A 141,469-nucleotide genomic window follows, 5' to 3' on the forward strand; every position below is an offset into this window, starting at 1 on the left:
TTTCTGTACATTCTTCACAAGAGAGGCTCGTCTCACTAGATGCGAGAGACTTCTGTGTTGGGGTGACCACTGTACCCTGTCTGGTCACTGTGAGAGCCAGGAAGGAGGCTCCAGTGGGGGCCACGCAAGGACACGGCACTCCTCCTTCACCTCAATTTTGATTGTGTGTTAATGTGGTCCAATACGGCAGTCTGGCCTTCTGCAAGGAGGCATGGGACAGAACAGAGCAGCTGCAATGGAGGAGGGGTGCTCTGCCAGCTTGCTTGGCCGTGAATCTCCGAATCCCCTGCGTATCTGTGTGACTTGGGGAGAGTTACTTAGCCTCTCTGTGCATTGCTTTCCCTACTGATGTACGTGGGAAAGGAATCCTCCACTCAATGAACTGATAGAGGGATCGAGTTCATTGGAAGAGTGGACACGGCAGAGGGTCCGGCCCAGGAGTGGCATCCATCAGACACTTCCCAGTGGCCTTGTGTGTTAGCCAGACAGACTGAGTGGGTCCCAGGTTCAGCTGAGCCTGCAAGTGCTTTCTCCAGACTGAAACAGTCCCTTACATGCTGCTGATCAAGAATGCGCTGGCCCCCAGCTCAGCACCCCCACAGGGTGTCAGGAAGTGCCCTCCGACGTGCTCCATCCCTAGCTCGGCCCCCAGATCTCTGAGTGGACCCTGCCCAATAGCGCCTGGGACTGGGGGAGAATGTGGCAGGGCCCAGCCGTGGGAGCGCAGCCGGGTCACAGTGAACCAGCCAGTGGGTGGACACGCCGTGTCCCCACAGGGACAGTGGGAAGAGTGACCAGCTCTCAGAGCTGCTGTTCTGTCCTCCACCCTGTGGGAAGTCTGGGTGGTGGAGGGCTTGGAGCCCGGCTCGCTCTGGTTTTGGTTTCACCGCGGGGACCCTTCTGTGGGCTGTCTACTGAGGTCTCAGCCCTGCCAGCTCAGAGTGGCAGAAGTTCCCAGGGACAAGAGGGACAGCAAGAGAAGGGGAAGGTACTGGCTTCTCACACACTCCACCACCCAGCCCAGAATCAGCGTTCCTTCCTTCCATTATAAGGAGGGAGCGTCCTGTGGGGGAGCCGTTATGTGGCACTGCCACGGAGTGGGATGCGGGGGATGTTATGGGGGGATGCGGTCATAGGGACCAGACGTTATGTGGGGATACTTTCGTGTGGAAGTACCATCATTGGGGTGCCACTATATGGGGGTGCTGTAATGTGGGGGGCCGTTATATGGGGGTGCCTTCATGTGGGGGTGTTGTTATATGGGGTGACAACATGTGAGGGGCCCTGGGAGGGTGGTGGCCCACTTGCTTCCCTGGGATTTTTTTTTTTTTTTGCTTTTTGGGTCACACCCAGCGATGCTCAGGGGTTACTCCTGGCTCATGCACTCGGAATTCCTCCTGGCGGTGCTCGAGGGACTGAATGGGATGTAGGGAATTGAACCCAGGTCAGCTGCGTGCAAGGCAAACGCCCTCCTTCCACTGTGCTATCGCTCCAGCCCCTTCCCTGGGATTGTTTTTGGGGGATGTCACAACTGGCTGTGCTCAGGGCTCTTACTACAGGAAATCTTCCTTCCTCCCCGCTCCCTCCTCCTTCACTAAGTGGCCACCGGGTCACTCCTGATGGAGCTTGGGCACGCTGTGGGGTGTCAGGGAGGCCACCCCTCTGACCATCCCGAGTCTCTCGCCTTCCTGGGTCTAACAGCTCTGGCTTCCAGGGGTCTCAGAAGCACTTCTTGAGGGGGCTGGAGCGATAGCACAGCAGGTAGGGTTTTTGCCTGCCGCCCCTGCCTCCCTGGTCTGGCCGCCCCTGCCTCCTCCCTGTTCCCTGACTCACCCCTGCACAGGGCACTGGGCTGGTGGCTGTCATCCATCCTTTGTTCTGCCTTTTCTGAACCAGAGTGATGTGTTGCCGCCCCCCACGGCCCCCCACACTGACCTACAGTCGTGCTGGCCTCTGTCCTTACCTCTTGCTCTGCTGCGCTGTCCCTCGGCAAGGAGTACTGCCATCCTCTAGTGTCCAGCGCTCAGCCCGTCCCCTAGTGTCCAGCTAGTGTCCCCTAGTGTCCACCCGTCCTCAGGTGTCCCCTAGTGCCCTAGGCAAAGTATAAGCATGTGACCAGAGGGGGAAAACTGGGTGTGTCCCCTGCTGTGCATTCCCACTCCCTCCCCCAGTTCCTGAGCTGGCCCGGGGCTTGCAGGAGTGACCCGCGAGGGGAAGGGCTGAAGGTCCCGGTGCTCCTCGGGTGCAGGCTCGGGTCATGGGTGTGGGCCAGCCCGACTCTGGCTCCTTCCCCTTCTCCCTCAACCCGGCCCCTTGAGTGTGTCCAAGCTCTGTCCTCCCTCCCTCCCTCCCTCCCTCCCTCCCTCCCTTCCTCCCTCCCTTCCTTCTATCCCTTCTTTCTTCCTTCCTTCCATCCCTCCCTCCTTCCCTTCTCCCTCCCTCTCTCCATCCCTCCTTCCCTCCCTCCTCCCCTCCCTCCTCCCTCCTTCCCTCCCTCCTCTCCTTCCTTCCTTCCTTCCTTCCTTCCTTCCTTCCTTCCTTCCTTCCCTTCCTTCCTACCTGGTGATGCTCAGGGTTGGCTCCTGACTGTTGGGACCATGTGGTGCCAGGGCTGAGCACAGGTGCTCTGTGTATGAATCGTGAGCACAGCCCATTGATCATTTTATTTACTTGGGAGAAGAAGGACCTCCCCTCCCCCCCCCATCCCCCCGTTGTGCTCAGGGCTTACTCAGGTCCCTCCTGGTGGGGCTTGAGGGACCCCGTGCAGTGCCTGGGATTAAGCCTGGAATGGCTGGCTGCCTGCAAGACAAGCGCCCTCCCCTCATACTTTCAATCTTTTTTTTTCTTTGTCCGTCACACCCGGCTATACACAGGGGTTAATCCTGGCTCTGCACTCAGGAATTACCCCTGGAGGTGCTCTGGAAGCCATGTGGGATGCTGGGAATCTAACCCAGATCTGCCGCATGCAAGGTAAACGCCCTATCCGCTGTGCTGTTGCTCCAGTCCCATACTACCAATCTTAAAAGGCTACTTTAGGCCGGGAATGGGGCTCAGTGGTAGAGCAAATGACTGGAGTCGTTTGATGTGGGGACCTGGGTTTGATCCCTGGCACTGCATGGACCCTGAGCACCCCAGGTGTGGCCCTGGGGGTTCCCGAGCACCCTCTGCCATGGCCATACCCCAACCCACAGACTGGCTGGTGTGTTTCCTACAATATCTAGCCACGAAAATAATTAAAACAAAACAAAATAAAAACACCCTTGCTAACTGCAAGCTAGGTGTAAGTCCCGGAGCAAATGGCCACTGTGGCCAGTTGTGGGATGACAGGGGGTCAGGGGTGGGCCAAGAACCCGCCAGGGAGGCAAACCCCACCAGCCCCAAGCCTGTGTGGGGCTCACAGCTGGGCCGAGGTTCACTTCGGCTTCATCTTCCTTCCCCAAATAGCGTTCTTCAACATTTTTGCTGAAGGATCTGCTCTAACGTTCACCTGCATCGAATGGGAGCGTCGCGTGGCTGGTCCTGGCCCAGGTGGCTGCTCAGAGGCTTCTCTGGTCCTCCAGAGCATTGGGGCAGCTTTGGGGGTGCACCCCTAGCCCTGCTGGCACCTCTGGTGCATTCTGGGGGTGCTCCTGAAGGCCCCAGTGCTGTTAGAACACAGAATCCCTGCCTGGAGAAACGGGGGGCCCTAAGAGGGATGGGGGGAGTGTCTTACAGCTAGGGCAGCTGGAACAGCCACCGGAAGGCACTGCTCTCACCGCGAGTCTGCTCCCCCCTCCCCCATTTCCCTCCTTCCCTCGGTCCCCTCTCAATTGCCTCCTCCCCAGCTCCTCCCTCATCCCTGGTCCTTCTAGTTCCCTCCGACCTGTGCTCACCCCAGGTGCTGGGCTGGGCAGAGACGAGGTTCCCTGGAGGGAACACGGGCTGGGGTACTCGCGGGACCCGAGAGCTGCCTGTCCCTTCCTCTCCCTGCCAGGGGGGCCTGGAACTAGTCCTGATGGCAGGGAGCACTGAGCACAGAGTCCCCTGCTGAGCCCCCTGTCATCTCCGGGGGCTTAGAGACCCCTTAGAGACCAAGTAACGGAGCCAACGGGGGCTAAGGATGTTGGTTGGCGTTGAAGAGTTCAGACTCATTTTATGGCTTTTCTGAACCCCAATCTTGTGCTTGTATTTTCTTTTCTTTTTTGTTTTGGTCTCTTGGGTCTTTGGCGCTCAGAGTTTCTGGGGCCACTTCCGGCCATCCTGGCGTATGCTGCCCACCAGGCCCAGCAGGTGATTGGGCCTGCTGAGACCGTGCTGGGTCGGAGCGATAGCACAGTGAGTAGGGCATTTGCCTTGCACGTGGCCGACCCGGGTTCGATCCCTCGGTCCCTCTCGGAGAGCCTGGCAAGCTACGGAGAGTATCCCGCCCGCATGGCAGAGCCTGGCAAGCTCCCCATGGTGTATTCGATATGCCAAAAATGTAACAAGTCTCACAATGGAGACGTTACTGGTGCCCGCTCGAGCAAATCTATGAACAACTGGAGGACAGTGATACAGTGCTACAGAGACCGTGCTGCTTGGACCCAGCCATGCTGGGGACCTCCAGGGATGCACCTGGAAGTGTGTGACTCTGTGTGTGTGCGTGTGCGCATGTGCAGTGTGTGCATATGTGTGTGTGTGCATGTGTGTGCATGTATGTGTATGTGTGTGGCATGTATGTGTATGTGTGTGTGTGAGTGCCATGTGTGTGCATGCATGTGCATGTGTGTGTGCCCATGTGTGTGTTGGGGGGCATGTGATGCCAGAGATTGAGCTCGGGTTCTTATAAGGTCCAGGCATGTATGTACCCCTGACCCCTGAGCCTCCTTCCTGCTCCCTGTTTTGTTCCTTGATTGCGTCAGTCTTCATTTCCCTCCGTTTCATTACAAGAACGAATTGGGGGGTAAGAGACAGAACAGGGATTAAGGTTTTTTGTCTTGCATGGGATTGACCCCAGATTGATCCCCCGCGCCTCATAGCTAGGAGTTATCCCTAGGCAGAACCTGGGTGTGACCCCAAACTGACACCCCCTCACCACCACCACACACATAAAAAGGATATTTTGATAGTTTTGGGGCCGCCCGCAGAGGGGTTCAGGAACTACTGGTTCCAGTGCTTGGGGGTTGGTCCAAGTTGCTCTTGGGGGATCATGTGACATCAAGGACTAGACGCAGGACTCCTACATGCAACGCATTCACCCCAACCTGTTCAGCTACCTCTCCGGCCCCAGCAATGGATGATTTTTGGTGAGTTTCTACGATTTTCTCTTCTTCTTCTCTCCTCCTTTTCCCATTTTGGTGTTTGGGTCACACCAGACAGCACTCAGGACTGACTCCTGGCTCTGTGCTCAGTCACTCCTAGTGGGACTTGGGATTCTATATGGGGGGCCAGGAATTGACCCGGGCTGGCCACATGCAAGGCCGGTATGCGCCTTACCCACTGTGCTCCCTCTCTCGAGGCCACTATTTTGATTCCTCTTGACATAGTTGTCCATGAAGCAAGGACAGTCCCTTCGTTGTCCCCCGAGTCACGGACTCAAAGGCCTATGACAGAAACCAGAGCCTTCCTGGGCTTCCCCACCACAGAGTGTTTACAAGGAAACACGGAGTGTTTCCTTCGGGAATTGAGTTCATGGATTGCACGGAATCATCCTCATTCTAGACCAACTTAAATGTGATGGGTGCTAAAGGCGAGGGACTTGTCCCCAACCAGGAGGAGCCGGATTGACACACAGTCTGGGAAGGCATGACCGCCACCGTCCTGGACTCAAGCTTAACTAAATGTCACCACGACCTGTGATGCTCCAAGCTGGCAGACCCTCTCTGCTGTTCCTTCTTTCCATGGGCAATTGTGATATTCCCATCAGAGAAGTAGCGACAGTCCAGCCTTCTCCACCCAGAGTAAGTCGAAAGGTTTGGAGGCTGAAGTGTATGTCTCAGGCTGGAGAGATGGCAAAGGGACAGCCCCGGGTGCCACCCTCAGCATGACAAGGGCCTCCAGACACCTCTGAGAATGACCCCAAACATTAAACTCAAGCACTACTGTGTGAGACCCTCCCCCGGGGGTGTTTGCTGTCTGTGGTCTGTGCTTTATCGTAGTTCCAAGTATTATTTCCTTCAATGAATGTAACTCAGAAGCCTTGGAGATGAGGAGTGGAGGGAATATTCCGATCACCGCAGCAGGAACCCCAGTTCCAGTCAACCATCCAGAAGGTTCCTAGACTAGTGGTTCCCGCCTCCCTTTCAGGAGTCATGCCCCAGAGACCCGAGCAGAGGTGCAGATCACAGGGGCCAGATAATTCCAGCGTTTCCTTGGCAGTAGAACCTGCCATCCAGGGGTACCTCCAAGACTGGGGGCATTAAACATGGTAAAGACAGCATTTCCTGCACTTCCTGCAGCTGTGGGGAGGGGACGCCGAGACCTTCCCAGCCAGAGGCACCTTCTTTGACACCATACTCTACACTCGGGTGTTAAGGGGTTCCCAGAAACCCCAGGCAGCGTCTCACCAGCCTCTGCTCTGGGTCAATGCAGCGTTTGGTCTCATGGGGGGTGGGCCATGCCAGACGGTCCAGAAAAAAACCAGATGGGTGATGAATTGGAACACTGATTTCCTGTCTGGGACAGGATGCATGCAGGGGGTGCAAAGGGCGGTTGCCATCGGCATTTGCTGTCCAATGAACAGCTCTTTGCCCTTTAGCTTCTTCTGTCAGCACTAAACCTTGGCTGCTTCACGCTGACCCGCAGCTTCTGAGTGGGGCGCTCATCACGACTTTTGCTGTCACTGCAACTATATGTCACCTGAAGCGATCACCTCCACCTCCCTCCTAGTTTCTTCCCCAAGGGCGGAAACACGGTCCCACACAGCTAGAAAGCCGACGACTCGGTTCTGGGGGGCCTGGGATGCTCACCTCAGATTCCCCCTGCCCAGCCTCCAGGGATGTTTCCTGGGCATCAGATGTATTTTCCGGATGACACGAGCCACGCATTTGATTTTGGTCAAGAGCAAAAATGCAGGCATGACCCTGAAGGCCTGTCCCCGCCCCAGCGGGCTAACACCCGGCTGTGCCCTTTGCCAGTGTTCCACACATGTGGTGCTGGGTGTGTGGCTGCTGTTCCTAGAGGCGTCATAGGATCCTGATGAGTGTCCAAGGGGAAGCAGAGAGGGTCAGGACTGCAGGGTCATGGGCAGGGACAGAATCCATGTTGTGTCTAGAATCAGGGATTGGGGCTGGACAATAGTACAGTGGGGAGGGCGTTTGCCTTGCAAGCAGCCAACTTGGGTTCGATTCCCAGCACCCCATATGGTCCCCCAGCACAGCCAGGAGTAATTCCTGAGTGCAGAGCCAGGAGTGCATCGCCAGGTGTGACCAAAATAAAAAAAGAGAAAATAATAATAATAACTGTATCACTGTATCACTGTCCTCCTGTTGTTCATCGATTTGCTCGAGCGGGCCCAGTAACGTCTCCATTGGAGACTTTGTTGTTACTGTGTTTGGCATATTGAAAACGCCAAGGGGAGCTTGCCAGGCTCTGCCGTGCGGGCGAGATACTCTCGGTAGCTGGCCGGGCTCTCCAATAATAATAATAAAATCAGAGATTGAAGTTCCTTCTTCATCCCACCCAGTGAATTATAATGCTCTTTGCATAGTGCATATAATTATAATTCATCCTTACTAAGCTACCCGTGATGTATTCGATACGCCAAACACAGTAACAACAAAAGTCTCCAATGGAGATGTTACTGAGCCCGCTGGAGGAAATCGATGAACAACGGGGGGACAGTGACAGTGACTATCGTCTGGGCGTTGCATTCCCCTCGGGTAAAAACTACATCGTCTTTTTCCTATGAAATGAATATCTAGTGGCAAGTCGGTGTCAACTCTGACCATTTTAAATGTCTTGCGCCTGATGGCCCAGTTGCTTTGCACGCAGTGCTGAAATTCTGTGTCCTCCAATCATCCGCCTCGCTTGCTCTCTGATCTGAGAGCATCCGCTCCCTCATCCAATCACGTGTCAGCATGCATCCCACTCACCCAATCAGATGCGAGAACCTGTCCCAACTGCCCAATCAGAGTAGAGCCCCCATCTATTTGGAATTCCCGGTCCGGAAGCGCGGGTCCCACATTGCTGTTGGGCTGTAATTGTTCTCTTTTTGGTACAGAAGCAGCTTAGTGTGTTCCGAGGGAGTTGTCGCCCCCATTTGGCAGACTTGGGGCTTAGTCTTTCACTCATTTTTCTATTGCTTTGAACTGCTTGCTCAAGCACGGTGATTTAATTTTATTTCATTGCTGATTTTATTAGGATTATGTTGTTTCTACTTGGGGGCTGCCTAGCCCACACCCAGGCAGGGCTGGGTGGGAATGAGGTGCCGGGGATCAGACTCTGAGCCACCTTCTGATTTTACTCCTCTTCCTTAGCATGTAACAAGTCTTTGATTTATCCTTTAACCCTCTCCCGGCTCCTGGCTGTTAATCCGACTTTCCTTTGGCGGTGGGTCTTGCTGGGGAGGGGACACCCTGACCCCTCTCCCCTCCATCCAGACCGTCCCTGGGGTCCTACTGGCCGCTCAGCTTGGCGCAGTGTCCTCCCCCCTAACCTCTCTGTTTGTCGAGCTCTCGAGCCTGGAAAGTGTTTTCTAGCTGCCCGGTGGGAGGGCATTTGATGCCACAACGGGCGCTGGATCTCCTTGCTCTCAGCTTCCCCTTTCTCCGTGGGCTGAAAGCAAAAATGACACTTTTTTTCCGCTGCAACAAAAACAAGCAGTTTTATTTTTTTTCATGTCAAGCAAATGAAACTGTTTCCTGACCGTCGGTGCCCCACTTAGAAGCACTTTGCTGTATGGGGATCATAGTAGATGCCATGGCGATTGATCTGCGGTCTCCCAGTAATGTATGTAAAGCACCAATTAATTCTCTCCTGCCAGCGCCTGGGGAGAGAAGTTAAAAAAAAAAATAAAAGCAACACGTGGTTTTAACCAGCCTGGACCAACTCTTCTCTACAGAACAGCTGGAGGAGTTTCTAGTTTCTGTGGCCTGGGCAGGGCAGGTCTCAGGCTGACCTGGAACAGCAGAGCTGGGCAGTGGCTCTGCCTTTGCTGTGGCCTTTTCTTTTCTTTTTCTTTTTAGGTCACACCCGGCGTTGCTCAGGGGTTTCTCCTGGCTCTGCACTCAGAAATTACTCCTGGCGGTGCTCGGGGGACCATATGGGATGCTGGGAATTGAACCCGGGTCAGCCACGTGCAAGGCAAACACCCTATCCGCTGTACTATCACTCCAGCCCTGCCATGGCCTTTTCTGAAGCTAGGAAGTAGGGGGGATTTGGAGGCAAGAGGCGTTATTTATTCGTCTCAAGCAGTAGGATGCTTTTTTTTTTAGTAGGTGCCCCCCCCATACACTCCTGATGACATTTGGGGGCTCTGTCAAGCTATCTTGAACAGTGCTGGGGGGCGTTGTGGTGCTGAGGATCCAATTCCAGAACCCCAATTCTTAGAACCTTCCAAGCATGGGACAGATCCTTGTAGCATCTCTGTGGCCACTGTGAACTCAGTAGACAATGGCCGTGATCTCTCTGTGCATCAAGCCAGGGTCGCATTAAGCCTAATTAAGCGACCTGGTGGCAGTAGCGTGGCAGGCAGTGGGGTGCGCTGGGCAGAGGGCCGTGGGTCCCCTGCCCTGGCCTGCTGAAGCGTGTCTAAGCTGCACCTGGGGGCTCGGCAGGAGAGAGGCTGGTGTCGAGGGTTTGGGCGAGAAGGTTCCAGACCAGAAGGGAAGGGTGTGGGGAGCAGGCTCTGGAGGCAGAGGGGTGGGCATCGGCTGGCTGGGAAGCCAGCAGGTCGTGGAGAGGTGGAGCGGAGCAGGGGAGGGGACCCGTAAGGTGGCGGGAGGGGTGCAGGCACTGGAGGAGGCCAGGGAGGAAGGACAAGGCTGGTTCTAGAAGCTTCTCTCCCGTTTCCACTCTCGGGGTACAGAGTCGCTCTTGGGGCGAGGGAGAGGGGATTCCCTGCCAAAGGGGCAGGAGGACGTCTGGGCAGGCCAGAGGGCAGCTGAGGCAGCCCCTTGGCCGGGGGCTTCTGCGAGCGTGAGTGGCCGGCTTCAGGCCTGCGAGCGTTCCCCTGCAGCTCTGCCTGGGTCTTGGGTGCCCTTCAGGCCACCAGCCAGGGCCCAGAAGGGCGTCTCTCCTCCTGGGCGGACTCCCCATGCTGTCTAGCCTGACCACTCTGCCCCTGACAGGTTGTGACTCTCCAATCTGGCCAACACAGAGGCGGGCGCCGTGAACCGCAGGGTGGGCTGCACTGAGCTGTCCCCAGAGGGCATCCTGGGGGCCTTGAGGCCACCTGCAGGGCCGACCCCAGGCCTGAGGACAGAGACAGAGGTCCCCGAGGATGTCCAGGGATGGGGATGGGAGGAGGTGAGGGCAGGGAGGACCAAACACCCCGTCGGCGGTGGGGACGCTGCAGAGGGCACCAGGACCGGGCAGGTGGGGTGCTGGGCTGTGCTCAAGCCACCCACCATGGTCACCTCCCTCCTCTCCGCAGGACACCATGTCCTTCGAGGGCGCCCGGCTGAGCATGCGCAGCCGCCGGAATGGGACCATGGACAGCACCCGCACCCTCTACTCCAGCACCTCCAGGAGCACCGACGTGTCCTACAGCGAGAGCGTGAGTGTCACCAGGGCCAACACCCGCCTGCGGAAACTCCCCCCTCCCCCCACCCAACACAGCAGTTTCTTTGAAAATTATCTATTTATTTTGATTGTTTGGAGCGATATCACAGCGGTAGGGCGTTTGCCTTGCACACAGCCGGCCCGGCCAACCCAGGTTCTATTCCTCCGTCTCTCTTGGAGAGCCCGGCAAGCTACCGAGTATCCTGCCCACACAGCAGAGTCTGGCAAGCTCCCCGTGGTGTACTGGATATGCCAAACACAGTAACAACAAATCTCACAATGGAGACATTACTGGGCCCGCTTGAGCAAATCGATGAACAATGGGAGGACAGTGCTACAGTTTTTATTAAATCACTGTGAGATACACCGCTACAAAGTCGGGTTTGGTGATACAGTAACACAGAGCATTTCCCTTCTGCCCAGTACAGCTTGGGGAGGGTGGGGAGGATGCTTGTCAACACGCAGAGATGCAGGTTCAATCCCCGGCCCCGCCAGGAGTCATCCCTGAGCACAGAGTCAGGAGTCATCCCTGAGCACTGCAGAGTGAGCTCCCCCAATCCCAAACCAGGAAAATAAAGATGTGAATATAGAGAAGCGGGTTCATCCCCACGGGGGTCTCGTGTCCTTCTGTCAGGGATGGCACAGCTGTGTGAGGGGGGGACAAGCCGCTGCGCTGTCTCTCCATGTGTGGCGTCTCTGGCTTCCTGTCCTGTCAGCAATGGTTCCTCTAACATGATTCTACTGAAGGCATGTCAGGCCCTGACAGGATGAGGCAGAATCTGTGCAGTCAGCAGGATGGCGGCCCACCACAGCTCTCCTCCCTCTGCTGACAGCGACCCCCTTATGCCCCAGGAACTGCTGTTTTGTCCACAGCCTAAGCATTATTATTATTATTGCTGTTATTATTATTATTGCTCTATTTGTTTATGCATTTTGTTTATCTACCACGGACTGGAGCGATAGCACAGCGGGGCAGGGCATTTGCCTTGCACGTGGCCAACCTGGGTTCGATTCCTCTGTCCCTCTCGGAGAGCCCGGCAAGCTACCAAGAGTTTCCTGCCCACATAGCAGAGCCTGGCAAGCTCCCCGTTGCGTATTCGATATGCCAAACAGTAACAGCGAGTCTCACAATGGAGACGTTACTGGTGTCTGCTCGATCAAATCGATGAGCAACGGAAGGACAGGGCTACAGTGCAGTGCTACCATGGGTGAGCTCTCTTCTATCCTAGAGAATGTTCTTGAGTCTTCGTCCTTTTTCTCTGCCTGGTTGATTCTTGCCAGAGCCTTAGTGTTGAGGGGGTATTGGGGCCACACCCAGCTGTTCTTGGGGCTGACCTGGTTCTGCGCTCAGGGATCGCTCCTACTGGGGCTTGGGGGACCCTGGGGGGGCCTGGAGAACAAACCTGAGCTCTGGGGACCCCATGGAGCACCAGGGATGGAACTGGGCCAGGAGTGTGTGGGGCCCGTGCCCTCCCATCTATCCCATGTCTCTGGCCCAGACTCCCGTTTCTTTTGGGCTCCGGGACCAGACAGGGGTATAGCAGCCCTCGAAGGGTCTAGGGTGGGCCAGGGGAGGCAGGGCTGGCTGGGCACTGCCTTCTGCTGGAAGGTCACGCTGCAGAAGAAGTTGTGTGTCTACATGGCCTCCGCCACTTCCTCTGCCCTACAGGACAGCCCCCTAGGCTGATTCCCTATTGCCAGGCTGTCCAGGGACCCACACTGCCTGCTCCCAGGGCTGTGTTTTGGTAACAGTGGTGCCCAGTCTGCTGTCACTATGCCAGTTTGTTCACCTGCCCTGGGCCTGGCCCATCATCTACAATTGGTGTTGATGACTTTTCGAAAGAGAGTTATTTTTTAAAAATTTTTATTTAGTGAAACACCATGAGGTACAGTTGTAGACTTACAAATTTTTGTGCTTGGGTTTCAATTATACAATGATCAAACACCCATCCACCAGTGCCCATTTTTCACCACCACGGATCCCAGTATCCCTCCCACCCCCATCCCCCCATCCCACCCTGCCTCTGTGGCAGGGCATTCCCTTTTGTTCTCTCTCTCTCCTTTTGGGTCCTGTGGTCTGCAAGAGAGGCATTGAGTGGCAATCATGTTTGGTCTATAGTCTACTTTCAGCATGCTTCTCCCATCCTGGGAGGATCCTCCCAACACCCTTTATTTGGTGCTCCCTTCTCTATCTGAGCTGCCTTTTCCCCTAGCATGTGTGGCTGGCCTCCAAGCCATGGAGTAAACCTCCTGGTACTAATCTCGGCTATTCTTGGGTGTTAGTCTCCTATTTTGTTACTTTATGTTCCCCAGATGAATGCAATCTTTCTATGTCTGTCCCTCTCTTGAAAGAGAGTTTTAATATTTTTTTTTGTCTTGGGCCACACCCAGCTGTGCTGAGGGCCGACTCCTGGCTCTGCGCTTGGGGGTCCCTCTTGGTGGTACTCAGGGGATCCCGCAGAGTGCAGGGATCACCCCCCAGGCTTGCTAGACGTAAAGACAAGTGCTCTCTGGCACTGGAGCGCTCTGGGTCTCTGTAGCACGGGGCATCTGACCCACACGTTTGCCCATGACTTTCCTGTTGTTATCCACCCCAGGCCCGCTCACGTCACGTCCCCTTTTCTGCTAGACTGATCTCAGTCTTTCTGCTTTGCTTCTGGTTCTGTGTTTTGTGATGCCAGAGGGCAAACGCTGCCTCCCTCAGCCCCATCCCTGGCCAAATTCTTAGGGATTTGTGCTGCTTTATTTGTTTGTTTGGTTTTGGTTTTGGGGGCCACACCCGGCAATGCTCAGGTGTTACTCCCAGCTCTGAACTCAGGAGTTACTCCTGGCAGTGCTTGGGGGCCGGAGCCCAAAATCAAGGATGCTGAACCGGAGTGACCCCCAGCAAGGCGAACACCCTGCCTGCCACACTATAGCTCTCGCCCGGGATTAGCAACTTCTTCACAGATTCTGTTTATCAGTCCTGTGATGATTCATGGGTCTTGCAGAAACTCTTCTCCCACTTTGAGGAGTCTAGGTATCTTCAAAGTGTTCTCCAGCTATTTAAAAGTGGTTTGCCTCTGCCAACTTCAAGGGAAGCTTTTGGCTTATAAAGGCTTGCGGCTGCCTGTCAGAATTGGGTCCCAGATATGCCTTACCACATTGCCCCTGGGAGGAGTGATACTGCCCTGGAGGGAGTCTTTGGAATATATCTTCTTTTGAAAAGCAAACACAGGAGCAGTGAGAATCTGCGCGAATACATTATTGATGCGAAGCTACTGACAAATGCTTCCATCCTCCTGGAGCCTTCGAGAGAGAACATGATTTATATGTGTGTGATGACATTTATTGCAAGATAGCTCCAAGGGACTTTGAGAACATGATTGCATCTAGTTTTAGAACTTGAAATGGAAGACTCTTTAAAATCACAAAAGGGCATGTGCCCCGAACGCACAGAGGATGCGGGGCGCTATGAGAACGCGATGCAGAGGGGTTATTTCTGGCTCTTTGCTCAGGAATTACCCCTGGCGGTGCTCGGGGGACCCTATGGGATGCTGGGAATCGAACCCGGGTCGGCCGTGTGCATGGCAAACTGCACGCTGTACTATCGCTCCTGCCCCGGTAAGGTGTTTTTTGATGCTCTTTCTCCCAAGGACTTGGTGAATTTCATTCAAGCAAACTTTAAGAAACGAGAATGTGTCTTCTTCACCAAAGATTCCAAGGCCACGTAAGTGACTTTTCTGCTTCTTCCCCTTTTACGGTTCCCTGTTAAGAAAATCAGTTCTTAGCCACAGGGATGAACAGTCCACAAAGGCTCACAAGATCTTCGCCAGCTCGCTGTTCTCAGAGGTGGGGTATGAGCAGGGGAATGTGTAAGTAGTTAGAGCGAGGTTAGCCGGTTTCCCTTCTAAGCTGGAGCAACAGACGGTGACAGCGCTGAGACTGTCCCCTGAGTCCAGGGCCCATTGCCATGTGTGGCCATGGCCGGTGTTGCTCAGAGCGGTCCCGATACTCTGGGCCTTGCTCCTCCCTTGTTTGTCTCTGGGCTGTCCCGTTGATGCAGGTGAGGAGAAAGCAGTGGTGGCGTTCTGTGTCAGGAATGAAGATATTGAGTAATCCTCCTGGTATTTCACATGCTAGGGGAAAAGGCAGCTCATATAGAGAAGGGAGCACCAAATAAAGGGTGTTGGGAGGTACCTCTCAGGATGGGAGATGTGTGATGAGAGTAGACTATAGACCGAACATGATTGCTACTCAGTGTCTCTTTTGCAAACCACAGCACTCAGAAGGAGAGAGAGAACAAGAGGGAATGCCCTGCCACAGAGGTAGGGTGGGATGGGGGATGAGGGGAGGGATACTGGGATCAGTGGTGGTGGAGAATGGGCGCTGGTGCAGGGATGGGTATTCGATCATTTTATAACTGAAACCCAAGCACAAAAATTTGTAAGTCTACAACTGTACCTCATGGTGTTTCACTAATAAAAATTTAAGAAGAAAAAAATGTACTGGAGTACAGAAAGCAATGAAAAAAAAAAAGAATGAAGATATTGAATAATAAAGATGTTCAGACTCAGAGTTGGAAAGTAGAGAATTCTATTGGAAAGTAGAAGAGAAAAGAAAAGGAGCCTCCCAAGTGAGAGGAACTTAATATGTAGCACTGTCTTCCCGTTGTTCATCAATTTGCTCAAGTGGGCACCAGTAACATCTTCATTGTGAGACTTGTTCCTGTTTTTGGCATATCGAATATGCCAGGGGTAGCTTGCCAGGCTCTGCCGGGCGGGTGGGATACTCTCGGTAGCTTGCCAGTCTCTCTGAAAGGGACGGAGGAATTGAACCTAGGTCGGCCGCATGCAAGGCAAACGCCCAACCCGTTGTGCTATCACTCTGTTTGTGCAACCTCTTTTAAAGGCTCTCTGCTCAATTGAATTTCTTCTCAATTGACAAACGGTCCAGAGGATGCAAGGAACTCACTGGTTTGCCTTTCTAGACATCTGCCTCAGGCACTGCGGGCTTCCCATGAGCCCAAGCTCCAGGGCAGAGTTTTATGGCCCCGAGGAACTCCTGGGATATTCAGACAGGACCTTGGGGGATGAAGGGTGTGTTAGGTGGATGGGAGAGAGATGAAACACTTGGCAAGATAAATCTGTGGCTTCCTCTATGACCGGCAAGGGGAAACTGAGGCTGCCCCCTTCACCGTCTTATCACATGATCATCCTCTGTGTGGGAACAGCTCCACGCAATGGATCACTTTGCTGGAGCATCTAAGATGGCAACCCCAGCCCCGCACGGCCCTGCGGTCTCTGAAACCCGGCCAACATGATCAAGAAATTGTTAGGACATTTGAACGTTATTAAACGTAAATCTCCCCTCCTCCCCCCGTGGCCTATGGCTGCCATACTGGCAGTGTAGTTGGGAGGGGGGTGTCACCCTTCTCTGGGAAAGAACATTTGGCCCTCAAGATCCCCTGCCCCCTGGGTCTCTCCCCTCGGTCACTCCTTCCCTCCCTGGGCACCTCCACTCCTGACCGCCTACCTGGACATCATCCTGGCCTCCTCTTGCCTTTTGGAAACCAACTGGGACTTTGGGGGCAAAGAACATCAAGGTGGCATGCAGTTATTTTGTTGGTCAAGGCTAGTGAGATGCAAGAGAGAGAGAGAGAGGAGAGAGAGAGAGAGAGAGAGAGAGAGAGAGAGAGAGAGAGAGAGAGAAAGAGAGGGAGTTGACTTTCAGTTAGAGTGAGCCCGGGGAAAGGTGCTTCTTTCCCAGCCCCTCCCTGAGCTGGTGACTCGCAGACTCCATGGCTAGTGGGATGGGGACAATCGAGGGACAGGGAGAGTTCTGATGGCACCTGGCGGGTCGAGCTTGAGGCCCAGGGGAGCACCCAGCTCAGGGGCGTGGGGAGGGGGGAGGGCTGCAGACATCGTACTCAATTCTCATGTTTTTCTCTTTTCTTTCTTTCCCCCGCAAACCGAGTGATACCCAAGGAATCAGTTCCCAGCTGAGGTGTGATACTTGCACCCAGCTCTACTGACATTTTATACCTCTAGAAAACACCAAATGTTTTGAAATATATTTTGACTGTGGCTCGTGTCCAGACGTTCTGTTCCAAGGCACCCCAGCTCGCTCAGCCTCCGAAGGGCTGGGGTGCTCTGTCGGGAACCAGGGGTGCCGCCTGGACCCTGCAGAGCCCTCGAATGGTGAGGACGCAGCTGGGACACGGGACCGAGTGCTCTCATTCGCAGTTACGGCTCCTCTTTCCTGGTAGATAAATCATGCCATGTTGCTTGTCTCCACATGCCGAGCCAACCCTATGAGGGCACAGGGACAATTTTTTTTTATCCTCCCTCTGGATGTCCCTGAAAGGAATTTTGCTGTCCGTCCTGCGTTCCCTTCTGCCTCTGGCTCCTGTGGACAGTCCACAAGACTCTGTGCTGTGACTGGGCTTGTGTGAGTCGTGAGGTGGCCAGGGCATTGTTGGGGTCTCACACTGATGCTTTAACAGAGGTATCACCCCAGGAGAGCCAGTGGCTGGCAGGTTCCTCTGGGGCCACACTTGTTCCTCCTTAGAAGAAGGTGTTGTGCAGTGGACTTCGTCCTCACCTGGGCTTCCCACTCCAGGTCTTGCCACTGGCAGAGCCCGGCACCGCCAGGGAGTGGAGCTTTGGCCATGATGGAATTGCATTCTGGCTCTGGAGAGGGCTGGAACTTTGCAGAAAGCTTCTGCCCCTGGGGTATTTTTAGACAGCCTCAGATGTGCATGAAGAATGTTGTCATCTTTCTGGGAAATGAACGTGCCGGCCCAGCCCCAGGGTCTGGGATCCATCTGACATCGGGCACCTGTCAGAGAAGTTACTGCAGGGAGGCGGCCTCGTGCCTCTGGGCACCGCCCCCCGCAGGGTTGTGGGGATACAGGGTCAGCCTGGGGGCTCACAAGCACCCTGATAAGTGCAGAAGCCAGAACACGGGAGGACGGAGCTTACCTGGGAGCGAACACTGGCAGAGCACTTCCGGGTCCACCTTCTTGGGTCTGGCCTGTTCAGGACACTTTTCTCTGGGGTGACCACGCATGGCCGGCCAGGCTGTGGACGGCACACATCGCTCAGGGGTCAGCAGGATCAAAGTTCTGTGTCGGACACGGTCCTAGATTTACCACGGGGGCACCTTTGTGAATAGGCTGGTGACCACGTATTGTGGGACCTGGGTTGCCGAGATGAGCTCTGATCCCATGTGGATGTGGGCAGCGGGGTACACTGGGCCTGTCCTGGGACGTGAGGGCCCGTGGCTGCTACTGGTGACTCGTCCCGTTGTCCCCTGCTCCTCCAGCTGTCCAGCGCCCGAGATGCATTTCCCGCTGCTCCCTGTGACCTCTGGGCCCTGACTTGCCACTCTCCCCCGGGCACGCAGCCCAGCTTGGGGCTCCCTTCTGGCTCTTGTCCATGGACTGAGGAAGCCAAGAGACTGGGGGGCAGCCCCCAGGAGGGATGGGCAGGGCGCTGCAGCAGCGGGGGACAAGGATGGCTGCAGGGCGCCTGGTCATGCCTGGCTCCTGGCTGCGGGTCTCTGCTGGCTCCTGGCTGGGGTGGTCTCTCCTGGCTGGAGTATGGTCTCACCTGGCTCCTGGCTGGGGTCTCTGCCGGCTCCTGTCTGGGGGGGTGGTCTCTGCCAGCTCCTGGATGGGGTGGTCTCACCTGGCTCCTGGCTGGAGTTCTCTGCTGGCTCCTGGCTGAGGTGGTCTCACCTGGCTTCTGGCTTGGAGGTGGTCTCGCCTAACTCCTAGCTGGGATGGTCTCGCCTGGCTCCTGGCTGGGGTGGTCTTGTCTGGCTCCTGGCTTGGATCTCTGCTGGCTCCTGGCTGGGGTGGTCTCTCCTGACTGGGGTATGATCTCATCTGGCTCCTGGCTGGGGTCTCTGCCGGCTCCTGACTGGGGGGTGGTCTCTGCCAGCTCCTGGATGGGGTGGTCTCACCTGGCTCCTGGCTGGAGGTCTCTGCTGGCTCCTGACTGGGGTGGTCTTGCCTGGCTACTGGCTGTGGTGGTCTCACCTGGCTCCTGGCTGGGGTGGTCTCGCCGGGCTCCTGGCTGGGGTGGTCTTGCCTGGCTCCTGGCTGGAGGTCTCTGCTGGTTCATGGCTGGGGGGGTCTCTCCTGGCTCTTGGCGGGGGGGGGGGGTTCTCTGCCGGCTCCTTACTAGGGGCCTTGGTCCCCTCCTCTGGGATGCAGTTGAGCCTGGGCACACAGGTCTGGGGCTCCTCTTGTCTGCTTCTCTGCTGTGGCCTTAGCCCCTTGCTACTCCCTGAGGCGCCCGCCTGGCACCACCGTGGTCTCTGGCGAACCTCATGGGGCCTGGGGGCCTGTGAGTCTGCCAGCAAGCTGGGGGACAGTGCTGGGATCCAGGGAGCATTTGGCCAGGTCCTCAGTGACTCTGCAGGGTCTGGCGCCCTGCAGGGGAGGCGGGGAGGGTCCGGCTTGGTGCTGGCTGCTGGGAAGCTCCGTCTGGGTCTCCTAGTGGCTCTCCCAATGCCCTGGCCAGCACACTGGACAGAGGTGGTGGGAGAGGCCTCCTGCTGGGTGGCTACTCTCTGCAGTTCCAAGTCGTGTGCGTCGGGCAAAGCATACTCGGCTCAGCGTGGCTCTGTCACACCCTCCTTTCATCTAGGCGTGGGCTGGGGACTCTCAAGCAGTGCTTGGGGCCCTCGGGGGTCCTCCTGGCAGAGCTTAGCCAACGGGGCCGGCAGTCCAGTGCCAGGGCCCAAGAATGAGGCGCCTCTGGGGCCTGGCAGTGCCGGGGACTAATGGGGTCACCCTAGGGTGCTCTGGTCTCTGGGGGTGCTCTGGGGACTGTGCGGTGCCTGGGATCAATCCTGGGCCTGTGCCCTGAGCCCTGTCCCTTCCCCCTGGTTCTCCTGCTATGCTTTGAGGATGGCGGTGAGGATGGCCAGACTTGAACCCGGCCTGCCATCCCTATGGCCATCATGTGCTCTCCCCCTGAGCTGCCCCCGGGCCCTCCCCAGACACTTCTGGTGGGACAGAACCAGTTGTTTATTGCACTACATGTCCTGCCAAGCAGCTTGTCCTAGACCCCTCTTCCCCCCAAATGCAGCACAGCAAGGCTGTGTCCCTGACGTCCAAATCACTCTGGGCCCTGCCCAGGGAGCCCCTCTTTCCAGCCAGGGCCCCCGGGAGGACAGCTCAGCGCCTGCCCGGGCAGCACTGTGGGCCAGGCCAGTTGGCCCGGAGGTCGGCCCTGCAGTCCTGTGGGTCAGATCCCTGCAGGAAGCTGTGAACTCGCCTCCAGATGCTGAGGGCTCAGTCCCCACGAGAGAGACCCCCCTAGGCAGGGCCTCCAGCCTTTCACACTGGACCGCTTTGGTGGTGGTGGGAAGACATAGGTGGAAACACCCAGAAGGGTTTTATTTATTTATTTATTTATTTATTTATTTATTTATTTCAGCAGAGGCTGGCAAGCTCCCGTGGCATATTCAATATGCCAAAAACAATAACAATAACGGGTCTCATTCCCCTGACCCTGAAAGAGCCTCCAATATGGCGGCGTTTGGGAAAGACGAGTCAGGAGAGGCTGCTAAAATCTCAGGCCTGGGATGAATGGAGATGCTGGAGTAACTCACTGAACAATGGGATGAGAGTGATACAGTGATTTGTTTATTTAAATTTAAATTTATTTATTTTTTAACGAATCACCGTAAGATACACTTACAGACTTACATACTTTTGTGATTACGTTTCAGTCATACAGTGATCGAGTACTCATCCCTCCACCAGTGCCCATTCTCCACCACCAATGTTCTCAGTATCCCACCCACCACCCTCTCCACCCCCTGCCTCTGTGGCAGGCACATTCCCTTTTACTCTCTCTCTCCTGTTGGGTGCTATGGTTTGCAATACAGGTACTAAGTGGCCATCATAGTCTACTTTCAGCACATATCTCCTATCCCGGGAGAGCCCTCCACGCATTCTTTACTTGGTGGTCCCGTCTGTATTCCAGCTGCCTTCTCCCCCAGCATGTGAGGCCAGCTCCCAAGCCATAGAGGGATCCTCATGACCCTTATCTCTACGATCCTTGGGTGTTAAGTCTTCCATTATGTTACTTTATTTTCTACAAGTGAGTGCCGTCATTCTATGTCTATTCCCCTCTCTGCCTCATTTCACTCAGCATGATACTCTCCATGTTAATCCACTTGCATGCGAATTTCGTGACTTCATCTTTTCTAACAGCTGCATAGTATTCCATTGTGTAGATGTACCAAAGTTGCCAAGAAGGTTTTTAAACCAGCAGTCGAGATGCTGCTGCAAGTAGTCTCTGAGTGAGACTCGCTGGAGAACTCACCCCCGTGCTTCTTTCACCAGAGTGTGAGGTTTGTTCCCAGAGCAAGAGTCAACTCACTTTAACGAACTCTCTTCCTTTCCCGCCCCGCACTCAGGGAAAACGTGTGCAAATGTGGCTACGCACAGAGCCAGCACATCGAGGGCACCCAGGTCAACCTCAGCGAGAAGTGGAACTACAAGAAGCACACCAAGGAGTTCCCCACCGACGCCTTCGGGGACATCCAGTTTGAGAGCCTGGGAAAGAAAGGGAAGGTGAGTGCCGGGCTTGGTCTCCCTGGGGCGCCCACATGCCAGACTGGTTTGGAGTCCCAGGGAAGGTCCCAGGACGCGTGTATGCAGGTGGGAGGGGGCATCCGGGGTGGGGTGCAGCCCGCCCAAATAGGGTGCCAAGAGAGAGTCACCGTGTCACAGGCATGGCGTGGCTGCTGGTGGCTCCTGTCACCTGGAGGGTGGACACAGGACATAGGGCCCCTTTCCCTCATGCCACCCCATTATTGCTCTGTGATGGTTGTGCATAGTCTAAGGGGGCCCTGAGAACACGAAGCCCCCAAATCAGGTGGCCTTGCCCTGTGGTCCTCAAGCCCCTTCTTTCTCCTGCGTCCTGCGCCCCAGAGGCTGGACCCTCCCTAGGCTGGCCGAGCCAGCTCCAGCCTCTCCATCCCAAGGGTCCCAGGCCTGCGCTGGATGGGGGGCTCCCACCCCTTGTCTGTGGGCTCAGCCACTGCAGGGGTCCCGGCCCAGGGCCCCCGCAGCCCAGCCGGTCTGACTCGGCCCCTGCCCGCAGTACATCCGCCTGTCCTGCGACACGGACGCCGAGACGCTGTACGAGCTGCTGACCCAACACTGGCACCTGAAGACGCCCAACCTGGTCATCTCCGTGACCGGCGGCGCCAAGAACTTCTCGCTGAAACCGCGCATGCGCAAGATCTTCAGCCGCCTCATCTACATCGCCCAGTCCAAAGGTGGGGGGCCGCGGGGGGTCTCGGGTCAGAGAGAGATGGGGAAGCAGCCCCCAGGACGCTTGCACCGGGTAGGGCAGCGCTGAAGCCCCCGAGAGCAGAAGAGAGTGACCACGGAGAACCCCCACAGAGAGTGACCGCAGAGAGTGATCACAGAGACCCCCCCAGAGTGTGACCGCAGAGACCCCACAGAGTGTGACCACAGAGACCTCACAGAGAGTGACCACAGAGACCCCCACAGAGAGTGACCCAGAGACCCCCACAGAGAGTGACCGCAGAGACCCCACAGAGTGTGACCGCAGAGACCCCACAGAGTGTGACCACAGAGAACCCACAGAGTGTGACCACAGAGACCCCCACAGAGAGTGACCACAGAGACTCCCACAGAGTCTGACTACAGAGAGTGATCACAGAGACCCCCCAGAGTGTGACCGCAGAGACCCCACAGAGTGTGACCACAGAGACCCCACAGAGTGTGACCACAGAGACCCCCCAGAGTGTGACCGCAGAGACCCCACAGAGTGTGACCACAGAGACCCCACAGAGTGTGACCACAGAGACCCCCCAGAGTGTGACCGCAGAGACCCCACAGAGTGTGACCACAGAGACCCCACAGAGTGTGACCACAGAGACTCCCACAGAGAGTGACCACAGAGACCCCACAGAGAGTGACCACAGCGACGCCACAGAGTATGACACAGAAACCTCACAGGGTGACTACAGAAACCAGTGTGTGACCACAGAGACCCCCACACTGCAGGACCAAAGAGACTCCCACACTGGGTGTCACAGTGGCCCCCACACTGCAGGCTCGGGGCTAGCCGGAAAGTCACTGCCATCCACGGAGCAGAGGCTGGGGTGGGTCCTGTGACCTGAGAGACCCTGCCCAGCTTCCCTGAGGGCCTAGAGCAGTGTTTATTACATCCCACCAAACCCATTCCTGAAGTGGCTCCCAGATCCCGGCTGAGACCCTGATGAGGGCCATCGAGGGGCCCATGGGGTTTGCCGCCCGAGACCCTCCCTCTGTCCTTCCCCTAGCACCGGGTCGTGCTGGGGCCCAGGGGGCTTCTTTGGGATCCGTGACCATAGCTTCCTGCCTGCTCTTCCCCCGGGCCCCCAGGCGCATGGATCCTCACAGGCGGGACCCACTACGGCCTGATGAAGAACATCGGGGAGGTGGTGCGTGACAACACCATCAGCCGGAGCTCCGAGGAGAACATCGTGGCCATCGGCATCGCGGCCTGGGGCATGGTCTCCAACAGGGAGAGCCTCATCCGGAGCTCTGACGACCAGGTACCGCTGGACCTCATGCGTGCTTGAGCACAGGCCTCTGAGACGCTGCCGGCCCAGTGAGGGATACCCCCAGGACCCCGGGGATTGAAGCCCAAGGACCCTGGGAGGAGTTTCTGGATGGAGGTGTTCTGGGCATTAGCATTTGTTCCCGTTTGGAATGGTCTCTCTCCTGTATGGGCTCAAAAGAAGAGCAGTGAACCATCAACCGGGGTAATCGAACTTGAGAACGCTCTGCAGAGCTGGGCTCACTTTGGCGGGGTGGGAGGCGGTGGGTTGAGGGAGAGGGCGCTCTGGTGGAGGGCGTGGTGTTGGGCCCTCATCTTCACGAAACCCCATTGTGGAGAGTATTGTAAATAATAATGCCCAAAACAGAAATCAAACAAAATATCACAGTAAAATATCACACAAAATATCAAGCAAAATAAAAATTCATATATGTGTGTGCACACGCGCACGGGCACGCATGCATGCACACACACACACGCTATTGTTCCCGGCAATGCTGTGTTAGATCCAGGTTTTATATCCTATGTTATCTATGATGGTTTCATGTGAAGGCCTGAGGCCACAAACCCTGTCTGCTGGATGAGCTCAAGGCATGGAAACCAATGCTTTGTCCTTGGTTGCTTTACTTGGCGTGAGAGGACCGGGAGGCAGCTGCGGGTCAGGCACTTACTAGGCATTCAGGGACCCCGGCACTGCATATGTTCCGCTGAGCACCACCAGAAGTGGTCCCAAGACAGAGGGCCAGGAGTGAGTCCTGAGCATAGTGTGGTATGGTTGACACAAAACCCAAAAGGGTTGTGAGAACATCCCCCTCTCCCCCCAATTCCCTGTGAGCACATCTATTTATTTATTAAATATATTTTGTTATCATAAAAGTAGTTCACAATAGTTCATACAGATAATATTCAAACACCAATCCCACCACTGAGCACCTTCCCACCACAGTAAGAGGAAAGTGTGTGAAGGTTGTTGGGTTTCATTCTGGAGCCGTTTAAGCCCAAATATAAGAGAATACAAGCAAGCATGTTAAAACCAAACAGATGTGTGCTACTTTTGGTACGTAAATGGGCTAGAGTGTAGGAGGTCACTCCAGGAAATTCTGTATCGCTCTCTTCTGGGAGCTTTGGTTTAGAGTCTCTGGGTCTTGGCCGTTGATGAGATTACATGGCGCTGGGGGCAGTTTGTGGATGTGATTGCCAAGCTACTGGAAAACTGGGGAGATGGGGGGAGGAGGCCCAGTCCCGACCCAAGTGCGCTTGGAGATCTCAGTCACGGGTCCCGCATACCTGGGTTTTTCTGCCCGTTCCTCCCTGTGAGCACATTTAGAGAGGAATCCACATGTTCTTGGTGGCTGAATGTAAGGCCATCCCAGGATTCTGTGTCATGTTAGAATTGCTCTAAATAGCTTTTTGGGTGACTCCTGAGCTTCCTCGAAAACCAGGTGTTCTCAGAAACTCTGGCCTGCCAGGTGTTCAGACACCCCAGTTTAATCCACCCCTCCCCCAGACAGGCTTTGCCTAACTACCCTAGCATGTAGTTGGTGCATGTGAAGGATTGATTAGGAGAATTCTCCTGGTTTATTTCATCTTGTAAAGATGGCGTTCCTCCTGTGCCATTTACCACTTCTGTGGCTTGTCTAGGGTGTTGGAGGTGGGGAGACATTTCCTGACCCGCTCCAGAACAGCCTGGGGGAGTGAGGGGAGGCGGGCTTTGGGGACGGAGAAGGTCTGTGTGGACAGATCTTCCTAATTGCACCGCCCAGCTCTGGGTCATTCTCATGACTTGGTGTCATCTTGGACTAGATTAGTTGAACCCAGTGAATGGTGGCAGCATTGTTAGTCCTAGGTGCTCGAGGCTCACGCGAGTTCCCACTTCAGGGGCAGGATTCTGTGTGGGGAAGCGCACCCTGGTCTGTTAGCAGCGTTTGCTAATAGACAAACCTTTGGGTACAGGATCAGCTTAGGGTGGCCCCGGCATTGCCATGGTGAGCACAGAATCTATATTTAATCCATCTCACCCCAACAGCTTTGTAAAATTCAGCATCTCCCCCCAATCTACATACAGCATCTGTTCAGTCAGGGGCCCCATGGAGGATAGCATCTTGAAACGAATGTGAAAACATTCAACAGGAAGTTCTGCTCACTTGGACATTAAGAAACTAATCAATGCCTTTCTTGCTGGGTCACTACTGGGTCAATAAACTTTCAAAAGCATAACAGCTCATCTCTTAGAAAATGATGAAAATGAGAGCACATGAAAACTAGTGCTTTTCATGTGATCAGAGCTTCCCGCAGAGTGAAACGCATAGTCATATAAGCTTGACGAGCAAAGAGAAACCCCATGCTACCATCTAATGCCTGTGTTAAATATTGTTTATTTAACAGAGCATTCTGTGTATCGGGTTTTACGTAAATTAACTGACTCAGTTTTCATTATTGACCTTGTGAGGTGAGAAACACCACTGCCCAGACGGGAAAGCTGAGGTGTAGAGAAAACGGGATTTTCCTGGATTCTCACAGAAGCAAGTTATAGACAGACTCATGGTTCATAGTTTTTTTTTTCTTTTTTTATTGGGACTTCCCTTAGACCCCAACCTGTTGAACCAGGACTCCAGCTCCTAGCAGATCTCTTGTGACCCTTTGGAACCAAAGACTATTGGAGGAGGCGTCAGTCTAGTTGAACTCAAGGGCGTAATCTCTGCAGGAATATTTGCAAATGTCCTCACACCACTCCAACCAATCACGATCATGATCATGATCATTCTGTTGTTCATCGATTGCCTCGAGCAGGCCCCAGTAACGTCTCCTTCGTCCTAGCCCTGAGATTTTAAAAAGTGCCATATTCAAGGCTCTTTCAGGGTTAGGAGAATGAGACCCATCATTGTTACTGGTATTTGGCATATTGGGTACGCCATGGGGAGTTTGCCAGACTCTGCCGTGTGGGCAGGTTACGTTCGGTAGCCTGCCAGGTTGTCCACAGTAAGAATGAGCTAACAAAAAGTCGCGTGGCCGGGAGCTGGGTTTTATAGTCTCTGGGTCTTGGCCATTGATGGGATTACACGGTGCTGGGGGCCAGTTGATGGGTGTGACCCTGCCTACTGGATGATGGAGGATCTGGGTGGAGGATGCTCTGCCCTGATCCGAGCAGGCTTGGAGATCTCAGCCCCGGGACCCACATGCCTTTGTTCCTCTGCCGGTACCTTCATGCGTGTGGAGAGTGGTCTCAGCATGTTTGTGACTGGTTTTGGAGATCTTCAGCTGCCGGAGCTCTGCTTAGGGCGGGGAGGGAAACCCAACCCGCCCCCCTCCAAAAATTGCTGTGCTCTTCAGGGCTATTTTTCAGCACAGTACATGATGGATGACTTTAAGCGAGACCCCCTGTACATCCTGGACAACAACCACACCCACCTGCTGCTCGTGGACAACGGCTGCCACGGACACCCCACGGTGGAAGCCAAGCTCCGGAACCAGCTGGAGAAGTACATTTCTGAGCGCACTATCCAAGGCCAGTGTTCGGGTTGGGGTCGGGGCATGTGCCAGAGTACGGGGGCCTCTCCTCCACCCGTAGTCATGCCCCACGATTGCGTTGGGTCCTGCTGTGGGTCTTAGTCCAAAGAGGGGCGTTTCTTCTCTTCTTTTTTTCTCTCTTGTACCTTAAGGGGCTTCTGCCCAGGACCCTGTAATATATTCTCTGCTGGAAAAATGGAAAGTGTCCCACTCTGGTGGTAGAGACCCTGCTGGCTTTTCTGCCAGGAACCGTCAAAGGATGGATAGAATCACTCTGCAGATGGGCATTACCCAAGCCATGCCGTGATTAGGGCAGGAAGTGGTGAAAATACAAAATACCCCCCTCGTCAAACAGGGGAGAGCTTGCGTATAGTAGGACCACCTAAAGTAATAGAGTCACCTAAAGTAATAGAACACCTTAAGGAATAGAATAGAATAGTAATAGAATAATCCTGTGTATAATAGAACCACCTAAAGTAATAGACCACCTGAAGTAATAGAACCAACTGAAGCAATAGAATAGAATAGTAATAGAGTAATCTTGTGTATAGTAGTAGCACTATAGCACTGTCACCCCGTTATTCATCAATTTGCTCGAGCGGGCACCAGTAACACCTCCATTGTGAGACTTGTTGTGACTGTGTCTGGAGTATCGAATATACCACAGGGAGCGTATTGCCAGGCTCTGCTGTGGGGGTGGAATGCTCTCGGTAGCTTGCCAAGCTCTCTGAAAGGGATGGAGGAATCGAACCTGGGTCGGCCGCATGCAAGGCAAACGCCTTACCCGCTGTGCTACCGCTCCAGTGCTCTTGTGGATAATAGAGCACCTAAAATAATAGAACCACCTAAAGTAATAGAATAGAATAAAATAGAAGAGTCTTGTGTATAATAGAATCACCTAAAGTACAGATTTCTAGGGGAGCAAGCTTTATTTGACATGGTAATGTCAGAGACTATTAAATCCAGCTCCTGGAACCGCGCGGCCGCATTTGCGGCCGCGCGACATCTTATCAGGACATCTTTTATGACATCTTATCATCTCATTCCTACTTTGGACAAACTTGCAGGCTATCGAATGTAGCCTGCCCACAGGGCAGAGTCTGGCAAACTCCCCGTGGCGTACCCAATATGCCAAATACCAGTAACAATGATGGGTCTCATTCTCCTAAAGAGCCTTGAATACAATCTCAGGGTTAGGATAAAAGAGACGTTACTGGGGCCTGCTCGAGGCAATCGACGAATAACAGGATGATGAAATGAATGAATGAAATGAAATGCACACAGCTCTTCTCTCTGATTTATTATTATTATTATTATATATTATCCCCGTGACGTATTCGATATGCCAGACACAGTAACAACAAAGTCTCCAATGGAGACGTTACTGGGCCCGCTCGAGCAAATCGACGATCAACGGGAGGGCCTTTACCTTTACCTTTATTATTATTATTTTATTATTATTAGGGCTGGAGCTATAGCACAGCGATAGGGCATTTGCCTTGCACACAGCCAACATGGCCGACCCGAGTTCGATTCCTCCGCCCCTCTCGGAGAGCCCAGCAAGCTACCGAGAGTATCTCACTCGCACGGCAGAGCCTGGCAAGCTACCCGTGATGTATTCGATATGCCAAAACACAGTAACAACAAGTCTCATGATGGAGACATTACTGGGCCTGCTTGAGCAAATCGATGAACAACTGGAGGACCATGACCGATTATTATTATTATTGGGAGACTTGTTGTTACTGCTTTTGGCATATTGAATACATCATAGGGAGCTTGCCAGACTTTTCCATGTGGGCAGGATACTCCCAGTAGCTTGCTGGGCTCTCCGAGAGGGGTGGAGGAATCGAACCCAGGTCAGCCACGTGCAAGGCAAATGTCCTACCCGCTGTGCTAAGAGTCTCCTGCCCCAAAACAGTGACAACAAGCCTCACAATGGAGATGTTACTGGGCCCACTTGAGCAAATCAATGAACAATGGGAGGACAGTGCTACAGTGCTATTATTATTATTATTATTATTATTATTTTATTATTGGGCTGGAGCAATAGCACAGCGGGTAAGGTGTTTGCCTTGCATGCAGCCAACATGGCCAACCCAGGTTCGATTGCTCCGCCCCTCTCTGAGAGCCCGGCAAGCTACCAAGAGTATCTCGCCCACACGGAAAAGCCTGGCAAGCTACTCGTGATGTATTCAATATGCCAAACACAGTAACAAGTCTCACAATGTTATGGGCCCGCTCAAGCAAATTGATAAACAACAGGAGGACAGTAACAGTGATAATTATTATTAATATTATTATTATTATTTTGGAGGGCACACCTGATAGTGTTCAAGGATTACTCCTAGCTCCGTGCTCAGAGGTCACTCCTGCTTGGGGCTCAAGACCGTTTGTGGTGCTGGGGATCAACCCTGTGTTGGCCACGGATGAGGCAGCTCCCTACCTTCGGTGCCTCCCTGGCCTTGGAACAGCCTCTCCTGAAGGCGCTGAGACAGGTCTGCTGGTAGCACCAGATCCTCTCTCAAAATGGCCCAAGGCTTCATCAGGGGAACTGTTGCAGGCGTTCTCAACCCCTTCCCTACAATGGGACACACACCAAGAAAGAAGACACATCATCAGTGCTGTCCTAAGGACAGCCAGCATGGGCTCGTGCCAATCTGTCTAGCCCAGAAAGCATGGGATTGTGCGAACGAGAGAGGGCATCATTACCATAAGAATAAACTTGACTCTGGCTTAATATTTATCAGGGAAGTCAAAAGGCATTTTAAAGGCTGGTCAAAGACTCTTGTCCTGTTCTTCCGGATGCCCAGTGAGCAGATGGTCTAGTCTGTGGGGTCCGCAGCAACGGCATGATGTTGTCCACTGGGCTTACAGGGCTGTGGCTCCTGGTCTGGCTCTCCTGGAGGTAGCCTTGCCCCCGGTAAGCCTGACTCTGTGTGTCTTACAGAATCCAACTACGGAGGCAAGATCCCCATCGTGTGTTTCGCCCAAGGAGGTGGCAAAGAGACTTTGAAAGTAAGTGTTGGTGGGGCTGGAGCGATAACACAGTGGGTAGTGCATTTGCCTTGCATGTGGCCAACCCGGCTTTGACCCCCAGCATCCCATATGGTCCCCTGAGAACCTCCAGGAGTAATTCCTGAGTGCAGAGCCAGGAGTAACTAGCTCCTGTTCATCGCCAGGTAGGACCCCAAAAGAAAAAAAAAGTGAGTGTTGGTTTGGTTTTCCAGAAAAGTAAGTAACAAGTCTGCTCTAGGGCACCAGGGCTTACCGAATCTAACCCGAATCATTTCTTAGACCTCAGGAGTAGAGACCGTTTCCCCGGCATCCCCTCTTTCCCTAATGAGCAGAGGCCATCTCAGTGGACACAGTTTAGAAACAGGATTTGAAGAGACACACACAGCTTCTACACCTGCTGTTAAGTTTCGGTCTTCTACCTGCCCACGAGGCGGGTCGTTCTTAACTTGGGAGACTCGAGGGTTCTGCCCAGCGTGTCTGTTGGAAAGCCATGGCCACACAGCTTCGGGGGATGAGTCATGGTTTCATGCACAGAGATTGGCTCCCCTCAGGGTTCTCAGGCATGAATCCCATGTGCAGGAAGAACTCCATGCATGTGTAAGGTGTAAATCCTAAGTGATTTTGAAACCATGGAAAGTGTCTTGGATAATTCCATATATGAAATATGGATACTACACTTGATCTTAGCCAAAAGGCCGAGCGATAGCACAGAGGTAGGGCGTTTGCCTTGCACGCAGCCAACATGGCCGACCCGAGTTCGATTCCTCCACCCTTCTCGGAGAGCCCGGCAAGCTACCAAGAGTATCTCGCCCGCACGGCAGAGCCTGGCAAGCCACCCGTGATGTATTCGATATGCCAAACACAGTAACAACAAGTCTCATGATGGAGATGTTACTGGGCCTGCTTGAGCAAATCGATGAACAATGGGAGGACAGTGATATATCTATATCTATGAAATATGGAACAAAAAATCAAGAATTCTTCCTCCCACCCCATCCTTGCAAATTTGTTTGTCTGTCTTACCCATAGCCAGCTTCTACTGGACTTAAAAAAAGAAAACCCCTCCCTGGAACCACTTTTTGTTCAGTGTTTGAAAGCATAGCTTCATTTACAAGATCTCGTTTCCCTGGGAGGAGGACATCACCAGGAAGTAACTTTTAGTTCTCGCCTTTCACTTCTGTATTGATTTGCATCTCCCTCTGCTTCTCTTACATGGTTTTAGCTCTAAGCCAAGGGCTGAACTCTCCATTTTCATTCCCTGTCCTCTGTCCTCTTAATTTTGGCATCCCTGGCAGTGTTCAGGGGCTGTTCCTGGCTCAGTGTCCAGAAGGGACCTCTGGTGGTGCTTGGAGGGGACCATATGCAGTGCCAGCTATTGAACCCAGGTCAAGTGCAAGGCCAACTCCTTTAACTTCCTATACTCCAACTTCTATCCTCTCCCCTCTCTTGGCCAAGTACCTCTCAGAAAGAGCGTTTAGATTGGTGTCATAATCTAGTACTTGTATTCGGGCTGGAGCAATAGCACAGTGGTAGGGCGTTCGCCTTAGTAGCGGCCAACATGGCCGACCCGAGTTCGATTCCTCCGCCCCTCTCGGAGAGCTCGGCAAGCTACCGAGAGTATTCGATATGCCAGACACAGTAACAACAAAGTCTCCAATGGAGACGTTACTGGGCCCCTCTCGGAGAGCCCGGCAAGCTACCGAGAGTATTGGATATGCCAAACACAGTAACAACAAAGTCTCCAATGGAGACGTTACTGGGCCCGCTTGAGCAAATCGACGATCAACGGGAGGGCCTTTACCTTTTACCTTTAGGAATGGGGCTCTTTCTAACTTCTTCATTCATCTTTGATTGATTCCTCCATCATTCTCTGGTCCATCGGCAGTAGGTATCGAGCACCTGCCTTGAGGCAATGGGTAAATGAAGGCTCTCAGGGAAAAAAATGGGAGACGTTTTTGTCATCTCAGTAAGGGAGTGCAGATATGTTGAAGAGGAAGAGAGAGAACAATCGAGATGGTTGCCTTTACGTGTCTGCTTCCAAATGTTAGGTTTAGAATTAAATTTTCCAGAGCGCCCCCACCCCCCCAGACACAGATCTTGGGTACCATGTTTCCAGGTGTTTTCTCCAGATGTCTGCCAGGAACAAGGGGGGAAGAGGATAAAAAGTTCTCTCTAGCCCTCTTTCCTCTCAGATCCTTCCCACCTGAGCCGACCACCCCCGGACCCACCCTCTTTAGTTTAGTGGTGAGGGAGTCCCGTGGGATCTGTCCTCTCCCGTGATGCTAACACACACAGGATGGGTCTGGCTCCAAGAGAAGATGCCATCCTGCTAAAGGCAGGGGCTCTGTGGCAGGGAGAGGGGCCAAACACACAGTGTCTGTGCCTGGCATGCACAGGGTCTTGGGTTCAACCTCCACCGTCTGGATGCCCTCCCCCAACCCCCAGTTGGCACGGCTAGGGTGGCCTCCAACATTGCGGTGTCTCAGCACTGCTAGGACAGAATTGCACGCTGAACGTAGTCGGAAGTGACCCCTGAACACTGCTGGGGATATCCAGAAACGTCATCTGGGAAAAGGAAGGGGCTGGACATCTGCCTTTCATGCCCATCTCTAGAGCTCATTGTCTTGCTCTTTGCTGATTCTTAAAACCTGACTCCCCTTGGCTGCTGTCTGGATCTTATGCAAAAGGTGGGGTGAAAAATAAAAGGGTGGGGTAAGTATTTCTCCAGGAAGAAAATACAGTCTTGCTCTATTTTAATAAAAAGGTGCATGGGAAATTATTTGGCCAGGGAAATACCCGAATGGAGTTACTACAAAATCTATGGCTTCTGCCCCGAAGGTGTCTCCATACCTTTCAGATGTTCGCTCATTCATACATCGTTCATCCAACAGCACTGTAGCACTGTCCTCCTGTTGTTCACCGATTTGCTCGAGCGGGCACCAGTAACATCTCACAACACATTGTGAGACTTCTCGTTACTTTTTTTTTGGCATATTTTAAATTTTTTTCTTTTTGGGTCACATCTGGCGATGCACAGGCATTCCTCCTGGCTCACGCACTCAGGAATCACCCCTGGCGGTGCTCAGGGGACCATATGGGATTCTGGGAATTGAACCCGGGTCGGCCGCGTGCAAGGCAAACGCCCTGCCCGCTGTGCTATCGCCCCAGCCCCTTAGATATGTTTTAATTCTGTTAAAGAACTATGATTTACAAAGCTGTGGATAGTTGAGTTTTAGGAATATAAGATTTCAACCCCAATCCCACCACCAGTGCCAGCTTCCCCCCACCTGTGTTCCCAGACTCCATTCTCCATGCACACATGTCACCCTGACAGGCACACAACAAAGGCTGTAGCTTAGGTCTCATGTTTTCAGTGGTGTTGAGTCTGTGCTTTGACTGTATGGCTGGACCACTCTCCCATATCACCAGGATAACCAAAGCCCTTCCCGGCTCATCTTCTTTCCCCCCGATTTCATTCCTTCTCTGTCCTTCTCCTCCCCAAGTTCTGAGGTCACGGGTGAACTAGGAACCTCCGCCCCCCCCCCACATCCTCTCCCTTTACTATATCACATTTCCTCATCCAGTTGTTCTATCTACCTCAGGAAATTAGACCGTCTATGTTTGTCTTTCTCTGTCACCAGCCTCTGTTTTGAGCACCTACTGTGAGTCTGTTAGTGAGGTCTTTGGTAAAGAAAAGTCTCAGGGAAGGCTATTTTGGGGGGATGTCAGGATCTTCTCAGTGTGAAAGGGTCAATGTGTGGACATTTTCAATCGCCATGAGTAATATTGAGTGGTAATATTGAACACTGGGTCAGGTATTGACACACGCCCAGGATGTCAGTATCTGGACTCTCCGTGTTTGTCCAGACCCTCCTCTCTGGAACATCAAGTCTGCTCATATTTCCTTGCTGTGGCATCAGTTGCTAGCACAGGACAGAGCAGAACTGGCCTCTGTGTCCCATTCATGATGCAACTGCAAAGCGTTGAGTTGCTCCAAAGCTAAAATAAACCCCCAAAGGAAGGAAGTCCAGGGAGGTCCACGTGGACCCTCAGGGCTGGGTTCTGAACCTCGGTCCTGAGCCAGGCTGGGTGGGTCCCCAGTGCCTCCACCCGGCCTGTCCCCTGCCTCTTCTCAGGCCATTCACACCTCCATCAAGAGCAAAATTCCCTGCGTGGTGGTGGAAGGTTCTGGCCAGGTGGCAGACGTGATCGCCAGCCTGGTGGAGATGGAGGACGTCCTGACCTCGTCCATCGTCAAGGAGAAGCTGGTGCGTTTCCTGCCCCGCACAGTGGCCCGGCAGCCCGAGGAGGAGACGGAGAGTTGGATCAAATGGGTGAGTTGGGGAGATCCCAGAGAGCTGCATGGAGGAAGCCGCCTTCAGGCCTTAGCACAGCAGCGCAGGTCTCGGTCTCTGTGACCTGGGCACAGCCATGGGCCCGAACCAGCTGGAAACAAGAGTTGGGAATCAACCGAAGTTTGGCCACTCATCCTGTCTCCCTCCCTGGCAAGAGGCAGCATGCAGGTTTCAACTCAGCTCTGGGCATTTGCAAAGCTCTCTCTCTCTCTCTCTCTCTCTCTCTCTGTCTCTCTCTTTCTCTCTGTCTCTCCCCCTTCCTCCCTCCCTCTCTCTCCTACTCTCTCTCCCTCTCTCCCTCCCTCCGTCTCCCTCTCTCTTTGCCTCCCTGTTCCCTCCCTTCCTCCCTCTCCTTCTCTCTCCCTCCTTCTCTCCCTCTCACTCCCTCTCTTTCCTTCTCTCCCTCCCTCTCTCTGCCTCCCTCTCTCTCCCTCTCTGTTTCTTCCTCCCTCCCTCCCTCCCTCCCTCTCTCCCTCCCTCCCTCCCTCCCTTCCTCCCTCTCTCCCTCCCTCCCTTCCTCCCTTTCTCCCTTTCTCCCTCCATCTCTCTCTCTCTCTCTCGGGTGCCAGGATGTCAGTACACACACAGCATCTGTGCTTTGTCTGCTCGGGGCAGGGAAAGCAGAGGTCCATAGGGGCATATTCTCCACTGAGTGTTTCTAGTGGCCAAGTGGTACTGACAGGGTCATTGTCCTTTGAAGGTCCCCAAATCACTAGCTAGGTACCCTGAGAGCTTCGAGCTCTCAGAGTGCTCACGTGTCCCCACAGGTGCGTTCCCATCGGCTCCTCACACCAGCCTTCCAGACGGGGGTATTTATAGGAGCATGTGCTGCCCTTGGGGACAGCAGGCTGTGGACAGCAGGAGTTATTTTAATCCTAGGGCCCATTTCATCAGCAGAGTCAAAGGCTGGAATTAATAGGCAGAATAAAAATATTCCAACCGGATCGCCTTTCTGCAATATTCGGCTGTGTGCAAATGACGACGAGAGAGGAAGCTGGAGCTGTGGGGGTCATCCCGGTGCTCCCAGTGGCCTGAGGCATCGTTTGAGACAAATGTGGGGCCGCAGAGATCCCGGAACATGCAGAAAAGTCAGGGGGATCCAGAGCCAGTGAAATGCTGCGGAACCCAGCTCAGGCACCAAATGCTGTGTGCAAGCCCCCCAGGAGTAGGACAATTTGACGACTTAAGACTTAAACAACACCGAGCTCAGGCTCTTTGTGAGAGTTTGTGCCTGTCTGGCCTCTTGGCCAAGATCAGGGGCTGGCACAAGGGTCAGGGGGGCAGGGCCAAATAGTAGCTCCTTAGCAGACTGGTCGGGTGGAGGCAATTGGGGGCAGCGGACATTGGTGGAGAGGAGAGGCCCCATGAAGGGTCCATATCAAAACAGTGTGTATCTGGAACCCAATCGTAATTTCACCCTGACTAAATCTTTAAAAAATGAAAAACAGCCAAATATCAGCTTCTTGGATGTTCTAAGCTTCTTAGATGATCGACTTCTTAGGTTGAAAATGGGGTTTCGGAGTAATAAGCTTCCGAACGCAACGGGTACACCCCCAGACAGGCTGCAGGGCCACTGCGGACCTTTTCTGGGGGCTCAGCAGGAGCAAGGCTAAGGGATGAGCTTAGTGAGGACAAGCAGGACGCACCTGTCAGAGACGGCCCGCACACCCCAACAGGAAGTGAGGGGGTGGAGAATATCAGGGCCCCAGTTATTCTGGGGAGCTCTCTGCGTGGGAAACCTGGGTAAGGACCCCCAAACCTCCGCATGTTTGTATTCTTCACATATTCAGGCCTAAGCAGTCGATTCCAAACACACCGATGGAATCACCCCCTAATCTAAGCATGGCTGTAAGACCTTGGGTGCCAAGCGCTGCCCGCAGGCTCCTTGCCTGTGGTGGGTGGGCGAAGTTCTGTGGGTCCATCGAGGACCCCATAGAGAGTGGACCCAGTAACGATGGAGTTGGGTCTGTTCTGGTCCTTTTCTCTGGTCCTCATGCAAGTTGGCTGACCCCCATGGCATGTTTCTGTAGACCTCCCCCCACCCACCCCCCCACCCACACTCTTTAGGAAGGATTTGATTTTGAATTCTGCATCAGGAAAGTGGTTACACGCATCTCGAATAAGAACTGAAAGTCCGTTTCCCCTTCTGCAATGGTGCTGCCCTTTCTGGGACTTGCATCTCATTCATGGTCACATCCAACATGCTAAATGAAATATTACAATTTTCATGATGTCGATCACAGAATATACTTCAGTCCCACAAGCTAGTGAGGCATTTTAATCATGAGCTTGTGCGGAACTTTTCCATTGGCACAATTTCCCCAAAGACCAAGCTCTGGGGTAGAATTACTCATAAGTGAAGGATCCACTGGGAGAATATTTGAGCGGCCTCCTAGAGTAAGTGTTGGCGATCTCGCCCACCACACAGGGCACCAACCCCTCATGTGCTCCTCACTGGTGCTCCCCAGAGAGAGATCCAGGAGACCCTTCTCCCTGCCACCCCAATCTCTTGCTGACTTCTTAGTTATTCTCTACTCCATCTCTGAAGAACTTGCCCCTCCTTATAGTCCCCAGGGAATCTGTTAACCTAGACACTGCCCATTCTCTCCAAGCCCATGGATTCATTCATTCAGCTGTGTTGGTGGGCGCGTTCTCCATGCCAGCCTCCGGACCAGGCAGCCATGAACACCCAGTAACTGCAAACACTGCAGAAAGAGCATCGGTGTGGAATGAGCTCATGACACCATAGGATTCAAGTTGAAATGAGCAGTTGGAAGAAGGTGGACAGACAGAGAAGGGCATGTGGGTTGGCATGGAGGAATAGTCTGAGCATGAGAGGGTTGGAGGGCTGAGGGCTAGGATCATGCTGGAAGCAGGGGCATGTGCAAAGGCCCTGAGGCCAAGCCTGCCCCAGGAAGGAGATGAGGCACTGCTGTAAGTGGAAGCCGGAGCTGGAGAGAGCTGCGAGCTCAGGGATTCCTTTCTGTGGCTTTGCGGGTGGGATGGAGTCACATGCTCACGTGAGGCTGGGGATGTGGTCAGGGGTGACGCAGAGATGCTCAGGCCGGCTGTGCAGGGCAGACGGGATCAGAGGGAGCAAGAGCACAAGGGAGGGGACACTGGTTGAGGCCTGCAGTGTCTCTGGTCTCATCATTTTGCTCTGGATCCACTCAGTTACCTTTTAACCAGCGGCCTAAGTTCATCCCTCTGCATGTGGCTGACCAGTTTTCCCAGCACCATTTGTTGAAAGGTTTTCCTTGCTCTAGGTCTGCTGTTAGCTTCTCTGTCATGCATGAATTGGCTGTCCGTGTGGGTGAGGTTTGTCTGTGAGCATTCAGTTCAGTTCCACTGTCCTGAGTGTCTGTCTCTCGTCCAATACCACACTATTTTCATTACTATAGCTTTAGTGTCTACTCCATTTTTTATTTTCCTCAGAAATGCTTTGGCTGCTCCAAGAAGTTTGTGGTTCCATGCAAATTTCTAATAATATTTTTTCTACTACTTGAAAAATGCTGCTAGAATTTGGGGGAGGGATTGCACTGAATCTGTTTCGGGTAGGGTGCTTAAACTTCCTTTCCTTTCACCTGAGCAAATGCTGCAGGTATGCTGGGGTTTGGGGGGGAGGGTCTTGCCCTCCATGATACTCTTCCCACCACCCTAGTCAGACCCCCCCGGGTTGCGTTTCCCCTAGAATTTGGGTTTATTTCACCCTCACCCCTCAGTGCCATGCAAAGGCCCTGGGCTCCTCTTTCCCAGTGAGTGGCGTCTAAGGGGTGTTTTCCTGGGGTCTCCATTCCCAATGGTTGGCATCAGTTTCTGTCCCAGTCTGACCTGAACCTGCTCCTGCCCAGATAGACTTTAATCCCTGATCCTCACTTTCAAAACTTTCCAGGGAACTCCACGGCCTCCCAGACCAAACCCAGCCTAAGGAAGCCAGAACTCCCTCTCGGACAGGGCCTCTCCTTACCATGCTCAGATCACCGTAACCCTCACCCTTGAAAGTGAAGGCTAGGCCCATCCCCTACCTCTTTGATTAAAAATAATTTCAAAAATTATTATTTTTTGATTTTTTCATTTCATCATCCTGTTATTCGTCGATTGCCTCGAGCAGGCCCCAGTAACGTCTCTTTCATCCTAGCCCTGAGATTATATTCAAGGCTCTTTAGGAGAATGAGACCCATCATTGTTACTGGTATTTGGCATATTTGGTACGCCACGGGGAGTTTGCCAGACTCTGCCCTGTGGGCAGGCTACATTCGATAGCCTGCAAGTTTGTCCAAAGTAGGAATGAGATGATAAGATGTCATAAAAGATGTCCTGATAAGATGTCCTGATAATTATTAATTAATTTTTTGATTAATAATTTTGATTAGTTAAAAATTATTTTTGATTAAAAATAATTTGCAATTAAACATTACAAAACAATCACACATTATCACACACTGTACTATCAGAGATAGTACAGTGGGGAGGGCATTTTTTTTGCACACGGTCAACCTGGGCTGGATTCCCCGGCATCCCATAGGGTCCCCTGAGCACCACCAGGAGTGATTTCTGACTGCAGAGCCAGGAGTAACCCCTGAGCACAACTGGGGGTGGCCCCAACCCCCTAGCCCCTACCGAATAAATCTGACAATATACTGCAGAAAATTTCTTCTTGGTCCAATAACTGAGTCCTCTGGTTTCTTCCTACATTGACCTTCTCTACCTGAAGTTCACACAGAACAATTTCTATGGTTTTCTGCAAACTTTTACTCATTTGTTCTCTTTTATTTCAATAGGGCAGATGCTATTTCCTGATGCTCTGCGTTCTCTGTCTCTCTCTGTCTGTGTGTGTCTGTTTCTCTCTCTCTCTCTTACACACACAGACACACACACACACACACACACACACGTACCCTGGTCTGTGAGGTATTTGGCTTTATCGATGAATGATCTGCATGTGACCTGCACTTAGCTGTAGCAGGGTCACGCTGTCCTATCTCTCTGGCCCCTAGTGTGTGATTGTTTTGCAATGTTTAACTGCAAAACCAGTTTTATTGACATATAACCCTGTACTTCATTACTCCCCACGAACATGATGTCCACCATGAGATGGAACTTCCCTTAGCGACCCTCTGTTAAAAAAAAATCATAGCGAATTTCCTTCCTAAGTGTGAGACATTTATTCTCCTCGTGCCCAATCTCCATTGCTAACCTTTTGTTTTCCGAATGCCGCCAGCTCAAAGAGATTCTGGAGAGTGCTCACCTGTTAACAGTTATTAAAATGGAGGAAGCCGGGGACGAAATTGTGAGCAACGCCATTTCCTACGCGCTGTACAAAGGTAAGTTCTGGGCGCCTCCCCCAAGTCGTGACTCTGCTTGACTTCCTGCGATCTTTAGTGGCTGGCTTTCATCTAGAAAAGCAGTTTTATTGACATATAACCCAGCACTTCATTATAATCATCATAGGCCAATTGACCTAGAATATCTGCTCTGGGCTTGCCAAGCTAAATCTTCTTGGTTGTGTGTTTTTTTTACTAGACCGTGTAGTTTCTCGGTCCGAAGAGACTGGTGACACGTGGAATAGTGTCACCAGTAGGAGGGAAATAGCACTGCACTGTAGCTCTTCTTTCTGGAGACTTGTCTCCAGTCCTGCTGAGGATCTTTTCCTGAGCCCTGGACTCCTCTGAGAATAGGCTGAAAGTCATGCATGCATCTGTCTCCGGAATCCTTGGGAAATGTCCATTCACCCACACGAAGTCAATAGACAGGACTGTCTGTCACTGTCACTGTTCTCCTGTTGTTCATCTATTTTTGCTCGAGTGGGCCCAGTAACATTGTGAGACTTGGTACTGTGTTTGGCATATCGAATACGTCATGGGTAGCTTGCCAGGCTTTGCTGTGTGGGTGAGATACTCTCGGTAGCTTGCTGGGCTCTCTGAGAGGGGCGGAGGAATCGAACTCAGGTAGGCCATGGTAGCTGCGTGCAAGGCAAACACCCTACCCGCTGTGCTATCTCTCCAGCCCACACACAGGACATATGTGCATTTAATTTCAGGGGTCTATAGATGATTTAGGACACGGAATGAACCTTGGGGGTGCAATTTCTCATCTAGACAGGACCTTTGTGTGTTAGAATTCCATCCAGGTGGAGAGGGAGTGAAATGGGGCCTGGGCAAAGCTGGTCCCCTTGATTGGAGGTACCCGCTGACCAAGTCCAGCAGGGAGAAGGGGGTTCCAGAAGGGTGGCATGGCTTAAGCCCCTTATTAGACTCACTCTCGCTGTGCTTGCCGGGCATTTGGCTAGAATGAGATTTACTAAAACGAATTCTACCTGGAAACAGCAAGGAGAGCCTGGTTCTAATACAGCCGTTATTTCAAGAGGGAACCACGGCTTAAGTCAGATATGGCCCTTGAAGTAGAATCATTTACAGAATCTGAACCGTGAAGCCACAAATCCATGACATCTCGCATTATGACCTGAAGAGAGAGAGAGAGAGAGTTGTCCCCTGAGCTGTCCTCGCCGTGTGCCTGGGGACACAGGGAGTGTGTGCGGACTGTGTGGCGAGAAGCCGGTGGCCCGGAGTCTGAATGAGTGTAACGGGACGTGCTGGGATCCAGGCTCTGGGCGTTGGCCAGCACCGTCCTTCCACTTCTTGTGCTCCTGGGGGAGTCAGTTATTCTCCTGCCTGGCCCCCCCTTCAGCCTTTAGCACCAACGAGCAGGACAAGGACAACTGGAATGGGCAGCTCAAGCTGCTGCTGGAGTGGAACCAGCTGGACCTGGCCAACGACGAGATCTTCACCAACGAGCGCCGCTGGGAGGTAAGTTGGAAGGTCCCCACATGCTGGGCTGGTGGTGGGTTCACTCTGACAAGTCTTGGCGTGGGCACTTGGCCAGGACTGCTCCACCCGACACACACACACACACACACACACACACACACACACACACACACACACATATGTTGCCCGCCCCGCCCCTCCTCCTGGTCTGGAGGGCGGGTAAGAATGTCAGTGTGGCAGGCGCTTGAGGGGACAGAGTAAAATTAAACACAACAGGCCAGGGCATTGTCAGCCAGGTGGGGCGACTCTCTGAGGTAGAGCTTAGATTTCCTCTTGAGATGGGTTGGGCAGAAAGTAAAAGTAAAGTAAAGGCCCTCCCGTTGATCGTCGATTTGCTCGAGTGGGCCCAGTAACGTCTCCATTGGAGACTTTGTTGTTACTGTGTCTGGCATATCGAATACTCTCGGTAGCTTGCCCGGCTCTCCGAGAGGGGCGGAGGAATCAAACTCGGGTCGGCCATGTTGGCTGCGTGCAAGGCAAACGCCCTACCTGCTGTGCTATCGCTCCAGCCGTTGGGCAGAAATAGGAGGGAAATGGGCTGGAGTGATAGCACAGCGGGTAGGGCATTTGCCTTGCACGCGGCTGACCCAGGTTCGATTCCTCTGTCCCTCTCGGAGAGCCCGGCAAGCTACCAAGAGTATCCCACCTGCACGGCAGAGCCTGGCAAGCTCCCCATGACGTATTCCATATGTCAAAAACAGTAACATTTCTTCCTTTCCTACCTGGATGCCCTTAATATCTTTTTGTTGCCTAATCACTATTGCAAGTACTTCCAGCACTATATTGAACAGCAGTGGAGAGAGTGGACATCCTTGTCTCGTCCCTGATCTTAGAGGGAAGGCCCTCAGTTTTTTCCCATTGAGGATGATGCTTGCTGTAGGCTTGTGGTAAATGGCTTTAACTATATTGAGGAAAGTCCCCTCTATCCCCATTTTGGCGAGGGTTTTTTTTTTTATCATAAATGGGTGCTGGATCTTGCCAAATGCTTTCTCTGCATCTATTGATATGATCATATGATTTTATCTTTTCTTTTGTTGATATGATGGATTATGTTGATTGATTTCCGAGTGTTAAACCGAAACCCAAGCATGGAAATTTGTAAGTCTACAACTGTACCTCATGATGTCTCACTTATAAAAATTAAAAAAAAAAACAGTAACAACAAGTCTCACAATGGAGATGTTACTGGTGCCTGCTTGAGCAAATCAATGAACAACGGGACAACAGAAGGGAAATAAGGGGTTTACTACCGGCTCGACTGGAAAGTCTCATTTTGTACCCTGCCTTATCTCCCAGAGCAGCTTTGAGAAGGTCAGTGGCAGCGAGCTGCAGAAGGGACAAATGCAGGCCCTGTTCTCTGGAGTCCCGTTGAAGTGTCACCAATGTGGGGACACACCACCCTCTCCCCTCCATCCCCCAGAGCAATGCACACAGGCCCGCGGAGGCAGCTCCTTGGTTCTCAGCCCCGAGTCAGAGGCTGAATTCCTTCTGGCCTTTACTAAGTGCTGGAGAGAATGCAACTCCACACAGAAGGGTTGGTTGTATCAGTCCTCCTGGAAGTCAGGTGCAGAAACACCTGGAGGTCTCTCACCGCTTCCTCCAAGGATGAATATCTAATTTACATGCACGTGAAGGGTTTAATAACAGCATGCCAAGAAAAGTAATCATTGTGGGATTGTAAATTATTCATTCATTCGGCAAACAGTCTGTTGTCTTTGCAGGTTAAGGGACTCTATTATACACTCCCTGGGCTAGTTCATTGAGGGGAAGTAGCATTGCAAGTAGATCTGGTTAATTGAGTCATAAGCGAGCCAGTCCCGGTGTGTGGAGTCTTCTGTGGGAGTCACGTGAGATGGTCTGAATAAACATAAATGCAGACGCATATCAAATGGCCCTTTTCATTGTATTAACTCAGGCAAAGGTAGTGAAAGGCTGTGGGCAGGAGCCATAAAGATAGTGTCAAGAGTTTGCCCATTTGGGGGCTGGAGTGATAGCACAGCGGGTAGGGTGTCTGCCTTACATGCGGCCGACCTGGGTTTGATCCCCGGCATCCCATATGGTCCCCTGAGCACGGTCAGGGCTAATTGCTGAGTGAAGAGCCAGGAGTAACCCCTGAGCAACGCCCGGTGTGACCCAAAAAGCAAAAAAAAAAAAAAAAAGAAAAGAAAAAAAGAAAGAAAGAAAAAAGAGTTTGCTCATTTGGATGACGTAACCTCTGCAAACTGGCTTTCTTTTCTTTTCTTTTCTTTTTTTCTTTATTTTTTTTTGCTCTTTGGGTCACACCCAACAATGCTCAGGGGTTACTCCTGGTTCTTCACTCAGGAATTACTCCTGGCGGTGCTGGGTAGACCATATGGGATGCCGGGGATCGAACTCAGGTTGGCGGCATGCAAGGCAAACACCCTCCCCGCTGTACTATCCCTCCGGCCTCTGGCTTGATTTTTTCTATATTTATTTATTTGTTCTGTTTTTGGGCTCCACCAGGCAGCACTCAGAGCTTACCCCTAATTGTGTTTAGGGATCACTCCTAGTGGTACTTGGGGGACCATAAGCGGTGTCAGGATTGGAATGGGGCAGGCCATATGCAGGAAAAGTTTGCCATGCCTCTGGTACTATCTCTCCAGCCCCAAATACAAGCATAAAAAAAAACTAAAAATTAAATTTAAAATTAAATTAAAATTAAATCAAGTGGATAAAAAAAAAGAGGTCCCAACCAAAAGTCATCCCTTACTGATCATTTTTCTTTCTCACGCTCCCTCTGCTGTTTCCTTGTTAATGATGGGGCTGTAGTGTGAGGGTCCCTGAGGGAGTGGCTTGGGTTTGGGGGGGACCCCGAGCCTCATCTGTGCCGGCTGACTCTGCCTCTTGAGCTGCATCAGAGCCACTGGCTTCCCCTTTTGACCCTGGACTTTACCGGTGGAGTGTGAGCTTGTCACGGGCCTTCTAGCTAGTGTTTGTGCAGGTTTGTCCTGGGGACACACCCGCTGGTGCTGGGTGCTGCCCCTGATTCAGGGACTGTGCGGTGCCAGGAGTGAAACACGGGCTTCTCGTGTGCGACCCTGCACCTGATCCTCTGAGAAAATCGCTCCTGGCCTTCTGGTTTTTGAAGTTGACAACCGTGTCCAATTGTGAGAAATGTCTCGGGGGACAAACGTGTCTAAGAGCAGGTGTGGCCTGTGGTTCCGTGGCTCTGGTCCATGGGACGTGATGTGTGGCCGCATCTACCGACCTCCTTCTATGGGCCAGAAAGCGCCAGTGGGGATGAATAATAACTTGGATGAGTGTCAAGGGGGCTTCCCTTTGCCTGGCATGGTGAAGTCTGAAGAGGGTCTGGGGCTCCATCAAGGGCTGGTGGGGTGGGATGCAGGGGCTGGTTTGGGACTGTTGGTTCACATCTGAGTGATTTGGGGAAACAACCTTGTGAGCCATTTGCTGGCCCTTAGTCCCACTGAAGCCTTCCTCTGGACTGGGCACGGGGTCAGCTCTGCCCTGTGGGTGGTGTTCACTGCACTTCATGATAGCAAGAGGCATGTTCACTCCCAGCCCAATTTGGGACCCAACTCCACGGTCCTGAACAGCTGCATTGATTTTTTTTTTTTGGTTTTTTGGATCACATCCGGTGATGCTCAGGGGTTACTCCTGGCTCTGCACTCAGGAATCACTCCTGGCGGTGCTTGGGGGAACCATATGGGATGACGGGGATTGAACTCGGGTTGGCTGCCTGCAAGGCAAACACCCTACCCACTGGAATATTGCTCTGGCCCCAGTCTCACTGATTCTCGAAGCAGGAGAAAATAAAGGAACTGGGAGATGGCAGGACCTGGTGGTCGGGAGTGGGGTCTGGCCCGGGAGGGGCATCCCTTCAGTGACCCCATGTCCTCGTGGTTGGGGGTGGGGTCCGGCCTGGGAGGGGCGTCCCCTCCGTGGGCCATGTGCATGACACCTCCCTCTCTCCCCTAGTCGGCCGATCTGCAGGAGGTCATGTTCATGGCGCTTATCAAGGACAGGCCCAAGTTCGTCCGCCTCTTCCTAGAGAACGGCCTGAATCTGCGCAAGTTCCTCACCAACGACGTCCTCACCGAGCTCTTCTCCAACCACTTCAGTGCCCTGGTGTACCGCAACCTGCAGATCGCCAAGAACTCCTACAACGACGCCCTCCTCACCTTCGTCTGGAAGCTGGTGGCCAACTTCCGCAGAGGCTTCCGGAAGGAAGACCGGAGCAGCCGGGAGGACCTGGACATCGAATTCCATGTAGGTGCTGGACAAGTTGCTGGCCTCCATCCTACACCCTCGGGCCAGGCCAGCCACCCCCGTTGCCCCCGCCACCTCCATCCTCCCCACCCTGCCTCATGGTGCTGGGAGCACTCGGTCGCTTTGCTCTGTCTTTGCTGCCTGTGCCGCGTGGGCTGAGCACCTGGTGGGGATTCTCAGGTCTCGATTCATGCTCAGGCTCTCGGTCTTGTTCTCTTCCTAGCTCTGAGGGCTGGTGTGTGTCTCTAAGGGTATCTAGCGGGAGACAGGCACTGTGGACTGTGTGTCACTCTGGGGCAGGGTCTGCCCAGGTTGTTGTCTGCTGCCGTGTGAAGGATGAAAGGGCCCCCACATTTTCTCCTGTGCACACCAGGGATGAGGCCATTCCCAGGGGTGACCCCACCCCACCTGTGTGCTGGAGAGGGGGCTGGTGCCCACCCAGGCCTGCTTAGTTCAAGCACGGGCACAACCCAGATCTCGGTGCCTGCCAGCACCTGTGACTCTGGCTGGGTTTTCTCGGGCTGGAGACTGCAGGGCCCTGGCGGGTCTCACTGCCAACCCCCATGGCGCCAGCTCGCTGACGGTGCCTCTGCCTGGGCCTGTCTTTCCTCTTCTCGTTTCCCGCCTTCCTAGTGGTTTTTCCCTCAAAGGAAAATGGCCTGCCTCAAGTTCTCATGCGAGACTGCTCTAATCGAGGCCATTCTCATGGAATTCTGAGATTTTGAACATCAGTGTGTGTGTATCTGTATGCATGCATATGTGTCTGTGTGTGTGCATGTTTATGTCCATGTTTGTATACATTCATGTGTGTATGTATGCCTGTGATTTTGCGTCCATATGTGTATATGTGCGCATGCGTGTAGGAACATTCATGTGTTTATATATGTGTATGTTTGTGCGTGTGTGAGCGTGTATGTGTGTGCATGTGTGTCTGTATACCCATCATGTATGTATATATGTATGCATTTGTGTATATGTATATGTGTGCATGAGTGTATGTATGCTCATCTCTGTGTATATGTACATGTTCATGCATATATGTGTGCCTGTGTATGTGTGTATATGCCTATCCCTGTGTGTAGATGTGTGCGCATCTGTATGCCTACATGTGTGTATATGTGTGCATGCATGTATGTAGTGTATGTATACCCAGTCATGTGTGTATAAATATGTGTGTTTGTGTGTGTGTAAACTCACACAAATGAGGGGGCAAGCAGCACTCAGCGGTGGTGGCTCTATCTCTCCTGCCATCCGCGTTTGGTAGTCTCACCCTTCTCCCACCCAGGGAGGTCGATGGCGATGGTCAGGTGGAGGAAGGAATGAGGGCCAGGCTGGTTGGTATTAGTAGCAGTTTATTTCATTCCTCTCTCCATCTGCACCAGTCACTCTTGCCTGTCTCTGCCTCTGTCTCTGCTCCCCTCTATCCAATCTACAGTCTCATTATATCTCTCTCCAAGAGGAATTGGGGGAACAATTACACATAGGTGCGGTCACAATCAATAGGGGTAGAAATCAATAGGGGTAGAAATCTTAGCCTCAGGGAAGGCCACTCCTAGGACAGATCCTTTCTTAGCAAGAGGACCCACCCTAGAGCAGAATCCCATGGGCGTGCCTCTCCTCTCCTTGTCCGACAAGCATATAAGAATATAATATAAATCATTTTGTATGGATACAGTAAGAAATATCTTAAACTTATAGAATTGCTCTCCTAGGGCCATCTCGATCTCAGACTACAGTGCTCAGGCCAGATAGTCTTTCCCACCCCTAGCAGGATCCCAGTCTCGTCGTTACCTTTGGATCATGACAGCATTTGTCTATGATCAAACTCTTAACTTATAGTTAAGAATCATGACACTTTGGCCTGGCCCATTCCGCTGCCAGGGTAGCTCACCGCTTGCCCTGGGTCCATTCAGTCCCTCGTCAGGACCCTGCTTTTGGGATGTTAGGAACTAAGGGCAACTGAGGCTTAAGTCGAGAAAGCAGATGCCTGGGAGTGAATAATATTCAAAGCCAATCAAGTCCTGAGTTACAAAGCATGATGTTAACGGTCTTCCTGTATCTATACAAAAAGGATATTACTTTAAGGTAAACTGTTCATAAGGCATAAGGAGAGGAGAAAGGCAATATTTCACTCATACATACAAAATCATAGATTTCTGGGAAACTGATCTTACAGATTAACAAAGTCTGATTAAGGGGAAAGCTGATTATCTGGGTGGGAAGGAGAGCATAGGGAAGACTGTTTACAGATAAACACAGTGGAAGTGGAAGTGCTTCAGGAGCACTGTGATGGGTGTAACCAGATTGATGGGTGTAACCAGATTAATGAGTGTAACCAGATAAACCTAAGCTTCCTGTGGAAGGACAAAGCAATGTTACCCAACATTGTGTATGTGAGCATGTATGTGTGTGCATTGTGTATGTATACCCATCCTTGTGTGTATATATTTGTGTTTGTGCATGTGTGAGTGTGTATGTGTGTACATGTGTGTTCATGCATGTATGTGCCCCCATCCCAGTGTGTCTATATGTGTGTTTGTGCATGTATGTACATGTGTATGCATATGTGTATGTGTGTGCATGCATGTCTGAATGCTCATCCATGCGGATATATATGTGTGTGTGTTTGTGCATGTGTGTGCATGTGTGTGTTGCAGAGCCTGAAGGAACGGAGGGTTGAGGGAGGAGGAAGTGCTTGGAAGCTTCTAGATGGAGTTGATGCCCAGACCGTTTTCATGCCCAGACCCAGGATGTGAGCAGTTTGGATGTTGCTGAAACCCACAGGGACATTTCCAAATATAGACATTTAGTTTCTTATTTCCTATGTGGAAAGACCCCATTAGAATGGCATTGTCCTGTCAGGGCCCTGGAAAGGTCGGAGCTGGGGTCAGTGGTAGCCTTGGCACCATGGGGTGACATTTTCTATCTGTTCACCAAAAAAGAAGGTTTTCAAGAGGGCACTGAACGGCACTTTCTGACAAGGGGGCTCCGTGGTCAGTCTGGGAGCTTGTGCAGAGTGTGGTGGGAGCCGGTTTTCCCCGGTGAGAGTCCTAGAGACACCCCTGGGCGTTTCCTGGTCGCTCAGCTTGTACCTGGCCCCTCGCACCTCTCCCCGCCCTTCCCACACTCTGGCTGGCAGGAGCGTCTTTCTGGTAGATGCGGGATTTCCAGACGGTCCTGCCGCCTGCAGAGGGGTGGGCATGGCTGCATCGTGGCCACGTGGTTAAAACAAACTCGCGTGGGGCTGGGGAGAAGCTCTGCATGTCGGGGACTCTGACTCCATCCCCGACACTGGCCCCAGCCCCACTGGGGGAGAATCCTGAGCACTGACTGGGGAGCACATCCTGAGCACTGCCAGGAGGGGCCCTAAGAAATGGACATCGACGTAGAGAGCTTGAGGGACTCTTCTGGGGCGCCCCTGAGGGGATGGCGCCCGACCCCCTGCTCTCCCCCCTGCCAGGACGTGTCCCCCATCACGCGGCACCCGCTGCAGGCCCTCTTCATCTGGGCCATCCTGCAGAACAAGAAGGAGCTGTCCAAGGTCATCTGGGAGCAGGTAAGCCGGCCGGGACCAGCAGGGGGCGCGCGAGCCCCACGGCCCCACCTCACCCCAGAGGACACCTGTGCTCAGGAGCATGGCCGTGCCTCAGTGTCCCTGCCAGCGCCGCGGGACCTGTTTCTCAGCGGGAGAGTGGGGGCAGCGGGGCACGTAGATGCGACTTTTATGTCTAATTTAGGAAAGCGACATCTAGGGGGATGGCCGAGGGGCAGGAGTAGGGTAGGGTCAGGGCAGTCAAGCCCGGGAAAGGCAGCGAGGTATGTGTGTGTGTGTGTGTGTGTGTGGTGTGGTGTGTATGTATTGTGTGTGCATGCATGTGCGTTATTGTGTGTGTGTATGTGTGGGGTGTGGTGTGTATGCATTGTGTGTGCATGCATGTGCGTGTGATTGTGTGCGTGTGATTGTGTGTGTGTGTGTGTGTGTGTGTGTGTGGTGCCCAGGGAGCAGTGGAGGCTGGAGGGACGGGGCACGGCGGGACATGCCACAGGTGTGGGCACACAGGCCCTGTGTCTTCTCCCAGATCCCCTCCTGGTGCTGTGTCCACTTGCCGGCCACGTGCTTACGGCCCCTGGCACTGGCCTGTGGTTTCCTCTGCCACTCCAGTGACCAGGGCTGTGACTGTGTCCAGGCTCAGACGATGCTGAGTGTTGAAGGGGGGAAGGGATATTTATTGATAACCTTTCAGCATCTGTAGTGCAAACCATAATGCCCAAAGGGAGAGAGGGGTGGGGAGAGAGAGAGAGAGAGAAAGAGAGAGAGAGAGAGAGAGAGAGAGAGAGGGAGAGAGAGAAAAAGAGGGAGAGAGGGAGGAAGAGAAGAGGAGGGAGAGAGAAGGAGAGAAAGGGAGTGAGGGAAGAGAGTGGGGAGGGGGAGAGAGAAAGGGAGAAAGGGAGAGAAAAAGAGGGAGAGAGAGAAGGATAGAGGGAGAGAGGGAAGAGAGGAGAGAGAGAGAGAGAGAGAGAGAGAGAGAGAGAGAGAGAGAGAGAGAGAGGAGAGGTGCCTGCCATAGAGGCAGGCTAGGGTGGGAGGGAACATTATATGACTGAAACCTGTTCAATAAAATAAAGAATATTAAAAAAAAAAAAAGAAAAAGAAGAAAAAAGAAAACTGTCGCTGGGCCCCACCAGGTGGCGCCCGAGATCTGCTCCCAGCTCGGTGGGGCCCGAGGGGGCCGGGATGGAGGCCGGTAGCACCCACAGCCCTTAGAGCATCTCCGGCCTCACCCGGAAAATGCTGCCGGCCGGGCACACGTCACCGTTTCCCCCTCGCGCCGTGCCCTCGGTATGTTCTGACTTGGACAGACGCTGACCCGGCCACTGGGGTAATGTCACCTTCCGTCCCCCACCCCCACAGACCAGGGGCTGCACGCTGGCCGCCCTGGGGGCCAGCAAGCTGCTGAAGACTCTGGCCAAGGTCAAGAATGACATCAATGCTGCCGGCGAGTCGGAGGAACTGGCCAATGAGTACGAGACGCGTGCGGTTGGTGAGTCTGGCTCAGCGGCAGAGCCTGGGGTGGGCACGTGTCCACACCCCCAGACTGTAAGCGGAAACACGTGACCTGCATCATCTGCACCCCAGAGGCCCCCAGCCCAGGGTGAGGGACTCAGCACCCTGGGGAGTGGTGGGTGCAGATGAGAAACGGTGACGGGGACACATGGTTCATGTGTGCGCTCGAGGCGGCCTGGGGTTTCCTGGACTCTGGGCCAGGACACATGGTCTAGGCATCCAGGACACCCTCAAGGGGCCTCCAAATCCCTGTGCCCCTCCCTGAGTGGACGGGAAGGAGGCCGTGTCCTGTGCCCCTGAAGCCCCGCAAAGGATGTCTGTCCAGGTTGAGGGTTCTGCAAGTCCTCCCCAGTGAGCTGCCACCGTCTGGGGGATGTCCCTTGTCCTGTGCCCTTCACACAGCTTCTGTCTCCCCAGAAGACCCCCTGTTTCCCAAGAAACCTGGAGCTGCTGGCCCCCAGTCAAAGGTTTTGGACCCGTGTGAAGGGTTCCTGGACCCTGAGGGTCGCCCAGGTTGGAAGGGCACGTTACAAAATGCATGTCTGGGTGTTTGGAATCTGGGCAAAAAAAAAAGCCTATCCGGCACACAGCTGCTCTGCCCTGCAAAGGTGCCCAGCGCGGTCCTCGGGACCTGTGACCATGAGGGTGCGTGTCCACCTGCCTCCACAGGTCATGGCCACTCGGACCTTCACCAGTCTGGCTGTCTTCCACAGCGCAAGCAAAAGCACCTTGGACTCAGGCCAGGGTTGAATTTGAATTTTTTTTTCTTTTTTCCTTTTTTTTTTTTTTTTCTCCTGGAGAGTTCCGAAACCCTGTGCGGTTGCCAGATTCCTGGTGATTCCTGTGTCCTGTTAGGTGCCCTCCCATGGCGTGGTAGCCCGTATCGACCGCCCTGGAGAGCGTCCCCGCGGGGCCGGCCTTCAGCCTGAGCACCCTATTGCAGCCCATGAGATTCCTGCACACATTTTTATTTGATTTGGGGGCATCAGCCGAGTCTGCAGAGAAGGCTTATCCCCAAAGCACGGGAGGTCGCAACATGGGTGCTGCTCTGGGCACCCTGCCCGGGGTCTGCATCTGGGGAAGCGCCTGCCTGGGCCATTTGGGGCAGTTCGGCCACCTCCAGGCCATCGGGCCACTGCCACCGGGAAGGGGCCAGGATTCTGTGCCTGGAGAAACCCCTTTGTTTGGGAAGAATCACGTGGGTATCTCCCAGGAGTCTACCCTCCCACTTTGCTTGAAGGTGACTTGGTGTGGGGGCCGGTGTGTGCGTGTGTGCGTGCGTGTGTGTATGTATATGTGTGTATGTATGTGTATATGTGTGTGTTTGTATGTATGTGTGTATGTGTATATGTGCGTGTGTCTGTGTATGTGTGTGTATATATGTTTGTGCCACTGTGTGTATGTTTGTATGTGTGTATGTGTGTATGCTCATGTGTATGTGTGTGTTTATATGTGTGTATGTGAATGCGTGTATGTGTGTAGGTGAGTGTGTGTTTGTGTGTATATGTGTATATATGTGTATGTGTGTATGTGTGTATGTTTGTATCTGTATATATGTATATACATATTTGTGAATGTATATGTATGTGTGTATGTGTGTATATGTGTATGTGTATATGTGTGTATGTGTATTTGTGTATATGGTATGTGTGTATGGGTGTATGTGGGTGTTTGTGTATGTGAGTGTGTGTGTTTGTGTGTGCATGTGTGAATGTGTGTATGTTAGTGTGTGGGTGTTTGTGTATGTATGTGTGTGTCTGTGTCTGTTTGTGTCTGTGTGTATCTGTGTGTGATTGTATGTGTGTGTTTATATGTGTGTATGTGAATGCGTGTATGTGTATAGGTGAGTGTGTGTTTGTGTGTATATGTGTATATATGTGTCTGTGTGTATGTTTGTGTGTATCTGTGTATATGTATATATGTATTTGTGAATGTATGTGTATGTGTATATGTTTATGTGTGTATGTGTGTATGTGTGTGTATGTGTGAATATGTGTATGTGAGTGTGTGTTTGTGTGTGCATGTGTGAATGTGTGTGAGTGTGTGGGTGTTTGTGTATGTATCTGTCTCTGTGTGTTTGTGAGTATGTGTGTCTGTGTGTCTCTGTGTGATTGTATGTGTGTGTGTGTGTGCCTGCACATGTGTATGTGTGTGTGCCTGCGCATGTGTGTGTGTGTTTCTGGAGGGGAGTTCTGTGTGTCCGACAGCCCGCCCTTGCGTTGCAGAGTTGTTCACCGAGTGCTACAGCAACGACGAGGACCTGGCGGAGCAGCTGCTGGTGTACTCCTGCGAGGCCTGGGGCGGGAGCAACTGCCTGGAGCTGGCGGTGGAGGCCACCGACCAGCACTTCATCGCCCAGCCGGGGGTCCAGGTGTGGCAGGGCCGTCCCTGACACACCCTCGGGTGGGCGGCGAGCGTCAGCGGAGGAGCCGTCTCCCCCCACTCAGGCGGCATCCCAGGCGGGGGGCATGCCGGCAGTGGGCCAGGCACCTCCCAAGTTCGGGGGTCGGAGGGAGAATATTCTTTGACCTTCCGGCATGCCATGCGGATGGCGCCATTTGGGGACATGTCTCTGGGTCCCAGGGCCGGGGTTTGACCCTCGGGCCACACCATACTCTCCTCTTGCACTCAAGGGGCACCGACTGTCCCCTTGCCAGATGACATGGGGAGGAGCAGCCAAGAAACGGGCAAGGCTGGGCAGAAGCCCTCAGGCCCATCACACTAAGCCATGGTCGCAGCTGTGTCTCAGCCGGGGCTCTCACCCCCACCCTCTGAAGCTGGGGGTTCTTGGGCATGAAGGAAGGAGGGGAAGGAAGAGATAGAGGGACACCCCCTTAGACACGCGGTCACGTCCCTCTGCCCCAGTGCAGCGGGTGGGTGGTGTCCTATTTTACTAAGGAGAATGCAGGAGCTCACCAGGTTCTAGAAGTTTCCCGGGGTTCCACTGCTGGGAAGTGCTGGGATCTGATCTCTGGACTGAGCCCGGAGTATGTGCAAAGTCCCCACGCGTTAGCGGGATGCCAAGCCAAGCCCTGCTCTGCTTAGCCACTGACAGTGCAGCTTGGGGTCACGCATGGGTCACCGTTGCCTGTGTCCCGAGGCTCTGGGGGGCGGCCAGCTGGGGTCCACCCCGCCCCTGCCTGAGGTCATCAGTCCCGGGATTCAGTGCCTTCGCCCACTCCATGGACAAGTCTCGCGTCCCCGGCTAGAGGCATGGCTGGCCTCAGGTGTCGTTCTTCCGCGGCTTCCCCTCACCTAGGGTGCAGGGAGCTCGTATCAAACCAGAACCGTACCTTGGGAAGTGCTTTCCTCAGGGGTGCAAGGTGGGAGGGGAGCTTCCCCCCTGCATTCCGCGGCACCGGAAGGAAGGACCCTTGTCCCCTGTCTCTCTCCCTGCAGAACTTCCTCTCCAAGCAGTGGTACGGCGAGATTTCCCGGGACACCAAGAACTGGAAGATCATTCTGTGTCTGTTCATCATCCCCCTGGTCGGCTGTGGCTTTGTCTCATTTAGGTAGGAAGCCAAGGCACACCTCATCTCCTACACACGTGGACACGTGCCCTGCACACTGTACACACTCCTGTTGCATGAGTCCCTGAGTGTGTAATGCACCTCGCTGTGTGCACACACCCACACGTGCATCCACGCATGTGTATCTGTGTTCCTGTTTGAGCCCGTGTCCCTGTGTGTTCGTGCACCCACGTGTGAACATGCATCCTTGTGTGTGTAAATACAGCCACCTCTACATGTGTGTAATGTATCCATGTGTATGTCTCTGTGCACATAAAGTACTACATGTGTCTACCTGTACATGTGTGCAATGTACTTACATGTGTCTGTGTCTGTGTGCACATATAGCACCGCACATATGGACCCGTACATGTGTGTGATATACCAACATGTGAACGTGTCTCTGTACATAAATAACGCCACATGCGTGTACCTGTACATGTGTGTAATATACCCACAGAGTGTATGTGTCTCTGTGCACATAACACAACATGTGTGTACCTATACACGAGTGCGATGTGCCCGTGTGTGCATGTGTCAAACACCACATGCATGTGCCTGTACATGCATGTAATCTACCCACATGTGTACGTGTCTCTGTACGTACATGGCACCACACGTATGTGATGTGAAACATGCGTGTGATGTGCCCACATATGTGCTTATCCTTGAGCACACATCCATGTGGGCACACATCCACATGTGTGCACGCACCTGTGTGTGCATGTGTGTGAATGCGGCATGCACACGAATGCTCCCGAGATGGAGTGGGGCTGTCTGTCACACGCGGTGCAGGGGTGGCAGCAGGGCCGGGGCCAGGCGGGGGCTGAGCCGGCCTGGGCCCACGCAGAAAGAAGCCCGTGGACCAGCACAAGAAGCTGCTGTGGTACTACGTGGCCTTCTTCACGTCGCCCTTCGTGGTCTTCTCGTGGAACGTGGTCTTCTACATCGCCTTCCTGCTGCTCTTCGCCTACGTGCTGCTCATGGACTTCCACGCCGCGCCGCACCCGCCCGAGCTCGTGCTCTACGTGCTGGTCTTCGTCCTGTTCTGCGACGAAGTGAGACAGGTGGGCCCCCCCGTACACCCCAGACCCCGCGCCCGTCCCCCGCACCTCACCCCGCGCCCATCCCCCATATGACTCACCCCGTGCCCATCCCCCGCACACTCCTCCCATGCTGGGCCACAATTCTGGGGGTTTTCGGGTCCCTGTTGGTGGCATCCACAGCCAAGTCTCTCCGGTGGGCTGTATTCCCCCAACCGCCCCCAACCGTGGGCCCCCCTTGAGCAGCCAGGGCCTCTAGGGGAGCTAGATTTCCCCCTGTGTTTAAACACGGCAGTTTACAGAGTGGTTCGTGATGACTGTCGCAGGCATTCATATCCCAGCACCCACCCCGCCCCCATGTCCCCTTCTCTCCACCCCGTCTCCATCTTCCCACCACCCCTCCAGCTGCCCCCGTTAGCAGGCCCGCAGTCACTTATTCTGTATTGCTCGTTCCCACGAAGTGGCTCGCGGAACGATTAAAAATATTTCCGTAGAGGAACGTTTGTGAGGATTGTCGCATCTCGCCATGGGGACATTGAGTCCTTGTCTGAGGGTTTGCTAAGTTGCCGTTGCGAGTTCAGGCTTCTGTGGTCCTGGTTTTGTGTGTTGAGAGTGATTGGCTTCCACGCCCCATCCCGACCAACCTGGTGTGCTAGTCCCGAGATGTCGGGGTTGTAGAGTTTGAAGATGTCACACAGCGAATGCGGCCACGCCCCAGAAAAATCCAGAGTATTTAGTTGGGTAGTGAGAATGGAGGCTTTGGTGGGGCGGGCGCTGTCCTGCGTGCTCGGTCTCTGGGGGCAGGGGAGGGGCTTTGCCAACTGCGAGCATGTTTGTGCCCATCTGGCATCTCTCGGAGACGTGGTGGTGTGGAGGGTAGCAGAGGCCTGGGGGTAGCTCACTGAGCACATTATAGGCTCAGAAAGGCTCTAGGGGGGTGGGGGGTGGAGCGGGGGTTGTTCAGATACCCGGAAGTGGCCACCACCTGCTCACACCCTCTCTCCCTGCTGCTGCAGTGGTACATGAATGGTGTGAATTACTTCACCGACCTATGGAACGTCATGGACACGCTGGGCCTGTTCTACTTCATTGCTGGCATTGTCTTCCGGTGCGTGCTCCCTACCACGCAGGGGTCTGGGGGCTTCCGGTGCAGGCTCTTCACCACACGGTGGTCTGGGGGGCCTCCAGAGTGTGCTCCCCACCACACCTGTGTGGGGGACTTGGGGAGGGCTTCCCAGGTCAGACAGTGAAGGGAGGGTCTTGGTCTTGATGCATCTTCGTCAAGGTACGTCCCTCCTGCATGAGGCTCCTCCTGAGGACCGTATTGCCTCTTTGGGTTGCCTGGTGTGGTTGACACGAGCCTTTCTCTTCCTCCGGGAAGCCCGCCGGGCATCCCACCTGCTGGGTGCTCACCGGGCACCCGAGGGCTGAGGGTTGGGGACTGCGGGAGGGCAGTAAGACAGTAGACGCCTCAGCTTGCCAAGACTCCAGAGCACTTGTTCTGCTTCTGCCTCCCCTCACGGGCCCAGTTCCTCCCAGAGCCCCCCTGTGCTGCAACCAGCTCTGGGGATGGGGAAATCGAGGCCCATCCTGAACCACAGCATCAGGGTACGGCTGGAGGCATGTCTGGGTGTGAGCAGCGGGGTGATTCCTGCTTGCAGCCCGGCTTCTGGCTCTCTAGAGCTCAGTCCCCTTCCCGGAGCCTGGCTTGCCACGTGGACCGGAGGGCCAGCATCTGGAGACACTGTAACCGGGATTCTAGAACATTCCAGCTAGCAAACACATGTGGTTCCCAGGTCGCTGAGCTCACCAGCAAGGGCTGAGCCCATCACATCATCCGACAGAACGGGGTCATGGAAGGCTGGTGGACCGGCAGAGAGGGGACCCCCGGGCAGTGCTGGGAGGGTCCTTGGGCTGCCCAGACTCACCCCCAGGCTCTCCGCACGGCCTGTTCCTGGACGGGGACCCTGTGGTCAGCAGCTCACCGTGGCCGCCTCCTCCTCCAGCCTTCACCCCTCCGACAAGACCTCGCTGTACTCAGGCCGCGTCATCTTCTGCCTGGATTACATCATCTTCACCCTCCGCCTCATCCACATCTTCACGGTCAGCCGGAACCTGGGGCCCAAGATCATCATGCTGCAGCGGATGGTGAGACGGAATCTCGGGGCGCCCACTCTGCTCCCCGGCATGGCTGATGGAGGGGGGAATGGGGCGCAGGGGGTCCACTGCAGCTCGTGGTCACTCAGGTTTGCCTCTGCTGGGTTTGGTTCTACCAGGGGTCCAGCCTGGTCGAATGAGGTGAGTGTCATCCGAAGAGCCACCTTGTCTTTGGGGTGTCCCTAAAACCCTGCCTCGGTTCTCCCCGATGCACTCGATAGAGTGTAACGATTGTCTAGACTAGAGGCACGAAGGGATTTTTTTTTTCTCTCTCTCTCTCTTTTGGGTCACACCCGGCGATGCACAGGGGTTACTCCTGACTTTGCACTCAGGAATCACTCCTGGCAGTGCTCAGGGGGCCCTATGGGATACTGGGCATCGAACCCAGGTCAGCCGCGTGCAAGGCAAACGCCCTCCCCGCTGTGCCATTGCTCCAGCCCCTGGAGGGGATTTTTATACTCTGTTTGTGTGGATTTGGGAAGTCGAGTCCTAGGGGTTTCTGACGCTTGTGCAGAGCTAGTGCGCTTGGAGCAGGGGAAGGTGCAGCGGGACGCTGGGAGGAGGAGTTTGGCCTCTCAGATGGCCCAGACGACCCGCACGCGCTGCTCCTTTGGTCCAGACCAGCTGGGGCTCGGGGTGAGCTCAGCTGCCGTGTCTGGTCAGGGCGGAGGCGCTGGGCGTGTGGTTTTAATTCCGAGCATAGCCGAGGCCCCGTCTCCATGGAGCCAGGCTGCGCACACAAACAATAAGAAAGACCGTGAATTTCCTAAAAAGAGAGCTGAGGGCGTGTGGGGGCCTTGCAGACGGGAGGGCTCCCCCCGGGGTGCTCACTGTCTCGGGGAGAGTGTTGGCTGCGAGGAATCACCCCAAACTCCCCTCCTGGGAACCTCTGCTCTGCTCCCCACTGCCGTGCACCCTGGGATGCTGCAAATGAGAGTCTGGAGACCCCGGATGCCCACTCGGGGGACTTGGGGGGGGTGTTTGGGCCACACGGGGCAGTGCTCAGGGAACCCTCTGTGGTGCAGGGGACCGAACCGGGGTGGCTACGTGCAAGGCAAGTGCCTTAGCCCCTGTACTCTCTCCAGCCCCTATGGCGGCCATTTCTGTTTTTTTTGGACCCTCACACGGAAGTGCTCAGGGCCTACTCCTGGCTCTGTGCTCACGATTGCTCCAGGTGGGACTTGGGACCCTCTGGGGTGTCAGTGAATGATCCCATTTCTTTTCTTTTCTTTTCTTTTCTTTTCTTTTCTTTTCTTTTCTTTTCCTTTCTTTCTTTCTTTCTTTCTTTCTTTTTTTTTTTGCTTTTTGCGTCACACTCAGCAATGCTCAGGGGTTCCTCCTGCTGGCTCTGCACTTAGGGTTTACTCCTGGCTCTGTGCTCACGATCGCTCCAGGTGGGACTTGGGACCATCTGGGGTGTCAGTGAGTGATCCCATTTCTTTTCTTTCTTTCTTTTTTTTCTTTTTTACTTTTTCTTTTTCTTTCTCCTTTTTTTTTTTCTTTTTGCGTCACACTCAGCAATGCTCAGGGGTTCCTCCTGCCTCTGCACTCAGGAATTACTTCTGGCAGTGCTCAGGGGACCCTATGGGATGCTGGAAATCGAACCCAGGTTGGCCGCGTACAAGGCAAACGCCCTCCCCACTGTGCTATTGCTCCAGTGCCAGTGATCCCATTTCTAACATACATCCAGGCCCCGGGGTGCTCAGGTCCGAGTCAGGGCCCGGGGCCGGGCCAGACCCTCTCCCCTTCCTCCCGACAGCTGATCGATGTCTTCTTCTTCCTGTTCCTCTTCGCCGTGTGGATGGTGGCCTTCGGCGTGGCCCGCCAGGGCATCCTGCGCCAGAACGAGCAGCGTTGGCGCTGGATCTTCCGCTCCGTCATCTACGAGCCCTACCTGGCCATGTTCGGCCAGGTGCCCAGCGACGTGGACAGTGAGTGGCCGGGGGGGGGCTGGGGGGACCCGCGGGGGCTACTGTGGATGGTCATTTGGGTGAGGTCCACCTCCCGGGGACTAAGCACTCACCTGAACCCTGTTCTTTGCCTCTGAGTTGACCTTCGCGTCCACCCGCCCTCAAAGGTCAGGCATTGCAGTCTGCGATCTTAAAGCGCTTTAACCAAGGTAACATCGGTTTAGAAGCGCACATAGGCACCCACACAGATAACATACATGAGCACTGCACTGTTGCACTGTCCTCCCGTTGTTCATCGATTTGCTCGAGCGGGCACCAGTAACGTCTCATTGTGAGACTTGTTGTTACTATTTCTTGGCATTTTGAACACGCCATGGGGAGCTTGCCAGGCTCTGCCACCGTGCGGATGGGATACTCTCGGTAGCTTGCCGGGCTCTTGGAGAGGGACGGAGGAATCGAACCACGGTCGGCCGTGTGCAAGGCAAACACCCTACCTGCTGTGCCATTTATATTACTTTATTAATTAATATACACTGTCACCGCCCACACTGTCCTCCTGTTCATCGATTTGCTCGAGCAGGCCCAGTAACGTCTCCATTTTGAGACTTTGTTGTTACTGTGTTTGGCATATTGAATATGTCACGGGGAGCTTGCCAGGTTTTGCCATGCGGGTGAGATACTCTCAGTAGCTTGCCGGGCTCTCCGAGAGGGGCGGAGGAATCGAACCCAGCTCGGCCGGGCTGGCTGCGTGCAAGGCAAAGGCCCTACCGCTGTGCTATTGCTCCAAACCCTATATTAATATAACGTGTATAATTAATATAATTAATATACATGTTATATTAATATAGAATATATTATATTACCATGTGTGACGGGCTGGAGTGATAGCACAGCGGTAGGGCGTTCGCCTTACAAGCGGCCAACAAGGCCGACCCGAGTTCGATTCCTCCGCCCCTCTCGGAGAGCCCAGCAAGCTACCGAGAGTATTCGATATGCCAGACACAGTAACAACAAAGTCTCCAATGGAGACGTTACTGGGCCCGCTCGAGCAAATCGACGATCAACGGGAGGGCCTTTACCTTTTTACCTTACCATGTGTGATGTATTATAGTAATATCTAATTATTTAGACTCTTCAGGGGACACCAATTCACGACTCTTCTAAATGTCTTCCCACCACACCCATCACTCAGGTACCAATAGTTCCCACCATCCCTCAGCCCCCTCTATGCCTTGGTCCCCACCCTGCCCCCATCCTCCTCTCTGTCCGAGTGCAGGTTGGTTTTCACTGAGCACTGCCTGTCCGGTGCTTTGCTGCTCTCTGTCCCACACACGATGAGCCTGCCTCGACCCTGACCTTCTCCTTCTGACTTGTTACACTTAGCATGACTGTCTCCATGGTGTGGCCCAAGGCCAGACGTTCTTTTTTTTCCTCCCGCCTAGTTTTCCTCTGCATACACAGACCACAGCCGTTATGTGCAGGGCCCGATCCCTGGGAACGCAGCTCGTTCCGGGCTCTGGCTTCTCGGGCGACAGTGAGCCTAGGTGTGCCTCAGGCTTTCCAACCTCGTGGGGGTTTGGTTTTGGTTTCGTCTTCTTTGGACAGATACTTGGGACCAGAATTGCTGGATCATGAGGTAGATTAAGTTTTACGGTTTCTTTTGAAAAATCTCTCCTCTATTAAATAAAAATCCAGATCCCGGAACCGCGCGGCCGCATTTGCGGCCGCGCGACATCTTATCAAAACTTTTTTTTTATGACATCTTATTGTCTCTTTCCTACTTTGGACAAACTTGCAGGCTATCGAATGTAGCCTGCCCACAGGGCAGAGTCTGGCAAACTCCCCGTGGCATACCAAATATGCCAAATACCAGTAACAATGATGGGTCTCATTCTCCTAAATAGCCTTGAATATAATCTCAGGGCTAGGATGAAAGAGACGTTACTGGGGCCTGCTCGAGGCAATCGACGAATAACAGGATGATGAAATGAAATGATGATGAAAAAAATTTTCCAAGGACCTGCCTGTAATCCCTACACCACTCATGTTCTCCTCAGCAGCCAGGCATGGTCAGCCCTGAGAGGTACTAATCAGTGTGCAAGTTACTGATTCCCGAGCACAGAGCTAGGAGTAACGCCCAAGCACAGCTAGGTGTGGACTCCCCACCGCTCAAACAGGAGTATGCAGGCTGGACTGTCCCCATAACAGAGTGACTCGGTGTCTGTTCCTACAGCCAATTCTGAAACTTGGGGTGTAAAATTCCCATGAGCCCTCTGCCGGCAGCCTCGGAGGCTCCTGGGGGCCCGGATGGTATGAGGCCACCCGTGCCCAGGACCCTAGGGACATTTGCCCACTGGTGTGTGTCTGGAATGAGCTGTCCGTAGCCCGTGTGCAAGGCTGGCCAGGAGCCTGGGTCTGCCACACTCTTTCCTACGAGGACATATGGTCCTGGGGTCATCTGTTTGCCCTGCCTGTCTCATGTCAGGCATCTCTGATGACTCCATGATGCCCAAGGCCTCCTACAGCCCTTCAACCATTTCTGAGGGTGCCCTGGAGAGAGGCTTCCAAAGCCTGGTCCCCCAGAAGGGTGCTGTCTACACAGGGCTTCCCTAGGGAGCTTCCAGGGTCTGATGCTGCAGGTCCAAACTGTCCCAAAGATCCAGCACATCCTCTTCCTGTCATGGGTCCCTCTTGGCTGCAGACATGACCCACCCCTCTTGCCCTGGTCCCCCAGTCATGCTCCAGGGCCCATCACACTGAGGCTGACCACATGTGCCTTTAACCCTGTGCTGTCCCCAACCCCCGTGAGGACTCTGAGCTCCTCCTTCCAGGCTGTGGCCACCAGCCACACCGTTCTGCAAATCAGACGGCTTTTTTTCCTGCAAACCAGAGGTCTTTATGCAAAGCAGAGGGTTTATGCAAATCGGAGTTATTTATGCAAAACAGAAGTCTTTATGCAAATCAGAACTCTCAATGCGAAGTTCTCCTGCCGCCTGCGATTTCATCCTGCAGATCCCAGCTGTGGCACCGGCTTGTTTGGCTGCTCGGTGTCCAAAATGTCCTTGAGATGCAGCCCATCCCCCTCCCGCCCTGGCCCCTCACAGCCTGCCGACGTGGCTCTTGTGGGGGAGGGGCAGGGGGCTTCCTGGTGCTCCTGCTGGCTCCTGGTTCCCGCCCTGTGGTGGGAGTGAGCTGCAGAGAAACTTTCTGCCTTTCCCCCTTTGCTCAGCCTGGGGGCTTCACTATCTGACGCCCGGAGGCGCTGGGGGCTTGTGGGGTCAAGACCTCACCTGCCCTGCCCTGCTTCCATCTTCTCTGATTCCAGGGGGAGCTCAGCTGCCTTCCACTGAACCAGCAGACAGTCCGATGCTCCGGGTTTGGGTCTGGTGCCTTGGCTTTCTCATTCCTGCTCAGCCCCTCTTGGTTGGGTCTTACGGAGTGTCCGTTCCGCTATTTCTCGGGGCCCACTAACCACCCTCCGCTGTTCCTGTCGGAAGACCTCACCTTGATGTCGGTGGGCCCCACGGGTGACTTATGTGAAGTGGGGAGGAGAAAGACAGCCACTTTCTCCTCACCCGCCTCTGCCACCCGGAACCCTGGGTAGGCTAGGACCGGTAAAGTCTGCAGTGAGCACCTGCTCGGCACGGGCCTGAGCCCCGCCAGCCCCACGAGGTGGCCGTCAAGCCACACCTGAAGTCCGCTTGATCTTCTCGGCACGGGAGTTAATCCCCGCCACCCGATTGCTCGGGGAGCCACGGACTCAAGCTGGGGCGAGAATTTGCTCTTTGCAGGAAAGGAGAGACCAGTCCCAAGCCTTACCCGAGGTTTCTGGGGTTCTTGTCTCGCTCGCAGAAAAGAATTTCAGGAGTAGACGAGCAGTGAAGTAACAGGTTTTATTTGGAGGCTTTTGGAGAGGGAGAGGAAGGGATAAGCAGATAAGCGGGGGAATAGAGAGTAAGAGAGAGAGAGAGAGTAACACGTCCAGAGGGAACGCGGGCTTCTCCGAGGGTGGAGAGAGCGCCAAGTGGGCTCTCGAGCTGGTTCTTATAGATCCTTCTGACTCAGAATGTTCTGGAATCTCCTTGGGGCTGTGTCGCTGGAGTCAACCGGATAGAAAGCGGGTTCGAGAGTCATCTGACTTGGAATGTCCTGGAATCTCCTTGGGGCTGGGTCGCTGGAGTCAACCGGATTGAAAGGGGGTTCTCGGAAAGGAGGAATTTCATGGGGAGGAGGCCCATATCTTCAGGGTCTGGGGATGGTCTTATCAAGTCCTTATTCTCTGTCTCCACAGGGTGGTTTGGTCCTAGAATTCTTCTATGAGACTTTGTTTCATTGCAGAGAGCCTTTCCCTATCTACCTGCCTACATCAACCTGACAGGGGGCATCTCTGTTCGTACTAGCCCGTCTCCACTCGCTGGGAGTGGGGGGTTCGATGCTCCCTCCCCACTGTGCCTCTTGCAGCCCAGGCTGAGTCCCTCCACCCCCAGGGAGCTCTGCGGGCGCCCAGATGGTGGGCGTCCTTCTCTTTGTTCTCCAATATGGCCAGTCTAATTGGGTTTGGGTTTCTTACACAGTCCCAGGAGATGCTGTGTTCCCCATGGGATAGGCTGGAGGATTTGTGTGGCCAAACAACAGGGACTGGGTCCAAGCGAGGCTACTCGTGTCCACGGCTCAGGGTGCCCAGAGTCAGCCCTCTACATCGGTCTCTTTGGCAGGGGCACCAGAGCCAGATCTTAGGCAACTTTTTTTTTTTTTTTGCTTTTTGGGTCACATCTGGGGCCGGAGTGATAGCGCAGCGGGTAGAGCATTTGCCTTGCACACGGCCGACATTGGCAATCCGAGTTTGATTCTTCTGTCCTTCTCAGAGAGCCCGGCAAGCTACCGAGAGTATCTGGCCCGCACTGCCAAACACAGTAACAATAACACAATGTTACTGGGTCACACTGTAACATTGTAAGAAGTCTCACAATGTTACTGGGCTTGCTCAAGCAAATCGATGAACAACCGGGTGACAGTGACAGTGACAGTGACAGTGATAGGGTCACACCTGGCGATGCACAGGGGTTCCTCCTGGCTCTGCACTCAGGAATCACTCCTGGCGGTGCTCAGGGGACCATATGGGATGTTGGGGATCGAACTCGGGTTGGCTGCATGCAAGGCAAACGCCTGACCTGCTGTTAGGCACCTGTTTGGCAGGACCGAGTCCTCGACAATTCCGCTGGTCCAGAGGCAGCCCCCCGAGAACAGTGACCAAGACTCCACCTGATGGTCAGCAGTGGCCCCCAGAAGCCACGGCGGGGTCCCTGGAGGGGTGCCACTTTGCCGCCCATCTCTCTGCCCCCAGGTACCACGTACGACTTTTCCCACTGCACCTTCACCGGGAACGAGTCCAAGCCGCTGTGTGTGGAGCTGGACGAGCACAACCTGCCCCGCTTCCCCGAGTGGATCACCATCCCCCTGGTCTGCATCTACATGCTGTCCACCAACATCCTGCTGGTCAACCTGCTGGTCGCCATGTTTGGGTACGCCTCCACATCGAGTGCTTGCCGTCCCTTCCTGGTCACTTGTTGGGGTACATACTCTCCCTGCTGGTCAGTGTGGGTCGTTGACTCCCCCTCCTGGTCAGTTTGAGTCCTTCCCTCCCTCTGCTGGTCAGTTTGGGTCCTTGCTACCTCCTGCTGGTCACGCGTTTGGGTACTTGCGCCCCCTGCTGGTCACGTGTTTGAGTACTTGCTCCATGACCTCAGTGCTATGTTTGCCCAGTGCTAGGTGGGGCTGGAACCAGAGCAGAGCAGCCAAAATCTACTTTCGAGGAGTATGTGGTGGAGGGCTGAGGGCTGGTAGTGTGGGGCATGTGGGGTCATGGGGACTGTGTGTAATGTACCATACGCAGTGCTGGGGGCTGTTTGCTCAGTGCATACAGACTCTGCTCACAGCTGTTACGTAGAATTCCCCTCCCCCACCCCACACACTACCCTGTATCATCTTGGAGACCGCTTCTCTCTGTACCTGGAGGTAGGGATTCTGAAGGACCCAGGCTCCAGCCCATGTGCTTCTGTTGATTTTTCAGCTTAAATACAAAGATCCAAGGGGGAATGGCAAGGTGCCCTGGAACGGCTGTGTTGCCTTTGGAAATTCTCCGTAGAGCACATGAAATTCTAGTGACCACTTCCTTCCTCTCTCTGAGGAGGGACTCGGAGACCGTCGTTTGGTAGATCTTGTAGGAACTCCTTATTTAGTGCTTTTAAATTTTTATTTATTTGTTTTGGTTTGAAGGAGTTGGGCTGGAGCGATAGCACAGTGGTAGGGCGTTTGCTTTGCACTCAGCTGGCCTGGCTGAGCTGGGTTCAATTCCTCTGCCCCTCTCGGAGAGCCCGGCAAGCTACCGAGAGTATCTCGCCCGCACGGCAGAGCCTGGCAAGCTCCCCGTGACGGATTCGATATGCCAGACACAGTAACAAGAAGTCTCACGATGGAGACATTACTGGGCCTGCTCGAGCAAATCGATGAACAACGGGAGGACAGTGCTACAGTGCTACAGTTTTGGTTTGGGAGGCCACACCTAGAGGTGCTCAGGGCTTAATCCTGGCCCTGCACTCAGGGATCACTCCTGGTGGGGCTTGAGGGACAGATGTCAAGGCAGTGATCCAATTCAGGTAGGCCACATGCAAGGCCAGTGCCCTGCCCTCTGCTCCCTGCTCAGTCCCTCTGGGCTAGTTTGTGCTTTAAACTTAAATAAATAAATAAATAAATAAATAAGGGTAGGAATTGTATTCTACCATTATTTTGCATAGATGACGACCAGCTTCAGACCCACAGCAATGTATTTTAAATATGCATTTGGTTTTTTAGTTTAGAAACTAAATACATATTTAAAAAAAAAACAATGATAAACCCCATGGAGGGGAGGAGAACCTCACTTAAAGCCAGAAATTGAGGCATGATGAAAGATAAGCATTTTTGATTTCACAAAAACAGCTGTTTAAGGCGAAGACGCTTGTGATGCATCCCATGATGCATGGTAGGCTGGGGAAGTGTTTGTGGAGGAGGAGAGGCTGAAGGACTCGACAGAGAAGCAATCTTAAATATTAGGGAGAGGGGCTGGAGAGATAGCACAGTGGGTAGGGCGTTTGCCTTGCACGCAGCCGACCCAGGTTCGATTCCCAGCATCCCATATGATGTCCTGAGCACCACCAGGAGTGATTTCTGAGTGCAGAGCCAGGAGTAACCCCTGTGCATCACCACGTGTGACCCAAAAAACAAACAAAAAAAATTAGGGAGAGAAAGACGGCTGGGTGGGAGATGGACCCGGGAGATGACCCAGCAGGCGGAGGAGAGATTCAGATCCAAGACCAGAAGCCCAGGCAAGGAGGAATGAGTGGGGAGCTGGCTTCGGACCCACAGGAAGTAGAGGATAAGAAGGGAGTCCCGGTGTGGACATATGCTGGGCATCCTAATGACCTCAGAGTTCATGGAATATGGCAAGAAAATAACTACCAGGAACCTGGCACCGGGGTGAGACACTTTCCTTGCATGGGACCCTCTAAGTTCAATCGCTGACATTGCATATGGTTCCCCCGATTGTTACCAAGAGCAACCGCCAAGCATAGAGCCAGAAGTAGTGCTGGATGTCACCAGGTGTGGCCCCACCCCCTTTCGCAACACACACACACACACACACACACACACACACACACACACACCCTCACCAGAAAAGGAAGAGTAGCAGCTAAAAGCAAATGTCCCGCTTTCATTGACCCAATGCTTGCCCCTCTGGGAGTGCTCCCTAAAGATGAATTCACAGGAATGTTTGAGGATCTTTCTCTGATGGCCACAGGTCAGGGCATGGCCAAGCCCTGGGTCTCCTGTTGAAGGTCTGGCATGCAGAACTTCCATCTGCTTGGAGAGGGTTGGAGGGAGGAAACTTAGTTAAGCATGAAAAGCAAATGGCAGGGTACTTTGGATGGCAAGGTCTTGATTTCCCACAGTAAAACCCAGGAAAGCAAAAGCTCCGAGTGTGAATGTCCACTGTCGTGGCCACCCCAGGCCAGTCACATAATTCAGGAAGGAAAATCAGAGCTCAGGAACGGTCTCACAGCGCTGGGGCATCACAGCTGGCTGGTCACTGGGCCCCAGAGGCCAGCAAGTCCCACTCCAGAGTCCTTTGCAGGTGTCCCTCGGTGGGGCAGGAGGGAGCTCCCTGGTGTCCAGTGAGGGCAACTGCTGGTCCCCATTCAGGGCAGGGCCTATGTGGGGGTCTCAAGGGTCTCTGCTCTGCTCCTCCTTCAGTCCTTCACCTCTGGTGTTCTGGGTCAGGTCCAGTGTTCTCCATCGGGCGCTGAGTGTTGGGGGCTGACTTTGAATCCAGACCCTTTGCTCATCCCAGTGGACACGTCTGAGCACCCGCCATGTTGGTCTGGCTAACCTGCCGCACCTTGACCGACTCGTTCCTGTGCTCGCCCTTTAGGGGGTGCTAAGCATCAGCCTCCAACTGGGGTCCCCAACACGGGCCCTGCCTGGTCTGGGCACCCCCTGGGCCCCTTGCCTAAGGACATACTCCCCGAAGGCTATGGCTGGTGGCACTTTGTAGCCTGGCCCCAGGCATCCAAAGCCATGGGGTCCTTCCTGGGTCTGGCTCCTTGGTTGCTGGTGAGGTCCCATATCCTCTAGAAGGTTCCGTGCTGAGGATACGGAGGTGAACCTGAATGGGGTTGTGACGTGCTTGCTCGCGGGAACCTGGGCCACAGACGTCATGTGGCCATGGGTGTTACGTGGCCTGGGGAGGGCTGAGCTGCTGCCCTCTCTGACGCCTCCCTGAGTGGTGGTTCCAGAAGGACTTGGGGTGGGGGGTCAGAAACCCGTGTGCCTCTCGCTGCCGAGCCCCCCATGGGAGTAGAAGGTGAGGGTAGACCCTGGTGGGTGTCCCAGGAGGCAAGGACAGGATTCACGGAGCCCAATTGATGCCGGGTGGGGAGTGATGTGTTTGGGTCCCTGTGATCTCGGGGCCTCTCACTTTCTCCCGTAGTGCTGGGGTTCCCGAGAACCCCACCGCTGAGTACTGTGTGCTGAGATGAAGTCCAAAGCCTTCAACCCCCTGCAGCTGAATGTTCAAGCGGCTCTGAGGGTCTCTGAGAGCCTGTCTACCCCTCACCTCTGCCCCCATGCCTCCCGGGACCATGACCCTTCAGGAAATGGGCTTGACTGGGTCTGGCTGGCCCAACGGCATCAGGTGACAGTGACCCCACCACACTTTTCCAGGGTCCTGTGTCCCCTCGGGGCCGGGAGGCAGGTCCCACCCCATGATTACCCCCTTGAAGGGGCACGTGACCATGGAGGAGCCTGCCTTTCCTCCGGGAGCCAGGTGTGTGATTATGCTTTGGGACTCGTGAGCCACTTCCTGTCCCGCTAAAGGTCACATACTGATCTGAGAGGTGCCCAGGGGTTCCAGGATTCTGGGAGCCATGTGTCCTTAGGTGACCCCATCGGCCAGCACTTCCAGATTTCCACAGCAAAGGGCCCATGCACACAGGGCACACTGGGGGCTGGGGAGCAAGGGTGAAAGTGGGCAGATAGCTCAGTGGTTAGGGCTCATGCCTGGCATGTGCCCAACCTGGGTTCAGTCCCTGGTACCACACGGTCCCCAAGCATCGCTGGGTGCCCACTGGGCCTATCGGGATGCCCCCATCCCCCCCTGGCACCAAACCCTCCAGCCCTGACTGAGAATTGCTGGGCCCCTCCGAGCACTGTTTGGAGTGCTCCCTTGTAAAACAACCCAGAGGAGCAGCAGCGCTGGCTGGGCCGGGCCGGCTGCCAGCAGGGAGAGAGCCGGTGTGAAGGTTGGGGCTCACACTGCACCCAAATCACCCGGCCCAGCCCGAGTGAGCGAGCAAGCAAGAGAACTGGGCCCAATCTGGCACTCCGTGGCGCCAGCAACGACCACACCCGCTCTGACCCCCCTCTGCGGAGAGCCCCCAGCCCCCCACGCCCACCAGCTGCCCAGAATAAGCCGGGTTTGAACTCAGGACCAGTTTCTGCTGATGAAGAATGAGCAGAAAGTTGGAACGGAGAAGGAACCACGAAGTCAATGATGGTCGGAGGGATCCCACCCCCCCAGTAGGGGAGACGCGTGCTGAAAGTAGGTCGAGGACCGAACACGATGGCCTCTTAGGTGTCTGTATTGCAAATCATAACACCCCAAATGAGAGAGAGAGAGAGTAAGAAGGACGGTGCCGGCCACAGAGGCAGGGAGTGGGGTGGGGTGGGGGTGGCGGGTGGAACAGTGGGAGTGATGGTGGTGGGAAAGGTGGGAAAGGAGAAGGATGGGTGGGCGCTGAGCATTGCTTGCCGCGAATGTAATCATGCAAGTTTGTAACTGTGTCTCACGATACAGTTACAGTTTGTAACTGTATCTCACGATGATCCAGTAAAACTTCTTTTTTTTTTTTTACGCACTTAAAACAATTTTATCATTTATTTATTTATTTATTTATTTCACTTCATCACTTGATCACTTGACTTCCTGTTAATCATCGATTTGCTCAAGTGGGCACCAGTAACGTCTCCATTTGTCCCCATGGCGTGCTAGTGTAGCCCAATGGCGTCTGTTCGTTCTAGGGACACAAAGAGCCTCAAACCGATCATTCAGGGTCTTGACAAAGAAGTCTGACCATCTGGTAGGTGGGTGGCCACACCGTCTTTTGACGTCTCGTGGAATCCAGTCAGTAATGGCTCTAGTCCAGTGGTCATCTCCAAATTTCATTACGTGTCCAGCCCATCTGATTTTCGATGCCTTGGCAAACGAGACAGGTCGGAACTCCGTATTCTTTCTCTCATTTGAGTGAAAAGTGATACTTCAAGCATAGCTCTTTTGATTCCTCTTTGGGAGACCTGAATAGTGTTCTCATCCTGTTTGCGTAGGGCCCAGGTCTCTGAGGCGTATGTTAAGGCAGGAAGAACAGTGGAATGGAAGAGATGTGCCCGGAGCCGGAGATTCTTCGTCCTCTTAGCTATTTCTTCGACGTTCTTGAAGGCGTCCCAAGCCGCTCTCTTCCTCCTGCGCAACTCGGGTGCCAGGTCATTTGTCATGTTGACTTCTTGACCTAGGTACACATAACTGTTGCATTCGGAGATAGTCGTTCCGTTGAGAGTGAATGGAACATCAGGAAGGAGACTATTTCTCATAAACATTGTCTTCATGAGATTCAGCTGGAGTCCTACATTTATTTATTTATTTATTTATTTATATTAGTGAAACACCATGAGATACAGTTGTAGACTTACAAGTTTTTGTGCTTGGGTTTCAGTCATACAATGATCGAGTACCCATCCCTCCACCAGTGCCCATTCTCCACCACCAATGATCCCAGTAGCCCTCCCACCCCCACATCCCATCCCCCCACCCCACCCCACCCCACCCCACCCCACCCCGCCTCTGTGGCAGGGCATTCCCTTTTGCTCAACTCTTTCCTTTAGGGTGTTGTAGTTTGCAGTAGAGGTATTGAGTGGCCATTGTGTTCGGTCTATAGTCTACTTTCGCATCTTGCATCCCGAGCGAGTCCTCCAAACATCCTTTACTTGGTGTTCCCTCCTCTATCTGAGCTGCCTTTTCCCCTAGCATGTGAGGCCGGCTTCCAAGCCCTGGAGCAGACCTCCTGGTACGTATCTCAGTTCTTCTTGCGAAGTCATGAAGATGTTCAATGAACTCAATGAAACAGTGAGACAGATATCCAGTAAATTAAAGGAGGACATGAGAGAAACAATCGAGAAAACACAGGAAGTAAATGAGAGCAGAAGTCGGAAAGCTACGCACAGAAATAACACAGTAGATGAAATAAAAAACGTCTTTAAAAGAAGAATGAGCAGAAAGAGGAAGAGCAGCTGGAGGCGTAGACAGGGCGGGGAGCAGCTCAGCTGAGTAGGGAGGCGGCCGGAGGGGCTGAGAGCAAGCAGAGAAAGGAATCACCACCCCAGGCTTCCTTGCAGGCACCCAAGTTTCCCCTCTGTGAATGGAGTCATTCCCGGGGGCGTGACTAAGTGCCGAGCCTGGTGGGAGCACTTCACCTGCAGTGAATGGAGGAAGTATTGAGATTAAGGAGCACCAGGCATGGGGCTCAGAAACTGCTGACAAGGGACTCTGGGCATGACTGGGGGCTTGTGGCAGTGCTGGGGTGGCAGGGTGGGTGTGTCGGCTGCCAGCAGAGCTGACCCCGCTCAGAGAACTGACCCCGAGGTGTCAGGGCCGGGGGTCTGACTGGGGAAGAGAGCAGGAGAGGGAAGGGGGGGGGGTCCGGGAGAGTGAGGGAGGGGCCCGGCTGGGCCGGTGGGGCCCTCGGAGACCACCCGAGAGGGAGTGGGCATTTCCCGTAGCCCAGGTAGCCCTCACAGGGTCCACAGTAGCTGAATTGTCACAGTGAGTAAGTATGAACATTGCAGAGAAGACAGGACGTTCAGCACGGGGACACAAGGACAGAAGCATGGCCCATCGCCTACTGGGAAGGACTGTCCAGGCCTCAGGGAATGTCCACGGACGCTGCTGTCTCTCTCCCTGTTCCTGAGGGTGCGGAGTGCGGGAGAAACATTTGAATAGGTACCCAGGCCTCGGTGAGCACTGAGTCGGGAGCCCCAGGGAAGGAGCAGTGAAGAGCAAAGATGAGTTGGGACCAGCTGGGGGCCCGGGCACAGCCCACGCATGGGCGGTTCTCACTCCTGTGAGCCCCGCGCCGCCCGGCCTTGCTCCCGTGTGAACTGTGGCATGCATTCATCAGCCTTTCTATTTGGGTTTTTACTAGGAACTGGCTGTTACTGCAGCTCGGTTTATTTTTAAAAGCAATTCTCGATCTGTGGCACCAGGGGCCTTCCTGGTTCTTATTCATAACTTCTCCCGAGCTCACCCCGAGGAAGCGGAGAGTTTTGGCCCCCCACCTTCCAGAAACCCCCAAGGGCATGTGAATTTTACTGTGACGGTGTTAACTTTGTAGAATTATTTCAGGGAAACCGGCATCCTTTTAAACAACGGCGTTTTTCTGTGCAGCGCGTACCTGCTGGCATTCTTTAGTGATTCGGATTAGGCGTCCGGTCTCGGGAAGCCCGACTCCGTGCTTGGGGTCTCCCAGGGTTTCCTAGCCACTCGTGGTTGTGAACGAGGGATTCTTTTATTTATTTATTTATTTATTTATTAGTGAAACACCATGAGGTACAGTTATAGACTTACAAATTTTTGTGCTTGGGTTTCAGTTATACAATGATCAAGTACCCACCCCTCCACCAGTGCCCATTTTCCACCACCACGGGTCCCAGCATCCCTCCCACCCCCCATCTCCCCCATCTCACCCTGCCTCTGTGGCAGGGCATTCCCCGCTGTTCTCTCTCTCTCCTTTTGGGTGCTGTGGTTTGCAGAAGAGGCATTGAGTGGCAATCATGCTCGGCCTATAGTCTACTTTCAGCATGCTTCTCCCATCCTGGGAGGATCCTCCCAACACCCTTTATTTGGTGCTCCCTTCTCTATCTGAGCTGCCTTTTCCCCTAGCACGTGTGGCTGGCCTCCAAGTCATGGAGCAAAATTCCTGGTACTAATCTCAGCCACTCCTGGGTGTTAGTCTCCCATTTTGTTGCTTTATGTTCCCCAGATGAATGCAATCTTTCTGTGTCTATCCCGTTCTTTCTGGACCTGCTGGCATTCTTTAGTGATTTGGATAAGGCGTCGGTCTCGGGAAGCCCCAGCTCTGCGCTTGGGGTCTCCCAGGGTTTCCTAGCTACTCGTGGTTGTGAACGAGGAATTCTTTTTTATCGACGTTTTCTCAGTTGTTCCTTTCTGAAAGGGGGGGGGCGGGGGAAACGCTTTGTTTCGTTGTTTTGAATTCTCCTTCCTGGATTCTTGCTCTCCTTACCTTTTATCACGGCATGGAAGGTTCTAATGAGTCCCGATGCATTAAGAAAAGAGCATTAAGCTCTTTTTTTCCTTTTCCTCATCAAATCTGGATGTGGAATGTCGGCAGGGACACCCCATTAATAAATATAATGCTACTCTTCTTTTTAGGTCACACCTAGTGGTGCTCAGGGACTGCTCCTGGCTTGGTGCTCAGCAGTGACCCCTGGGGCAGTGCTCGGGGACTGTATAGGTGGTGAGGATATTTGAACAGGGGTCCACAGAATGCAAGGCAAAGGCTTCCCCCGTACAGTATCTTTCAGGCCCTCGACTCTGTGTCGTAAAAATGATGCCGGAGCTTGACGCTGGGAAGAGTCGGCCTTTGGTCTGCCCGTGAGATTTTGAAGGTGCGGCTGCATCTCATTCAGGGTCAGAGCTGTGCACAGAAGTCCAGCCCCTGGGCCCACCTGCCCAGTGCTGGGCTCATTCGTGGGTAAACTCAGACGTGAGCAGAGCCCCACCCAGACACCAGGTCAGGGCAAGTCTCTGCGACTCGGTATTGGCCCCTGTCATGACCTTGCCTGAGCTGATGACCCTAGGGTTAGAGATGGGGAGAGTCTGGGCCTGGACTCAGCTTAGCGCAGTGGCTAAGCGACGTGCCCTGAGTGTGCCGACCAGGTTTTGTCCCTGACACTACATGGTCCCCTGACACTGCTCAGGACAGCCCTGAAGGCGCTTGAATATCTCACAGGGGGCATCGCCAGTACCACATCCCGGGCCCTTAATTATTATTTTATTTCTTTTTGGGTCACACCTGGCGATGCACAGGGGTTCCTCCTGGCTCTGCACTCAGGAATTACTCCTGGTGGTGCTCAGGGGACCCTATGGGATGCTGGGAATCGAACTCAGGTCGGACGCAAGCAAGGTAAATGCCCTACCAGCTGTGCTATTGCTCCAGTCCCCATTCTGAACCTTTGCATTGAATGTCTCATGGTTGGTAGAGAATCCCTGAGCAGGCAGGAGGAGGGGGTGTTGGTGGCCTTCAGGTTTCCTGTCTCCCGAGCACTGCTTGGGAACCTCCTCCCCACCAATAAATGTGAGATGTCAAAAGACAAGAACGAGGTATCGAAACAACAGTATCTAGGTTCTCTGGTTAAACACTTTGACTCTAGAATCTGGAGAGTCAGCTACACCCCTACCCATCATTGGTGTATGTTGATTTCAAAGGGTCCGTGGGAGCTTGCTGGCATGCTTTGGTATTTGCTGAGAGAGGATCTGGCCCAGCCGGCTGTGTTTCCCAGTGACCACAGGCTTCCCAGGTTCCTGTCCCAAAGCTGACCCAAACCACACGCTGCTGGGAGGGAGGGCTGCCGTAAACAGATGCGGGGTGGGATTCTGGGGTCCGGACCTGGCTTCATTGCCTCCTTGCTAGGGAAATCACGTGGTGATTACTGGCCATTGTCCTGCCTCAGTTCCTCGTTCTGTTCATTGTCCATGATAAATGGGGCTTCGAAGCTTCAGAGCCTTTAAATTAAAATTAATAGCACTGCGCTGCACTCCACTGTCCTCCCATTGTTCATCAATTTGCTCGAGCGGGCACCAGTAACATCTCCATTGTGAGACTTGTTGTTACTGTGTTTGGCAGATCGAATATGTCACGGGGAGCTTGCCAGGCTTGCAGGGTTCTCTGAGAGGGGTGGGGTTTGAGATACCATTAATAATGGCATCTCGTGAGGAGGGCTCAAAGCCTTATGTCGATTAAAGCGATGAATGTGAGTGTCCTGTGCAGACAACCTCTGGCCTGCAGTAAAGTTGACTCATTTTTTAGTCAATTGAACTGGGACATGATCAGTCAGTCACAGAATCATTCCCTGATTATGGAAGTCACTTCTTCTTGTTGCTTAGTGCCAAAAAGCAAATGGGAACATGCAGAGAATCCCCCTGATATGAGCTGGGATGGCCCCCGATGGTCCTGCTCCCCCCAGAGAGCTGTGACATATCATGAGAGGTGTGAGGGGTCAGCATGAGGGTGGTGGCGCCACTGTGGGCCTCGTCATGGCACTGGATGTAGATCGTTGTGACCTGTATGTGCAGTGAGTGACCAGCCGCTTGTGTGTCTCCATGGGTGGAGGTTCATTGCTCAGTTTCTCCTGGGTCTGAGGTTACATCTCCAGAAGTAGAGTCGTCGGATCAAGGGGTTGAATGTCTTTAAGAATGCCAACAGCATTCTAGACTGCTTACTCAAGCCACGAGCCCTGGGGGAGGGGCACAGTCTTGCTAGGGGAGTTGGCCTGGGCCAGCCTGTGTTAGATGCCTGCATTAGACATGCATGCTAGAAGCCCAGGCTAGGTGCCCAGGCTAGACACCCATGCAGGATGCCCATGTTAGACACCCGTGTTATCCTTGTTAGACACCCATACTAGATGCCCAGGTTAGACATCCTTGTTAGACACCATGCTAGAAGCCCATGTTAGAAACCTGTGTTAGATACCCATGTTAGACACTCATGCTAGACACCCAGGTTAGACACCCATGTTACATGCCCTGTTAGACACGCATGTTATATGCCCATGTTAGACGCCCATATTACATGCCCATCTTAGATACCCATGTTAGATCTCCATGTTAGATCTCCATGGTGGGTACCTGTTAGATTTCCAAGTTAGGTACCAACATTAGATACTCATTTTCGATACCCATGATGGCTACAAGACACCCGTGTTAGACTCCCATGTTAGATAGCCATGTTAGACACCTGTGTTAAACACCCATGTTAAACACCCATGCTAGACCACCTATGTTAGAAACCCACATTGGACACCCACACTCCGTGCCCCTGTTAGATGGCCACCCAGATGCCCTCTTAGTGGTGGACAGACTCAGTGGGGTCTCCCTTGGGAGTCTGGATGTTGACAGGCTATTGGAGGCTGCTGGGCTCCGGTGTGGTACCGTCAATGGTAGGAGCTGATCCGGTGCAGCTGGGAGGGGGCGGGCTGGGCCCTGAGTGCGAGACACTCCACGTGCGGCCCGGGGTGATGCCTCTCTCTGCCTCTGCAGCTACACGGTGGGCATCGTGCAGGAGAACAACGACCAGGTGTGGAAGTTCCAGCGCTACTTCCTGGTGCAGGAGTACTGCAACCGCCTCAACATCCCCTTCCCCTTCGTGGTCTTCGCCTACTTCTACATGGTGGTCAAGAAGTGCTTCGACTGCTGCTGCCAGAGGCGGGACGCCGAGTCCTCGGCCTGCTGTGAGCACCCGCCCCGCACGCGCCTCCCCCTGCACAGAAAGGAGAGGGGACCGCTTGCGCAAAATGGAGAGGAGGGGGCTTCTTGGGTCTGGGGGCCAGTCTCCATCAGGGAAAGTAGCCTGTGATGGTGGAACACGTGGGGCAGAGCCAAATCGGGTGGGGAGAGGCGTCTGCACCCGGTTCTGGGAGCTGCTCTCCTGGGTCTGTCTGCTGTGACCCACCTCCCCTCACCCCTGCTCCTCTGGGTCCGGCTGCTGTGACCCACCTCCCCTCACCCCTCCTACTCTGGGTCCGTCTGCTGTGGCCCACCTCCCCTCACCCCTGCTCCTCTGGGTCTGTCTGCTGTGGCCCACCTCCCCTCATCCCTGCTCCTCTGGGTCCGGCTGCTGTGACCCACCTCCCCTCACCCCTGCTCCTCTGGGTCCGGCTGCTGTGACCCACCTCCCCTCACCCCTGCTCCTCTGGGTCCGGCTGCTGTGACCCACCTCCCCTCACCCCTGCTCCTCTGGGTCCGTGTGCTGTGACCCACCACTCCTCACCCCTCCTACTCTGGGTCCATCTGCTGTGACCCACCTCCCCTCACCCCTGCTCCTCTGGGTCCGGCTGCTGTGACCCACCTCCCCTCACCCCTGCTCCTCTGGGTCCGTGTGCTGTGACCCACCACTCCTCACCCCTCCTACTCTGGGTCCATCTGCTGTGACCCACCTCCCCTCACCCCTGCTCCTCTGGGTCTGGCTGCTGTGACACACCTCCCCTCACCCCTGCTCCTCTGGGTCCGGCTGCTGTGACACACCACCCCTCACCCCTGCTCCTCTGGGTCCGGCTGCTGTGACCCACCTCCCCTCACCCCTCCTACTCTGGGTCCGTCTGCTGTGGCCCACCTCCCCTCACCCCTGCTCCTCTGGGTCTGTCTGCTGTGACCCACCTCCCCTCACCCCTGCTCCTCTGGGTCTGTCTGCTGTGACCCACCTCCCCTCACCCCTGCTCCTCTGGGTCCGTCTGCTGTGACCCACCTCCTCTCACCCTTGCTCCTCTGGGTCCGGCTGCTGTGACCCACTTCCCCTCACCCCTGCTCCTCTGGGTCCGGCTGCTGTGACCCACCTCCCCTCACCCCTGCTCCTCTGGGTCCGGCTGCTGTGACCCACCTCCCCTCACCCCTGCTCCTCTGGGTCCATGTGCTGTGACCCACCACTCCTCACCCCTCCTATTCTGGGTCCATCTGCTGTGACACACCTCCCCTCACCCCTGCTCCTCTGGGTCCGGCTGCTGTGACACACCTCCCCTCACCCCTGCTCCTCTGGGTCCGTGTGCTGTGACCCACCACTCCTCACCCCTCCTACTCTGGGTCCATCTGCTGTGACCCACCTCCCCTCACCCCTGCTCCTCTGGGTCCGGCTGCTGTGACACACCTCCCCTCACCCCTGCTCCTCTGGGTCCGTCTGCTGTGACCCACCACCCCTCACCCCTTCTACTCTGGGTCCGTCTGCTGTGACCCACCTCCCCTCACCCTGCTCCTCTGGGTTCGTCTGCTGTGGCCCACCTCCCCTCACCCCTGCTCCTCTGGGTCTGTCTGCTGTGACCCACCTCCCCTCACCCCTGCTCCTCTGGGTCCGTCTGCTGTGACCCATCTTCCCACCCCTGCTCATTCCCGGGAGTCCGAAGGTGACCTCAGAAGTGTGACAGTGTCTGTGTGAAGACCTGGGCCAAACGGCCCATTCCTCGTCCTTCCGGTGTCCCAGCGAGTGTGGGCGCTGCCCTTACTGTGCCCTCTCTGCTGGCCAGCGTGTCGTGAGGAAGCTGGGCTGTTGGTCTTTCCCTCATTCTCCCTTTCTCCCCTCTGCCTTCCCGTTGCTCACACCCTGTGGTGGAGGGGAAGAGAACAGAGTGTTCTAGAAAGAGAGGGACAGCCCATGCTCGCCCAGGGGACCCGTGTGTGCCACTGGCCTTGGCGTTGGCTGGGGTGGGGTCGGGGTTTGGGGTCTTTCATGTATGAACGTGACCGTGCTCTGGCTGGGGCCTGCCTGGAGCCAGGATGCCCGGGAGCCTGGGATCCCAGAGGGACTGTCCCACGGGTCTCACCTGGCACGGGGGGGAGGGGGGAGGTGGCAGGCACTGTCACCCTCAGTGAGCCGCGTTATTCCAAGCCACGAAGTGTCACTTTGGGATGTCACCAGCGATCACGCCTGTCGCTGCCTTTAGGAGGAAGAGCAGTGTTTTGACAGCTCGGGGACACGCCACCACTGCCGTGCTCGTTCTGCCTGGAAAGACAAAGCGAGTCGTTTCCAGGGGGGCGCAGGAGCAGGTGGGACCTGGGAGGCGAGCACACGCCCCGTGCCATGCCCAGGACTCTCTCTGGTGGTCCTCGGGCCCGAGGGCAGCGCCGGGCACCAGCCCTGCCTGCTGGTGTGGGAACAAACACTCCATAAACAAGGGAATGCTAGTGGCAGTGTTGTTTTCTCCTAAATGTTCCACAGTGGTAGGGCGTTTGCCTTGCGCGCAGCCAGCCTGGTGGAGCCGGGTTCGATTCCTCCGCCCCTCTTGGAGAGCCCGGCAAGCTACCGAGAGTATCTCGCCTGCACGGCAAAGCCTGGCAAGCTCCCCGTGATATATTCAATATGCTAAACACAGCAGTAGCAACGAGTCTCAAAAAATGGAGATGTTGGGGCTGGAGCGATAGCACAGCGGGTAGGGCGTTTGCCTTGCACGCAGCCAACATGGGCGACACAGGTTCGATTCCCAGCATCCCGTATGGTCCCCCGAGCACCGCCAGGAGTAATTCTTGAGTGCATGAGCCAGGAGTAACCCCTGAGCATCGCCGGGTGTGACCCCCCTCAAAAAAAAAGCAAAAAAAAAAATGGAGCTGTTACTGGGCCCACTCGAGCAAATCGATGAACAATGGGAGGACAGTGACAGTGACAGTTCCAGAACGTGGGTCCCAGGTTGCCTTGGTCTAAACCCAAATAATGTCTCTGTCTGTGCTGCCTAGGGGTGAGCAACCCCCGCCCCTTGTGGGGAGTGAGATTCTCCTGGTGGTGGCGGGCACAGGGGTCCCCCTCCTCCCACTTCCTCGGGGCTCTCTCCAGCACCAGACGCTCAGCGATGACAAACCCATCCCCCCCAGCACAAGTTGGGCAGGATCACGGCATCGCGTTCCCAGATGACCCTGAGTGATGAACACAGAGCGGGCACAGGCAGGCAGAGAGCCCCAGGGGCCAGCAAATGGTCAGGAGGCCCAGCAAGAATGGAGCATGTGGGGGCTGGTGTCCCTGTGCCCCGCGGGAGGTCCTCTCCCACACACAGGAGATGGAGTGACATGGGCACTCTCACACCACCGCAAGGCAGGCCTGAGGGACCCCAGCAGGCCAGGGCCCTTGGGTACAGGACACCTGACAGATCCCAGGGCCCCCTGCCTTGCCGTGACCCCTCTGGTTTCCCCTTTGAGGTAGATAATTCCAGAAACCACCACCCTCTGGGCCAGCCGGCCTCTAGGGGACATTCACTCACTTTTCAATTAATTCCAAGTGAATTGGAAACAGCTCCTCTGGAGAAAAATGTTAAATTTCCCACCCCCCAATAGCTTCCAGAAAACAAAGAATTCAAAGTTACATTTTTTTTCCCTGAGTGACATTTTTGAGTAATAATTTTTTAAGTATGCTAGGATTTGAAGGGGGGCAAAAAAACAAAAAGGGTTGGAGTGATAGCACAACGGTAGGGCATTTGCTTTGCATGCGGCCGACCAGCCAACCCAGGTTCGATTCCTCTGCCCCTCTCGGAGAGCCCGGCAAGCTACCGAGAGTATCTCGCCTGCACAGCCAAGCCTGGCAAGCTCCCCATGACGTATTTAATATGCCAAACACAGTAACAACAAGTTTCACAATGGAGACGTTACTGGGCCCGCTCGAGCAAATCAATGAACAATGGGAGGACAGTGTTGCAGACAGTGCTAGGATTTGAAAAAGGATTCGGTCATACCCAACAGTGCTCAGGGCTTACTCCTGTCTGGGTGTTCAGGGTTTACTCCTTCCTCTGTGCTCAGGGGTCACTCTTGGCCGTGCTTGGGGGACCCAATGCAGTGCCTGGGAGAGAACCAGGGTCAGTCAGCCACATTCAAGGCCAGCGTCCTGCCCACTATCTCTCTGGTCCTTAGGAGCTGTGTTCTATAAACTCAATGATTGGTTTTGACTGTTTTCAGAAAAGTAATCTATATTTTTAGAACAAGTAAAAAGAGCACATATACCCCATTACCCAGAGATATGATTTTGAATTTATGCTATTTTGCTTGTACGGGAGCATGGTTATTTTATTGAGCTCTGCAAATTCATGCTCTGGTTTATTCACGTCAAATCAGTGCATCACCACATTTTATGTATTCATGCGTAAAAGTCTACTTGAAAGGTTTTTCTGTTTATTTATTTCTGTGGATTTTGTTCTTCAAGATTTACATAGTTCTATCTAAATTTTTGCTTCTTTATTTTTTCAAAGTGGCACATTTCTTTCCTGCTATGTTAGGGGTACACAGAAAATAATTCTGAGCCTTTATTTTATTTTATTTATTTGTTTATTTATTTGCTTTTTGGGTCACACCCGGCAATGCACAGGAGTTACTCCTGGCTCTGCACTCAGGAGTTGCTCCTGGCGGTGCTCAGGGCACCATATGGGATGCTGGGAATCGAACTTGGGTCGGCCCCGTGCAAGGCAAATGCCCTACCCGCTGTGCTATCTCTCCAGCCCCAATTCTGAGCCTTTTAGACTGATAAACATTAGACAGATTGATGAGGAAAAAAGACCAAGAGTATATGTATCTGAGGAAGCACCCAGGGAAACTGACTAACTCATGGGACTTCAGGCAAAGTTGGGGTGGGAGAGTGAAGATTGCTTCCAGGTGCTTCCCCTAGAAGGCATGGGACAAGTTCTGCCCTGTCACGTAGAGTTAAGCTCTGTCCTTACACTTAGACAATTCACTCTTGAGAAGAGTTAAGATTGGGGCCCTGGGATATGGGTATAGGAGTCTTGGTATGAGTGGTAGATATGGCAGACAATCACTGCATGTATATAACAATAATACAAATATTGTTATAAACGAGGATAATGTTGCTGGTGGCTTGATAAGGTGGGGACCAGTGGGGATAGACTCTGGAAATGACTGCTTTCTTGTTTTCTTTATTTTTTTTTCCTGAACTAAAACCAGATTGTATTTGGAGGTTTTTGAGGAAGGGGAAGGAGGGAGGAGAGAGAGAGAAAGAGAGAGAGAGAGAGAGAGGAGAGAGAGAGAGAAGAGAGGAGAGAGGAGAGAGAAGGAGAGAGAGGGAGATAGGGAGAGAGGGAGGGAGAGAGATAGGGAGAAAGACTGAAGGAGAGAGGGAGAGAGAAGAAAGAAGAGAAAAGAGAGGGAGAGAGAGGTTGAGAGAGAAGAGAGAGAGAGGAGAGAGGGAGAGAGGAAGAGAGAGGAGAGGAGAGAGGAGAGAGGGAGAGAGAGGATGAGAGGAGAGGAGAGAGGGAGAGAGAGGGAGAGAGAAGGAGAGAGGGAGAGGAAGAGAGAGAGAATAGAGAAGAGAATGAGAAGAGAGTGAGAGAGAAGAGAGGAGAGGAGAGAGTGAGAGAGAAGAGAGGAGAGGAGAGAGGGAGAGAGAAGAGAGAGAGAGAGAAAGAGAGGAGAGTAACATGCTCAAGAGAGAATGTGACTTCTCCAAAGGCCCCAGTACCCACTGCAGCATCAGAAGGCAAAGCACGGACACGCACATCTCAAGAGAGGAGGTGTGGGTGACACGTGTGCTCGGGTACCACCTGCGCTTGGCCATGACACATGGACCCAGGCAGCACCTGGGCTGGGGCAGCATATGTGTGGTTCAAGTTGGCTCTGATAGGGCAGGGGAGTGCTTTCATCTCTGCCACCACGCTCGGGGAAAAGTCTGGCTTGGGTTGGGACTGCTAACGTCAGCTGTGAGCACCTGGGTGGCACATTTCACAGGCCGCCAGCCCCACGAGGCAGCCACCAACCCGTGCCTGGAACCCCCTTGTTCTGCACAGGGTGGGGATGATCCTGCCATGTCGCTGGGGGAGCTGGGAGCTCAGGTAGAGCCGGGAATTGCTCTCTGAGGGCAGGAGAGCCGGTCCTCACCTGGGACAGGTATTCCTGGTCCCTCGCAGAAGAGAATTTCAGGTGGGTGTGAAATAGTAGCATGATAGTTTTTAGTGAACTAAACTTACTTAGGCTGGAGTGATAGCACAGCGTGGAGGGCATTTGCCTTGCACGTGGCCTACCTGGCCGACCCGAGTTCGATTCCTCCGCCCCTCTCGGAGAGCCCGGCAAGTTACCGGGAGTATCCCGCCTGCATGGCAAAGCCTGGCAAGCTGCCCATGACGTATTCGATATGCCAAACACAGTAACAACAAGTCTCACAATGGAGACGTTACTGGGCCCGCTCGAGCAAATCGATGAACAATGGGAGGACCATGATTGCAGTGATAAACTTACTTAGAAAGATGTGAGGGAAGGGTGGAGGGAAATGCTTATTTACGAGCCAGAGCACACGGACACCTAAACAAGCAAAAGAGATGCATGTTCAAGGGAGGACACGGGCGTGAAGAGGGAGCCCGGCCGAGGAGTTAGACCCTGAAACACGCGTTTGATGGATGTGACACTCCATCTCTCGTTTAAGCAGCTCCTGGGCCGGACTCTCTCCTCAGCTGACGTTATACTCAACACTTTTACATGTGCATTCTTCTTTATTGAGGGAACGTTGGTTTGTGAGAGTTTAAATGCTTATATATTTGGGGGGTACAGGGTACCCCACCACACCCACCATCACCAGTGGATCCCTTCAGTTCAGCCCCCTGTCTCCTCCATACACACATTTGATTTTAACCACAGATTTTAATCACAGATTCGTGATCCTTCGACTTTGGGTCACTTCAGCGATAGCACAGCGGGTAGGGCGTTCGCCTTACAAGCGGCCAACATGGTCGACCCGGGTTCGATTCCTCCACCCCTCTCGGAGAGCCCGGCAAGCTACTGAGAGTATTCGATATGCCAGACACAGTAACAACAAAGTCTCCAATGGAGACGTTACTGGGCCCGCTCGAGCAAATTGACGATCAACGGGAGGGCCTTTACCTTTACCTTTACCTAGAGGAGAAGTTTCTAGAAAACACATCCCCCAGTGTTTTGGTCCTGCCTGCCCCGCTCCTTCTCATTTCCCAGTCCTTACCTCTGCAAGGGTTTCTAGTTTGTTTCCAGCATAGGTGAGATCTAAGTATCTCCGACTTTGATAACACGGGGCCTGTCACGGTGGGCGACCCTGCAAATGCCCCACTGAGGCTGGCGACAATTCTGTCATTACTTCAGCAGGCTTCCCCTGAGGGTCAGCGAGGTCAGCTTCTAGGCCCTTTGTCGCCCAGAGAATCAAACACTTCCTTATTGATTCTTAAACGCTCCGATTAAGCTTCAAAGAACATGTCTGGTTGAAGGGAAAAAAATGCTGAAACAACTTTGCTAGGAAACACACACACACACACACACACACACACACACACACACACACAGTGAGAAGAACATCTGTGAGGAATGCTCATTTCTAAAGCGAATAGCCACCCTTTCCAAACAAACTTGCATTAGCAGTGCAAGATGCGTTTCAACGCCTGCACTGGCATATTTTTCTGGCTTTGTCTTTGTCCCTCCGGTGAATTCTTTGAAAATCCAGACCCCTCTGTCCCTTGTTCTTCAATGCTGACCTGCTGGTGAGCACGTTCCAAAGTGCAAATTGGCCCCAGGTGGTCACCTGCAAGCACCCACCCGCTTTCCTGTCCTGAGAACCCCAGCGGGTGACGTCTGGGGCTGGGGCTCAGAGGACTGCAACCATGTGTCTCATGGTAGCTGCCAGCTCCCGTTGTTTTCCCTCCAGAGGCCAACGGTCCATAAGAGAGTTGCTAAGAAGCTTGTGGGCATGTGACTCAGGCAGGTGAGGAGAAAGAAGAGACCCCCTTTCAGACGCGTAAAGCGCCATGTCCAGGCCTTACTGTCCTCTGAAATTCCTCCCTCGTCTTCAATAGAGAGCAGACAATCCATTAGTGAGCCCTCAACCCAGAGACCTTAGGCCCGTAGCAGGGAAGAGGGGGTCACGTGACACCAGAGACCCAGATTCACTCACGGGAAGTAACGGGCTCATTTGCCCTGTGTACTTCTCGGCTCAGATGCCGGGTGGGCAATGCATCATTATCTACTTAGACTAAAAATGATTACTGCTCCTGTGGGCAGCTCTCAACCCTCACCATGGCTGAGGAATTCACCACAGCCCCTGGCCCTGCGGCTGTCACTAAAGCCCCATGCGCCCGTGTAAATCTCTGGGTTCTGCTCCTCTCAGGAGTGGGTGGGAAGTGGAGGGCCAGGGAAACCTACCCGGGTTTGTCTTTTCTCATGATTTTCAGGTTTCAGAAATGAAGACAAGGAGACCCTGGCATGGGAGGGCGTCATGAAGGAGAATTACCTTGTCAAGATTAACACGAAGGCCAACGACACTTCAGAGGAGTAAGTCAGCCGTGGGTTTGTGCTTTGCCAACCTACCCGGGGGCCCGTAAGGCCAGAGAATGGAGGCAGTTCAGGGAAGTGTTTTCAGTAGAGAATTCCCTGAAAACAAAGGGGCTCCTCGTGGCATTTGGCCATGGGAATATACCCAGTTTGCAGAGAGCCACGTGCTAGAAGCATCTCCCCTAGTCATGGTCCCAGTCTTCACCCACCAACCGTCCACCTTGTGGGTCCCTCAAGGACTGAGGGTGTGCAGTAGCACGGGGAAGCCACAGGGTGGGCTTTGGTATCTGGGAGATACTCCCCCCAGCCCCCAGCTTCAAAGATGAGATCCAAGTGACCCACAGATCTGGGGCCGCACACCATGTCCCTGATGAAGAGGCAGAGGGAACCAACATTTACTGGGTCTGCAAAGCACCGGAAATCACATTGAGTTGCTAGAAACCCAGCCTAGAAACAGATGAGGTATGTTTACTGGGATCATCAAAATTTGTTTTGACAAAGCCAGACAGATGTCAGGGCAGTTAGTCCCTCTGTTAAGTTCAACACAGATGTTGGAAAGCAGGAGCCCCATGCCATGGGTTTTGTCTGTCACAAAACGGAAGCTCCAAGTTGCCCCCTTCATCCTAAAGTCCTCGGTGGAAAGGAAAGAGGGGCCCGACATCCCCTCCCCACGCCCCAGCCAGCCAGGATAGCACTTCTCTGCAGCTCTTCTCATCTAGGGGGGTGGGCAGAATGGTTCCATTTGGGGCTTAGACACTAACACTGTGCGTGCATCAATGATGGTGATTTAACTAGAGTGAACATTGTGTGGTTCTGTTCAAAGACCTTAAGTGGAGCCTAATAGTTCTTTCTCAATCTCCTTCCTCCCCCTCGCTCTGCTTTGAACTCTCTTGAAGGATGCGGCATCGATTTAGACAGCTGGATACCAAGGTACAGTCCCGATCATCATTTGGGGAAACATTTTTAAATCTTTCTTATTGCTGAACTTTCAGCTAGAGGCCAATGGTTATGGCCTCCATAATAAAAGAAGCCGATTATTCTAAGAAGATAGACCCATTTTTTTTTTCATTCAAGTTGCAAGGTCCAGGTCCTGAAACTGAATTGCTTTTCAGATTCACACAACCCCTACAGGGACTAGCCCTAAAGCCCCGTTGGCGAGATTTCTAGTGTATTCTATTCCCTTTGTATAACCAGCTATAACCTTAGCTGCATCTTGGCCACAGAGGAGGGGAAAGATGCTTGCAGATAAAGGAAGAATGCTTTGGTGTGTGTGTGTGTGTGTGTGTGTGTGTGTGTGTGTGTGTGTGTGTTGTGTTTGTTTCATTTGTTTTGGGACACACCCAGTGTCAGGGCTTACTCTTGGCTCTGTGCTCAGGGAGCACTCCTGTCGGGTTCAAGAGACCATATGGGCTACCAGGGATCAAACCTGGGTCAGCGGCGTGCAAGGCAGACAGATACCTGCTGTACTATGGCTCTGGTCCTGTAGAGAGAATGTTTGGGGAGGCCGAGGGCTTCTGTGCTGGACTAAGCCACCTTTCAAACGTTACTTAGCTGAAGGGCACTGAGAATTAGTGATCCCATGGTGTGGATAGCATGGAGAACAAGCCCGCCTCCGAGCCGAGCTGGGCGGCCATGCCAGAACCAATGAGGTGTGTGAATCACTATCAATTTACAAAGGCTTAGACTCTGAGGGGGAGATGGGGGTCTAGTGTTTTCTCATAGTATTTGGAGAAGATTATCCTGGATAACATCATGGTGCCCCTGAGCCATGTGTCTGACAGCTGGACCAAGTCTTTTCCTTGTGGCAGAGTCGCTGGGAACTAGGAACTGGACCATTGTGGGATCTCGGTAAACCTTGGTTGAATGAAGAACTGAATCAATGGGCCTCCTCAGGGCATGTGGCCATGAGAATGTACCCAGTTTGCCATTTCTTGTTGATTTTGAGATTCGTTTTATTTTTGTTGTTTGGACCTCATCTGGAGGTGCCCAGGATCACCCCTGGAGGCGCTCAGGGTGTCAGGGATTGAATCAGGGTTGGCTGTGTGCGAGGCATGTGCCTTCACCCTTGTACTGTCTCTCCCGCCCTCTTTTTGGTCTGGAAATGTCATTTTCCATCAACCTCTGTCAAAGAGTGTTTTCACAGGCCTGATTTCCTGAACTCTGGTCCTGCGCAGGATGGTGGGTCGATGCCTGGTCCCCTCCTTCTCCCTCTTCTCTTCCTTCTCCATCTGCCTGGGATGTTGAGGTCAGTTCCTCAGTAGGATGGAGCTGGCTGTGCTGCGTCTGTGCGTTAGTGTGAGTTCACTTGGCCGTCAGCCCCCACTGCAGTGACTTTGAGCAATTATTTTAATTTGCTCCTGTTGGTTGTAGGTGGGGGCTGGGACGAGGCTAGGCCACAATGGTCCATCTGTACCATGTGTGCTCCACTGAGTCAAGTGGCAGGGAGGCCATTCCTCACCGGAGGCCCACGCCCTCCCCAGCCCTCTCTTTAGCATGACGTCTGACACATCCGATTGTGTTTGCCTGAGCACTGTGATCTTTTTTCTTTTTTTAATTTTTATCAGTGAAACACCATGAGGTACAGTTGTAGACTTACAAACTTTCGTGCTTGGGTTTCAGTTATACAGTGGTTGAGTACCCATCCCTCCACCAGTGCCCATTCTCCACCACCCCTGATCCCAGTATCCCTCCCACCCCCATCCCCCCATCCCATCCTGCCTCTGTGGCAGGGCATTCCCTTTTGTTCTCTCTCTCCTTTGGGGTGCTGTGGTTTGCAAAAGAGGCATTGAGTGGCAGTCATGTTTGGTCTATACTCTACTTTCAGATGCATCTCCCATCCTGGGAGGATCCTCCCAACGCCCTATATTTGGGAGCACCGTGGTCTTGGGACACTTCCTTGTCTTACAGGGTGCCTGACCTCCAGAGATGAGGGTAGAAAAACTGCCTGCGCTGAGGGCTCTGCCCAGACCTGGTGTGGTGGCCCGTGACACAGACTCTATAGCTCCAAGTGTCACTGAACAAAGGCTCTTGCTGCCTCATGTCTATAGACTCCCTCAGGGAGGCAGCAGCTTTGGAGGAGAGCAAAGGCGTTACCGCAAGGTTGGCTGACAAGGACACGGGGCAGTGAGATCAGAACTGTCCCCGGTCACAGTGCTGGAGGGTTTGGATGGTGTTAGGAAAGCTGGTGAGGAGGGTCTGGAGAGCATCAGATCTGCCTTCAGTGGAATCGGTTGTTTTCACACAGGTGGTCGAGTTTCTGGCTTTTTGGAGATAGGAGAATTTGGACTCCCCTGGTGTCCAGTGTTTCCTGCAGGTCAGTTGTTGACCTTTCGTACATGTCCCTCTTCACAACCTTTTGTAGCAGTGTAGCTTTCTGTTGGAAAATGCGGTTTTAGGGAGAATCTAAATGAATGCCAGGTGTTGTGTGCTGATTTTGGTCTTCAAGAGCAGGCCTGCCAGTCTTTCGGGCCAGGGAGGCTGCCCCTCCCCACGTTCACGGGGACACATTCAGCGAGACCGGAAGCTCTGGCAACCATCCTTGGGGACACGTTCCCTCGAAGCAGTGTGCCTCGTTACAGCGTCTCTCGTTCTGATGTGGCGTTGTTACTGATTTTCAGGGGAGGGCCTGGGAGACTCCAGTATTAAAGATTTGAGTATCTGGACTTATGCTTAGGCTGGGGTATATAGCATGACCATAATCAGTGGCGAAGGGGAAGTGGAAGGAATGTTGAGACAGTAGAAAAGGGAAAACAGGGCAGAGTATCGGGAGAGTGCTTAGATTTGACAGGTGTCGTGTCTAATATGCAAAGCGCCCTATGTAATAGCGTCACTATTCCCGCTTCCTGCCTTCATGAATGCACCATCTGCCGCTCCCGTCGCTCCATCCCAAGGCACAGAATAGTGGCTGGGGCCCGCAGTGCCGGCAGCAGTGACCTAAGTGCCATCCGGGAGGCTGTGGCCCCTGAGTTTTGCCGCTGGCCCTCGCCAGGTGATTTGACCATCGTCCAGCTGAGCCATGCAGGGTTACCCAGCAACAGCGTTTGTCCACCTGCCTCTGAGATAGATTCTGTGACTTGCCTGTATCCCCAGGTGTGGGGACGGGCATGGACTGTTCCGGGAAGCCGGAGCAGGATGGGAACTCGGAGGACAAAAGCAGAGAGGGAGGAACGGGGGGAGCCTTCAGTCTCCCGTGTGGGGACTTGCAACCTCTTTAGAGCTGGGCTTTGTTTGCACACAGGAGAGGACTTGGGAGCAGTTTGGCTCAAGAGGGACATTGGTGAAGCCCTTCAAAGACCCTCCAGGTGACTGGGGTCCTACAGTCTGGTCTGGGGGGAAGGGACTGGGCCGAGACTCGGGCATCTGGGCCCGTGCAGCAGCTGTGTTGGGCTTGTTTTCCTGTGATTCTTCTGGGCAGCTTTGGGAGCTGAGACAAAGTTGCTGGTACTGGCACTGGGATCCCCCAAGCCCTGCTCACCCTGCCCCGGGGTGCCCAGGGGACAGGGAAAGAGAGAACGAAGCAGGAGGCGCCACCCCCAGGGAACCACCAGTTCTAGAACCATCAGGAGCTGGGGCCAACAGGACAGGCTGGTCCCCAACGGCCATGCGGCTTGTAGGTTGCTCTGAACAGGGCAAGGATGTGGCGGAGGGTGTGTGTGTGCAGGAGTGACAGGTCACAGTTCACAACTGAAGGTCATCCACTCACATGCACCTTCTGGGGTCTTGGGGGCAGAGAGGCAGGAGTCAAGGACTTAGTTCTACCTGGGGGTCCTGGCGTGGAGAGGCAGGAGTTAAGGGCTTGTTTCTACCTGGGGGTCCAGGGCAGTAGAGGTAGAAGTGCTTTCGGGGCCCACCCCTTTGGCATCCTTGTTGTTGGATGCCAGGGTAGCTCACTGCTTGCCCTGGGGCCATCCAGTCCCTCGTTGGGATGCTGCTTTTTGGGGTGCTAGGAAGTAAGGGCAACTGAGGCTTAACTCAAGAGAACAGATGCCCAGGATCTGTTCATATCATTTGGAGTCAGTTAACTCCCAAGTTACAAAAGCATGGCATGAACTGTCTTCCTGTGTCTATACAAAAAGGACATTGCTCTTAAGTAACTACGCAAAGGACTTAAGGAGAAGAGAAAAGCAATATTTACAAGTTCACAGAGTCTGATTAGGAGATAAAAGTGATAGACCTGTTGGGGAAGCAGAGCACAAAGAAAAAGCTTACAAATAAACACAGAGGAATGGGAGCACTGTGATGGGAGTAACCCGGGTATAGGATAACCAATGTTATCCTTCAGTTGGAGTTCAGTGCCTTTGCTCCCCACATCCAGGGCACCCCCTGCCCATCCCCAGGGCATTTCAGGACCAGCCTCTGTCCCAGGAGCAAGCACGGGCGGCCTGGGTCTCCTCAAACAGCTCATCAGAGCTGTGAGACCAACCACAGGAACTCCCTCAGGAGATCAAACATTTCTCCATCTCACTCTCTGGGAAGCAGGGGTGCCTCCTCGTGACCTTAGCCTCCAGGTCAGGATCTTTCTATGGTTTTGTTTTTGTTTTTGAGCATTAAACTTTTATGGCTTCTCTATGTATGTTTATTTGTTTAAATTAAATCAAGAGGTTATATGGGAAATGAGTTGCAGTTAAACATGGGTTGTTCCTTGAGTGAACTAGAGACCAGCCACTCAGGAATTGCTGCCTGTGCTTTTATCAACCATACGCCGGCGGCATACGATTTAAAAATGAGCTTCTGGGGCTGGAGCAATAGCACAGTGGGTAGGGCGTTTGCCTTGCACGCAGTCGACCTGGGTTCGATCCCCAGCATCCCATATGGTCCTCTGAGCACTGCCAGGAATAATTCCTGAGTGCAGAGCCAGGAGTGACCCCTGAGCATTGCTGGGTGTGACCCAAAAAGGAAAAATAAATAAATAAATAAAAGTGAGCTTCTGTCTTCCTGAGTAGTGGACGGGTGAAATCTGCATGAACTGAGAGTGATTTTGTTATGGTGTCTAATTATGTTGTCGCAGTATTTTGTTTTCCATTTTCTGAGAGAATTGAGAGAAGATTGATTCAGACACACCATAAGGTGTGTCAAGTAGTTGTTGCACGACTTACACTTTTTTTGTGAGAGGAAAATATTTTCTTTGCAAAAAAATTAGATTGGGGCCACAAAGATAGTGCAGTGGGTAGGGCGCTTGCCTTGCACACAGCCCATCCAGGGACATATTTCTGGCACCACATGTGATACCCTGATCACTGCCAGGAGTGAGCCCCAGTGCTGAGCCAGGTGTAAGCTATTAGTACAGCTAGAGTGTAAAAAAAAAAACCCAAAAAGCAAACAAACAAAAGATTAACCCCCAAATCAAACCAAAAATTTAAATTATTAGTACAGCATCAGATTATCAGTACATTTAAAAAATCTGAGCACAGTTTCTTGGTATCATAATTTTTCGATTAAGCAGAACACTACTTCTGTGGATTATTTCTAGGTGTTGTTAAAAGCAGTGGTTTCCTGGGGGACCCCTAGTGGGTTCCAGTTGAGCCGGATAATAATAACTGCACTGACAACTATTCTCCAGTAAAATGATTTTTGAAAGCAATGAAACTCCTCCAATCACTCATTCCACCTTATTTCAGGGATGCGCCATGTTTGCTAATTAATATACATCAGTGACATGAGTCATAGAGTAATAGTTCGAAATTCAAGGTTGGAAAATTTCTCTGAATACTTCTTTCTTCCCTCTCCTGCAAGCTTAATGATCTCAAGGGGCTTCTGAAAGAGATTGCTAGCAAAATAAAATAAGACTGCATGGACTCGGGCAGAGGAAAATCTAATTATAGCAGGTAAGTCATCTCAACAGCTTATATAATTTTTGCTTTGAAAATGCCTAAGACTAACATAAAATCATGATCTTTTTCTAATTTTTTAATTTATCTATCAGGTTGAAAAATAATGTGCCGTGTAAAACCCTTAAACACACATTATGGGGGGACCAAGAGGAAGTTCCCCTTCCCCCTGGCCCTCACGTGCATACACGCACACACACACACACACACACACACACACACACACACACACATAGGAGTGCTAGGAAACTAGACTCTTCAAGGTCAGAGGTCAGAGGTGAGAAGGTAGCACTGGATCCTGGGAAATGGAATTCTCGCGAGAACACTTGCTCCTGTTTGGTTTTAACTGAACCAAGTCACACAACTCTAAGACGATATTTCCCCCTTCATTCCCTCTCACAGAGAAGCGTTGTTTTTGTCTTTTATGCTTATTGCTCTGGGCCGGACAAATGGAATCGGGTCACCTTTGGGTGTTAATGTGTTTTATGGAGACAGTTAGGATTTCTAGCAGTTGACGACTTGCACAATCCAAATGTAATAAAATTAACTGGCAACCTGAACTTAAATTTTTTTGCTCTGCGATCTCACCATTTGCTTGAATGATATTTCTGTGTCGCCTGTCCAATTTCTGAATTATAGTAGAGGCATTCTGTTTGACTAGGCCTTTTCAGGAAGTAACTTGGAAAGAAAAGCCACTTTTCTTTTTTTAAAACGATTTTTTATTTTACTTTATTTATTATTTTAGAGCATTACAAAGCCGCTCAGGATTGGATTTCAGTCAGACAGTACAAAGTCACTTTTCTTGAAAAGGAAATAGAAGCACAGGAAGACACCCTTCCCTTCTTCCTCCGTTCCTCATTTTTGTTTCCTTTGCTCCCACCCTTTCTCTTTCTCCCTTCCTTCCTCGCTCTCCCTCTTCCTTCATCCCTTTCTGCCTTCCTGCCTTTCCTCCTGGTTGTAGAGTTGCCTAGTCATTGATTTCTCAGGACTCCTTCTTTTGAAGTTGAAGAAAGCTTTCGTTTAGGATGGATGATGTCATCGCATGCCAACTTGCTGTGGCTTCAAAATTCCTCTAACTGTTGATTTCTGGACTCTTTTGAGGGCTCTTACCATCGTTCTCCTGTCCTGAGACAATATCCTAGGCCATATTTAAAACCAAGATAGGCTCATCTCTTCTGCAGAGATCAGGGAGGCAGGCGGAGTCTCGTCTCCTTCTGGGCTGCAGGAAGCAAAGCTTGCCTGGTTGGGAAGAGTGTGTCTCAACTCAACTCTTCCATCATGGGTAATGAAGACAGTATTAGATCTGACAATAAATTTCAAATTGAGCTTCGAAACATTTGCCATTTTGTTTAATTAATGAGCAGCAATTTAACAAAAACTAAAACAGGAAAAGAGGAAATAACTGTAAATGATTCTAAAAGCAGAAAGGTCTGATAATCAGAAGAGATTGAACTCGTGATAGCAATCCATCTAACACCTCATCTAGCAGTGAACTCTCATTTGATTTCTCTCCACCGTGATGGCTGTGGGTAAACCTGGCCAAGGAGACTGGCTTCTTACCACCTTGTTCATCTTTAAGCTTTCATTTCTTCTTTTTCTTTAAAATGTTTTTTTTTATTTTATAAAATAGTTCACAAGATTTGATTACATTTAATATTCATTTAATAGTCCCACCACCATGACACCTTCCCTCCATCGTATTTTGGGTGTTTTCATTCTGAACCCCAATCCCTGCCCCAAAACATAACCGAAATAACATATTTTGTATTCTTTGTTATGAAACAAATGCAGAAAATGCTATAGAAAGGTATCCTTAGAGGAAAGAGTGTGAAGATTGTTGTATTTCACCCAAGGACCATTAAGCCCTTACTGTAAGAGATCACCAATATGTTGTTAAAGGTTGAGCCTTGTGTGCTTTTTATATACAGATCTTTTAAAAAAATGTATATTTTCCCTCTAAGATCGGTTGCCTCCTCCTTTGAACCCTATCAGATGTGGTGCAGCAATCTTGGAGTATGGGTAGGGTGTGTGGTTTGAAGTATCGAACTGCAGCCAATTCGGATGTGTGGTCCAGGAATAGGTTCACTCATGGGCGAGGCTCTGCCCAAGCATGTGGAGAACAGCTGTGAGCATGACAGCGGTTGGGTTCTGGAGGGTTTTGGTTCTCAAGGCCGGGTCCCTTGGGGCAGGGATGGGTCTCACCCTCCCCACTCCGGAATGCCCGAGTGAAGCAGTCTGACGCGGGGTCTGGAGGCATGGTCATGACGAGCGTCCTAAACTTGCAATTCTACCAAATGTGGAGAATGAGTTATCAGTGAGTGAAAGTGCTCGGAGTATTGCATTGTGTGTGTAGACTGCAGCTTCCTGGCCCATTCCGCTAGAGCTGGGCATTTGAGATTTTAGAAACAACACCTTTGCCAAGGAATGTTTTATGTCTGCATAGAAGATCCGTTTTCTTTGTTTGGATTTGCCTCTCTGGCGGATCTTTAAAGCAGCGCGCCCAAACTGTAATTTTATAGGAAACTAGCTACAGGCTGCTAAGACATTTTTCTTCTAGAGCTTCACTAGTAATTTCTTCCTCTGCCATCTTCCTTTGAGAAGGTGTTGGGGCAAGGAATGTCAACCCCGGTAGGGTAGGAGGTGGGTCAGGAGCTGATGTGATGGGTGGTTCTCTACCAGTTTGTCCATCTGGAACCTTCATTGCTAAATCTGCCTGGGACCTAGTCATCGGGAGCTAAAGAGAGAGTATATATTCCTGTCTCCCCACTGAGGTAGAAAAAGGGAGAAGAAGCAGAGTGAAAACAGAGCCACCTGTAGACCTCCGACCTCAGAATGGAACCTCCCTGGGACCACAGAAATAAAGACACTGGAAATTCTTCCCGACAGATGACTCATTGGTTCTTGTCTCTGCCACTAGTCCATCCATTCAGCTGCTTGCTGAAGGAATTTGCAGCTCCTGTGCCTGCTGTAAAATTTAAGGTCTGCCAATGACAACGTTCAACTCTGTAGCCAACGTGCTTCGACATGCAGAACGCACTCAGCAAATCAAGTGCTCAGATACTTTTTGGCTCTAGGGGTGGAGATGCAGTACAGTGGGGAAGGTGCTTGCCTTGCACAAAGCCAACCTAGCCTTGGTCTCTGGCACCGCATATGGTCCCTGGAACGCCTGTTTCCCGGAGCATGCTGGGAGTGATTCCTGCCTGCTCTTAGAACCGGGAGTAAGCTCTGAGTACCGCCCACTGTGGCCCAGACACAACACAACAGAGAAGCAAGTCTTCACCCTTTAGCCAGAGTCATTTAGGCGCGAAGACAAACTGGTCAGAACATGCAGATGTCTTTACGAGAGAAAATGGCTATTTTATGTAGCTGCTTTAATGCCAAAAGCAAATCTCTTGTTTTTGGTAGTATCCACGTGCTAGTCTCTAGATCATATATTCAGGCTCGTGTTTTCCCAGTGTATTTGGAAGCCGGTGATGTATGTCCTATGAATAGGGACGGAAAGTGGATTTTTTTTTTTTAACACCATGAGGTACAGTTGTAGACTTACAAATTTTTGTGCTTGGGTTTCAGTTATACAATGATCAAGTACCCATCCCTCCACCAGTTCCCATTCTCCACCACCACCAGTCCCAGTATCCCTCCCACCCCCCTTTCCCCCATCCCACCCAACCTCTGTGGCAGGACATTCCCTTTTGTTCTCTTTCCTTTTGAGTGCCGTGGTTTGCAAAAGAGACCTTGAGTGGCAATCTTGTTTGGATTATAATCTACTCTCATCACGCATTTCCAATCCTGAGAGGAACCTCCCAACACCCTTTATTTGGTGCTCCCTTCTCTATCTGAGCTGCCTTTTCCCCCAGTATGTGCGGCTGTTCTCAAAGCCATGGAGTAATCCTCCTGGTACTTATCTTGGCTATTCTTGGGTATTAGTCTCCTATTTTGTTACTTTATGTTCCCCAGATGAATGCAATCTTTCTATGTCTATCCCTATCTTTCTGACTCATTTCACTTAGCATGATAGGAAAGTGGATCTTTAGCCCAGTTCTGTCTTTGCTTTTCCAGGTAACAGCAGCCCTGAGGACGGACCTGATTCCCGGATGCCCTGAGCCACACTCTCACCGACTGCCCAGTGGGAACGGCCCCTGGCTTCGCTTCAACAGACAATGGCATGAGAGATGGGGTTTGCACCAGAAGGTGGATCTGGGGGAAGAACCTTCCCGCATTGAGTTTTCCCCGAACCCCCCGACCCAGGGCTTTCTGTCTCGGTGACTTGCTGCTGTCTCTCGCCGTGTGGCAGTCGCCTCTGTGCCTGTGCGTCTCTCATGCTCCCACACCGTCCCTCCCAGGAGTGAGACTCGGCCTTGCTTTCTCTCTCCCTGCTGTGGTCTTGTTTGTCTCTGATGGCTATTTTCTTTCTACTGATTTTTTTTTGGTCTTTTTATATGATGGGACAAATGAACTGGGCCTATTGTTCCAAGTCTCTCACGTTGTGGCTGATTCCGTAACATGCAGTAGCAAGAGTGAGGGTCTGGTCCTCGCAGGAGAAAGTCTTCAAGTCACATTCTGCTTCCAGACAATCAGGGGAGGCGAAAATGCATCCCCCACCCCCACTTCTGTGAGTCCCAGGAAGTCCAGTGGGAGGAAGGTGTCCTGACTCTAAAAATGGTCACCCCAACGTGAGCCTGCAGAGAGCCACTGGTCTGTGCTGACGTCTCTCGTCTTCCTTCCCCACGACAAGAAAACTTTGGATAGTGTAGAATATTTAGAGGACATTTCAAAGTTAAGAATATAGTCTCACCCTCTAAAGATAATCAGCATTAACATTTCAGTATATTTTTCCAGATCTCTCTTTTTCTTTCTATGCCTATTTTCCCTTTAAGAATTTTGCACAATATCGTCCTGCAACATACACAATTTTGTATAAGCTCTTTATACCCATTTCTCTATCAAATATCTTTTTTTTTTGCTCTTCTGGTCTTTGTAAACACTGTGTTATTGCAAACATGGTGTTCCTCTGACTTGGGGTGATTTCCATCATATTGGTCATCAAGGGCTGTTTCCCCCTGCTCAGTGGGAGGAACATCTTTGTAAATGAATCCTTTTCTCATCAGGGAAAAATTCCCCATGTAGAGTGTGGTGAGATATGTTAATTCTCACCCATTCACAAAGCTTTTTTGTACCTATTTAGCAAATGGGAATTATTAACTTGAATATAGAATAAGAGATAGATGAACCTAGAACTCTTAATATAAGGTACGGTATTTAATCCTTAGTTTAGAAAGATGCCAATATATGTATTTAAATATATTGATGAAGAAGACAATGGTTTGGAATGGAGCAGTTATTTAGTGGGACTCACATAATTCCAGCACTTTCTGTGTGAGAGCGTGGTTGCCCCCAAAGCAGAAGTATTGGTAGAACAAAAGATGATGGAAACTTTCAGGAATCATTTTTTCAGCTCCAAAGAGACTGTTGAGTCAAGGATGAAGAAGACCTTCTAAGGAAGCTATTAAAGGATACTCTTACTAGCATGAACCTGAACCAGTTTTCATCATTTGGTTGCACAGTTAAAGGGCTGTTTCTGGGATTGGAGAGAGAGTCCAAGGGTTAAGGCACTTGGCTTACGTGTGGCTGACCCTGGCTTGAACTCCCAGTACCGCTGTCATCCCTTGAGTACAGAGCCAGGAATAGCTCCCAAGGAATTCTGAGTGTGACCCCAACCCGCTCCCCAAACAAGGACAACTCCCCACATTCATATTGTTTGCAGGGAATAAACACGAAAATAAGGTGTCTCTATACCTAAATCCCAAGAATGACCTAAAAGTAAGCATCATAATAGGGCCAGTCAACGCATGCTGTGGGAGGTGGAAAGTGGGTGGGCTAATATTTACATGACAAAAATGGCCTGTGGATGGAATTTTCCAAACGTCTCTGGTGGGGACTGACCACCATGACCACTGGAGAACCAGGCTCCTCTGAAACCACCAAGAAGAGGCTGAAGTTGTCCCTGGACCGAGAGCCATTCTCATGTGTGGGACTTGCTGGCCATAATAGTCACAATGCCTTCCACGTAGTCACACCCTCCCTCAATCCCAGTAGGGCATTTCAATAAAAACCACAAACAGAATAGAAAACCAGCAAAAGGGCTAGAAATCAGTAAACTAAATAGAGATAAAACAAAACAGCAAACTAAATAGAAACCTTCCCAGAATAAACATATTGACAGGCCACATGTATATGATGCCACGGAATGAAGCACAACCATTGGCCAGACCCAGGAGACTGTCTCAGCTCATGTTTTCCTGACCACGTTTGACTCATTGCCTAACCTGTGTCAAGTGGAGGGAACTTGACGGAGACGCCTGATCACTGGGATTAGGGCCCGGACTGGCAGATGCTTCCAACTCGACGTGACACCACCCGCTTCTCCCTGTGAGCACGCGATGGTCCTGCAAGTTTGCTGAGAAGACTGGCTCCTGGTGACTGTCCAGCCACTCAGAGGTGCTGTCTGCGTGCTGGGCACGTGTGTCCCATGTGCTGTGTGCCTGGACGTCACGGCTGACCAGTCCAGGACCCAGTCCCACTAAGCATGCTGGGGGCTTAAGGAACAAGGAGACACTGATGTTTGCCGCCCATGTGGAGAGTGGAAACAATAAAATGCTTTGCTTTAGTCGGGTTCATTTCTGTAGGGATTTGCTTCCTGGAATCACGGCATCTGGTTCTCAGAGCAGAGGACTGGCGCGTCCCAACAGAACGTGAGCAGAACCAAGCTCCCTGTGGTGCTGGTCCTCTCTTCCTGGAGAGCCCAAGGGTCTCAATGCCTCAGATTCGTCCATCTGCGTTATCACCGCCTCACTGTGTCCAAGACCCCCTTCTTTTAGGGGCTCTCGGGCTTATAAACCAGTGCCCTGGATGTACTTGGGGCTACTGTCCTCAAACCCCCTTTTTAATTAAATAACCACGTGATACACAGTTACAAAATTGTTCCTGATTGGGCTTCAGTCATACAATGTTGCAATAACCACCCCTTCACCATCTCCCACCACCATTGAATGTCCCCAGTTTCCCTCCGACCATCCTCACACCCCCAGCCTGCCTCTATGACAGGCACTTTTCGTCTGTCTGTCTGTCTGTCTGTCTGTCTGTCTGTCTGTCTGTCTCCTGGGCCCTGGGCATTATAATTTGCAATATATTATAAAGGTACATTTGCAAAGGTCCTGAGAAGTTATCAAGTACATCCCTTTACCTTTCAGCCCCAGTTCTTGTCCAGAGCCATCACTTCCAGCTGTCATTGTCACAGTGGTCCCTTTTCTGTCCCAAGAGCCCTCCCCCACTCTTCCACTTTTGACAAGATTTCATCCGTGGGCCAGTCCTCCTAGCCCCGGTTTCTACTGTCCTTGGGTATGAGTCCCATGTTACATTTTTTTAGGTCCCACAGATGCGTGCGATCGTTCTGTGCCTGTCCCTCTCTCTCTGACTCATTCTACTTAGCATAATACTCTCCATGTCCATCCATTTATAAGCAAATTTCATGACTTTGTTTTCTGGAGAGCCCGGCAAGCTACCGAGAGTATCTTGCCCACATGGCAAAGCCTGGCAAGCTTTGACGTATTCAATATGCCAAAACACAGTAACAATTGTCACAATGGAGACGTTACTGGACCCGCTCAAGCAAATCGATGAACAACGGGAGGACAGTGACAGTGACAGTGTTTTCTGGTGGCTGCATAGTATTCCATTGTGTGGACCCAAATCTTCTTGACAATGACATCACAATGGGGCAGGGTGCTGGCTGGCAGAGACAGGGTCCTCCCACTGCAAAGCCCAGGGAGATGTGGGGGCCTGCGTCTCCCCCCACACTTCCCTGTCCTATAGGGACCCCTGCAGTTGTCCTGCAGATGGTCTTGACGGTTCTCATCTCTGCAGCCTGAGCTAGACTGAGTCAGACTCACCAGATTGACTGAAAACCAACATCCTACTGTTCTGAGCCCCTGTCCTCTGGGAGATGGAGTCTCGAGGGCCACGACTCACTCAGCAGTGCTCAGGGCTTACTCCTGACTCTGCACTCAGGAGTCACTTACTGGCAGTGCTCAGAGGATGAGATGGGATGCCGGGGATCGAACCCGGGTCGGCTGCCCGCAAGGCAAACGTCCTCGGGAATCAGGTTTTAAACCTGGCTGCAGCCCTAGGAACCTGCTACGAGCTTGCACAGACCTTGTCTTGGAGTCTTGCCCCAGTGGACCCGGAACGCATGGCAGACAGCCTGACTTCAGAGTCAGTTCCTGAAGTGCTCGGCCCGACTGGGTGGACCCAGTGCTCCCTGTCCCAGCTGCCTCTCCTCTGCAGGGGAGGAGGCCCTGAGACCACCGTCCTCCCTGGGGTCCTGGGCCAAGAGGGCACTGAGAGCCTGGGAACTGTGGAAGCCATGGGCGGGGCACCCAGCTGGCCCTGGGACAGCACCAGGCAGGGCAGACAGAACTGTCCAGCGTTAGGGGCAGGCAGTGGAAGGTCCAGCTCAGGCTCTGAGGGTCAGCTGGTCTCTGTGGCCACTCAGGAACGTCCTTGAGATTCTGTGTCCGGGCAGATTTCACTAGCGAGACTGACCCTCCCAGGTTAGGGGTTCAAGCCAGGAAAGGAGAACAAAGCCAAACGCTTTCGAGGAGGGGCCGTGCAGTGCGTGGGATGGAGAGGAGGAGAAAGATGCGGCTTGCCCTGGGCGGGGCATTGGGGCGCCTTCCTGGGGTTCGTCCTGCTCTCCTGCTTTTATTTGTAAAGTTAATAAGAGAAAGAAAATGTAGCACCCAAAGGAAGGGCTTTCATCTCTTTTCAAGGGCTGGTGATGATTTTGTGTGAATAAAGGTGAAATTGCAGGTGTTGATTTTTTTGCCTGGATGCTTTGAAATGAGAACAAAGGCAGCGAGATGTGCCCCAAACCCCATCTCTCCGGGGCTATTGTTACCCCAACTGATGGAGGGTTAGCTCTCCCTCCTGCCCCGCACATTTTCTCCCGCATCTCAGCACCAACAAAGAGACTCTGGAAGGGAAGCGTCTCTGGCTCTCCCTCAGTCTAAAGGCCAGTTTCTTCCCTCCGCTGAGAGAGAAATGAACTGAGCGGGCAGGGGCAGGGGAGACGGCCCCCCTGGGCAGAATTTCAGAGGGTCTGTGCAGTGCAGAGACACTCGGAGCCCTGTACATGAGTACACTTGTATGTGTGCACAGAAGTGTGTGTGTGTGTGTAAGTGTCTCTGCGTGAGCATGGAAGTGTGCACATGCATACAGTGTGTGTGTGTGCAAGTGTGTGAAGCAAGTATTCATGCAAATTGTGCAGGCGTGTTCCTGTATGCACGCAAGCAAGGGTGCACACAACTGTGTAAGCAAGTGTGCATGTGTGTATGTGTGTGTGTAAGTAGATGTGTGTGTATGAGCAGGCATGTGCATGCAAGCAAGTGTCTGTGTGCAAGTGTGTATATGTGCACAGAGGTGAGTACGTGTGTGCATGTGTGCATGCATAAGCAGTGGACACAGGTCCACTATGTTTGCACTTCTGCATGCAAATCATGCAGACCCTATGAAGCAGAGTCTCCTGCCCCTGTGCGTGGCCGTCCTCACTGGGGGGCCCTTGAAGGGGGGCGGGTTGAGTTTCCCTCCCTGCCCCAAGCAGAGCCCCGGCAGCTGAAGACCTCTGGAACCAGCCACAGCCATGCTCAAGGCCACTCTTCACACACTCGGATGAGCCTCACACATGAAGGAACCGGCAGAGGAACCCAGGCATGTGGGACCCGGGGCTGAGATCTCCAAGCCTGCTCGGATCGGGACTGGGCCTCCTCCACCCAGATCCCCCATCTTCCAATAGCTTGGCAGTCACACCCACCAACTGCCCCCTGCTCCGCCGCGTAATCCCATCAACAGTCAAGACCCAGATACTATAAAACCAAGCTCCTGGAAGGGCCGCACAACCTCTTATTGTCTAGTTCTTACTCTGGAGAACCTGGCAGGCTACCAAAAGTATCCTGCCCACATGGCAGAGTCTGGCAAGCTCCCCGTGACGTATTCGATGTGCCCAAACCCAGTAACAATGATGGGTCTCACTCCCCTGACCCCGAAAGAGCCTCCAATGTGGCACTTGCTAAAAATCTCAGGGCTACGACGAATGGAGACATTACTGGTGCCTGACAGAGGAAATCGATGAACAACGGGATGACAGTGATACCGTCATGTAAATCATACGCATGTGTTTTGTTACATTGTATGCACATGTGCATGTGTGATGCGTATGTGCCTGTACATGTGTACATGTGCGTTGTGTAAGTGGTTGCACCCATAAACCATCTGAGCCCCTTTGGTCCCCCCACCCTGCCCCCTTCTGCCTCTGCGGTGGCTGTTTCCGACCTCCCGGCCCTTCCCAGCCAGGGTCCATCTCTGCATCTCTTGGCAGCTGCCTTCCTGCTCCCCAAGGCCCAGGGCCCCTGTGGTCCTTCCTCTTCCAGTTTGCTCCATCTGCGGGTCTTTCTGTTGCCGTGCACTCACTGAGGTGCTGTGCTGAGTCTTCCCAGGCGGCCCATTCCCTGCTCTCCATGTCCTTCCCCTGCAGCCCCTCCAAGCCAGGATGGCCTGTTTCTCCCCACAAACCCTCCCCACAATGCAAACCCCTCTCTTCCCTTCCCACTGCCCTCCCGGCCCCCAGAGCCCAGTCCTGGCTGCCCTTGACCTTGAATGCTGGCCTCCCTCCGCCCTCTCGCTCACTGTTAACCTTCTCCACCCTGCCTCAGCCCCCAAGCGGGGGTCACTGTCAGTGTCCAGGCATTGCCCCAGCGCCCTCTTGGCCGCAGCTCTGCAGGGAGCACTCTGCATCTTTCCCCAGAAGCCACGGACCCCGCAGCCCACGGCTGTCCTCACGATGTAGGCAGGTAGACAGGAAGGCCCCTCCCAAGGCCATGGCAAAAGCCAACCTTGCAGGAAACAGGAAAAAAACAGAAACTAAGGCCTGGTAAGAGCCTCCCCCATGGACAGCAACAGACCCAGAGAAGCTCCTGCGGGAACAAAAAGCCAGGAAAGGAATTTCAAAGATCATCAGCACTCCCAACACTGTTGGTAACTTCCTTAGCAATGGACTTCACCCAGGTAGAAGCCCATGTTGGGGGCAGGTTGGAGAAACCCTATAAAGGCCCCCTTGAACAAAGGAAGGGCGTGCATATGCTGCCCAAGCCCGTCTGTTGCTTGTGCCCATGTGGCCGAGCACAGGTGGCACCTGAGCACATGTGTCGCCTGTATCATCTCCCCTCTTGAGATGTGGACTTTCAAGCTTTCGTGTCTAATGCTGGGATGAGTGTAGGGGCTCTCTCTGCCCTTGGAGAAGCCCGGGTTCTCTCTTGAGCACGTTATTCTCCTCTCTCTCTCTCTCTCTCTCTCTCTCTCTCTCTCTCTCTCTCTCTCTCTCCATACCTTCAAAACCCTCCAAATAAAATCTGTTTTACATCACTGCTTGTCTACTCATGAAATTCCTTTCTGCAAGGCAAGATAAGAACCCAGTGACCCTGGGTCTCAGGTGGCAGAGGCGGATGGGGAGAAAGTGACCGTCTCTCTCCTCCCTGCTTCACATGAGCCACCCATGGGGCCCCCCGACATCACTCATATGCACCTCCCCACCATTCCCTCGACTCTGCTTCCCTGGGGCGCCGTCTCCCAGGGCGCTGTCTCCCAGCCCGCTCTCTGGTTTTCTGCCCTCCCTTCGATCTCAGCGGAGACAGCACAGATTCCCAGGTCAGTGACTCCACATGACTGCTGGGAGCCCTGAGGTCCTTCCCGACTGTGCCAGCCATGTCCAGGGGTCCCTGTGCTCCCTGCCCCCCCACCCCCACCCCTGACCACCCCTGCCTTTGCCATCTCTTTTCTCCTGCTAACGTTGTCACTGTTTTTCCTCTGAGATCATTGACCTTTATCTTTATTCTATGCCTTGAGTTTTATTTATTTGTTGGTTTGGGATTTGGGGGCCACACCCAGCTGTGCTTGCTGGTGGGTAGGGGGGCAGATTCCAGGCTCTGTGTTCAGGAATCCCTCCTGGCAGGGCTTGGGGGGCCATATGGGAACCTGGGGAAGGGGAAGGAGACTCTGAAAGAGACAAAACATTCACGATTTACCCAAGTATGGTAGTAAAAGTCCCCGCTGAGAAGTCAGCAGACCAGACTCAGATCCTGTCAGGCACAAGCGGTGGTGGAGAGTGGGTAGGTCCCCTGAATCCCCCTCCCTCCCTCCCTCCCTGGACAGCTGGGAGCAATGAGAAGGACCCCAATACTGCTGACAGGGCTGGAGCAGAGACCAGACCCCAAGGCGCTCATGCGGGAGAAAGGCCTTGGGGGGGAGGGGAGTTCATACCCACCGGGGGTGGTCCGAGGGGCCCCAGGGGGCCAGTGGGAACTGAGCCAGCCGGCCTGAGCTGAGCCTGGGAGGTCAGTGCTGGCCAAGATCAGGACCTGGAAGGTCATTTCCATCAAAGGAGGCAGCTGTGCTTCCTGTGAGACCCGCCTTATTCCCTATTTTCCAGGGCCCGCCTCCACGATGAATCCCCAGAGGCAGGGCACGCCTGGGAAAATTGTCTCTTTCCACTCTGGGCGTCTCCTTCACATAAACCCAATGTTCTGGGTCCTGATTCCTGTCTGCCTTCGGGGCTCCATCTCACGAAGGTGCCCCCCCCCCCCAGGAGTCAGCATTCATCACGCCGACCTTGACCCCCTGCTAACGTCCAGGGGACCCTCTAACCCCGGGGGCAGCTTGGACTGTCTGCAGACTTTGGCTCCCGCCCGCCAAGAGCTCCGCCTTCTCCCTACTCGGCCCAGGTTCGGTCCCTGCCTGCGTGGTGACCTGGAGTTGTCTCACAATCACCGCGGGAAGTGGCGGAGTGCTCAGTGCTCGGTATTGAGGGCCCAGCGGCAAGCAGGTGGCCTGGAAAGGCAGAGCGTTATTTGGGTGCGGAAAGGCCTGTCACACCCCATCACGAGACTCCCCCCACCAGAAACTTCCATGCAACCCTTGGAAGGAAGACGGCAGCGCAGGGCATCCGGGGAGAAGACGCCAGGTTGTCGTGGTGATTTGCATCCTGGGAGTGAAGGCAAAGGGGGTCTCTGCCTCATCCCAGGGCAGGAGAGGGCTGCCCCATCTGGAAGGAGGCAGCAGGAGGACAGCCACACTCACCCCTGCTCCCCTCACCCCCTGCGCCCCTTCAGACAAATGTGTGCTTGAGAGATGCCTGTTCTGAGAGTGTAGGATAACATTCATTTGTCCTTTCTGCCTGGCCACAGGGAGCTTAGGTTCATTTGGGTTGCTCCCATCACAGTGCTCCCATTCCTCTGTGTTTATTGGTAACCTCTTTCTTCGTGCCCTACTTCCTGAACCGGTCATTCACCTTGATCTCCTAATCAGACTCTGTTAACTCGTAAATTTTGTTTTTCTCTTCTCCAAGAATGCCCATAGCTGAGCGGGTAGAGAAGAGGTCAATATTTCTCATCATTGCTGGGCGTCACAGAGCAACTGCAAACATCCCGGAGCCTCTAGATCAGCCTTTGGGTGCATTGAGTGGCCCAACTTGCGAGCGCGTCCTCCAGTTGACGTTTTAATGAGTGTGCTGCCTTCAGCGCCGCTCTCCAGGCTCACCGCGGTGCTCACGAACATCTGGGAGCACAGATTGAGAAAGGAGACGCCTGCAGATTCCCCTCAAGGGGGTTCTGAGCCCTGAACTCTCCTTTTCCCTTTCAGGGTGCATATTCGCTGCCTAGACATGGAGGTAAAAGCCAGTTGTGCTCAGGGGCTGGGCTCGGGGACACACTGAAGTGAACACGGCCTGCCCGGAGGTGAGTGGGTCAAGGCCATGCAAGGTGGTTTATGTCTGACTGCTCAGTCACCACGAAAGGGGACATGGTCACCATTTGCAGCAAAATGGGAGAAACTCGAGGGGATTGAGTGGAGGAGAAAGACGAGTGTTGATTTATAAAAAACTTCGAGGGTGGCCAAGGGGTGGCCCCGATGGCTCTTCCCCTGACTGCCCAGGTTCTGAGGGGCCTGGGCCGCCCCCCCCCCCAAGCCGGGGCAGTCCGGGCTCTGGACAGAGGGAGGAGGAAACGAAGGGCCAAACCAATTGATTGATCAGATGCTGTTTATTCCATTCTCATCCCTGTTCACTCCTCTCTCTCTCTCTCTCTCTCTCTCTCTCTCTCTCTCTCTCTCTCTCTTTCTCTCTCTCTCTCTCCCCTTCTCTCCCAGGCCCGATCTGGAACCCCTTTCTTCTTCTGGCTCTGACTTTGGATCTCGATCCGGATCTTCTCTCTCTAGTCCACTCGTACAGTCTAGTTAAATCCCCAGACCATGAGGGGCTGGGCTCACACATAGGTGTGGTCACAGTCAGGGTTTGGAATGAATGGATAAGCGGATGGATGGGTGATCCTCCATCGTAAGGGTGGAGTGCAAGAATTGGTTTGCAAGAAATTGGAAGAAAGTGATCGACTCTGTGGTTGATGGATTGAAGGGGGATTCAATTTGATAAGTTTAGTGATTCTTTTTTGAGTCATCTCAAGAGAAATGATGGCAATAATGGCAGTGAATGACCAGGACATCCCCCTGTTTTAGTCAAAATTACTCCTTGCTTCTTAAACGGTGTTGAATTCTATACAGACTTCCAGGCATCGTTAAGAGAAGTCTATTTAATTAGTGCCATGTATTTTTGATATCTTAACGAAGTGTATCTGTCACTGTCACTGTCCTGTTGTTCATCGATTTGCTCGAGCGGGCCCAGTAACATTGTGAGACTTGTTACTGTGTTTGTCATATCAAATATATCACAGGTAGCTTGCCAGGCTTTGCCGTGCGAGCGAGATACTCTCAGTAGCTTGCCAGGCTCTATGAGAGGGGCGGAGAGGAATCAAACCCAGGTCAGCTGCATGCAAGGCAAATGCCCTACCCGCTATGCTATCGCTCCGGCCCAGTGTATCCCGCATGGCAAAGCCTGGTAAGCTCCCCATGACGTATTCGATATGCCAAACACAGTAACAACAAGTCTCACGATGGAGACGTTACCGGGCCCGCTTGGGCAAATCGATGAACAACGGGAGGACAGTGACAGTGACAACTAAGTGTATGTTGAATCATCAGGAAACTGCAGAAACAAATGATGTGCAGTTTTCTGAAGACTGAAAGAGCGTCTTGCGGGGCACGTGAGGGCCCACACACCCCTGAGGGCTGATTATGGGACCTTCTTGGCCCCCAGGCACGGCAGCTCTACAGAGACCAGTTTAGATCACTGCAGCTCAGCGCCGTGTGGCATCTCCTCTGCCTGCCCGCTGCCAAGGCGTAGTGTAGCCAAGTGACTCGAGAGATGGAGCATGCCAGGCTCGCACCACAAGTACAAACAAAATGAATAACTACGCTGGCAGCCTCACGTTATTGTTGCCTCCCTAATCTCCTCCACTCCTCGTCGATGGTTTTCTATTATCACTCTTCATCTCCACGAGACCCGGGAGCTCGGAGCAGATGGTGCTGTTTCAGTGTGGAAGGCTCTTAATGGAATGGAGTTCCAAGTGGGTCTAGAGTAACAGAATCACAAATGCGAGTGGCCGTCACCTCAGCCCGCACCACTCTGCCTCGGGAATGAGCACAGGCTCCGAACAGAAAGACGGAGAAGGCTCAGGTAGAACCTTCTGGGGTGTCACTTGCCCATGCATTCATTCACTCTCCCATTCGTTCATTCATTCATTCATTCACCCACTCATTCATTCACCCATTCATGTATTCAACCATCCATCCCCGCCTGGACTCATCCTCTCCTTCATTCACTCCTTCTCTCATCCACTCACTCACTTCTCACTCAATCTCCCATTCCCTCCCTCACTTATTCACCCATTGACTGATTTTTCATTCATCCATTCATTGACTTATTCATTCATTCATTCATTCATTCATTCTCCTACTCATTCACCCACTCAAGCAGCATCCTTTCTGTGTTGCATGGTTCTCTTCCGTTGGCGACCCCTACCCTGTTAAATCCACCCAACAGCCTTCTCCCTCCACCTCCTCCCCACGGTTCCCTTCCTCCCCTCTCAGTCTCTCCCCTCTCTTTCTTCGCTCCCTCCTTCCCTCTCCTCCTCCTTCCCACTTTCTGCTTTCCCCTCCACCTTCTCTCCCTCCTCCTTTCCCCCTCCTCCTTTTCCTCCTCCCCCTCCTCTCCCCTCTCCTTCCTTCTGTTTGCTGGACCTGCCCCAGCAGGGAGCACCCCACCCCCTCCTCGGGGAAATGGCCATAGTCCCCTTCCTCCTTTCCTTCCCCCCTTCCTTCAACTTCCTTGCTTGTGTGACTTCCCTGCCTAAGTCTCCATCCCTCCCGAGGGAGTTTGACCCTTCAAGGAGGGACCCAGGAGGTGCGGTTGGGAGGAAGCAGAGAACTGCCAGTGTCCCTGCCTTCCGGAAGCTTCTCCCGCCCCCTCTAGCCTCCTCGCTTCTCAGAGCTGCCTTGCTTATGCCACAGGGCTGGGTTATCAGTACAGTCAAGAGTCTCTGGGCCCATTGCCTCATCCGCAGCAGACGGGAAAGGCATTTGTTGAGCTGAGTTCTGACCAGCAGTTCAGAACGTTTTTTAATGATACTTTTAATTTTTTAAATGATACTTTTTTAATACTATTATTATTATTATTATTATTATTATTATTTTGCTTTTTGGGTCCCACCCGGCAATGCTCAGGGCTTACTCCTGGCTCTGCACTCAGGAATCACTCCTGGCGGTGCTTGGGGGACCCTATGGGACTCTGGGAATCAAACCCAGGTCAACACTCAGTGATGCTCAGGGCTAACTCCTGCTCATGCCGGGTCGTCTGTCCACATCATCTCCCCATCTCCAGTGTTTCCCATTTAGCAGTAAGTTCATCCACAGGCACATCCAGGCCCTGCCGCTTAATCCCAGTTTCATTGTGTCTTCCAGGTCTTGGGGCTCAGGTCCGTGGTCCCGTATCACTCTGGATGTTTCTGCGAAGGTTCTTTTCAGACAAGATGAACATTGAAGCCCATAGACTTTGAATAAGGCAGAGGACATGCCATAATGCGCGTGTTGGGGTGGGTAGGAGGGTGGAGGGGTCTCATCCGATGGATTGGAGATGGAGTGGACAAGCTGACCCCCGAGAGCAGGAAGGGGTTCTTCTGGCAGACAGCCTTGCACCCAAATGTCCTGGGCGTCGAGCCCTGGCCTGACGAAGCCTTCAGTGTCCGCCGGCTGGTTTCTCCAAGTGAAGCCCTTCCATCGTCTCTCTGCCTATGAGTCTGGGCAGCATGGACCATCTCTCTCCGTGCGTCTCTGAGTCCGAGAGTCCTGACGTGTGTCTCACGCTCCGTCTCACCGCCAGGGCCCATCTAGGGCACGGCCTAGGTTCCGCCGTGAGGGACGCCCAGGTCACAGCTCGCCTGACTGAAGCTGACACTCCAGCAGAGTCTCCAGAGCTGCTGATTGAGCAGAAGCAGCAGCCAGATCTGAGAGACCTGCGTGGAACCTGCGTGAGACACCAACGCCGCTTACCACACTCTCTTCCTTTGGTTCTAGGGCCACACTTAGCGGTGCTCAGGGCTTGCTCCCGGCTCTGTGCTCAAGGTCCTGGTGGAGCTTGGAGGACCCGATGCGGTGCTGTGGATTTGAACCTGGGTCAGCCACGTGCAAGCAAGCGCCGTCCTTGCCTGTATCTCTTCATCCTACCTAGTTGTCTGTTTGGAGAAGCGATGCTACGAGAGCCCAAGCGGTGCCAGGAATCGAACCCGGGACGACTAGATGCAAAAGCTCAGCCCCCTGGGTCAGCTCCCAGAGTTCCGGTGGTCACAGAGGGAGTTGTTTGGTGGCAAATAACAAAATCTCCCCTCGGCCCTGTGCAGTGAGAGGGAAAAAGCAAGAAGAGGCAGTTGAAAGGAGGCAGTGAAGAGCCGCTGGTCCCTGTCCTCTGCCCCCTGTCCTCTGGGAGGCCGAAGTCCCCAGCTGAGGCCAAAACTTTCAAGTGGCCTCACACTGGAGCCTTTCCACCGGGACCGCTGGCAGGAAACACTGACCCGGGATCAATGGGTTCTGTTTAAAGAGAGAGGGGAGGGGGAGAGAGAGAGGGAGAGAGGGAGAGAGACAGAGGGAGAGAGAAAGAGGAAGAGAGAGAGGGCAGAAGCCAGGCTCCCGCTGAGAAAGGGTGCTCCCGGGGGACAGCTCTCCGAGCCCACGGCAGAGACGGTCTCTGGGTCTGGACGGTCCCCTGTGCCCAAGGCAGAGGCAAACTCTTCTTCCCAGAATGGATCTGGCTGTGCTGACGATGTGGCTCCTGTTTGTCCTGGGCATGAGCGGCGGGGTGGCAGGTAAGAGTCTGGTGGTGTGGGAAGGTGCCCGCCGTGTGCCCCCGCACCCCCCATGCCCGGTCTCACTGTGCCCCCTGTGCTCCTGTCCAGGCTTCCCCGTGTACGACTTCGATCCGGCCTCCCTGAGGGACGCCCTGGGGGCCTCGGTGGCCAAGGTCAACGAGCAGTCGCTGAGCCCGGTTCTCTTCCGGGCCGTCCGGAGCTCCCTCAGGAGAGTAAGCGCTGGTGCTCGCGGTGCCTCTCCCCTGGCCAGCGGCCGGCCAGGCTCTGCGTCGCCTCTCATGTTTCCAGTTTGAGAAAGCAACAGCTGGCTGGCCTGTCTCGTGTGCGTGTGTGAGTGTGTGTGTGGGTGTGTGTGCCAGTGTTTATGTGTGTGTGTATAAGTATGTGTGAATGTGAGTGAGTGTGTATGTGTGAATGTATGTGAGTGTGTTTGTGTGTACGTGTGTGTGTGCGTGTGTGTGTCTGTGAGTGTATGTGTCAGCGTGTGTGTATGTGTAAATGTGTGTGTGAGTGTGTGCAGGCATGTGTGTGAGTGTGTGTGCGTGCCAGTGTGTTGTGTGAGTGTGTGTATAATTATGTGTGAATGTGCGTGAGTGCGTGTATGTGTGAATGTGTGTGTGCATACATGTGTGTGAGTGTGTGCATACATGTGTGTCAGTGTGCTGTGTTTGTGTGTACGTGTGTGCGTGTGTATCTGTGAGTGTATATGTGATTTTGTGTATGTGTGAACGTGTGTGAGTGTGTGCATGCATGTGTGTGAGTGTGTGTGAGTGACTGTGAGTATGTGTGAATGTGTATATGTGAGTGTGTGTGAGTGTGTGTGAATGTGTGTGAGTATGTGTGAATGTGCGTGTTTGTGTGTACATGTGTGTGCATGCGTGTGTGTGTCTGAGTGTATGTGTGAGTGTGTGTGGATGTGTGAATGTGTGTGAGTGTGTGCGTGCATGTGTGTGAGTGTGTATATGTGAGTGTGTGTATGTGAATGTGTGTGTGCCTTTGCGTGCATGCATGTGTATATGCATGCATGTGTGTACATGTGTGTGCGTGCCTGTGTTTGTGTGACAGTTGTCATCAGGCGAGAAGCTCTCCAGGAGTCTCCCCCTGGGCCTGTCTCTGGGTTCCAGCTGTGGCCTCTGGGTTAGGCTTTGGCACCCGGAGCCCTCCTCCACCCCCTCCCCACACAGCGCCTCTCCGTTCCTCTGCAGACATTCGCTCCAAAGTGCCCGTGTCTTGGGAACAGGCTTTTCAAAGCCCGGCGGCCTATTTCTAAGACTTTCCTGGTGTTTGCGCTCAAGAAATTTACCTTCCTGCACCGGACAGTCCATTTCCCGGCAGCCTCGGGAGAGAGGGATTTTCTTGGTTTCAGTGAGTCTGTGACAGGCCAAGAAACAGAAATTAGCCTCAAGGGCGAGCAGAAAGCAGGACAGCAGGTGGGGGTGGGGGTGGCCGCCAGCCTTCAGGATCCACAGTGCCGGGAAGGAACTCACGTAGGGTGGGCATAGCCCCGAGGGGGGGAAGCTCAGCACAGCGGGGTGTCCCTGAGGTTGGGTGGTGACCGTGGCCAGGAACCGACCGCGTCAGCAGGCTGTGGCTTCACGCGGTGGCCTCTGCTGGGGTCCGTCCTGCTGGGTGTCCCCTGCTCAGGGCCCCTCCGCCTCCGTCTCCGAATACCACACTGTCTCGTGACGTCACTGCAAACGGGCACAGCTGCTCTGCCCAGGACGCGGCTGAAGCGGTGCCAGGCGGGCCCCAGGTGATGAAGACCCTGGGCCCTGAAGAGGGGGTGTCCCTCATGGCGTCCCTTGGCCTGGGGGTGGTGGTGAGGGGCCACACGCCAGGTCTAGTGCCCAAGCTGCCTTCCTTCTGGAAGAATTTTTCGGGAAGCAGAGACCCGCACCACCTGCTGCTCTGCCTGGTGCCCATCCTTCCTTGGTGCTCGGGGATGCCCCCGGGTGGTGTGGGGGGAGTCCCCAGCTTGTGGACAAGCAGCTCTGTGGGGCTGGGGTGGGTTCTGTCCCCTCCAGCACACGGTCAGCTGCGTGCATGAGACTGAATGTTCCAGAACAACGTGGTGTCAGCCACGTCCCCATGGAGGATCTCTTAGGGAGCACAGTCCTGGCCAGGGGGGACAGTGGGAGGGCCCTAGGCTGTCTGGCCAGAGTCCACCAAGTAGGGGAGGTGAGGGCCTGGGGGGGTCTGCCCTGGGGGCCAGAGCTGGGCCATTCCTCGGCCAGGTACTGAGGAGTGTGGGGTCCCTTGCAAAGATGTTGGGTCAAAGAGCCGGGGCACGAAGGCCTTTGCCTTGGGGAAAGAACCCCCAGCTGCCCGTGGGCCCAGCCAGGGAGGGCCCAGCAGCTATGGCTGCAGGAGCCTGGGCCAGTGGTTGTGTGGACGGGTTCCAGAACATTCAGTGCTATACACGCACGGGGAGCCTTCTGTGTCCCCTCCTGCTTTTGCTTTCTTGATTTTGAGAGTGATTCTGAGCCGGCCGACGCTATTTACCTTATGGTCACTAGGAAGGGCTTAGCTGGAAACATCAGAACGAGCCCTGGTATTCAGGCGTCAGCAGAGAGACAGGGACCAACCCGGCCACATCTGTGTCTGTGTTCGTGTCCAAACTCAGGCCTGCATCTGTGTGTGTGACTACATCTGTGTGAGTGACTATATCTGTGTGTGTGTGACTGCATCTGTTTGAGTGACTGCGTCTATGTGTGTAACTGCATCTGTGTGTGACTACATCTGTGTGTGTAACTGCATCTGTGTGCATGATTGTGTCTGTGTGTTACTGCCTGTATGTGCATGACTGCGTCTGTGTGTGCAACTGTGTCTGTGTGTGACTGCATCTGTGTGTGACTGCATCTGTGTGTGTAACTGTGTTTGTGTGCGTGACTGCATCTGTGGAAGTAACTGCATCTGTACTAAGTCCAGTCACATTTGTGTCTGTGTCCATGTCCAGGCCTGTGTCTGTGTGTGCGACTGTGTCTGTACTAGCCCTGGCCCATCTCTGTCTGTCTGTGTCTGGGTCTGGCCTGCATCTGCTTTTAGGCCGACACACACACACGTCTCCATATCTGTTTCTGTCCACTTCTACGCCTGCATCTGTGAATGTCTGCTTGCCTGTGACCCGCTTAGTTTCTCGTGGGAGAGTGTGGAGCAGAGACGTCATTCAAGGAACTGACTGACTCTGCTGTGGGGGTTTGGTGACTCCCACATATGCTCGTGGGGCCCTCAGGGAGGGCTGTTGCTTGGGGAGCAAAGCCGTCTGCCAAAAGAACTCCTGGGAGGGGAGGCGGGGGGCATTGTCAGTCTCTGTTACTATTGTGGGGGAGGGTTTGGTGCCAGGCCCGTCAGGGCTCAGGGGCCATTCCTGGACGTGGGCCCTCAAGTGTCCCCTGGACGTTCTCAGGGGACCCTATGCCGTGCCAGGGACCAAACAGGGCTTGGCTGCATTCGAGGCAAGTGCCCTACCCACTGAACTATCTCCCCAGCCAGCCCCAAGCCTTTAACCCATTTGGACAATTCCTACCACATTACCGAGGAGGCATCTGCTTTATTCAGATTCCACCCTCGGAAACGTTACTCTCATCCCAAACCACTTCTGTGAGAACAGGAGACACGAAGGTTCCTGGCCCGGCTGAGCTGACACTAAAATGACCCACTGGTGTCGCTCGGAGGACAAGCCCTTTAAATTGCTTTAAATTCTCCTTTCTTTTAAAATAAAGGACAGAGCTGAAGTGATAGCACAGCGGGGAGGGCATTTGCCTTCCATGTGGCCGACCCGGGTTAGATTCCCAACATCCCATACGGTCCCCCAAGCACCACCAGGAGTAATTCCTGAGGGCAGAGCCAGGAGGAACCCCTGTGCATCGCCAGATGTGACCCAAAAATAAAATAGAGGGGGTCTCCTGGCTCTTTCTTCTCTCCATCCGTGGGTGTGACATGTTGACTCGGACGCCGTAGTCCTGGGCTGTAATGCTGACTGCCGGCGCCCCGACTGGTCCCAGCAATGAGGCTGGGCTGCAGCTGCACCCCAGTGGACTCCAGGTTGCTGGACATCAAAGCTGTTCTTCCTCTTGGCTCCACACAGTGGAAACTCACTGGCTGGAAGTGATTCTCCCCCGACACAAGCCAAACATGCAGGTTTTTTCTCCAGATTCTGGCAGAGCGCTTCAAAGTGCTTCCAGATGCAAGAAAGACAGCAGGGTCAGCAAACTCCCTCCTCCTCCTTCTTCCAAACTCTCTCCTCCTCCTCCACCACCTCCATCTCCTCCTCCTCCTCCTTCTCTTCCTCCTTCTCTTCCTCTTCCATCTCTTCTTCCTCCTCCTTCTTCTCCTCCTTCTCCTCCTGCCAAAATCCTTCCTCCTCCTCTCCTCCTCCTTCTCCTCCTTCTCCTAAACTCCCTCCTCCTTCTTCTCCTCCACCTCTTCCTTCTCCTCCTCCTCCTCCTCCTCCTCCAAAACTCCTTTCTCCTCCTCCTCCTCTCCTCCTCCTCCCAAACTCCCTCCTTTTCCTCCTCCCAAAGTCCCTCCTCCTCCACCTCCTCCTCCCCCTCCTCTTCCTCTTCCTCCTCCCAAACTCTTCTTCCTCTTCCCCAGCTCCTTCCTCCTCCTCCTCCTCCTCCTCCACCTCCTTTTCCTCCTCCACCTCCTCCTCCTCCTTCTGACTCACATTCTCATCTTGCTAATGAGACTTTGGGGTTGCCAGTCTGCCTTGCTTCTATCAAATTGCTTTAAGGGGAATTGCTGAAGCACGGAGGACAAGGGGTGGGGTGCAGGAGAGAAAGACGCCAACACTGCCATCTTACTCGCGGAAGAGAGATTTCTTTCTTTTTTTGGAGAGTCTCAGATTTGACGTTCGATATTTTGCAGATTAGAAGTATGAGGCGACTGGGTGTCGCCCTGCTGCTCCTGGGGGACTCTGCTGCTCTCTGTGCCCCTCACCTGGTCTTGGGGTGGGGGCACGAGGGCCCGACCACCGCCGGGAGCTGCTCCTGCTCCACAAACAGGCCTCGCCAGTGCTGTGTGGGACTGTCTGCTGGTGGCGTGTGGCCATCTCCCTCCTGACTGGGCAATAATTGGCATGTACGCTGCTAACTCTGCCATCAGGTGGGCTCAGGAACTGACAGGGAAGATTTTGGGGTTCCCCGGGGGTGCTCAAGCACTAGCCCGGGGCCAGCTCCCCTCTGGTATTCCTCCAACTGGATCTGCAAAACCGGACCAAGATCTCCCCAGAGAAACCACATGGAGACATTTGCGATGCAATAAGCAGAGGGTCTTTATTGACAAGCTCGAGCTTAGGGCCTCGTCCAGCTCACCGACACAGTGGCAGCCTCCTCAGAATGGGCGGCCCCGAGTCTCAAAAGTGAGGGGCTTTTATACCATAACATTATATAATAGGGGCTTTCTGCAGACCACCTTTTTGGCAGCAGTCTGAGGGGCTTTTCACTACTTGTACTTAGCTGATTGGTTATAATTTGGATTCTATAAGGGCTGTGTAAGGGTTACTTAAGGGTTATATAGGGGGGCTTCCCTACCTGCACTTGATTGGTAACCCTTAGTTGACCTCACCATGGTTCTCTCACTTCGGGGAAATCGTGACTCAATTCCAGGTATCTGTGCTCGATTCCAGGAATTCTGGAAGCGAAACTAGGCCTAGCTGCTTCTGGCTGCTGTGTGAGCCTGTCATGGTGCTGCGTTTGCTTCTCTACCTCTCAGGTCCTCTTTCTGTGGGTTCCCTGCCCAGCCATGCCGCTTCATACCTGCCTCCTTGGTCCTGGTTGGAGGGCAGAGCAGAGACGCCTGCCGGGCTGTTGTGACACAGCCATGGTCACCTCTGCAGCACGGCCTCTGCATGGCCTTCATCCTGACCCTGCAGCCCAGTGTGTCCTGCCCGGGGTGGTGGCTCTGCCTTCCCTCGTACCACGAGCCCCTTCCTGCCTCCCAGTAATCCTTGAGCACTCCTGCCTCAGGATTTGTCAAGAACTATCTTCCCTGCCACCTCGGACCATGATGCGTGCTCACTTAGACCATCATCCTCAGTGGTGGCCTGCTTGATTTTTTTTTAAATTTTGTTATCATTGTCTTTTATTGAATCACCCTGACCGATTCAATGATAACATGATAACTAAGTTGTTCATGATTGAGCTTCAGCCATATAATGTCCCCACACCTGACCCTTCACCAGTTCATATATCCCACCGCCAAGGTCCCCAGTTTTCCTCCCGGCCCCGCCACCAGCCCTCCTCCTTGGGAGACCATTTCTCCCCTCTCATTATTTTGTCGTCCTTTTTGTTCTCCTGGGCACTGTGGTTAGCAATACTGCGACTGGAAGGGGGTCGTGCATGTCACGTTACCTCCTTTCAACACCCAGTTCTGGTCCAGAGCGACCATTTCCAATTATCATTGTCCTCGTGGCCCTTTCTCTGTCCTAACTGCCCTCTCCCCTTGGGGTGTTTCCTACTAAGGGCCAGTCCTCCTGGCCCTCGCCTCTACTGTCCTGGGGAGTTGGTCTTATCCTGTGTGTCTCGTATCCCACAGACACGATCCCACCATTCTATGACCGCCCTTCTCCCCTGACTGATATCACCAGCATGACACTCTCCAGGTCCATCATTGTTGGGTTTTCTTGAATGTTTCCCTGGTGTTGTGGCCCCACGGGAAGCTATGCTGCGTGGTGGCTTTCTCCTTCTGGTCCTGGTACTGGACTCAGGTGGGACAATCAAGATCCTGGAACTCATGAGCCATCAGAAAGCCTGGAGGTTGTCCCTGCCCCCGGTCCCTCCCTTGGTGACTAGGAGCACAAGAACACAGATGTCGGAACTGATGAAGCAGCTTCAGGAATGGTGTGATCCAGCACAGAGGTGGTGTCAGGGGGGCACTTCCCCTCCCCCTCGGCTGGACCCTGTAGGGTGCATCCCGGTTTCGCAGGGAGGTCTCAGCACGACCCTAGAGACCCTCTGACCTACCAAAGCCCCAGCGCCAGGAACAGAGGCACAACACGTGGCCCCAGGCCGAATGGCAGAAGAGCCTGGATCAGATGGCGGGAGCAAGGCCAGGGAACAGGGCTGCAGGGCCACCGCAGGATCTCACTGATAGCCAGGACTGTCCTGAGTGTGTGTCTGTGTGTGTGTGTGTGTGTGCATGTGTGCATATGCAGGTCTGTGTGTGCATGTCTCTGTGTGTGGCTGTGTGTATCTATGTGTCTGTATCTGTGTGTGTCTGTCTGTGTGTGTCTGTGTGCGTGCCGGTATGTGTCTGTGTGTATCTGTGTGTGTCTATCTATGTCTGTCTGTGTGTCTATGTATATGTATCTGTGTGTGTCTCTGAATGTGTGTGTTTGTGCACGCATGCTATAAGTAAACCCTTGTGTGTGTGTGCTTGCATGTCTGTGTGTGTCTGTGTGTATCTGTGTGCGTCTGTGTATATATCTGTCTGTGTCTGTGTGTCTGTGCCTGTGTGTCTGTGTGTGCGTCTGTGTATGTGTATCTGTGTGTGTTTGTGCGTGCATGCTATAAGTAAACCCTTGTGTGTGTGTGCTTGCATGTCTCTGTGTGTGTCTGGGTGTATCTGTGTGCGTCTGTGTGTATATCCGTCTGTGTCTGTGTGTGTGTCTGTGTATGTGTATCTGTGTGTGTTTGTGAGTGCACGCTATAAGTAACCCCCTCTGTGTGTGTGCATGCATGTCTGTGTGTGTGTGTCTGTGTATGTGTGTCTGGGTGTATCTGTGTATGTGTCTGTATTTCTATCTGTATCTGTGTGTGTCTGTGTGTCTGTGTGTGTCTCTCTGTGTGTGTTTGCACACGCATGCTATAAATAAACCCGTGTGTGTGTGTGTGTGTGTGTGTGTGTGTGTGTGCTGTGCTATGAATAAACCCACCCGAGCAGGTCCCTTTGCAGACATAGACTCTGGTCCCGAGTTGGGCTGGCGTCTGTGTGCGGCTGTGTAGCCCTGGTGTGTCACGGGGCCTTCGGCCTGTCTCCTCATTGCTGGGTGTGTCAGTGCAAGCTCTGGTAGGCACCGTCTCTCCGGGAGGGTCTGCAGCTCTGAGTGGGGCAGAGGGACCCACTGACACCTGTCTCCATGCAGGTGAACGTCCAGGGTGAGGACAGTGTCACGCTGGAGCTCGAGTTCCGCATCCGGGAGACCGTGTGCAGGAGAGACTCGGGCGCTGAGCCCGACACCTGTGACCTGCAAGGGGGCCACCGCGAGGTGAGGAGGTGGGGGGCCCAGACCCTCACCCAGGGGCCACAGCGAGGTGAGGGGGCCCCAGGGACCCACAGGAGAGGCCCCTTGTCCTCTTCAGCACGGAGCAGGTTGGTGATCCCCCAGAAGCTTGCCTCCTGCTCCCTGGCAGGGGCTGTGTCGCCCAGCGGGTGGGGCTCCATGGTCTTCATGGCAGCCATGCCTCAGTTTCCCCTTCTTAAGGATGGGGATAAAGAGCATCTCTGGAAAGCCAACACCAAGGGCAGCAGTGCAGAAACTCTCGGGTTGCCCCTCTGAGCCCCACCCCCACCTCCTGCCCCACCCAGAGCTTCAGAATGTCACCTGTGACCTGCAGGGGCTGGAGGGGACACGAAGGGTGTGACACTGTGTTCCCCCCTTGCAGACTAGCAGTTCTGGACCCCCGCCCACCACTCCCACCACTCCCAGCAGCTCTGTGGGGGCGTGGGGGCGAGTCCAGCTCCGACACCCCAGGGAAGCATCGTGGGGCCTTGAGGCATGGGGCATGCTCAGTTCTGGGCTGACCCATGGGGGTCAGAGGCGCGTGTGTGTTTCGGGGCCTTTCCCCTCGAAGTCTGGTTCCCAAGGAATCCCAGTGCCACGGGGTTTCTGTCTCAAGAGACAGAGACCCGGGCTCCTCCCTGCGCGAGGACCCCCAGGACCCGCCCCCCAACACCTGGCTCCTTCCTGGGTGGCCCCAGCTCCAGCCTGGCTCTCTCTCCCAGCAGGCGGCGGAGTGCAGGAGCACCGTGCAGATGTCCAAGGAGCAGGTGCGGGGCGTCTGGGTCCGCTGTCACTGGGCCTCCAGCTCGGAATCCAGCAGCGAGGAGGTAGGTGTCCTTTGGGACAGTGTCCTCTGTTCTGGCGGGGGCCAGGAATGGCTGAGTGGCACCACACAGTCGCCAGGACATGACGGAGATGGGGGTGACTTAGCCCCACACACTCACCTGGGTCCTCCTTCCACCTACGGCATCTACGGCTCAAGGTCCCTCCCTCCCTCCTCCCTCCCTCCCTCCTCCTTCCATCCCTATCCTCCCTTCTTCCCTATCGTCCTCCCTTCCTCCCTATCATCCTCCCTTCCTCCTCCCTCCCTTTCTCCCTATCTCACTCCTCCTCCCTTCCCTCCTTCCTTCTTTTCTCCCTCCCTCCCTCCCTCCCTCCTTCCCTTCCTTTCTTCCTTCCTGGAGTTCATCATCTCCCTCCCTCCCTCTCTCCCTTCCCCCCTCCCTTCCTCCCTCTCTCCCTTCCCCCCTCCCTCCCTCCTTCCCTCCTTCCTTCCTTCCTTCCTTCCTTCCTTCCTTCCTTCCTTCCTTCCTCCTTTCCTTCTTTCTCTTATTCCCTTCCTCCCTCCCTCCCTCCCCAGGGCTTCCTGAGCATCAACTGGGGAGAAACCCTTCTCCCCACCCCCTAAAAAATATCACTGCTCCATTTTTCTTTATTCACCAGCGTTAATAATATTCTTGACAGGTGCTTAAAAATCCTTCTGCCCGTATAAAGCGGAATCTGTCCAATGACACATTTTTCTGCCGAATTTTAATTTCATCTTCAAGATTCCATTGTTTGAAAAATATGCAAAGAGAATAGCAAGTCTCAGCTTCCAGAATTATGCGGGCACAGGAGCCCTCTGATGAGGAACAGCCGCACCTGAGAGGACGGGGTGGAAGTCGCTGGAAGAGGGAGAGCTGGGGAGGGTCAGGGCGAGAGGGAGGACTCGGCCACTCCCCCGTGCTCCCTGGCCCTGCATCCAGAACTCCTGAACTCCTTCTCTCCCGAAAATGGGGCCATGCTGACATTCTGGGCTCGCTGTGGAACTGCCCTAACTGGGTCCTGTTTGGGTTGCTGTGGAAGGTCCTGTTTGGGGTCCAACCCCCTGGAGCCTGTTCAGTCTAGCCTGCTCAGGGAACCAGGTTCAGGGGATGCTCCCAGCTACGCTGCCCCCAAGGTGGCTTGAGGGTTCGGGAAAGGCTGATCGCAGCTGGAACCCAGACCAGGACAGTCGAGATCCCTGTGGGGATTACAGATGAGGGAACGGGAGGACACCCCTTTAACAGGATGGCCCCTGGATGTTGGGGGGGCTCTGGGGAGCATGTGGTGATGTCATAATTTTGGTGTGAGCATGTAGCTTGTTTGGAGAACTTGGAGCTCAGCAGGGACGGTAGATGGAGGATATTAGAACCGAGGGGACAGAGGGAGGAAGGGAGCATCTGATCATGGAGGGGACCAGGAGGGGCCACCCTCAGTGGCGGAGAGGCTAGTGGGCTGAACTGAACAGAAATTCTCTTTTTTAAAGAATTTTTAAAATTGAATCACCGTGAGATAGTTACAAAGCTCTCATGACTGAAGTTCAGTCATACAATGATCGAACACCCATCCCTCCACCAGAGCACATTTCCCACCACCAATGTCCCCAGTATCCCTCCCACACCCCCACCCCACCCACCCCCCTGCCTCTATGGCAGGAAGTTTCCTTCTTTCTCTCTATTTTGGGGCATCATGGTTTGCAATGCAGATACTGAAAGGCCGCCATGTTTGGTCCTTAGTCTACTTTCTGCACACATCTCCCATCCTGAGCGATCCCTCCAACCATCATTGACTTAGTGGTCCCTCCCAGACAGAAATCCTTGAAGAGTGAAGCCAGGAAATTTCAGGACAGGGCGAAAGGGCTGGGTGAGGAGTTGTGGCAGCTGGGTCGGGAGAGGACGTGGGGGTGAAGTCAAGGAGTCCCGGTGGATCCGAACGGCCATGGGGCCTTTGACAGAGGCTGGCAGCCTGGGCGATGCAGAATTGGAGGAAGGACAGATGGAAACTTAGCAAGGCAGGGTCAGCAGGGTGTGAGACACGCAGCTGAGGAGTGTGAGAGCCGCAGGGGTCTGTTCACCCAGTCATACCCATTGAGCCGGCTCCACAAACGCCCCCTGATCTGGGACTCCATCGACTCCATCCCCAGAGACCCATGTCAACCTTCTAATTGCATGGTGAAGACCCCGCAAGAAGATGCAACGATGAATTCAAATTAACCCCCGAAACCAACAGAATACATTTTTAAAAAAAGTGTCCCAGAGTGTGGTTCCCCAAAGCTTAGAGACCTGCAAAGAATCCTTCCAAGCCCTTTCAAGAATCCTGTAATTCAGAAGAGAGGAAGAAACAGGCGGAGACTTAAAGTTCATCCCTCAAACTCTGAACAGGCAACAGGAAAAACACAGTAGGAAGCAGCTCTTAACCATTGCTGGTGACAGAAATGTGAGATTACAAGCATGAGAGGCAGTAGGCCAGGATGAATTTAGACACACGACAAATAAATTGTTGTTGGAAGTAGAAAATAGAAAAAAATAAGACCTTCCAAAGTGCCCAGAATAGCAGAAATAAAGACTGCTTGAAAAAATATGAGACTATATGACTGATAAGTATTTGTTGCTAATGGACCATATCTGGAAAGAACATGGGGAAATTTTCTTGAATATGAGAAGTTTAACTTACCTTGACATAGTGTAAAAGTCATTAATGCTGTAAAGAAACGTAGAGAAAAAGCATGTTACAGTTCGCTAATATGCTCTTTGCCTGAACCAAGTAGATATTTGAGTTCCTGGGTGGTGTTTGTGATTCTTATTCTTTCTTCCTTCCTTCCTTCCTTCCTTCCTTCCTTCCTTCCTTCCTTCCTTCCTTCCTTTCTTCCTTCTTTCTTCTCCCATTTTCTTTTTTCATGCTCTCTCTCCTTGCTTTTTCTCTCTCTTTTTATTTCTTTTTTCTTTTTCTCCCTCCCTCCTTCCCTCCTTCCCTCCTTCCCTCCTTCCCTCCCTCCTTCCCTCCCTCCCTCCCTCCCTCCCTCCTTTCCTTCCCTCCTTCCTTCCTTCCTTCCTTCCTTCCTTCCTTCCTTCCTTCCTTCTTCTCCCATTTTCTTTTTTTCACACTCTCTCCTTTCTTTTTCTCTTTCTCTTTTTATTTCTTTTTTCTTTTTTCTCCCTCCCTCCTTCCCTCCCTCCCTCCCTCCCCTCCCTCCCTCCCTCCCTTCTTCCTTCCTTCCTTCTTCCCTCCCTCCCTCCCTCCCTCCCTCCCTCCCTCCCTCCTTCCTTCCTTCCTTCCTTCCTTCCTTCCTTCCTTCCTTCCTTCTTCTCCCATTTTCTTTTTTTCACGCTCTCTCCTTTCTTTTTCTCTTTCTCTTTTTATTTCTTTTTTCTTTTTCTCCCTCCCTCCTTCCCTCCCTCCCTCCTTCCTTCCTTCCTTCCTTCCTTCCTTCCTTCCTTCCTTCCTTCCTTCTCTTTTGTCTTTGGACCACACCTGGTTGTACTCGGACTTACTCCTGTCTCTGTGCTCAGGGGACCCTACAGGGGTGCTGGGGATCTCTGAACTTAAATTCATCCTGGCCTACTGCCTCTCATGCTTGTAATCTCACATTTCTGTCACCAGCAATGGTTAAGAGCTGCTTCCTACTGTGTTTTTCCTGTTGCCTGTTCAGAGTTTGAGGGATGAACTTTAAGTCTCCGCCTGTTTCTCCCTCTCTTCTGAATTACAGGATTCTTGAGAGGGCTTGGAAGGAATCTTTGCAGGTCTCTAAGCTTTGAGCTTGACAACATTAAGCAGTGGGTAAGAGCCCTCCAGCTGGGGCCTACTTAGCAGTGTCCCGGCTGCAGATGGACAAGGGAGCTTGGCGGCGCACTGCCTCGAAGTGGACAGTGGACGGGTGTGTGTGTGTGTCTGAGGCCTCAGCCAGAGCCCCACAGAGTCCTGACGGGTCACTGGAGAACTGAGCCCAGCACAGGGCAGTGAGGGCCCGTGACTGACTCCCTGGGGGCGCACCAGGAGTTGGGAGCACAAGCAGAGCCTGGTGCCAGGTGAGGGCTCCTGGGCACTGGGAGAGCTGGGAGAAAGGGTGCCATCCACCACCCGCCCTTCCCTCCCCCACCCTTCCCTCCCCCCACCCCCACTTCCTGCAGAGTTTTCTCCTGGCCGCTGAAAGCAAGGCCAGCAGCCCCTCTGGATGGGGTGTTTATCTCTCTCCAGCAGAGACATCTCTTGCACTTGAGCCCCTGGGCTTGACTCCCTGGGGCACGGAATCTCTGCTCCCCTCCCACTGCCTCTGCGTAAGTCACGTGTCTGCTCTCGTTCCCAATAGCCCAGCTGAGGTCACCCATCCTCCCTTTACCGGAACGCCATTCACCTGACACCTTCGAACACGGACACTTCAGTGGCTTTTGGCACACAGGTCTGGGCACTGTCTAAATCCTGGACACTGATCATGCTGGTCCTCAGCCCTCTCTAGCCTCGCCTCCCCTAGTCCACCCCCAGATCTCCTGGCGGGCCTTTTTGGGCCTTCCTGGCTAGGTGAGGTCAGGTTATTTTCCATCCAAGCACCTGGCAGGGAAGGTTTAGCTACCGGGTCTCTGGTGCCAGCTCATTTTCACGGCAGGACACCAGTCCCTGGGGGTGGGGCTTGTGACCTTGGGGAAAAACGAATGCTGTGAGCATCTGCTTACTTTGGACAACCTGGCCGGCTACGGAATGGACCCTGCCCACACGGCAGAGTCTGGCAAACTCCCCGTGGCGTACCCAATAACCCAAATACCAGTAACAATGACAGGTCTCACTCTCCTAACCCTGAAAGAGCCTTGAATACGGCACTTTTTAAAATCTCAGGGCTAGGGTGAAGGAGACGTTACTGGTGCCTGCTGGAGGCAATCGACGAACAACAGGATGATCGTGATGGTGATCGTGATTGTGATCGTGAGCATCTGCAGTGTGTTTTTTATTGTTGTTGTTGTTTGTTTGTTTGTTTGTTCTGCTTTTTGATGCTCAGGGGTTCCTCCTGGCTCTGCACTCAGGAATTACTCCTGGCGGTACTCAGGGACCATACAGAATGCTGGGAATCGAACCCAGGTCGGCCACATGCAACTCAAACACCCCTACCTGCTGTATTATCACTCCGGCCCCCTATAGTGTGTTTTCATGTGGATGAAGTTTTACGTGAACTTCTAGGGCCCTTGTGAAGACCACTCAGCAGACCTCATTCCCAGGGTGCCCATTTGGGGAAACTCCTGGGGAGAAATCTCCAGAATTTCACCTGAACAATCTGTTTGCAAGTGCATGGAAGGACTCAGCCTTTCTGGCCCACAGCGTGGAGGCATCAGCCTTCAGGGAAGCTTTACAATCATGGGAATATAAACGCGGGGTCAGTTCCTCTTGCCAAGCGGTCCTGGGCTCTCACGTGACACCACACAGTTATTTAACGCCAGCTGCCTTTATCATTAAACACGGCTCAGAGAAGACATCTGAGCACCCCTGGATAATGCTTTCACCTGGGCCACGCCTGATGGTGCTCAGGACTTACTCCTGGCTCTGTGCTCAGGGATCAGACTTGGTGGGACCTGATGCAGTGCCTGGCTTGGAGCTGGGGTCAGTTGTGTGCCAGACAAGCACTTTTGTCCCTGTGCTCTCGCTTCTGCTCTGTTCTAACATTTTATCACATCCTTCCATTTCTTTTCTCTTTCATGCACCCAAACCTGTTGATGTTCACACTTACCCAGAGAGTTTTTGGGGACTCACTGGGATCCTTTAAATGGAGAAGACATTATCAACCTGGTAAGTTGAGATTTTTTTCAAGGTGCTTTTGGCGGGGGGGAATGGTACACCCAGGGATGCTCAAGGGTTCAAAGGTTATTCCTGGCTCTACCCTTGGGAATTATTCCTGGCAGTGCTCAGGGGACCACATGGGATGCTGGGGATCGAACCCTGCTCAGCTGTGTGCAAGGCAAACGTCCTATGTTCAGATTTCTCCCTTTAAATGAATACCATGGATGCAAATATTTCTCTGAGCATCATGCCTGAGCCTCGGACTATCATTGTACTATCACTCGGGCCCCTTAAACATTATTTATTTATTTATTTATTTATTATTAGTGAGACATCATGAGGTACAGTTGTAGACTTACAAATTTTTGTGCTTGGGTTTCAATTATACAATGATCAAACACCATCCCTGCACCAGTGGCCATTTCCCACCACCACGGATCCCAGTATCCCTCCCACCCTCCCATCCCCCCCATCCCACCCTGCCTCTGTGGCAGGGCATTCCCTTTTGTTCTCTCTCTCTTATTGGGTGTTGTGGTTTGCAAAAGAGGCATTGAGTGGCAATCCTGTTCGGTCTATAGTCTACTCTCAGCATGCTTCTCCCATCCTGGGAGGATCCTCCCAACACCCTTCATTTGGTGCTCCCTTCTCTATCTGAGCTCCCTTTTCCCCTAGCACCTGTGGTTGGCCTCCAAGCCATGGAGTAAAATTCCTGGTACTAATCTGGGACATTCTTGGGTGTTAAGTCTCCTATTTTTTAAACGTTATTTTCTTGAAACAATTTCATCCTGAGCTCATGCTGGTGAGCCATGTGCCATGAAGAATGGTTTCAGCCAAACCGTTTGGGCAATCCTAGAAACTGGAGAAAATAACCCTTGACCTTGGCTTCTTTCTTCTCCCCCGAACAATGTTCCTTCCGGTGGCCCGTTATTGTCAAGACACAAGTCCAGCCGGGCTCCAACACCTCTGACCTATGCAGCTGTTTTTCCCTGACCCTTCCTCCCCTCAGAACTGGTTCCCATTTGCCAACCCGGCTCCCTCCTGGGCACGTGACCCATCACCCTTCCCCCCATGTGATTCTGGGTGGACAGAGATTGAGCTCATAAGGTGAACTGAGGCTGAAATCTGGAATCCTACAGAAATTGAGACCTGGCCTCCCCTAGAAGTCCGAGGTGGGATGGGTGGGGAGTGGATCAAAGCCGTTCTTCTCTGCCATCCTCGATGGTCGTATTGGAGCGAGGTTGGGCCTGTGTTGTATGGCTTAGTGTTGGCGAACAGTTTTCCCCAATGGTACCTGAATGCATTGCACACCACGTCTGGGCAGATGCGAGCCAAAGGATGATGGGTGTGTGGAGAAAACACCCCCTGGGAGCAGCTGATGGCGGTTCACTTTAGTGCCACATACAAACATATTGGGCTGGAGGGATAGCACAGTTATAGGGCATTTGCCTTGCATGCGTCCAGCCCAGCCAACCCAGATTTGATTCCTCCACCCCTCTCAGAGAGCCCCGGCAAGCTACCAAGAGTATCCCACCCACACGGCAGAGCCTGGCAAGCTCCCCGTGATGTAGTCGCTATGCCAAACACAGTAACAACAAGTCTCACAATGGAGACGTTACTGGGCCCGCTCGAGCAAATCGATGAGCAACGGGAGGACAGTGCGACAGTGCTACAAACATATTTTATAGAGTGTCTCGGCTTGACAGCAGGGGTGCAATCACAGAAAGTTTAGCACTGTTGCCCTATTACCTTTCCAACTCTGCTTTGCCCCTGTCCAATCCCAACCCAGGACTAGTTGCTGCAGTTAGGATGACTTGCTAAGCGTATGTGACAGTTTTTGTGTCTTGCTCTCATGTGACCAGGAGGTCGAGTGAGGCTCAAGACCGGACACCTGGTGCTGACACCCTGTTCTTGCCAATTTTGTCCCAATTCTCCCTTCTGTGGAGCCTCCCTTCTGGGCCACTTTGCAAGGTTGGGTCTTATCTGCTCTAGTGCCCATAGCTATGCCTAGGAGCGAATTGGTCATTGAGGCTCTTGGAGTTGGTGGCTGCAAACTCTGGTTGATCCTTCATGTTTCTCTCATTTAATTAATTAATTTATTTTATTTGCTTTTTGGGTCACCCCCAGCAATGCTTAGGGGCTGCTCCTGGTTCTTCACTAAGGAATGACTCCTGGTGGTGCTTGGGGGACCATATGGGATGCTGGGGATCGAACCCTGGTCGGCCATGTGCAAGGCAAATGCCCTACCCACTGTCCTATCGCTCCGGCCCCGGTTCTCTCATTTTAGAGGCAGAACTGAAGCATCTATAATCAAACCCAGAACAGACCCAAAGTGTACAGGGGGCCTCGTTTGATTTCTGGTCCTCCTGTGTTCCAGGTCTCTTTCCGGACCAGTTGCAAAGTGGATACATTCCTGAGCGGTCCCACGGTAAGCGGCTCTGGTCTCTTCTGTAGGGGGACACTGCAGACCCTTTCCTGAGCTGTGGAATCCGCTTCCCAGGGAAGGAAACTCCCAAATACAAACGACATAAGGGCCAAGGAAAATAACGTTGCACTGACTTGTTTCACAGCTTCGTTTGTTTTCTTTTTGGGTTATACCTGGCATTACATAGGGGTTACTCCTGGCTCATGCACTCAGGAATTACTTCTGGCAGTGCTCGGGGGACCATCTGGGATGCTGGGAATTGAACCTGGGTCAGCCACATGCAAGGCAAACACCCTAAACTCTGGGCTATTGCTCCAGCCCCGCCCCCCACCCTCTTGGAGCTTTTAAGCCAGGCAACCTGGAGGCTGTAGGGCTGCAGCCCTTTGAGAGACCCGGAAGTCAAACGTCCAATGAGCTGTAGGAAGTTAGATTTGACTTTTCTTCTTCCGTCTTCGGGCATTTTCTGAAAAGCCCAAGTCCTTTCCTTCCCACCCTGCCCTTTCCTTTCCACTTGACTATATGCAGATAAAATGAACTGCGAGTCAATTCCTCTTTTACGGAACCTTTTCTATCTCAATCTTCATGCCATGACGATGTCCACTGGGTCTTGCCTGCTCGTATAGAAGAAATCATTGACCAGCCCAAGTGCTGGTGACACTTACACAACTTTCCTGGCAGTCCTTTCTGCGTTTCTTTCTGTCATTGATGACGCAAGCCAAGCTCGGTCATGACTGTCCCCTGACTATGCAGCCTGGGTGAGACTTTGACCCAGAGAGGACTTTGCTACGCATCCGTCAGGCACTAATGTCTCTGATTTTTTATTGTTGTTGTTGTTTTACTTTTTTGGGTCACACCTGGCGATTCGCAGGAGTTACTGCTGGTTCATCGGTCCTCCCGCTGTTCATCGATTTGCTCGAGCGGGCCCAGTAACATCTCCATTGGAGACTTTGTTGTTACTGTGTTTGGCATATGAATATATCATGGGTAGCTTGCCAGGCTCTGCCAGGCTCTGCTGGTTCATGCACTCAGGAATTACTCCTGGCGGTGCTCAGGGCACCATATGGGATGCTGGGAATTGAACCTAGGTCAGCTACGTGCAAGGCAAAAGCCCTACCCGCTATGCTATTGCTCCAGTCCCTCTGTTGGTTTTTTTTTTTTTTTGGCAAGTGCTCCCTGGAAGGATTGTGAAACCCACCGTCTGTGCAGAGACCTCCCTTTAAACAAATACCACAGCTGCAACTGTTATCTCTGAGCTCCGTGTCTGATCCCGTCATTTTCCAATTAATTTTGAAACCTCAGGGCTTACCATTTGAGGCCTGATTTGAAAACAAATACCGAAGCGTTAGATCTCCTCCAACTTGTCCCTCTGGGAGAAGTTAGTAATTGGAACGCGTGCCCCTGGCCAGGACGGTTCTGAACGACCCCTCGGGAACTGTGCGCAGATTCCAACTCCATCCTGTGGAATCTCTGTCCTGCTGGGGAAACGTCATCCTTGGAACTGCTTTTGGAAACAGCCATCTGGAGACCGAGATGATGGACGCGAATCACCCCACTTGGCAGCCTTCCTTATCTCTCACAGTGACTCCCAGATGTGGGCGCCACCAACAACAGATCTTCATTATCCCAGAGTTTCTCATCAGCAGAAGCATGGCTGGGCATCCCTGGCATGGGGTCATTCGGGCTGTGATCAAAGGTGGTCGCTCAGCTGCCCCCAGGGTCCTGCCCAGGGTCCCTCCGGGGGTGCTGGTGGGTCTCAGTTCTTCATGGGTGTGGAGCAAGAGCTCCCGGTTCTCAGAGGGGCCTTTCCTGCGGCTACTTGGCTTCCGTGATACCAGGTTTCTCTGAGGTAGGGAGGAGAGACAGCAGGAGGAGGGTGCGAGGAGCACCCAGGACAGTTGCTGGAATCAATTTCAGAAGCAATGAAGATACTCACGGCCACACCTTCGCTTTGTCCCGTGGCCCCACGTGGGAAGGGGTAGGGGTGGGCAGACCCCCAGGAGGTGGGCGCGGAGATGTTCTACCTCATTGGGAAGACGCTATTGGAACTAAAATTATCACATGGCTGGAAAGTCACTGTGTCACTGGTCATGTTGCTATCCCTCAGGAGGTCAATTCAGAGTTGAATTCTGAAAATGTTTGCACCTGGGGAGCCTCACTGGTGCGGTCGGGTGCCTTCTCGGAAATTGCTTGGGAAAAATTGAGCTGAACTCAGCAGCCATGAGTCAGAGGCACTGGGCAGTTGTGGCTAAGCCAGGCTCTGCCCTCCAGGGTTCTTGGCAGAGGCCAAGACCAAGCCCCGCACCCAACGGAAAAGGATGAGCAGGGGAGGCTCAGCCTCACGCCAGAGAGAGAAGTGGGAGCCTTCACGGGTCTCCCTGGGGCTGGGTTTATTCACCCTTGTCCCTCTGGCCTGGGCACCGTCTTCCCTCCCATGGAAAAAAACAGCAGCGAACCACATTCCCCTTTCCTCCTCAGAGATCACCAGAAGGCTCTTCCCTCCTGGGAACAGAAGGTTCCAGAACCAGCAGTTCCGAGCCAGGATGAACGGTCGCTCCGAGTAACTAACTACCTGGAGGTAAGGGAGCATGGACACACACACATGTGGGTGAGATCTGAGTGCCTGGAGGGGTGCCCTGGGTGGACGTGACCCCCCACCCCGCCCACAAACTCCGCTAGACGGTGCTCTCACGCCCCCCAGCTCTGCTCTTGTCATCTCCGAGCAAAGAAACAGGAGGCGACACGGCCCGTCCCTTGGTGCTCTTCCTCCTCTCCTCCCCTCATGGGCACTTGGCGCGGAGGCAAGGGGGTTTCCAGACACGCTCACCGGGCCCTGACGGGGCTGCTGAGACCCAGGGTTCTTGGGGGGCCATTGCCCAGGAACCCCAAGGGCTCCCATCTCCCCCAACCCTCTCAGCTGCCTCCGCTCATGGTGGTCCCAGCCGCGGCCAGGACCCGGGCCAGGCCCAGAGATGCCCAGGGAAGAGTCTCTCCCTGCCTGACCGGCCGTGGGTGGAGGCTGAGGGGACCCCCGGGGGTCTCTCCACGTCTCCTCACCCTTCTCAGCCCCCCTCACCGCCCTTGGCCCCAGCCCGGTAGAACTGTCAGCCTGCTGCTTCTCTCACGGGCACCCCTGTAGGAGGCCCAGCTGCACTCTGCTCGGAGCCCGGGACTGAATACTGCCCGCCACACACACACTCACACTCACACTCACACTCACATATATACACATTCACCTACTCACACACATACACTCACATATGCACACACACATACACTCACTCACATATACACATACTCACACACACTCTCATATACACACACTCACACACACAGAGATATATACATACACAATCACATACACATACACTCACATACACACACTCATACTCACACACATACACTCACATATACACACACTCATATACTCACACATTCACACACAGACTCTCACATATACACACTCACACTCACATACACAGACACATATACACACACAATCACACACAGACACTCACATATACACACAATCACATACTCACACGCACAGACTGTCACATATACACACAATCACACACATACACTCACATATACACATGCAGTCACATACACAGACACTCACATATACACACACTCACGCAGAAACTCATATATACACATACTCACACACAGACACTCACATATACATACACAATCACACACACATACACTCACATATACACACACTCACATGCATGCATAAACACCACACACTCACACACATACACCCACATATACATACATTCACACACACTCGCATGCATACACACCACACACACACTCACACACATACACTCACACACATACACTCACATGCATATACACCACATATGCTCACACACTAACATTCACACATACTCACACACATGTATACATAGCACACACACTCACACACTCACACATACTCTCACATACCCACTCACATACACCACATACACACACCACACACACCACATACGCACACCACACACACCACACACCTACACTCACATATACACACTCACATATATACACATTCTCACACACACCACCCACACATCACATTCATACACTCACACATACATGCACACACATGCACTCATACACACACAAATGCATACACATGCACTCATACCACACACGCTCACACACATGCACCCACAATACTCTCACACACTCACTCACACAGACCACATACACACACCACACACATCACACACAGATATTCACACACACGTGCACACACAGTCACACATACATGCACTCACACTTATACGCATTCCCACTCACAAACACATGCATGCATATAGTCACACACACGAACTCACACACTCACAAACATACACTCTCTCTCACACACACACGCACACACTCTCCCAGGAGTTTGGCTCATGTATCTTCCCAGGCTCTCCTTCCTTGGGTTTGAGGGTGTGGGCACATGGACACCTCCGGAACTGTGCATTGTTTGCTGGACGCTAACTACCTCCTTCCTCACAGGCTGTAATGTCTCCCCCCCTTCCCTCCCTCCCTCCCTTCATTTCTTTCTCCCTCCCTCCCTCCCTCCTTCCTTCCCTCTCTCCCTCCCTCCCTCCCTTTGTCCTTCCTTCCTTCCTTCCTTCCTTCCTTCCTTCCTTCCTTCCTTCCTTCCTCCTTTTTTCTCCCTTTCCTCTTCCCTCCCTGCCTCCTTCCTTCCTTCCCTCCTTCCTCCCTTCCTTCCCTCCCTCCTGCCCTCCCTTGTCCCTCCTTCCCTCTCTCCTTTCCTTCCTCCTGCAGATTGGAGCTATGCCTTATTCAATTCCGTAACCTCGAATCAAGACTTGAGACACATTTTCATTGATCAGACAGATGAACGCATGAAAGAAAGAATGGGTGTTCACAGTCAGCCCTGTGCCCTTGCCACCTTCTCTTCTGACCTGGCGGGTTCTTTGCCCGCACGTAGACCAGCCCGAGTCCAGTCCTGGCTGCAGCCTTTCCCCCAGGACCCTCGGGTTTTTCACTGGAGGAGACTTGAGCTTCTTTCTGTGGCCTCACCCCAGCTGGCCGCGCTACAGATGCTCTGGTCCCTGGGTCCAGGCTGGGTGATTTTTCCAGATCCGCAGCCTCCAGAGAGAAACGTGGGACTCAGAACTGGGGGGTCTCACTTCCTTTCCTTTCCTTTAACAGCAAAATGCATCAGAGAACTAGAAGGAGGCCTGAGCGACGATACTTCCCGAGCTGTGTGATTTTCCTCTGGGCTTGCTCCAGTCCAAAATAAACCCCTCCCTTTCCTCTTCTCTCATGGCCTGAAATTGTTCCATGGAAGTTTTTGATGGGGAGATGATGGGCGTAGGGGATCCTGGGAGCTAGGGGTGGGCGGGGCTGCAGGGTGAGTGTGGCGTGATTATTTAGAACAGGTCCAAGCTGTGGCATTCACCAACATACAAGGCCTCGTCATCATCTCGCTATTGACAAGACCCGGAGTCCCAGGCAGCTCTGTTCACAGCGGCCCTCCTTTAGGGACTGCCTTAATTTTCAGGAAGCAAGGAATTGCCAGTCACTGAAGCATGCGAGTCCTCCCCTCCTGATCCCCAAATGCCTTTACATGACTTTCCCTTTGGTGTCTCAGGAGATGAGCAGCAAAGTCATCTCCGTGTGAAGGTGGCAAACCCAGGGCAGGACCTAGCTGAGGGCCCCGGGCTCCTGAGTTAGCACGTGCCTTATTTGGGGGGTCCGGGGCATTCCTACAGTCCCTGGCTATAAAACCTGCTGGAAGAATCGTCAACCCAAATGTGACCCCTTGTCGGCAAGATTGAAACCCATGTGGGCCCTACATTCCATGGAGTCGTTACTGGTCTGTGGGTGAATGAGGTGCTGAGTCATTGTTAGTTCTCCTGGGTTGGGGGGGGACTTCGGATGCTCTAATAAACATCCCTCCTCCGAAGGCCTTACCTGTCTCCCCAAGCCAGTCCTGAACACTCTCCCACTCCGTATCTTTCAGGACTTGGCCTGAAGGATCACAAGTGCTTACTTTTTTCCGGATCCACTTGTCAGCTTAAGGGAATAAATTCTGTTGCACTCTAATCAAATTAGGAAGCAGTACATTCATTCTTAAAATATTATCTTTATTTTTTTTTAAACTTTAGTTCGTTTTATTCATTTATTTGTTTGTTTGTTTGTTTTTGCTTTTTGGGTCATACCCAGCAATGCTCAGGGGTTACTCCTGGCTTTGCACTCAGGAATTACTTCTGGCGGTGCTCAGAGGACCATATGGGATGCTGGGAATCGAACCCGAGTCGGCCATGTGCAAGGCAAAAGCCCTACTCACTGTGCTATTGCTCCAGCCCCAGTTTTATTATTATTATTATTTTCTATGGTGTTACTTTCTTTTTTTTTAATTTATTTTTTAATGAATCACCTTGAGACACAGTTACAGATTTACAAATCTGTGATTTTGTGATTATGTTTCAGTCATACAATGATCGAATACCCATCCCTCCACCAGTGCCTATTCTCTGCCACTGATGTTCCCAGTATCCCTCCCACCAACCCCATCCTATCTCCCCTGCCCTGCCCCCCGCCTCTGTGGCAGGCACATTCCCTTTTACTCTCTCTCTCTCTCTCTCTCTCTCTCTCTCTCTTTCTCTCCTTTCAGGTGTTATGGCTTACAATACAGGTAGTAAGTGGCCACCATGTTTGGTCCATAGTCTACTTTCAGCATGATCTCCCATCCTGAGCAAGCCCTCCTGGCATCATTGACTTGGTGGTCTTTTCTCTATCCCAGCTGCCTTTTCTCCCAGCATGTGAGCCCGGCTTCCAAGTCGTGGAGCGATTCTCCTGGCCCTTATGAGTTTTTCCTATAAGAATACACACACAGGGGCTGGAGCGATAGCACAGTGGGTACGGCATTTGCCTTGCACGTGGCTGACCCGGGTTCAATTCCCAGCATCCCATATGGTCCCCCAAGTACTGCCAGGAGTAATTCCTGAGTGCATGAGCTAGGAATAACCCCTTTGCACTGCCAGGTGTGACCCAAAAAGCAAACAACAACAACAACAAAAAGAATACACACACATACATACATACGTACACACAAATTTCCCTTTTTAGCTCCTTAAGAAAAATTGAGGCTTTTTGTGTGTTTGGCATATTTAATTTTTAAATTGGCCTTTTTTTCTATTGACATTATAAATGAGACATTATGTCATTCTCTCTTATAAAACTCACTTGAGTCTATTAGAGTTTTTTATTTGTCTTTCTGCTGATTTCTTACATTGGTTTTAATAGGTTTTCATAGTTCTATTCTGGAGTAGTCTCTGCACTGTGCCCTTTGCAAATAATATTATCTGACCTCCCCTTCTCAGTATTTAAAAGAATCTTATTCTTAAGTCATTTAAGAAATATGGTTACAATGGACTTTCAGCTTTTAAATGTCATTCTTTCTCCTGTTTTCTCCAATGGGCACCTTCCACAGAAAGGGTAAGAAGCCAACAAAAGAGTTTAAAAAATTTCTTTATTGAATTTCTGAGATACACAGTTACAAAGTGGTTCGTGACCTGGTTTCAGTCATACAGTGTCCCAACACCTCTCCCTTCACCTGTGCATCTTTCCTACCACCAATGTTCCCAGTTTCCCTCCTGCCAACGACAGACCCCCCGCCCATCAGCTCACTTCTCTTTTTTATAAATGTTTTATTTATTTTTAAAATTTTTTAAATTTTTTAAATTTTGAGGCTCTTTGTGTTCCTAGAACGAGCAGACGCCATTGGGCTACACCAGCACGCGACAGGGACAAATGGAGACGTTACTGGTGCCAGCTCGAGCAAATCGATGAGTAACGGGATGTCAAGTGATCAAGTGAATTTTCGGGTCACACCCAGCGATGCTCAGGGGTTACTCCTTTCTCTGCACTCAGGAATTACTCATGGCGGTGCTTGGGGGACCATCTGGGATGCCGGGGATCGAACCGGGGTCAGCTGCTTACAAGGCAAATGCCCTCCCAGCTGTACTATCACTCTGACCCCCACCAGCCCGCTTCTAGTGGCAGACACTTTTCTCCTCTCTCTGTCTCTCCCTCTCTCTCTCTCACCCACTTTCTCTCTCTCTCTCTCTCTCTCTCTCTCTCTCTCTCTCTCTCTCTTTCAAGCTCCTTATCTCTCTCCTTCTAGCCGTTATGGTTTGATACTGACAGGTTATCATATATATCCCTTCCCTCCTTTCAGCACCCAGTTCTTGTCCAGAGTGGTCATTTCCAACTAGCATTGTCATAGAGGTCCTCTCTCTATCCCAACTGCCGTCCACCCCTCCCCTCCTTACACACACACACACACACACACACACACACACACACACACACACACAGCCTTGTTCTATTTTCTTATAAATGGATAGACACGGAGAGTATCATGCTGAATGAGTCAGAAGAAAAGGGACAGACATAGAATGACTGCATTCATTTGTGGATATTAAAAAAATCTAGTATGAGACTAATCTACCTCACTTTTCTGTTTTTATCTTGATGAGCAGCTAAAATACATTCTGGCATTTGACCAAGTCTGTGCTGGCTTCTGATCAGACCTAGACTGTCTCTATTGTTGAGTTCTATGAAGCCGTAACTTTCCTACTGTTCAGAGTTGCCAACCAGGGCCTAGAGTAACAGTCTTGCGGGAAGGAGTTTGCTCTGCATGTGACCAACACAGGTTCGTGCCCCTGCCCCATAGAGGGTCCCTTGAGACTCCTGCAGGAGTGATCCCTGAGCAGAGCCAGGTGCTGGCCGAAAAACACACCCCAAAAAATGTAAAAGAATATATATCATTTCTCCTCCCTCTGAGTAGAAGATACTCATCCTCCCGTCTTCTGAGGACTGTCCCAATTGGGTCTAAACCACAATCACTTCAGGTTTTGATTAAAACTGTGAGATGTTCCTTTCCCCAAATTCCTGCTCAGTATCAAATAAAACAACAAGCCAAGCACTGACAGACCAACCCCTCCACCAAAGTCCCTCGGTCACTCAGAGTCGGTCAACTTGGGCTTCTCACCAGAGGCGGGCGCCTCTGGTCCCCCATCCCTAGTGGCTTTGCCCGGACAATCACAGGGTCCAGTGATGGGTCTCTGGAGCCCCCTGTGCTGAGCACAGATCCCTCCGGACACAGAGCCTTCTCCCCATCCTGCCCAGATGAACAACTGCTCAGAGTGCAAATATTTAATGTTCTTGCTTTGCTTCATGTGTGGTTTGCCACCGCCTGGTCTGACTTGTCACCAGCCCCGTGCCCGCCCTCTCTGCCCTCAGGTCCTGTCTCTCTTGCAGAGTGGACACGCACGGACTTGGGAACCCTGAAGGGCCACCCCGGCCCTACCTTGCCTCTGCATGGGTGGTGCTCCCTCTAAACAAAAATCCTCCCATCCTCCTTCCAGGCAGCCAGAGTCTGGATTAGGACGGTGAGGTTTCAGGCACCTTTTGTCCATCTTGGTGATGGGGGCGGGGGGGACGAGTGATTCAGGAGAATCAAGGAAGGGGCAGTGCCCCCCCTGCCTCAGCATGTTCCGGGGAGATACCAGCCCCTGGCCTCTTAAGAGCAGCACAGATAGGGGCACCCTGGATCTCATTCCCGGCCCAGTGGGCTTCGTTCTCTGCACCAACATCTCCTTCCCCGGCTGGTAGGAAGCCCATCCGTCAGCAACTGGGACAGCCAAGCCCATGGCCCTGTGGGACCCCCGTGGGCCCTGAGTGGGGTGAGCAAGAGCCCAGAGGTGCAGCTGCTGTGGACAGGCTCAGAACTGCGAGCACCAGGGCCTACGCCCTGGACTGGGGCACGCGGGAGGTCTGGCGTGGATACGCTAGCCGGACCCCGCGGGCTTCTCTGCTCCGGGGTTTCTCAGCAGGCAGTGCAGGGGCTGCTACAGTTGCCATAGTAACAGCATCGTGGCCAACAGAGACTCCCATGGTCAGACTCCCATGGTCTCTCCCGGGGGGTCAGGCTGGGAGCGCCAGGGATTGCCTGAGTCTCCTGAGGAATGGAGATGGGGCGGCCACAAGACCTGGGACACATCTGAGCTGGTCTAACCTTCATCTGTGTTGGGGACTTGAGGGGACAGTCACAGGCATCACAGAAGGGGCCGAGCCCTGGTGCAGGAGGGAGGCTCTTGCCCTGCCTGTGGCCAGCTGTGGCCAGGAGTGATCCCTGAACAGCAGCAGGAGGAAGCCCTGAGCCCCTCTGGGTGTGGCCCCCAAGCCCCGAATAAATACAAGACAGAACAGCGGAGGGTTCTGTGACCCGTATCCGAGTGCTCCCAGCCCAGGAAGGCCCCCTGGCCGTTGGTGAGCGCCAGCCCCGAAGCCGCGCCCCCGAGGGACCCAGGGGCCCCTTGTGCTCCCAGCAGTCGGCCTCCCACCGGCTTTCTTCATTTTTCTAGCGATGATTCCAACTTATTTTTAGTTTCCTTTTTTCATTGTGGTGGGGGTTGTTGGTCCACATCCGGTGGTGCTTGGGTGACCGAAAACTGGAACTGGGGTAGACCGAAAGCAAAACAAGAGTCCGAATCCCTGGACGATTCCCCCAGGACCCACCCCACTCATTCCCAGTTGCGCAGATAACCGTCCTAATTCCAGCAGCACCCAGGGCTTGTGCCGAGATTGACAGCAACGAGTCCTGCAAATTTTTGTGGAACCTCCAAGCTAGAGGGACTCCTGGCTTTGAGGGAGGAAGGGAGGGGAGAAGAGGTAACGGAGGAGGAGGAGGAGGAGGAGGAGGAGGAGGAGGAGGAGGAGGAGAAGGAGGGAGTTTGAGAGGAGGAGGAGGAGGAGGAGGAGGGGGAGGAGGGAAAGGTGGAGGAGGAGGAGAGGATGAAAGGAAGAGGGGGGAGGAGGAGGAAGAGGAGGAGAGGATGAAAGGAGGAGAAGGAGGGTGGAGGAGGGAGAGGAGGAGGAGAGGATGAAAGGAGGAGGAGGGGGAGGAGGGAGAGGAGGAGGAGGAGAGGGAGGAGGGGGAAGAGGAGGAGGAGGAGGAAGAGGAGGGGGGAGGAGGACGAGGAGGAGGAAGAGGAGGAGAAGGAGGAGGAGGAGGGGGGAAGAGGGGGAGGAGGAGAAGGAGGAGAGGAGGAGGAGGAGGAGAGAATAAACGGAGGAGGAGAGGAGAGGAAGGGGAGGAGGAGGAAAAGGAGGTGAAGGAGGAAGAGGAGAGGAGGAGGAGAGGATGAAAGGAGAAGGAGGAAGAGGAGGAGGAGGAGGAAGAGGAGGAGGAGGAGGAGGAGGAGGAGGAGGAGGAGAAGGAAGAGGAGGAGGAGGAAGAGGAGGAGGAGGAGGAGAAGGAAGAGGAGGAGGAGGAAGAGGAGAAGGAGGAAGAAGAGGAGGAGGAGAAGGAAGAGGAGGAGGAGGAAGAGGAGGAGGAGGAGGAGGAGAAGGAAGAGGAGGAGGAGGAGGAGGAGGAGGAGGATGAGGAGGAGGAGGAGGAGGAGGAGGAGGAGGAGGAGGAGGAGGAGGATGAGGAGGAGGAGGAGGAGGAGGAGGAGGAGGAGGAGGAGGAGGAGGAGGAGGAGGATTCCCACAGAACTTCAAGACCACGAGGAGAGAAAAGCGGTCGAAACGCTCAGCTTCTCAGACTCTCGGGCTGGGGCTCGTCACCGAAGCCACAAGCTCTGCCTGTCCTGGGCCCTTCCCGGCTCTCAGCATCCCGGCCAGCGCCTCCCTCCCGCCGCCTCCCCCAAGGCCAGATCCCCGAGAGCTGCCTCCCGGCCCCTGGTGCAAAGTGCTCCCGGACATCCAGCAAGCTGGGTTCTGGGAATCGGCCGCAGGGGTCTTGGGGGTGGGGGAGGGGGGGGGAGCTGTAAACACACCCGACGCTGCCCGCTTTGTCCTGAGACCAAAGGCTGCTTGTTGGGCTTCGGAAACCAGAGTGGCCGCTGGGGCGCACTCCAAGTTCTCCTCTGCCCGCCGCGGTGACCTGGCATTCTTTCTTCACCACAGCCAAACAGACACTCCCTTGGCGATCGCTCAACAGAAAACTGGCAGCCCTGGAGGCCAAACAAAGGCGACCTCAATAGCAAAAGCAAAAAAAAAAAAACAAAAACAAAATGACAACGGCCCCCACAGAGAAGCCCCGGAGGCTGGTTCTGGCTCTGAGCGGGGGTGCGGCGTGGAGGGGAGGTCGTGGCGTGGAGAGCAGGGGACTATGGGGGGTCTTAGGGGGGAGCGAGCAGGGCCTTGGCTCTGGCCTCGGGTACGTCTCACTCAGCACTGCTCTGTGGCCAGCCGGCAGGACCGTGAGGCCACCGTCCACCTCAGGAACTGGGTCAGCGTTAAATTGGGAACGGTGGACAGTTCCATGTGCCGCGGAAAAGGGGTCTCTGCGGGGAGCCCACCGCCCCTCCTTCCCTGGCCTCTCTCCTGCCTTCCCTGCCCCACCCTGGGCCCGGGCCTGCCGGGACGCCACCCGCTCCCACACCCCGTGACTCAGGACAGGGGGTTTTAGCTCCCCTTTCCCAGCCTTCGCTGCCACCCCCGGGAGAAGCGCCAAGAGAGATTTCCTGCCAGCGAAGTGTGCATTGCCAGGTACCGCGGGCACTGGGTCTGGAAGCCCGGGCTAAAATGCACAGAAAATTCCTCCACGGACATTGATTTCTTAGAAACTGTCAGGAAAATCCGCCTCTGGCCAGCGAAAAAGAACCCCTTAAGCTTCCTCCTGGACCCCTCTCAGGAAATAAAAACAGCTCCTGTTTTTACTGGGACAAAACCGTTTTTCATCCCAAATGGCCTTTCCCTAGAGACGTTCATGTGTTCACGTGTGTGTGTATGTGCTGATAACCTGGCCTCTCGTGGGGCCTGCAGGGAGGTTCGAAGCCTAAACGGACTGTCCCCGATGTTCCCTCCTGTCCCGGCCTCCCGGGGCTGAGCCCTCCCTGGAGAGGGGAGGTTGGTGTCTCTTTCCTCTCCTTGTCTTGCAAGTGGATGGAAGGAACCGGAAGCTCCCAGAGGACCGAGTAGCTGCAGGTTGTGGAGCTGGGCCGTCAGGTAGTGACTTTAGAAACGCCCTCGCAGGCCTTGATGCAGGGGATGGAGCCCGAACTCCAGCTCTGGAACTGCAAGATCCCCCAGCCCCACAGGAAGTGACCCCCTGGGCACCTCTGGGTGTGGCCCAAATGCCCATAAGAGCAAGAAAAGAAAGGGGCTGGGGCAATAGCACAGCAGGTAGGACAGCACATTTGTCTTGCACGCGGCTGACCCGGGTTCGATTCCCAGCATCCTATAGGGGCCCCGGAGCACTGCCAGGAGTAATTCCTGAGTACATGAGCCAGGAGGAACCCCTGTGCAATGCAGGGTGTGACCCAAAAGGGGAAAGAAAAAAAAAAGAAGTTCCTGCTCTCTGACACAGGGGCCTCTCTGAGCTCTGGTCTCTCCTCTCTGCCCCTTCCCTAACAGAAGGACTGCAGACGGGGCTGACCCTGTCTCTTCCCAAGCCCAGGCCCCCACCTCTTCATTGTATAACTGAAACCCAAGCACAAAAATTTGTATGTCTACAACTGTACCTCATGGTGTTTCGCTAATAAAAATTAAAAAAAAAAAAAACCTTCCAGAGGTGCTGCCTAGTCCCTTGTACCCTCAGGGTTTCTCGCCTTGTTCTTTTCTTTGATGCTGTTCTGGGGGGGGGGGGGGTGCATGTGTGGTCACCTGCAAGTGGCCTGCATAGCCCAGGGCTAGAGTTCACAGTGTGAGAAGTTCACAGACTGCTTCACTGGCCACATGGAATCAGGTAGAAACTCTGCCTCTAACCCTCCAATTCCCACCCTGTGGAGGTGGGAACCCAGGAATGTGCTCAAGTTTGGGACTGATGCCCTCCTGGTGTCACTTATGGAAAGAACTGCATTGGCAGTGATGGGAGTGACAGGTGTCCTTTTAAGAAGGGGGAAGCCGCCACAGCACAGGGTGGGTAGGGCGGTCTGCAGATAGGCCCAGCGTCACTGTGTCCCCCCCCCCCACCCTCAGGAGGGGCCAGACTCAGCTGGAAGAGGCAAGGAAGGATACTTCACCCATCCCCAGGCCCGTGTGGCATCGTGATTTGGAATTTCAGCCTCGGCGGTGGGAGCAGCTAGATGCCACGGGCTACACTTCCATGCTGGGCGTTGTTTCTGGTTGTGCTGGGGAACTGCATGCAGCTAAGAATTGAATCGAGTGTTCCAGATGCAAGGCAAGTGCTCTCCTGCCGGCCGCCTCCCTGGCATAATGGCTTCAAGTCACCACATGTGGTCACTGGTTTCACCAGTCCTGAAAAACTGATGAGAGAAGTGACAGTTCTCCAAGAAGTTGGACACTTGGTCATCTCATTGTCACTGGGGGCCAACACCTGACTGTGCTCAGGGGCTATCCCTGGCTTGATGCATGGGGCTCCCTCCTGGCTGTATTGGGGGGATCACACAGTGATGGAACTTGAACCCAGGCTTCCTGCACACAAACCATGTTCTTAGCTCTTCAGGCTTCTCCCTGATCCGTGGGCATCGTTCATGGTCTGACACTGTTCTGTGGTAGGAAGAGGTCACGTAACCCATGGTGGAAGTTTCATA

At 53.3% G+C, this 141,469-nt stretch overlaps 2 protein-coding genes across 4 annotated transcripts; both read left to right on the forward strand.

Annotated features, from left to right (window-relative positions):
* The first annotated feature begins 10,558 nt into the window (after positions 1 to 10,558).
* Positions 10,559 to 91,322, forward strand: TRPM8 (transient receptor potential cation channel subfamily M member 8). The gene is made up of 24 exons (XM_056121719.1): positions 10,559 to 10,675; positions 14,316 to 14,389; positions 21,100 to 21,256; positions 21,789 to 21,966; positions 23,084 to 23,256; positions 26,592 to 26,766; positions 29,719 to 29,786; positions 33,923 to 34,120; positions 39,363 to 39,465; positions 40,829 to 40,947; positions 44,929 to 45,219; positions 48,680 to 48,775; positions 50,132 to 50,261; positions 52,510 to 52,655; positions 53,684 to 53,796; positions 54,644 to 54,860; positions 55,853 to 55,944; positions 56,843 to 56,984; positions 58,753 to 58,924; positions 64,248 to 64,425; positions 75,825 to 76,015; positions 84,440 to 84,539; positions 85,436 to 85,469; positions 91,272 to 91,322. The coding sequence occupies exons 1-24, from the start codon at positions 10,559 to 10,561 to the stop codon at positions 91,320 to 91,322; spliced, it is 3,315 nt and encodes a 1,104-aa protein (XP_055977694.1).
* An 18,142-nt stretch (positions 91,323 to 109,464) lies between these two features.
* On the forward strand, positions 109,465 to 132,214 carry SPP2 (secreted phosphoprotein 2). Of its 3 annotated transcripts, none has more exons than XM_056121808.1 (8): positions 109,465 to 109,716; positions 109,807 to 109,931; positions 117,806 to 117,928; positions 118,666 to 118,770; positions 124,459 to 124,513; positions 126,879 to 126,929; positions 129,402 to 129,501; positions 131,715 to 132,214. In XM_056121808.1, the coding sequence occupies exons 1-7, from the start codon at positions 109,653 to 109,655 to the stop codon at positions 129,485 to 129,487; spliced, it is 609 nt and encodes a 202-aa protein (XP_055977783.1). In that variant the 5' UTR covers positions 109,465 to 109,652; the 3' UTR covers positions 129,488 to 129,501; positions 131,715 to 132,214. The 3 variants fall into 3 exon arrangements, with proteins under 3 accessions (XP_055977783.1, XP_055977791.1, XP_055977799.1); XM_056121816.1 differs by having other exon boundaries at positions 132,105 to 132,214; XM_056121824.1 differs by having other exon boundaries at positions 118,669 to 118,770.
* Positions 132,215 to 141,469: the final 9,255 nt, after the last annotated feature.

The sequence above is a fragment of the Sorex fumeus genome, unplaced genomic scaffold (genome assembly GCF_029834395.1).
Source record: "Sorex fumeus unplaced genomic scaffold, SorFum_2.1 ptg000005l, whole genome shotgun sequence".
Classification (NCBI taxonomy): Eukaryota; Metazoa; Chordata; class Mammalia; order Eulipotyphla; family Soricidae; genus Sorex; species Sorex fumeus.

Coding starts and splice junctions, on each gene's coding strand:
- TRPM8 (XM_056121719.1), top strand. CDS start 10,559: ATGTCCTTCGAGGGCGCCCGGCTGAGCATGCGCAGCCGCCGGAATGGG. Junction 21,257..21,788: donor GCCTGGGAAAGAAAGGGAAG/GTGAGTGCCGGG, acceptor CCCTGCCCGCAG/TACATCCGCCTGTCCTGCGA. Junction 54,861..55,852: donor TCTGCGACGAAGTGAGACAG/GTGGGCCCCCCC, acceptor CTGCTGCTGCAG/TGGTACATGAATGGTGTGAA.
- SPP2 (XM_056121808.1), top strand. CDS start 109,653: ATGGATCTGGCTGTGCTGACGATGTGGCTCCTGTTTGTCCTGGGCATG. Junction 117,929..118,665: donor TGCAAGGGGGCCACCGCGAG/GTGAGGAGGTGG, acceptor TCTCTCTCCCAG/CAGGCGGCGGAGTGCAGGAG. Junction 118,771..124,458: donor CGGAATCCAGCAGCGAGGAG/GTAGGTGTCCTT, acceptor ACACTTACCCAG/AGAGTTTTTGGGGACTCACT.